Here is a 123,862-nt window from a genome sequence, read left to right as displayed (position 1 = left end):
ATATTATGTGTGTAAGACCAGTTTCTTAGCTTCTTTATTATAAGAAGAAATAAAACTTTAAAACTATGGTTTGTTACTTATTTTTTGTTGGATCAAGTGTTTATTATTAGAAAAAAAATTTATAATTGATAGACAAAATATAATTCTTTATATTCAACACTAAAACAATTAAAGCTTTTATGATTATATTGTGAATTGATCTACTTAATTTTCACTACGGAATAATCAAGAACACATGCAAAATCTCTTTCTTCACAATTTTACTGCTAAGACTTAGTCTAGTGGCAAGCACTAATGAATGCAACTCTCTTTTTACTTAAAAACTTAGTAGTAGCTTAAGCACAACAATTCAATTGTAATTTAATTCGTTTAACTTTTTAGATAATTGATACCACTTACCTTTATTTAATATATAATATCTTTTGACTGAGTATTAAAGTGTGATTATGTAGAGCAATAAACATCTTGTTTGACTCACTAAAACTTATTAGAACTTTTTTTTTTGTATACTTTACATCATTGAATTTAGTTTGCATATTAAGTATCTTGATTGATTAGATTTCAAAATGACTGCACTTTGATGACTTTTATCATTTAAAACATTAGAATGTCACCAACACAAAATGCCTCTTCTAGATGGGATGATAAGAAAACTTTTCTTAAGAATATGCCTTGAAGAGATAAATGCTAAGAGTAAACCAAAAACACATTTTAGTAAAGAAGGTTGAGAAAAAAAAATTCAAAAAATACATGACAAAATTCAATTGAAAATAAGGCAGGACAAACAAACTATCATAGCAAATAAAGAATGGTGAATTATAAAAATAAGGCATCAATGCTTCTTTTAGGTTGATACATTTTTTTTAAATATCACCTTTAATTGCATTTTTTTTAAATACCATCTCCAATAATTTAAAATAAATTAAATTTTTTAACTGGGTTTATTTTTTTTCTCAATTAAAATTAAAATGAAATATGTTTACCTATTAAGAGCTTAAAAATAAAATCATCACCATTTTTTCTTTAAAGAAAATATCTTGTCTTTTTTCTACAACTATGGTTGTCCAGCTCGAGAAGGGTAAAAGATCTATCCAATCTGACTCCAAAACTAAAATAAATGACTATTTTATAAATCGTTTCTAGTTTTTTTTTTTTTTAACTAATTCATTGGCGTTAATAATCAGATCACAAGTACTAATCGGAAACTCTAGTAAAAGTTTTCGAAATGAAGGATTTTGTTTTTCTTTTAAAGAAACACAATCTTAATTAAAAAGTGTAATGCATGAAAGATTAACTTAAAAAAGATATATGTAAACAGGTGAATTTGATTGAATTACTTATTAAAAAGATAAATATCTCTTATGTTATCTTTTTCATTGATAATATGGTGGTTACAAATATTACTTACACAATCGTCGAAGGGTGTTTGATTATTTATCGAAATATGATCCAATAACATGTTTAAAAGTGTATTATTTTGAAAAAGTGAATTTGAAGGAGAGCGACTGAATCTGAGAGAATTCAAAGTGAATGAATTTTAGTTATTTTTTTTAAATTATTTTCTATATATATATATAAGTGTTGTAATTCTTAAATACTAACACATAAGTACTTAAAAAATATGTATAAAAGTAATATGATATGTGAATAGTGTCTTTCAGCGCATCACAATACTGAAATCTATGTTTAAGGGTTATGATTGACGCTAAAGGAGCAGCGGGAGAGTTATGTGGAGAAGTCGCAAATTGTGACTGAACACAACTATTTTATTGTTTTTCCTTTGCGCGTGTTTCAACTATAGCCAGCTAGAAGAACACACGCTGAAATCAAAGAAAGAAAAGAGATTATAGGTAGGTTTGGGTCATTCCTGATTCTTCCTTTTTGTTTTGTTGGACACTTGGAGGGCGCAGGGTCACCACCACCTACACCTCCCACCTTTTAAATCCTGTCCCTTTGCTCAACACTTTCTATATGACCTATGCTAAAAAGTGCATTCCACACATCTTATCTTACTTTTCTTTTCTCTTCTCTTCTCTTACCCTTAGGGTTGCTGCACTGTTTAACCCCCTTCACTTCACAAATTCACAATGCTTCTTCTCACTTAATAGATGTTGATTCCAAATTAATAAATAATAATGACGCGGAAGAAAACTTTTTCATTGATTAAAGCAACCGACACATACGTTAATGGAGAGAATTTAAACAACCGTATGTCTCCCTCAGATGTCAAACTTTCTTAGGAGGGAACGGCTCATTTTTTCACACATATACGGAATACACACTACTTTTGCTTTTTCAACAAAATAGAGGGAAGAAGAAAAAGGCAACTGTTTTCTCAAACCAATAATACTTGGAGATAATTATTAACACAGTATTAGTGCCATAATTGAGTTGTTGAAATTTCTAATTCCCTCAACAAACACAAGATAATATAGGTTGTAATTGAAGAATTGAGGCTGTAACAGTGGTTGAGAGATTCCATTAGTGTTCTTGCTGGTTAACAAACAGTGGGCCATGTGAGAATTAAAACCCCCCAAGCTTAGTTGCAACAGCTGATTAATACGTTGGAAATAGTTTGTTTGGAAACTTTTACTTTTATGGTAAGTAACGTGGCATGTTTGTATCCGTGGACTACCTAAAAAGTGGTCTATAGAGTTAGGCTCTCCCCAGAGGCCACTCTTTGTTTCGCACTTTTGACCCTTCACAACATCAGATAAGGACATCTTCCTCACTCTTCATTATCTTCTCTCTGTATCTGTCACTTGGAAAGTTGGTTTTCATTTGCAAAAGGGATCACCTACAGTTTTTTTTTTTTTTTTTATTTAAACAAAACAACAAAGCAAACAATGAATTGCCTAACTATTCTCGATCCATACCACTTTATGCTATGTTTTCGTTGATTTCCACATTATCCCAATATTTCAATGGTACAAAAGACAAAGACCAGAATCATAGTTACCAGTTTTAAATGGATTAGATGGCGACGTTGTAGAACATGTTATATCTATCCTTTCAAAACAGATTAAAATGTATTTCATAATGGCAAGATAGACAGCACTCACATACTTATTCTTTTAGTATACAACTATATTCATATATACTTCGAGATTAATCATACACTGCTCACCGGTCCATGAAAGATACTTGAGTAACAACAACATGCTTCAACATCACTGGATCATTAACAACGTAAATAAAATAAACAAAAACGCTTTTCAAAATATTTGTTTCATCCATTTGTTGCTGAGTTGTGCTGTGGAATTCCAACACACAATATTAAAATTGAGGTTGCTCTGTGTGTATCTTTCACATACAATAAAATAATGTTTTCAAAGTTGAATGCCTCCGAAAGTATGGACAATTCCATGTCCTGCGTAGTTTGATTACTTTTCCTAATCCCTTCCATGCACTACGTGATGCTCTTGCAGCTTTACATTATCAGCATCGTCTAAATTGCTGATTCGTTTCCATTTTTGAGGGGATGGGGTAATTTTCCTTCGGTTTATGCAGATTTCTCAAACGCCACTCATTCAATGAAATCGGAGGGTTGGATTTTTTAGGTGGAAAGTATATATTTTCTTTCTTCTCCTTTTGTGTGCGTGCTTTTATGATATGTTTGTTTATTTATTTATTTTGCCTTTGGATGAGTAAAGGTAGAGAAGGGTTTGGTATGGAAGCAATATAAAATTGGGGGCATGTGTGTGTGTGACTGGAAGAGTGACCCAAAAACTGGGGCTGTCCTCAGAAGGGGTGGCCCATGAGTCAACTTGCTGATTTCTGAAACAATAATAGAGAGTAAATATGGGTCCTCTCTTGTTCCTCCTCATAAACGTTTTCATTGTGTTCATCAATAATTATGAGATTCCCACACACATCATATAAGGGTAGTGGTATCCTACATGTCTTCGCACCTTACTTTCATCCAAACACAAAACATCATTTCCCAATCTCTTAATTCCCTTCTTAACTATGCATCAAAACATCATCAGGGAGTAAAAAAAAAAACTAAACTACCACTTTCGAAAGATGGGAGTTTTCGAGCTAAGGAGGCTTCAGATTGAGAGATATTTTTGTCAGGTATATTTGGAAGCGTCAAAATTACAAACACGTCGTTTGCGTAAGATTTGGACAACCCCCAAAGTGTTCGGGATTTGACATGTAATTGTAAACATTGAAAAGAACGGGGATTTTACTTTCACCTTTCACGCACACACACAGAATATTTTGTAAAAAAGTCTTCTCCTATTATTAGACGACACAAGTCTCAAGTTTTTTCCTTTTTCCTTTTTCCTTTTGAAAGGAGTATATATATATATATATATATATATATATATATATATATATATATATATATATATATATATGAAGACATGATGAAAAATCATTACTTGCTCCATCTCTTTATATCAATCATTGCATCTTCCATGAAGATTAACGAAATCAATCTCGTCACCAGAGAGAGACGAGACGCAACCAACATGGTTCTTATCCAATCAAACTTTACAGTCATCTTAAATCTTTTGATTCTCTTTTGCTTAAATTCTTGCTTTTCTCTCAGTAATTAACTTTCCTGTTTCTGGCATTGGATGTGTAAGTAACACGAGAGACTCTACCATAGTTGAGGAGAGTTTGATTTATAATTTTTTTTTTATACAATTTACAGTCTGATTAATTTTTTTAAATATGAAAGAACAGATTCCTGTCCTTTTTATTTGAGTCTATATGGAGGAAAATCTGTTGGGCCCATAACTGAATCAGTCTCCCAAGTAAATTGAACTGCTATTACTTCCTGCATCCCATCATATTTCTTTCAGCACCCTATTATTTCCGGAAACTATTTCTCGGTACACAATAAACAATTTCGGATTTTTTTTTTCCGGAAAGCAATCTTCCCCTTCTATTATAATGTGAAAAAATTTTCCAAAAAACTTCTTCATAGGGTGTATGAGAAATTTGATGGGGTATAAAAAGCAATAGCCAAACTGAACCTGTAACTGATTTAAGTCACACTTAATTAAATTTTATCAAATACGATTCTGGAATCTATACATAAAATAACAAAGTTGGGAGCTTACTAGTTCTATTTTGGGCCTAATGAACCACAGGTTTGACCGATGACTACTGAGAGGGTCTTTCTTTCTGCACCCTATTTTGTTTTTTCTTGCACCACCGTAAAAGTTGTAATTCTAGAACTTTTTCTTATTAAAATTACAATAAAAATCCCTACACCTCCTTGTTTGTTATACTTTATGAATTGAATATTCTGAAAGATATTTTCAAATTTGGAAAATAATTTCGTAATACTCAATAAAAAAACAAAAAATTATATATTTTGAATTGGATATTTTGAAAGATATTTCTAGATTAAAAATACATTCTAGAACAATTATTTTAAAATATTACTTTTGTTTGGAACTCATGTTTCCAAAGTCATTATCAGATTCGAGAATATATTTCAAAATACTTGTTTCAGATTTTTTTCTTTTATATTTCAAAATGATTATTCTGAAAATATTTTGGGTTTCGAAAATGCATGTCAGAACAACCATTTTGGGATATAAAATAAGATTTCAAAATAGTGATTCATAATGTATTTTCAAACGTAGAAATGACTTCCAAAATACTTGATTTTTTTCTTTTACGTTCTAAAATTACTATTCCAAAATATATTTTTGGATTTAAAAATATCTTTCAATATAGGCATTCCAAAATATAAAAAAATGAATGATCTAGAAATATATTTTTGGAACATTTATTCTGGAATGCGTTAAACATAAATCTTCTTGAAACAATGAATCTGAAATACATGGGCCACCATTTTTAGATTCCTATTATTACAACATTTTTAAATGATTTTCAAAATAATGTCTGGCAGAATGGCACAAAGGTAGTAAAGACATGTCTAGAGAAATAGTTGTGGGATTAGTATAAGGATTAAATGGAAATTTTCAACTTTATGGGGGTGTAGGAAGAAAAAAATGGTATATATGAAGAAGTAACATACTGAGATTGAACTGACTACTGGAAATTATTTTTCTCTCAAAGACAAACCCCTTAAAATGTCTGGGCTTAATTCCTAGCCGAATCGTTAATTGGACCTCTTCTCCACTGTAAAGTAAGAAGAAGAGAGAGTTTGTTATAGAAAAAAAGAAACTTCTTCTGAGATGCATTATGTATTCTAAAACACTTGTTTTGTAATGTTTATTCTGGAAAATTCATTTTGAAATATTTATATATGATCCAAAATGTTTGTTCAGGAAATTTTATTGTAAAAAACTTATTTTGAAAATTTTGTTTTGAAAGTTCTATTCTGAAAATTATGTTTTAAAAATTATGGAAAAGTTATTTTGAAAATCTAAAAGTCACTTTAACAAAGAATGAAATAAATACTATAAAAATTATGAAGATGGAGTTTAGTCTTTAAAACTGATGTAAAAAGACGTTCTGTACAGTATAAGGCATCTTGATCCACAGAACCAATGATTATGATTTTATAATATGGGTTTCTGTTATTTTATTATTTATAGCAGGTGTCTAAAAGATTGAGAATTAGATAGAAACAGGAGATACTTGTAAAGTTACTAATTGTATTATCAAAGTTCAATTGTAAGTAGATAAATAAATGAAAAGAAAATGAAAGATTGAGAGATGAAGTTTGTTGGGGGTTGGGGAAGTTAATAACGTAACTCCATGATTGTTGTTGTGAGAAAATAATATGCTAACCACCTTTTTTTCTTACGTAAGCAAGAAGATTAAATATGTTAAATAAAATAAGCAAGGTACTTAAACTAATAAATAAATACAAAATAAGCAAAAAGTTATTGTTATGCCCTTCAAACTAAGATCATTTATTACATGTATCCCTTGAAGTTACAAATACTTAGATTTAATAGATTACAAAAGAATATTCAAAAATAAAATCTCATACTTTTGATGAGTTCAAGTTATGAACAAATTATTTCTTTCATAATCATACTTCTAATAAAAGATTTTAAATTGTATAAAAATGAAAAAAACAATAATGATTACTTTTCTATAATGCATATATATGTTATAGTTATTTCTAAAAGTATAAAATATATATTTTACTTTTACAATCACTTAAGATTATAACACCAATTAATATATATAAAAAATAAATATAAATTTATAAATAAAATATATGATATTAAAAAGTAAATTATCGAATGAAAAAATGAAATAATAATTTTTTTATATTATATGAAAAATATATTAATTAAATTACGAACCTTTGCCTTAATTTAAAATATTTATTATTACCTCTATAACATTTAATTAATATTTTTATTTTTTAATAAACTAACCACGATTTATGATAAGGATTAAAATTTTATTTAAATATATTTTTAATTATTTATTTAATGATTTATTTAAATATATATAAAGTTTTTCAAAAGATAGAAACAAAACATAGTTACTAAGATTCTATATTTATACATGTACATCAACATCTTTCCTTTGAAGTAACTTCACTTGTTTCTTCCTCTATTCACATCAGTAAATGTGATTATTGCAAAAGAATAATAATAACACCAATACAGGAGAGGGTAAACTAATTTACAAAAAGAACATACATATAACAAGCAAACAAATTTCAAAAAATCCATACAACCCAAATAAAAGTGAAATCAAACATATAATTAATCAATTATCTGCATACATACATTGATATAGATTCACTAAAGACAAATACTTGTTATGACCTTTACTGCTTTATAGAACCATTGTCAATGAATGGATTTCACTCTACCGCACAAAGTTAATCTCCTTTGCGTCTTAACCAAAGGGAAAGCATGTAGTCTACCTCTTACTACTCGCTCACCACATAACTCATTTTATTCCACATGAGTGTAAATGTTTATTAGAGTTGCTTGAATATGTACATCAATGCATACACCGAAGAAACACAACAATAAGATTTTTCCATGGAATTCCTTAATTCATACCAACTCACATCTTTACTCTAAAACTTGCATTGTAACCCATGTCAGTAGTTAAAACCAACAAAAACCAGCCAAAATCAGAATTATACAACAAAACAAAAACATTGTTGATAATTGGCATTATCATGTTTTTATTATTTTATTTATGTTTATATTTAATTGTTATTTTATTGAATTTTATTTGATATTCTAGGTTTTATTCAATAAAAGTGGGAAAGATAAATGTTTTGGTTATATTTTTTAAATAAGTGGAAATCTTAGAGATTTGTGCAAATTACCAACAAAATGAGTGAAATATTGACTAATTGAAGGTTATCAATAGTATCAATTATTCACAAAGTTGGTTACTCAAGTACAAGTCAACAGAATTGAAATATAATTCGTGAATATGGAGTTCCAAAAGATTAAAAAGATAAATTAACATGAAATTTCAGTAAAGAATCAAGTACAAAGTTATAAGCCCAATTCAGTTTTGCGCCATTCGCCCAACGAATCATGCTTCATTCGCCCAACGAGCTGTGCTTTGGAAAAAATATATAAATTGAGGGCTTGACAGAGATTAAAAGCACACTTGGATCAAAAGAAACTTGATATCTATACACTTGATGGTAGAAGGACATTTTAAAGGTGGGAGGAATTCACGGGGTTGGGTGTAATGTATTCTGAATTCTGTGTGGATTCCACATTCAATATAATTATTTTCCATTATTTTTATGTTTTATTCTTGTATTAATTGTATAATCTATGAATTTTGTACATGAGGGAGTCCCTATTGATCTAAAAGATAGTTTAGGAACCAAAATTATGATTTTTAACTGCATGTTCTAAGTATGATGCAAATGTAGAAGTAACAACTTATCCAAAAGATAGTCTCTGAGGATAAAACAATTATTGAGTTCACATGCTAGACATAGATGTGGTCATTGGTCATTCTCAAACATCAACATATTGGTAATTAATGTGAATTCGTAAGTACTTGATTGAGTTTTTATTTTTGTATAAAAGATTCAAAGCGCTCTTTTATATTAAATTGACGTTAATATTGTTTGAAGTGTCGTATGTTAAAATCTAGGTATGTTATATTTCAAAATTTAGGTCATTTTCACTTTGAAACTCTTTCAATTTAAAATAGAAAGTGATATAAATTTTAACATGTGACACCTCTAAATGATGTTAAGAAATATGAAATTTAGATCTTTTGTAGTGAAATTTATTGATAGTTTTTTTTTTTAAATAACGGTTCTGATATTATATTATAAGTGAATTTTTAAGTTTAATTCAATTTTATAAAATTGATTTAAAAGATAAAGTTTGTACTTCATTTATATATTATAAAATTGTCTTATATCTAATTAACGTGGAACTTTAATGCTGTTATACATTAAGGTATCACTCAAAATCAAGATAAACCATTAAATAAATAAAAAAGACTCCACTGACTACGGTAGTTTCAAATAGTTGAATGGATATACAAGAAGTAGAGATGGCAAATAAATCCGTCCCTGTGGGTATTGCCCGAACCCGTCCCCGTTTTGACGAAGAATCTCCGCATTGACTGGGTATGGGTATGGGTATGGGGAATCCCCGATTTTTTCAATTGGGTATGGGGATGGGGATGGGGATGGGGATGGGGATGAATATATCCCCGCCATAATACTCGTCCCCGTCATATTTCCATCCTCGTTTAAATTATTAAAATATTCACAATTAATTAAGTAACCCTATATATTCTTTTTATTTTTTATTTCTTCTAAATATTTGGTTTGTCATCATGAAACTCATTCGCATCTCCAATATATTTTTTATCTTATCATAATCTTTATGTAATTATGTCAAAATGATGTATGTCAATTAAAAAAAATTATGTCTAACATTTGAATACTTCTATTATTTTTTAATATTTTTATTTATTGTATATTTTTCTTTCACATGAGAATGTTTAATACTCTTAATTTAAGTGTTTAATAGCATAAACATTTCATTTACTTGGTAATATAAAAAAATATTTACTTATTATTATTAATTTTTATTTCATTTCAAGAACTCTTTTATTTCGCTAAAACAATTTTTGTCATTTCTCAATCATTTAGTATATATGTTGATATTTGAAAATTTTTCTTAGATCTCTAAGATATTTTTCGTCTTATCATACCCTTAATTATACATTTGTTTTTCTTTGTGCAATTCTTTCCAATAGTCTCCAAATTGTTTATAAGACACACATTTGTTAATTTTTTAATATTTTTATTTTTGTTTATTTTCATCATGTAGAATACTATTTCGATAATTTTTATCTAATTATTTTTTATTTTCTAACTCATTACAATCATACTTTAATTTTTTCACTATAATTGTATAAATAATTTTTATTTACTACAATATAAAAATTTAATATAATTGTCATGAATATTTTTTTATCACCATCCAACATATATTGGAGTTTAAAAGATACAATATCTATGATAAAATTTTATTATGTTTATTATTTGTTCTTTGCGTCATTTTTTTTATCAACCATTGAGTATATATGTTGATATTTGAAAAGTTTTCTTAGATCTTTAAGATATTTTTCATCTTATCATACCCTTAATTATATATTTGTTTTCTTTTGTGTGATTCCTTCCAATAGTCTCCAAATTGTTTATAAGACACACATTTGTTAATTTTTTAATATTTTTTTTGTTTATTTTCATCATTTAGAATACTATTTCGATAAATTTTATCTAATTATTTTTTATTTTCTAACTCATTACAATCATACTTTAAGTTTTTCACTATAATTGTATAAATAATTTTTATTTACTACAATATAAAAATTTAATGTAATTGTCATGAATACTTTTTATCACCATCCAACATATATTGGAGTTTAAAAGATACAAGATCTATGATAAAATTTTATTATGTTTATTATTTGTTCTTTGCGTCATTTCTTTATCAACCATTGAGTATATATGTTGATATTTGAAAAGTTTTCTTAGATCTCTAAAATATTTTTCATCTTATCATACCCTTAATTATATATTTGTTTCTTTTTGTATGATTCCTTCCAATAGTCTCCAAATTGTTTATAAGACACACATGTGATAATTTCTTAATATTTTTATTATTTGTTTATTTTCATCATGTAGAATACTATTTTGATAAATTTTATCTAATTATTTTTTATTTTTTAACTCATTACAATCATACTTTAATTTTTTCAATATAATTGTATAAATAATTTTTATTTACTATAATATAAAAATTTAATGTAATTGCCATGAATATTTTTTTACCACCATCCAACATATATTGTGGTTCAAAAGATACAAGATCTATGTTAAAATTTTATTATTATATTTATTATTTGTTCTTTACGTCATTTTGATTATTATAACTTTTATTAGTGTATAAAATATAGATTCATTATAATTTAAAAAATTGAAGTAAACAAACATTTAAAATATATTTTAATTTAAATATTTTTTTCCTTTTATATTTTTTTAAAAATATTTTTCCTTTTATAATTTTTAAAAAAATATTTTTAAAGTTTATCAACTAGGTTTCATTAATGTTTGCAAATTTAATAAATGTTTTGGTTCCCATTAAATTTTATTTGGTATTCTAATCTAAAATGTAAATAATTATAATTTATTTCAAAGTATTTGATATCAAAAAAATAACCATATTCCTAATATTGAATATTTGATAATATTATGTTTCCTTTATCGTAATTTTTATTATTTTATAAAAATTAGTTAAAATTAATATTAAAGTAGTAAGTAAACGGGTACGGGTATGAGTACGAGATTATATCTGTTACCCGGTGGGGATGGGGATGGGACAAAAGTTTGATATCCATTGGGTCTGAGTATGGGGATAGGGATGAAATTTTTTTACAAAAATGAGTATGAAATAGTGAAACCCGTCCCCGCCCCGCCCCGTTGTCATCCCTAACAGGAAGTATATTTATTTGACAAGAAAATAGAGAGATTATCCACGTGCTTGGATGGATTTGTTTTATAACATAATTTATTTTTACATAAAAGTTGAAATGTTATACTATAAATGTGTGAATTGCGAAAAATAAAAATCTTAGAAACTTAGGAGAGTAATTTAATTAAATAATTTTAAATTTTATTTAAAAATAAACATTTGATTTTTTTTTTAAATTTATGTCTTTTTTCATTATATTTTCTTATTAAATGATTTGGGATCTGGTTGTTTTAATTTATGTTGGGATGTCATTTATTTCTTATCCAACAAAAGTTGCCATGCATTTCTTTAATGATTGTTGCCTTTTTATTAATATATATACACACACACCCACATTTATTTATGTTAAATTTAGATTAAGTTACTTAAGATTTTCTTTTGTCAACTTTAGCAATGTTTTACAGTTAATTAAATACAAATTTTCATCAGCAACCTATTATTTTTAATTGTTTCAAACAACATAATATTTTGCAAATTAATATTGAAAACATTATTTTTGGTAAATATTAATTATTATTTTTTTGTTGAGATCAATGAAATTATTTTTTAACATATGTAACTTAATATTTTTTTTAATCAATGTGGATAGAGATTATTTTTAATTGGCATTATTTTCTTTGACCTAGGTTAGAATTATTTTTTATTTCACTCTTACAGATTACAACTAATATACGAATAATTTTTTTTAATATCTTCTATTTTTTTTATTGACATAGCTAATATTATTTTTTATCCAAGTATTTTTTTTTTGACTAACCTTATATTTTTGTCAATGTCAAATGATTTTTTTTGTATACGTTCAATAATTGATAATAGAAAATATCAACTAAAAACTTAAAAAAACCCAATTTAATCAATATATTAATTTAAATAAATATTAATTGGAAAAAACTTTTATTAATATTTATTGAAAAATTTGAATTATTAAATATGATAAAATATTATTTTAAAATATTTTTTTTGGAAACAAATTAATTGACTAAAAATTATAACAAGCTATTAAAACCAAATTTTAAGAAAAAGTATCAAGATTAAACACTTTTTTCTAATAAAAAAGTAATATATATATATATATATATATATATATATATATATATATATATATATATATATATATTGAACTCATATTCATTATAATTGTGTTTAATGATTTTTTTTGAAAAATGTACATAAATGATATTAAAATCAATATTTCATCATGGAGACCTATCAATGTATAATATAGATAAAAATTATGCTCTGAGAAAGACTAAAAAAGTTTTATTAATATAATAAAAACAAATTATGCTCTGAGAAAAAGAAACACATACTTTAATTGGTATTTTTGTTTATTATCTTCAATTTTATAGTTTTCACGGATAAGCCAAACTTGAGTTAAAATGAAATTTGAAGTTAAAAAGATTAATATATGTCAGCTCGTAATGCTTGAATGATTATGATGAAATATGTTCAACATGTTTCATTTGTTTTCATTTTGGAAATCTAGTAAAAGAGTATATAGCTTTAGAATATTAGAAACATTTTCACTTAAAAGGAAAAAATAGTGAAAGATAGGACTGAGTCAGATCTTACTCATTATAGTGGATGCTGACTCTGCTCTGCTTCAATACAATACACATGCCTAAACAATTTTATGATATGCTTACTACATACTATAGTCAACAAATTTTAAAATGATTCCTAAGTATACACCACAACACTGAAACTTCTTTTCTTTGTGTTTAATAACTTGTTGTGCTTATATTCAATATTTCATTTTTTTTTTCAATTGCTTTATTCCCTCGTGCTTATTATATTTCTTTTTATTGGCAATCACAAAACAACAGATATTGAATTCACTTTACTTGGTCTTATTGGAGAATCAGAAATGCTGATGCCAACATGTTTTTGCCTTATCCTTTTTTTTTTCTTTGTCGTCTTTCTTTTTATCATAAGCAATACACTATCTATTGTTGGATGTGTAGTGTAGTTTTTAATTAGTAGGTTGTTTATTATTGTTTTAAGATGAAGCTAATATTGAGAATATTCAAGAGATTCAAATGTATAATAATATTCAATTACAGGGACGAAATCCTTTTGTCAGAATGAACCTAAAAGAGAGCTTATAAAGTAGTTAGTTGATCAACATGTGGTAGAAGTTAATTACTGCCACAAATTCTGACCAAAATACCATTTTGTTTTCTTTTGCTTTTATTAAGAGAAAACAAATATATATATATATATATGGAAAAAAACTAATTGCATTGTTATTTAATTGCAAATTCATGATATGATAATATTATATATATTCATTCCTGTTTTTAAGTCCTGGTCCAATTCTTTAAGGGAGTTTTTTTTATTTTTCTTTAATACCACCGTAATGGCTGACTTATGCATGCTTCGTCATTTTTCCACTTTCTAGACAAACTACACATATTTAATATTAATAATGAAATTATATCTTGTCTCTGTATGTGTAGGTTATTCGTAAACTTGAAACAAAAAACTTTAAGGTATTTTTAAACTGTTTCATCAGGATGTCAACACGGTGGGTAGGGTACGGGTAGTAACTTCCTATCTATCTTACTTGCTGGATAAATATTTGTCCTGCACCCGTATCCATATATGTCGAGTATCCGTTATGCGGGTACCCGTCTATTTTTTTCTATATCCGCGGATATTCACGGATATCCGTAGATATTTATAAAATTATTTAAAAAATAAATATTTAATCATAAATTCAAATAAAATAAAATAAAATACACCACTGTTATAAATTTTAAATAAAGTTCAAACAAACTCAAGTCCGTACATGTTCAAATAATCATAAAATAAATATAAAATGACGTTTAACACAATGAAAATTCTTTAATTAGTGTTTTGATCAACAAGCTCACTTTCTCCTATTGATTATTGAGAAAAAATTAGGTCTGAATGTTTTTTACTAATATATATATATATATATATATATATATATATGAGTATTTTTGTGAATTAAAGTTTAGCGGGTACGAGTATCTACGGGTGCAGATACTATGATACCCGTACCCGCCCGTTAACATGCGGTATCAACGATACCCGTAACCGCGGGTAGCGGGTATCCATTTTTAATATCTGTTTCCTACCCATTGCGGGTTTTATCTGCGGATACCTGCAGATACGAATATTTGTAACGAATTTTGACCATTAATTTTGGAGAGTCAAAATAATATTTTAAAATTTATATATTTTATTGTTATCACTAGTACAACAAAAATAAATATATAATATATAATTTAATTATAACTATAAAAAAAATCACATATATTTAATAAATTTTTCTTTGTACTTTTAAATTATTGAAACCATCAATAATTAAATCAAACTATACACTACTAAAAAAACATATATTTTGTATTAGTTTTGTTTTGAAATTATTTTCATAAGAAATACTTTCAAATTTTGTTATGAAAAATAATTTGTAAGAAATTGCTACCAATTTTTTAGTAAAATATTTATGGTTAGAAAAATTTGTAGAAAATACTTACAAATTTTATAATTTTGTAGAAAATAATTATTTATAAAAGAATTAGCATCCAATTAAAACTCTTAGAAAAAATAACAAAAAAAAAAATCTTGCAAAATTTTATGAAAAGATTGCAAGAAAAATCTCATGAAATAAGAATTCTAGTAGTGATAAATTTTGGGTTATATATATTTTTTCAATCTAAATAATTATATTATGTATAAAAATTTATCTTCTATTTTATTTCAGAATCTTGTTTAATAATTTTTTTTATTTAAGTAAAATATACTTTTTATTTTTGTTAAAAATTGCTATAGGTCAAAGATGATCGATAAATTTTTTAAATTTGAATAATTAAGAGTATTAAATAAAACCGAAGTTAAAATTTTAAATTAATTTTTTATTGAACATGATAGTAGCAATTTAATTATGAAATTATTAATTAATATTAAATAAGTAAATAAAAGGGATGATAATAAATATTTTTCTTATATATATATATATATATATATTTATTGTTGAGAATAGTCTAAGTGTGAGTCAAAAAGTCTTATATTAGATAGAAAAACAAAGTTAAACACCATAAAAGATTAAAAGTACATAACACCATTGTCTTAAAATTTTAAGAATAAAAGTGGTGTCAAATGTCTTATATGTGTGAAACTAATGTTATACATCTAGAACCACAATCTTAATAACATATGACTATAACTATAAAATATGAAAAAATATATATAACCAAACGTGTATATATATATATATATATATATATATATATATATATATATATATATATATATATATATATATATAATTATAATGATGAAACATTTTGAATTGAAATTTATGAAGAGATTTAAAAAGGGTAAAGGAAAAGGGGCAAAAACAAGAGGAGGTGGGATACAGCGATTCAATGGCTGACTCTGACTAAAGTATATATAGCAGTTACTTGTTTTACTCAATTACTACCCTATTTAATCTTTCTTATGCGTCTCTACTTCTAGATTATCTTTCTTTAATCTGCTTTCGGAAGTAAACTACTCTAGCTGGAACCATATATCCTAACATTCCCTGTCTATGTAAGTTTTGGTAGATTAATTATTTTGGTCAGGGAAATCAGTTTCTTAAAGTATATACTTTTAGAGTTATGGGCATTTTGTATTTAATCATAATAACATATATATGTGCCGTGACAAAGTAACTTTTCTCTCAAAGAAAACCACTCTTTCTCTCCCCGCAAAAGGACAGCAACTCATGTATCTCATTTAAAAAAATCTTTGCTGCACGACACACCTGTACTTTCTGTTCCTATAAATATCACTCTTCAAACTCATTTTCTTCTCAAGCTTCTCAAAATCTTTACCTTACATCATTTCATATATGGTGTTTGTTCCTAGCTTTCTTCTAGAAGTTATTGTATCAGCACATTGTGGCAAGGTTCTTCTCCACTCCATATCTAGTCATGGATATTGAGTCAACAATGGAAGCAAACAAGGGAGGGGTTTTTGTTGATTGGAGGAACAGCATCAAAGCTTTGCCTAGGAACATGAAGTCCATGGTTATCAACTTCACAAGGAGCATAACAAAGATTGGAAAAGATGATCCCAGACGAGTTTATCACTCATTAAAAGTTGCATTTGCTCTTACCTTGGTTTCCTTGTTTTACTACTCCAGGCCTCTCTATGATGGCTTCGGAGTCGCTGGAATGTGGGCTGTTCTGACAGTGGTGGTTGTATTTGAATTCAGCGTAGGTGAGTGGAGACATCATAGAATAATGCACAAACACACTCTCATGTATATCTCTCATTATTATATAATTAATGGTCTAAGTCTGAAAGAGTTTAAGGATTAATGCATTAACATATGATATGTTTGGTTCCTAATTAACCAGGTGCAACCCTCAGCAAAGGTTTAAATAGAGGATGTGCTACATTGCTAGCTGGTGCTTTAGGAGTTGGAGGGCAACACTTAGCGACTGCTTTTGGAGAAAGAGAAAAACCTATTGTCCTTGGCATCCTAGTCTTCATTCTAGGTATATATATTATATAAGCACAATATTAAAGCAGAAAATTAGCTTCACCATGGATTTGAGACTATATCATTTGCTTCTTAAACAATGTTCTAAGTGGTTTGCGTTTTTTCAGCTGCGGGAGCTACTTTTTTCAGATTTTTTCCAAAGATCAAGGCAAGATACGACTATGGGGTGGTGATATTTATATTGACCTTCTGTTTAGTTGCTGTCTCTGGGTATCGAGTGGATGAACTCTTCGAGCTTGCTCATCAGAGACTTTCAACCATTTTAATAGGAGCAACAGCTTGCATGGTTATCTCCATTTTCATTTGTCCAGTATGGGCAGGTGAAGACCTTCACAAGTTGGTAGCTTCAAACATACAAAAGTTGGCAAATTACTTAGAGGGTATATATCTATACTCGGGCCACTATATATAAGTCACATGCTTCCTTTTTTTTGTGTTTCATGTGTTAATATCTGAAGCTCTTATCATTTTTCAGGATTTGAAGTCGAATATTTTCATTGCTCAGAGGATAAAGAAAAATGTGAGAAGTCAGTTCTTGAAGGATACAAAAGTGTTCTCAATTCCAAAGCAAGTGAGGAGTCCTTGGTGAGTTTATTTTTTCTTTTCTTCTGATATTCAACATTTTTATTTGTTAGATTGATCAAATATATTAACCTTATATATAATACACAGGCAAATTTGGCAAGGTGGGAACCGGGACATGGCCGTTTTCGTCTTCGACATCCTTGGAAGCAGTACTTGAAGATTGGTGCACTTACTCGGGGATGTGCTTATAAGATTGAAACCCTTAACAACTACCTTAACCCAGAAATCAATGTAAGACATCACTCTCCCTACGTGAAAAACAAGAATATTCTAGTCGTAGTCACTTTCATGTCTATTATCAAAGTATTTTAGCTTCATATATAATAAGGAAAACAATTTGAAACAAATTAACAGTAATATACACTAGTGAGAATACTCTAAAACTAAAAAACAATTTTAGCTTCATAAGCTTGAAGCTAATATACACTCATTTTGATGGCTGCAGACATCTGTGGAATTCAAGTGTAAAATTCAAGAACCATGCACAAAGATGATTTCAGAGTCGAGCAAGGCGTTAAACGTAATATCTTCATCAATCAAAACAATGACACATCCATCAGCTGCCAAAAGCCACATCGAAAACGCAAAAACTGCAGTTGAAGAGCTCAAATTTGCCCTTGAAACTGTTTCTTTGGAAGACGCTGAACTCCTAGCCATAATCCCAGTTATCACAGTAGCTTCAATACTCGAAGAAATCACCAAGTCAGTGGAGAAAATCCACGAGTCTGTTTCCGAGCTTTCTCAGTTAGCCTATTTCAAGAGTGTTGCAGAACCCAATGTCTCGCCAGAGAAGCCACACCGTCTTCATCGAGGTATCATAAAACCTGTTGTGGATATTGAAAACACTGTCGACCACGTTGAAATTACGATCCCAGAGATAACCACAGACTCGCCAGAAAAAGAAAAGACAGCAACAAAACCCTCCGAACATATGTAAATAGTTGTCACTTACTTGAGACTAGTAATTTGTCATTGCTCAACTTTTTTAGTCTTCAGTTGGGTTAACTAGTCTCCCATCTAATTTTACTCTCGTAGTGTGGAGTAGTTAAATTAAGGTGAGAGGATTTTTCATATTCTTACCTTAATTTCATTACTTTACGTCTTCTTTTCTGTTCTACTGACAGGTTATGCTAGCTGTCATTTGATTTACTAAATTAGATGCAGAAAAGTAAATGGTAAACTAGCTATGTTCTCAGCCACATTTGGTGTTTTGCTTCTTTTCTATGTACATGTTGTATTATTCTACGTTTTGTTAATATTGATCGTAAGCCACACAAATTGTTTGTGAAGTTGAAACAAAATTGGCATGGCTATTATTGTGCCTAGCTACGTTAAACGTGGAACTCTTAAAAGCATATTGTTGGATGGGTAAGCATAGAACCTTGATGATTTCACCACAAATGAATATTAATTTAATTGGAATCCAAATATTAATATTTTATCAAAAAATATAAATAAATAAATAAAGGCAAAAAGGATCATCTGTGAAAGGTATGGAGTATAGCACCCTATAAAGGACAAAAGTACGAAATAATTGTTCAAAGTATTATACTTGTGAAATTATCGTTGAACTTATTATACCCATGAAAGACTTATCATTCAATCTAAGGATTGAATGATGTAATTGAAAAGAAAAAAATGTTAAAAATATTAAAATAATTATATAAGTAATATAGAACTCACCTAATTATATAAGCAAATAGAATTATATAAAAAATTCGAAAAAATTATATAATTAATTTTTAATTAAGTAATATTTTATAACATAATAATCATTTTTAATGCTTTATTTAAAAATAAATAATAAAAAGTTAAATTTTATTGATTACATTACAATTAATCCAACCCCTGGCAAATGTTGAAACTCAGCGGAACTTATTCCAAAATTCTTTTATTAGATTAAGTAACGACTTTGCGTAATTAATTTTTTTATCAATAAGTTTGCGTAATTCGTATCAACCAATTCGCATATACATCCCTGATCAATAGTAATTTCAAGTTTTAAGATACATTTAAGAGGTTAGTTTCTCTCACCAATATTTTTTTTTTTCATAAGAATGAATCTGAATTACCAAAAGTATAAAGTTATTTACAGTATATCCCGTATTGATATTAATTAATAACGTGTTTGTGTACGAATCCATTGTTAATCTGCTTTTCACAGGATTCCTTAAGCAAATATAATGTTTTCCTTACATAGGGCACAAAAAATGCAAGCCTCATTCCATGAGAAGAAAGGAACATGCAGCCAAAGCATTGGAAACTATAAGCTCTTAATTAGTACTTCAAAACTAAAGTTCGTGACACAGAATCCTTCCGCATATACCTCTTAGGAAACCTAAGGAAACCAGAACATGAAACTCTTTCAAAACATTTGAATAAGATATATGTAATATGTAAGTGAGAAATCTCTTAAATCGACCGTCGTAAAACTTTAAGTGTAACTCTTCATAAAATTAGGATATAAAGTAAGATTTGTATTTCACTTATATATTATAAAATTGTTTTATTTTTAATTGAGGTAAAATTTTTAATATTTATATTGAAAATTTCACCTTAAATAAAAATAAGGTCAATTTATGATATAAATGTAAATTTAAATCTTATTTTATAAATAAATTTTGTGAGATTGAACGAGACGTATTTGATATTTATTATCTTGAATTAAGAGTGAATCTTGATGTTTATGTTATTGTATTTCCTTCTCCGCTGCTTGTCAAAATACCCATCACATTATGTCATGCGTGCTGTTCTCAGTTTTTTCTCTTTTTCAATTTCTTCTTCAAAGGATGGTCTAAATAACACTACAGTTTGTACAGAGAGTTTGAGTAATTTTCGTGACATACTAGATTCAATCATCGTCTTTATCATTGTAAAGAAAAACTGTTCTTGATTTCTAGGTTTTATATTTGAACATAACGTGAAAGCACCACTAAACTTTGCTGCTTAAAGATAGCGGTGTAAATACTTTTCACCCTTTCATCTGCAAGTGACTTTAAGAAATGAAATACGTACGGAGAGATATTAATAAACAATATACTGTGAAGAGAAAGAGAAAGAGAATTTTGAAAAACATGGTAAACACAATTGCGTTGTATCAATCCCAATAAAGGGAATTAGAAATAGAATAAAATGCAGTTCATATAATAATGCTAATTAGTAAAAGGTAAACTGAGTTAAACATGCATTGAATTCTTATATTTGACTACTTAGAAAGCGCATAATAAGACAAAGGTGAAAAAACAAAAAAACTGTGGTAGAGTTACCTCTGTGTTCTGTCTTCCAATAACTCGGACAAGCAGAAGGTGGGTATTATAATAACTCAACACTTGAAGCCATATCTAAAAAGCTGCACATCTGCTACTGAATCACTTGGATCTTAAAAAATAACGTGAGCAAATGTAACTATAACAAAGTAGGTTATTAGATGCATGAATTTATCACAAGTATATTCATGAAAGATGCTCGACTTCACTTCATCGTAAACGAATATCTATACAAAAAAATGACGTTATGAGCGAGCTTCTATAATCAACAAAAAGCAGTTTTGGAATTTCATTGCATGAATTTAAGGTTTCTTCTTCATAACTTGTCAGCACAGACCTATCTTTTAAGTTTATTTACTTGTTTTTTAGATTAGTTTTTTGTATATATATATATATATATATATATATATATATATATATATATATATATATATATATTTCTTGTAATTTTTTATATATAGTCAATATTACACTATCTCTTTTTTTTTATCAACAAAGAATAAAATAAATTAAATGTTCTATTAAATAGAACATTTGAGGGGTACTCTAACCTTTATACAAAAAAGCAGAACCTAAATAAATAGATGCAATAGCTTAGCATCATGACTCCATCAAAACAAGAGACCATTCAAAACTAAATGATCACAATTTGGAACAATTTTGTGATCCACAAAACAAAGGAGACAAAGAGTATGTTTACGTAAAACACAGACCCCTACCAAATTTCCGAATAGTATAATAATAGTATACATTAATCACACCACATTCTTCCTAATATCAATACTTTAAACGTTTGAACACGTTCTCCACCTCTTTTTTTCATATATTCCTTTATTTTCTACACGTGCATGCACCGATTAAATAGTTAAATCAATTTTTACTTTAGACCATGTCAAACTAAAAAAAATTAAGATTTTTGGGTGTGGTTTAAAAAATACTAAAGGTCACATTTTTGTATTTTTTTATATAGTTAATTATTTAGAAAACATTTTTTTAAATATTGTCCTAAGAAAATATAGGTTAAACAATAAAACTATGACCTCATTTTCTAAAATAACAATGTGAAAAGTCTAAATTCAAATAAACCTAGATTTTTTATTGTTAGTTATATGTTGAGTTTAATTTGTGTTTAATATTGTGTACAAAGAAAATGTTGACTATTTGTTTTTAGTATTACATTAGAAAATATAGATAGTTATAGATAATATAAAACATTTTTAAAATTATGGGTAGTTTTAGCACATATTTAAAATTGTGGTAATTTATCTATAAATATTTTAAATTATCATATGGTTAGATAATAATTAAATTATTGTAAGATGTATTAATTATCCAATGAATCAAATATCTCAAGTCATAATCGAATTATAGTGCTTAACTATCGAAATTTTTTTTTTGTACTTATGATCCAACAATTGATATTATGGTTCTTCAATTAATTGTTCCTTTGTGAATACATGAAGGAACTCTTCTGAGTTTTCGATTCTATTCTAGATCGTCTCTATAAAGTCTTTTCAACCTCACCCTGGTGGCTTCCGCTTCCATTATGGATTCCTAAGTGATAGAATAGCTATAAGCTATGCATCTCATCCTGATGACTAAGAAATGATTTTCAAATATTCGTGGCTTTAGAAAAATAATGTTGCCTTTAAGTAAAGTTTACAACTACATGTTTCACAACTGAAAATTTGTAGTTGCCTTATTTTAAAGTTACAATTTTCTTATTTTAATCAATATTTTTAAGTTATTATCTAGCTAAAAAATGGCGTAGTGACAACCTTATGTCTATAAACTTGGTATAACTCAATAATCAATATTGGTATTTTTGTTTCAACAGATTTAGTATGATTTACTGTAGGCATGAAATTCAAAGCATAATTAACGAGAAGAAAAAAAAAATTAAAAACACGAAAATTAATGCAAATTTAATCATGTACACTTTCTTTGCATAAAAGAAGAGATTTACGGTGAAAATGAAGACCCAAATATGATTTATTATATATATATTTTTTAACTCAATAACTTGTACATAATAATAATAAAAAAAATTATATTTTTATAATTTTATAATTTTAAATAACAACTTCAATTTCATTTTAACCAAATTTTACTATTTACGTAAATTTATATCATATTTATTCTTAAAAACAAAAAATAGTCATCTAATTCATTAATTTTTTTATTTATTTATCTTATCAAATTATATATAAATTTTTACAAAATTTCATGTAAAATTTATTTAAATTCATAACTTTTTCCTTAATCCAATTAATCTCAACTTCACCTTTTTTTTTTCTTTTCAAATTCATTTAAATTCACTATTTCAAATTCATCTTCGATTCTAAACAAACTCTAAGTAAGTCGTGACTCTCCTCCCTCCTAGGAACAAATTTAGTGACGAGGGTTTTTGTTTCAATCATTTGGCTTGAGTACCATACGCAACTATTCTGTAACAAGAAACAGGTTTTAAGTTTAAGAAACATGCATCTGGTATTCACTCATAGCATTAAGCTTCGTCTTTTTTTTCTATCAACTTTTAGAAGATCCCATCTTAATTTGTAACCTGATAAAAGTAGTGCATGCATTTTGGCACAGTCGCACGCATGAGATACCCATTGGTACAGAATAGCAGAGTTAAGTATGGGCTAAATCAGATTAATCCCAATCAGAAACTGGAAGATTCCACGTACCTTATTACCAAAGTGTGAGGCTTATCTTTAAACCTAATTCTTAGTAGCAGAGTTATTAAGAGATTAATTTGGTCAATGGGAATCACATGCTATGTCAAGTTGCACTATCAAATGGAATGGTTATTAATACCTCATTAACTCAAAGTGCATCGCACGCTATATATGTAAAAGCTGAGCGTCAAAGTAATATGCCTCTTCTGCATCAGCAAAAACCAAGTGTTTTTTGAGGCATAGGTCAAGACTTCCTTTGGTTTATGAATAAAAGATGTCAACTTGACATATGTTGCTGGTCAAAAGAAAAAAATTGATGCTAAGATGAAATAAATAGATAATAAAGTGTGAAAAAAATGGTAAAAAAGTATAGTAAAGAGAAGAAATTACATAAAATAATCTAAAATTCAGCTAGAATTAATTATTTAGTTGAACGTTTATACTCAGCTTAAAATTATCTATATTTCATATTAAGTTATTTCAAAAGATTATTTTTATAAAGTAAGGATTTTACTGGTGGTCGCATATAGAAAAATAAAATATGATTACTATGTAATCTTTCATATTATATATAGAGAGAATTGAGTTAGAAAATAACAAAATAATTATTTTATTTTTTGGCTTAAATATACATTTGGTTCCTATTTTTGTTGATTTTATTCAATTTGGTCCCTATTTTCGTTTTATGTTCAATTAGGTCCTAATTTTCGTTAAATTGTGGTCAATTTGGTCCTTTTCACTAACGGTGTTTAAATAGTTAACGTTTTTGAACAGTACATGCCACGTGTCAGCTCCTGATTTTTTTGATTTTTTTTTTTAATTTTTTTTTTAATTTTTTTTAATTTTTTTAAAATTTTTTAAATTTCAAAAAAAGTGTCCACGTGTCAAGTCACAATTGTGCCACGTGTCAATGCTAGTGCCACGTGTCAATTTCTGATAGTATTATTTTTTTTGTTCAATTTAGTCCCCATTCGTTATTTTTGTTCAATTCAGTCCCTATATTCGTTATTTTGTTTAATTTAGTCCTAAATTTTGTGAAAATAGAACCATTTAATTTTTAAAATTGACATTATTATTACTTATTTTTTAAATTTAATTATAAATTATAATATTTAATTATTAATTGAATATAATTGTTAGATTCAATTGTTAAATAGAATATAATTATTTAAATATTATTAAAATATAATTATTTAAATATTATTAAAATATAATTATTAAAATTTTAAAAATATATATTAACATTTGTGAAATTTACATTTAAATTTAAAGTATTTAATATTTTTATTGCATTTTATATATTAAAATCTAAAATATTTTATATGTAAATGTTAATTTTACAAATATTAGTTTATTTTTCTAAAATATTTTGAATATTTAAAATATTTTTATATATCAATTTTAAAAATATTTTAGAATATAAATATTAGAAAAGAAATTAATAATTATATTTTCATAATATTTTAAATAATTATATTCTATTTAAAAATTAAATATAAGAATTTATTCAATTTATAATTAAATTTAATAATTTATAATTGAATTTAAAAAATAATAAATTTAAAGATCAATTTTAGAAAAGATATTAATATAATTTGTATAAAAGATATTAAATTTAGTGTCAGACTAAATTGAACAAAAATAAGGAATATAAGAACTAAATTGAACAAAAATAATGAATATAGGGACTAAATTGAATAAAAAAAATAATAATATCACAAACTGACACGTGGCACAATTATGACTTGACACGTGGACCATTTTTTTGAAATTAAAAAAAAATTAAAAAAATTAAAAAAAAAGCAAAAAAAATAAAATAAAAATCGAAAAAACCAGAAGCTGACACGTGGCATGTACTGTTCAAAAACGTTAACTATTTAAATACCGTTAGTGAAAAGGACCAAATTGACCACAATTTTGAGGATCTAATTGAACATAAAACGAAAATAGGGACCAAATTAAATAAAATCAACAAAAATAGAGACCAAATGTATATTTAAGCCTTATTTTTTTAATATTTATTTTATCAAATCAAATTTATGTTCGCTCTTCTTTGTTTCATTTGTTAATTTCATAACTGTTATTAATAGTACCATAATTATAAAAAATCTTCATTATCATTATTATCACAATAATTGTTATACCACTCTATCACATCAATTTTTTTTATACAACCCTTGCCACAATTACCATCATCTTATGTCGTCTTATTATTTGTTATATTACATACCATCATCCTTATTTCTAATATATTATTTTGGTACACATAGCATGTAATATGTTTGTTTCCCTTTTATATCCTATTATGCCATCTACTCTTATATTTTATCTTATTCTAATTAACTTCAAACAAGTCCTGGAAGATCGTTAACTTTAAGGTTACTATAAATAAATTAACCCACTTAATTAATTTACAGTGAACTATAAATCACTACTGACCTATGATTTTTTTAAGGCTGCTAAGTCAACTCAATTATTTGGCATTGACAGAAACGATAATGAGAAAATTTTCATATCCTAAAGTCAAAGTAAACTATGTTTAAAATTTACAAAGAATTCAAATGTAATAGAATTCACCAAAATCTAACTCTTCTTAACCCTCGGAATTAGATTACATATGTTTCATAATTTTCTTCATCAAAACCTTTTCAAAAATAAAGCAAAAAATTAAACAAATTTCTTTTTTAATTTCAAATTAATTTATTCAAGAATAGAAGTGTTTTTTTTAAAATAAATGTAAAATGTCTTCTACAAATTAATATATACAAAATTAATTTTAATTCATAAGAGAGAAAAAAAAACTTTTTTTCCCTGTAGAAATAGCTATTATGAGATTCTATGTCGCTCATTAATTATATAAATTAAGTTGTTGACTTGGATCCTCTCCAGACTATCAGTTCTCTCCAACCCCTCTATCCCTCTAATTCTTCATTATTATTTTTTTCACCATATGTTTTACTGTCTTTTTCTTTTCCGTGCGTTTTTATAATTTATTGGACTTTTTTTCTTGCATCTCCAAATGTTTATTCCTGCATCCTCATATGAAAAAGCTTCTCATGTTTCCTTTTTTTCAAATTAATTATCTTTGAATTGTACAATCTAGAAGTAAAAAATACTTCCAAAATACATAAATAGAAACTCAAGAAATTAGAAAGAATTAGAAAAAATAACTCGTGAATTGCATAATCCACAAGTCATTTTACTTTCAAATTACAAAGTTCAGAAAAGCAAAATGGGGTCTTTTTACATAGGGTTGAGTCATATGTCTCTCCAAAAAATTACTTTCGCAAAAGTCATTTGACTTCCAAATTACACAATAAAAAAAAACAAGTGGGAATTTCTTTTATACAGGGGTGGAGAAAGCAATATATAATGGTGCAGAAAGAAGCTACCAAATTTTTTTAGACTGGAGTGGCCCAAAGGAATCTGATTTGGATGGTTCCCACGGAAGCCCCTAATGAGTCTAGTTAATTTGCAGTAACAATTGCTTCCTGCACTCCTCAAATTTCAAGTGCTCCCATCAAATATGTGAAGTATCAAAATTAATATTATGGGTTTTATAATCTACATTTAGTTTTGTTTTATCCTTTTCTTCTTTTTCCTCACTAGATAGTGCAGATGTGTGTGAGTTCTCCATTCACCCACCCTCACAAATTGTTCTATACCCTCAAATCAACATCCATTAAATTCTCTCCCAACAAAACACAAATTCAAGGAAAAGAATAAAAAAATACCCAAAAGGAGTTGCGGATGTAGAGAGATGGAGTTGCAGATGCAGATGCAGAGAGATCGAAATTGCAGAGAGAAATGGGTACGCGGAGACACTTTTAGAATTTGGTCTTTCTTCCTACACCTCCAAGCATTTCTTCTACACTTCCAAAATCTTTTTAAATTCCAAAAGAACCCTTTGATCACTTAAGAAAATCCACGGACATCACACCCCCCAAAATGACTTTCGGATGTCGACTTTCATAAGTCAAAATATATCACCGGAATTTGACTTCCGAAAATCAAAATGTTCACCGGAAGTCAACTTCCGAAAGTCAAAATTATCACCGGAAATCGACTTCCGAAAGTCAAAATATTCACCATTCGAAAGTCAAAATGTATCACCGGAAGTCAAAAATTATCACCAGAAGTCGACTTCGGAAAATCAAAAAATTAATTCTATTTTAAATGATTTTAATTCTTTTTAAAATTTATGTTTTCTAACTTTAATTTAATATAATTTTTTTAAAAACATTAAAAATATTAAAAATTTAAAAATTTAAAAATTTAAAAGAAAAATTACTTTAGATTTTTTTTTGTCTGTTTTTAGTTAAAGTTTTACTATTTTAATTTAAATTATTTTTCTATTTTATTTTTAATTTTATTTATTTTTTTGATATTACTATATTTAGTTTATTTATACATTTAATGTGTATAGTATTTTATATTTTATTTGAATTTTTTTAATTTTATTTAAAAATAAAATATTTAACTTTAATCATATTTTTAAAAAATTTCAATTATCTATTTTTTTATATTTTTAAATTTAAATTTATTTTAATATAATTTCTTAAAAATTTAATAAAAATAAAAAAGAATTAAAAATCATATTTAAAATAACATATATATATATATATATATATATATATGTAAATAATGAAATTTTAAATTTAAAAAAAAAACGAAAATATATATAGATATATATTTTCTTTTTGTTTTTTTTAATTTACAGTTTTATTATTTTAAAATCAATTTAAATATTAAATAAAATTAAATGAAGCAGAATAAATTTTTATTTGTTTTGTTTTTTTATTTAAAGTTTAATATTATTTTAATTTTACTTATTTTTATATTTATATTTATTTTACAGTATATTAAATAAAAATAAAATTATATATATAGATATTAATATAATTTTTATTTTTAAAATATATATTAAAAATATGAAAACATAAAAAATAAATAAAATAATATATAATAAACTAAAAAACAATTAAAAGTTAGAAAACATAAATTTCACAAAGAATTAAAAACATAAAAAATATAATTAATTTTTGGACTTTCGGAAGTCGACTTCCGGTGATAACTTTTGACTTCCGATGATACATTTTAATTTCTGGAAGTTGATTTTCGATGAACATTTTGACTTTCGGAAGTCGACTTCCGGTGAACATTTTGACTTCCGGAAGTCGACTTTCGGTGATACATTTTGATTTCCAAAATTCGACTTCCGGTGATATATTTTAACTTTCGAAAGTTATATATTTTGACTTTCAAAAATCGACATCAGTAAATAATTTTGAGGGTGTGGTGTTCGTAGGTTTCTTAAATGGTCAAATAATTTTTTGAGAATTTAAAAAAATTTTGAAGGTGTAAAAGAAATTTGGAGGTGAAAGAAGAAAGACCCTTAGAATGACCTTTCCGGAAAGCATATTTATGCGTTCTGATCTCTCATTTCGGAATCCACACCTATTTTGTAACCATGTCCCGGAACACATTTTCAACATTATCGGAATCCATTTTCCGGGAGAGTTATATATGTTCTACCTCAACAGTCTCACAACTTTCACATAAAACAATCAAGGATAAAAATAGAATTCCAAAAATATTGGCTGTATGTAGAAATTGATAGGGTGCAGCAAGCAATTGGTTTTGAAATTTATTCATCCTTACATAAATCAGTGACAACACTTTCTTCCCCTCTTTGAACTAATTTCTTTCCTGATTAAGATCACTGCAGCAATGCCCTTTATTCTTTAATTTCTCTCTTTCCCACCAACCAAAATGCCTGATATTTCCATGTGGAGAGTGAATGCCCTAAGGAAGTCCTTCAAATTACCACAACTGAACAATTTATTCCACGTAAACCGATGCAAATTTATTACAGCTTATTCTCCACTAGTTACGTGGGAGAACGTTCTACTTTTTGTCATGCAACTTTACATTAGCTTTCTACAAGTGTTTTAGTAAAATATTAAACTACATCACTTACAAAAAAACAAAAAGAACTACAAAAATTAAGAATTGAAAACCTAGAATGCTAGAACCAAAGACAAACCACTGTAATTCAGAGCAGAAACTAAAATTCAAACCACTAAACTATCACCATCCATCCATAAGTTTTCCTACCTACAAGCATGAGATGATAGTTTTCACAGCACTGCTTGTCATGATCTGGTATGACAAGTTTCCCTTCGTCACCTGTTCAAACTAGTCAATCCATTCACCAGCCATAGATGGGATTTTCTACCTGTGGCGGCAAAAGATGAAGGTCTTTACAGTGCTGTTTATCGTAGTCACGTGTCCCAGGTATTGCTCCTGTGCATAATCTCAGGAATTCATTCCCAGTGAGACAATAGTGAGCAAATGCTAAGCCTCCATCTACTAGTTCCGTCAGATTAGGCATTGAAACTGACTTGGGAACGAGCTTTCCTTTATCTAGGCTTGACTTTTCACCATTATTTTCCTTATTCAGGATGCTGTCAAGCTCAGAATATTCCATAAATCTTTGAGTAGCGGCCTCCCAAGAAAGTTGATATCTTTGCTCAGGTGTTAGAGGATAAGGCTCGTTTTCTAATGCTTCTTTTACTTTTGCCACAAAGTCTTCGGACGTCCTGTACGTCAAACAGTTGGGAAATGACCTGAAGAACTCGTTTGACGGATGATCAGCACAAACTACAAATTTTCCCATGGCAAGTGCCTCAGCTGTAGCAGTGCATAGCACATCGCTAATGCTAGGATTTATAAAAACTTTGTACCTACAAGAAGGATAAATAAATTGTGTCAAAACAGGAACAAATTTTATAAAAAACAAGTTTCAGATTGTCAGGGTATGTAAAGCATAAGAAAGAATCATGTGTAGGTGAATGTGCAGTATGCATGCATAAAAAATTGCATTTTCTGAACACAATCAATTGATTCAATTCACCTTAAAAAGGTAGGGGAGTAAAACATAGCACAGTTTCACGTTGTAATAGATGTGTAACTTCAAAATTTATTTTCACCATTTCATTTAGGGTATTTCACAACAAATTCTGGACTACTGTTGTGAATATATTTCACTATAAATTTCGGAGCTCAGTTTTCAGACTGTTCCTACCCGTGAAGAGAATCGTCTGCATGATCTCTTCCTTTTTGAAAGCTGAGATTCAAATCTAACTTCCTAGCTGCACTCTGAACTTCATTAGCATCCTCTCCATTTCCAAACACATCCAACTTGAAGCCATCAAGGTCAGCCTTATGTTTTGCTAATAAATCTATCAACTCCTTATATCCCTTTGCCCACACCATCTTTCCCAAGAAATACGCGCCTTTTGTAAAGGATTTCTGCCCAAGCTCCCTCTCTGTAGCAATTTTTTCTCCAATTTCCAAGAACTTCGGATTCACACCATGAACATTGCAAATTACAGACTTGGGTAAATCCTGAGTAGCAGCTGAGAGACGAAGAACCTGAGTATATAAAACAAAAAATTTAGCACATTTTCTCTTGTTTAATTCTTTTATGGTTAGAAATCCTTTTATCAACAAAAACACCAAAACCATCTAGTAATCTCCTGAGTTAGGTAGTGGCGGCCTAGACTTTTTTTAATTTTTCTTCTCCTTAAAGAAAAAGTCAGGTCAAACACAATTTTATAAAAAGCTTTAAAGTAACTTTTCCAAAATAAAGGAGTTTCTACTTTTAGAAAGAATGCCCAAGAAAAATACTAGGATGATAAATTACATACCTTGTGGCAGTATGCTCTAGTAACCCAGTTGTTTATGTGTTTCACAAAGAATGCCTGGAGTGCTCCATTTTTCTCCCTCTTGATATATTCCAAGTAATTTGTGTGAACAATACCAACAACATGGTTGAATTTGTCAGTCCAACGTTTGCCATGATGATACCAATTTAAATGTTCCGGCTCTTCCAGGATAGCAATGTCAGCATCCCTAGATGGTATAAATTGAGAAGTATCTCCAGCAGGTATTATACTCCGTCTTTCTTTTGAAAACTAAACATGAGAATGAAGAAATGTAAAACTTGACATAAGTGATATGAAACATAAAGGAATAATTCTATTGAAAACTTACCTTCCCAGGATAAAAAGAAATTTTGAAGTCTGCCTTAAAACCAATCCTTTCTTCAAGCCAGCTACGTATATAAACTTCCTGTTCTTCTGGTGAAGTAAAAGTAAGACTTCCGGGGTAAACAAGCTCTTGATCTGATTTACAAAGCCATGGAACCAACAGAGTGACCTTTTGCTTGGCAGATTGTGATAAATATGCAGCTCGAAATAGGGGGTTTACAGCTGTTCCTGTCATCCAAGGAAGACTAGCAGTTGTGACTATTGCGACATGTCTTTCACTTTCAGACGGATCATGCTTAGCATGGTCTGTCCAGAATCCACCTTCGTGACGGTGTCCCGTGCTTTGAAGGACGCTTGCTATTCGTAAATCCAATTCATCATTTATGTTTCCATTCCCAACAATAGAAGACTCTTCCCCAGATAGGGATTGCAGTAGAAAATGGTTTCTGCGTTTGCTATACAAACTTTCGACTATCTTGTCACATACGTCTGCAATGAAACCACTTGAACAAATCATCAAAATTGAATAGCAGATAAAGTGAAACATAAAACCATGAACTAGATAACTAACTTCAAAGAAAACAAAGATATTATCCAGTCTACTTAAAAACATTGATCTTGCACCAAATTTGAAAAAATTTAATTACTATAGTCACTGATCAGTGACCAAGCACTAAACAGTTTCACATGAGTATGCTGCGCTAATTTCAGTTTACTATAAGTAGCTCAGAACAGAAAACATTATCTGATTAAAGGACATTCATAACCTATTCATTTCCTATATAATTATATTCTCAATCCAGCTGTTGAAATATAACTATGTAGATCTTAAGTGACAAATGATGGAGAATTTAAACAATAATAGGTTTCAGATCAAATGGTTAATATTTCATTTGAAAATTATATAACACTGTACATTATAAGGAATTTTGGCAGAGACAAATAAGAAATTAATATTACACAAATTTATTCTCATAGAAACTCAGAAAATAGGATGGAAACAAGAGAGAAAGAATTAAAGGAACAGAACAGAAAGGAAGAATAGAATTCTCTCCAACCATTCAGGAAGGATCTCTCCTTTCATGTACACAAACTATCAAATTCACATAAGGAGTCCCTCCCCAAACCTTATTTCCCATATGAATTATTAAAAGGGTTGTTTGGGATTGCGTTTTGTGTACACACGTGTCTTGCTATTTATAAGGAAGTGGTAAACTGTCAAGAGATAAAATCAATAATTAATAGAGAAATATTTGAAAAATAATTACCTATTGGATGTAATAAAATCATATCATATTTCCTCATTTAATGTAATCAAGTCATATCTTTAACACTCCCCGCATATGTATCATATTAGTCAAGATTGTTACAAATGTGTCGACTTGATAGACTTGGTGAACATGTTAGCTAGTTGATTGTTCGAGCTTGTCACAAAGCTTCACACATCGATTTGGTGCAAGTGTGTGAAGATGACATGCAAAGGAGCTGGTGCACATTAAAGCAGTTGGCCATGAGTCACGAAGGGTAATGATTTCGTAAAAAGGGCAGCTCCAATCACGGTCAAAGGATGTGTACTGGAGAGCCAACAAAATTTCAAAGGGCGCAGCGGTTACTGGAGAGCAAATATTGCTTAAAGAGCGTTCTGACTGCCAAAAAGAAAAAATGGTCAAAGGGCACGGTGGTTGCAGGAGAGCAAACTGCTCAAAAGACACGGCAACTACCAAAGAGAAAAAAATTCTCAGAGTGTAGCGATTGTAGGAGCACAAATATGATTGGCAGCTGGTGGAGAGCAAAATTGCTTGGAGGGCACAATGGCTTCTGGAGTGCAAAAATGCTTAGATGGCGTGACAGCTGCTTGGGATTTAAAAATTGCTTGGAGAGCGTGGTTGCCGCTGGAAAGCATAAAATGCTTCAGCGGCTATTGCTTATCCAAGAGAGAACGTCAGAGACAAAGTCAAGTTCAATACGTTTAGGTCAAAAGTCATAGCCTAACATCATATTGATGACAAAACAATTCACAGATGGTACCACTCAGATACTTATATTGAAAGGATTTTGTAATTATGTGTTGTGTACACATGAGTATTCTCATTTATCATGAAGAAGAGACAGAAATTACAATAATAAGCAACAAAATCAATAATTTAAACTGAGAAATATTTGTTAAGAGATTTTCCAATTTGATGTAATCAAATCATATCCTATTTCCCTATTTAATGTAATAAATCATCTCTTTAACATTGTTCCTGCTAAAGCTGAAATGGATGCTTAAGTGAGAAACACTTATTGTAACACTCTTTTTCAGTCTCTTTTTGCTATTTGATCTCTATTATCAGTCAAAATCTGCCTCTCCTCATGGAAATATCCCTTATTTATATAGAGCAAACTTCACCTTTTCTCACGCCAGTTAGACAGTAACCCAACCATGATCAAGCCACTACAGTAATTGCCTCTGTTCCTTGTGGCATTAATATAGGAAGCAGTGCTAGTGGGTAAATCAGGTATGCGATATGTTGCTCCCTACTCGACTTCCTAGCGACTACTACTGCCAAGCACGGTGACCTAGTCAAATAGTATAATGCCTCGGCCCCTAACCAATAGCTGGGGCGATTTGCCTCCCTTATGAGGTAGGCCCATAACTGTTACATAAATGACGATGATTGTTTAAAAACATTGCCCTAGAGCCGAGGTATGGACCAAAGCCCGATGCTCAAAATTGCATCAGCAATGGAAGTGTGAAGCCTAAGAATGAGGCGCTTAACCTCACCCTAGGGCCGAGGTATTAACCACAGCCCCCGGCTCAAACTTGCATCAACGATGTGGAGCCTAAGAATGAGGCACTTTTACATCGCCCTCGGACCGAGGTGCGGACGAAACATGTATAACCAATCCCTTCCAATTAACTAACCAATTAGTCCAACAAAAGACTTAATGGATCAAATGAATAACATCCGACTTTATTCAATACTCACCATATTTCCTATCAATTGATGTGTTTTTGTGATAAATCAAAAGTGAATAACTAGAATGAGTATTTTGAAAATCTGAAATTGGATTAGAAGTATACCTCATGTAAATCATGCTAATAAAAATCTCACTAATGAATCTTTCTACTCATTACATTATATTAAAAATTAGTGTAAAATATAATGACAAATGAACATATCTTAAATCGTGATCACAAATTTGTTGTATCTTGAATTTTATTATTTTCAGTGCATGATAAAGTTGACAACTAAGCACTTGACAATCATATTGATTACAATCATTTTCAACAAGAAATTATTTGATGGTTTGGGAAACAATTTTTCATCTTTTGAACAATAATATTCATCTACTAACTAACTAATTATCTGCATGATCCCCACATAGTTGCATGAAATATGTGACGAGTTAATCACACACACTGTTAAATAACTAAGGGATGAGGCAGCTAACAAATACATCAGAAGTCGACCCCTTCCCACTTACCAATCACAACAAGAATAATGCAGCAGTATAGCATAGCAATGCAAATTCCAAAAAGAAGAGTAGAAAAAGGACATGGGGAATTATTGTGGCAGGAAAACATTACATCGGTTTCTTTCATTTACCTACTTTACCAGATACATGAAAAAGAATGCTTATACTAACCATTCATTGTTTAAGATTTCAGGAAAGAAGGAGAAACCAACTAGGTGATTTATAAACACAAGAAAGTAGAAACAAAAAAGTCACTTTCCATTGAAAGTGAAAATGTTTCTACCAAAGTTTACTGATTAGGAAAAAGCAGAACATAAACTTCCAGTAAGATGTATAAAGTGGAAATCCCAAGTAATTGTGCATAACTATGTACCTCTTTTCACTCCAAGATGGTCCAAAAATGGCCCAGACTGTTTTACAAAGTAGGCAAGAAGTTCGGGTACATCCAATGGTGGCACTTCCTATGAAAGATGTATGAAAATGTTAACCATAGTTTATGATTCAAATCAAGGCCACAAGTTCAGAGCAGACAAGAATCAGAACTCAGGAATGTTAATGACACGTGTTGAACACATCCATAGCATAGATGTCAGTGTGATGCTTAAGTGACTTAGCCCATATTTCTTTAGTATCATATATCCAATCTTCTCCTAACAGATTGCCCTAATTTCTAAATTAAACATTAATGTTAGTTTGAAATGGAATAGAAAAAAATGTCTATGCCAACTAACTGAAAGAAATATTTTTTGATATCCAGCTAAATAAAATCAAAATAGTGGAACTTAATGCCCAGAGGCGCAACCTAAGGATCCATGGACCGGTGTTTGATCGTATTCAACAATATATATGCATAGTGATCCATTGAAAGTTAGATTAGAACCTTCAAATGACCAGTCACATACAATTTCTTCTTGTTAATTTACAAAAAATTACAAAATATTTGCCCAGACATATTTATGTGAACAAAAGAACCAAAACATACAACGAACAAACCTTTGACTCCTCAGGTTCCTTGCACATTGATTTCTGCAAGAAAGTCAAGACATGAACATGTAAGCTCTCATAACAAAAGCTCTTCACAAAATTTGCTCAATTGCCCAAAAAATACAAGCCAGCAATCACAACAGCAGTTAAAAAAACAAAATCTCCCGAATCCTCATAAAGAACATTTAGGTAGAAACCACATACATGAGCCGAGCACATGACTCTCTAAAACTAAACAAATAAACCTGTCAACACACATCTCAACCAACAAATGGCTTGACCTCAATACTGTTGCACTCGTGCCCGAAATATGGCTCTTACAATAATCATTTCAAACTCCTTCTTAATTTCCTTAAATGTATCATTAAAGTTATTAAAACATCCAGTAGTACTAGTAACAGGAACCAAACACATCAGTTATCAGTTCAGAAAGTAATTTTTAAACTGTCATAACAAAAAACGGTTTTTAACAGGTAAAAACAAATAATCTTCCTCCAAGTTCTAACTGTAACATCAATAATCCATCTGCATAGATGATTTTCATTAACAAATGCAGTGGTACAGCCAAGCAAGTTCTTCCGCCAATGAAACAATGACTTAAAGTTAGCCACAACCAGAGACCCTACCCAAAACACACAGAACCCTACAATTAACAAGAAACCGAGTAAATTACTAAAAGAGAAAGAAGCACAGACCAACCCAGACTTCACTTTCTCCACGAATTCACTGTTCTTGAAAGCCTCGAAAGAAGAACCGCGCTTCTCAAACTCCTTGAGCCTGATCTTCAATGCACGAATCGGTTCCCAGTCCTTCGATTCACCCTCGCCTTCGCTTTTCCACTCCTCCCAGAAACTCAACCTCCTTCCCCTCTTCTCGAAATCCAGAATCCCATCTTCCTCCGCTGACACAATAGCCTTCTTTATCGCGGAAAGGTCGATTCGAATCCGCGTCCTCGGGCGCCATTTCTCCAGAACCCTCTTGCTGAAATCGGGTGAGGAATAAGCGCGTCGAATCTCCGACAGCTTCGGGCGCAGACTCTTGACGAACTCGATCTCCCTCGGCGGCGGAGAGCGCATGGCCGGAACCGAGAACGGCGGCGTGGCGGAATTGAAGAAGTTCTCGAGCTCGCGGTCGAACGACGTGGCTAGGTCTTTGAACGAGTTCGCTCGGTCACGCATGAGTTGAATATCAGCGTCCGCCGAGTCTCGAACCTCGCGCCAGCCCTTCGACAGGAAGGAGAAGGCGTTCGATGAGGTCGGAGTATGCGGATGCGTCGCCATGGATCAACTCCGACACCAGTGCGTTGTTTCTAAGAGTGTATGCAACGCGGAAGAATAACGAATTGTGTCTCCTTTCGTAAGAGCCACAAACGAAGATGGAGGGAGGGAGCAACCAAGTTTTAACGGTCAAGATTTTCGGAGAGTTCCCAAATTTTCTCGAAGCTTGGTCATGCCACGTAGGATGCACAACGGATTACATGGTGTCGTGGAAAGATCACGTGCTGTGCTGATGTGTCAAAATATGGTTGGCCCACGTCCCGTCTCTGTGATTATGGGATGTGGATTCGAGGAAGAATATTCGACCCGCCTAGAGAAAATATGCTTGTTAAATACTAAATCAAAACTATACTATCATACCAAAATATATATTCTATTGTTTTTAGAAACCCCGTGCGCTTAAGAGTCCTAGTATAAAACAAAAAAAAAAAAAAACCATAAAAATGATTTCTTTTATCTCAACTTTTCTTAATGTTCCAAATAATACAGTTGGCATTCTGTATCCCATTTTCTCTTCCTCTCTCCCATAAGTTCTTCCAAGAATGACAGTAGCAACTTAGCCAACGTAGGTTGGCGCCAAATAACTATGAATTCTTATAATTGTGGCTCTAAAATGGAAATACCAGAAGTTAACATAATTTGTTGAATTATGGATTTATTATAGCTCCCGTTATTTTAAAAATTAGTTTATAATATAGGTAGACATAAATCTCATTTTAAATTAAATTTAAATTACACTATAACTTAAGATAATAAAGATAATATAAAATGATTGATCAGAAATACCAATACTTTAATTTATGAAAGTTGTAATAAAATGTACTGTAAAAAGTTTTTGACACCACTGGTTAACTGGATTCAAACGTTAATAATTAATGTTGGAATGTAAATGCAATTGTTTGAAACTCATTATTTAAGCAGTTGATGATAATGCGACAAAGAAGTGATGGTTTTTATGACAAGCAATTGACACTAACAGCAACGGTGTGGAAGCACGCAAAAAAGAACCATCGAAGAAGACTCCTTCTTTTTTTCTCTCTCTATCTCTGTAGCCGGTGAGCAAACAAATAACCACCGATTCAACTATTCATGACATGGGGACCAAGGACAACATTTTTGTGCTAGTGCTTGGATCCTTCACGGTAGTTAGTACTAAACTTCGTTTTCTCACGAGTATTTTAGTTTGACTCCAATGTTGGGTATTCCAGCCCATAACCATTTATTTGCATCACACATCATGTGTGTGGTTTGGATGCTCCCACTGTCTGGTTGCTGGTTGTTGTGTGGGTTATTAGGAATGTGAACCCACTATGTTTTGTCCCATTGTGTTTCTTATTTTTTTCGTTTGGCGCACCTTCCATCACGCCACACGCGGCTCACCATTATAGTCTTTCCTCTTCTTTTCCTAAATCCTAATGTTTCGCTTACCTTATGAAAATTAGATATATGCATGCACCGTGTCTGCGGTTGGAATAGTGATTTGGGGTTGCTCAACTGAAGGCCCATTCAAATACGTCTCTGGCTAAGCTACGTTTTCGGCCCAATATTTGGGACTACTCTTGGAAATCTAACCCACATATGATCGAAATCGATTCCATAATTTTACTCTTTTTATACAAATAAACCCATATTTTTAATTAAGTAATACGAAAACTGGGACCTTAATCGTCTAAAGAATTGTTTCCCTAATAAATCCATATTTTTTATTACACATAAAAAATCTTTCATATCTTTATTTCTGTATTCTGTAAATGAAATTTGGGAAAGTTTACTTACGTAATTTAAAAAATAAATAAAAAATAGGTCTATTTAATAAAAAAATGGCCATCCTTAGAGTAGCTACCGTAAATTTAAGAAAGAAATCCTATAATATAAATTTAAAATTCTAGATCGTGATTGAGATAGTGAGTCATAAAAATAAATAGTTTAGTATAAACTTTTACATTGTAACAAAAAGTATAATTCAAGATAAAAATAAAATAAAATAAATATATCATGTCATTACTTTTTGCAATAAATATGAACTTACAGAGATACCAAACGACGTCCAGCAAAATTTAAATCACCAAATAAGAAAATACATCCTAGTCACTATAAAAATTATATAAATACATAATATATATAAAATAATCTCTTTTCATAAACTAAAAAAACAATTAATGTAGTTGGACTCTTAATTATTATCAGGATAATAAATTAACTACCATTAGTAACGAATTAAAAAAAATTGCTTAAATATATTAATAAAATTTTTATTTGCAATAAGTAATTCATAATTTTGAACATCCGTGTGGAATGTTGCTAATTGTCATCATTTTGTGGGCTATTACTTGCCCACTATATGTTTGTCCCACCGTGTTTCTTTTATTTTCCGTTTGGGACCAGATTCAATTAGGCTATGTTATAGACTTATAGTGTATAGTTTCTTCTGACATTTCCTTTCCATAGTTTTAACGTTCACTTTCATAAGTTTCTTTAATTTTGAAATGCACATGTCTAAATATAATTTTCTTATTTTTAATTACAAATCAAATCAAAAATAGATTTGTATTTAAGTTTGTTTGATCTGAAATATAATTTTTATATTTAAAATTGTGCATTTCAAAATTACTTATCTTATGTATGTTCTAGGGGTACAAAATTTAAATTCTAAATTAATTAAGAATTTACTCAGATGCAGAAAGAAATTTATGGAAATGCGTGCCCCTTTTTTCCCTTCAAAGTCCAAATAGGGCCCGACAAATTATCCACGCCCAGACTTCTAAAACTGAGCAGGGTGCTTCTCCTGCAGCCCACGTTTTTCTTTATGCACCTCCAAATTTTTTCTTTTTTCTATGTTACCCTCTTAACAATAACAAACTGGATAACATAATTTAGGAAAAGTTACTACATCAAAACACCCGGGAGATGCGGGTTAATTGTTTTGAGAGATTTAGTTGTAAGGTCTTAAAATCTTTGTGTCGAATTTTCAAATCTGGTATACACTCACAAAAATCGAATTTCATAATTGAATGCTTAAAAAAATTTTGCCGCTTCGTTGTTGATATGTTATGCACCACCATGATCAATGTCACCAAAGAGTTCAAATTCCCTTCACTTGTCCTTTTCACTTCTGCTATTGCTTTTATTGGTTTGATGCTTTATTTCCACACACTAAAGGAAGAGGGAAACACCGAGTGGGTCATGCCTAGTTATGCGAAGCCACTCCCAACACAGAATTTTCCTACCATATCGCTAAGGAATCAGTGGGGGAAGTTTTCACTGGCCTACGAGAGGGGCCTAAAGATAGTCGATGGCTTCATAATAAATTTATATGTTCATCGAATTTTGAAATTATTTTATTTACCAGATTTTAAAACCTGATTATGGGTAATTTTTTTTCAATGGATTTCGAAATCCAGTTAAATGTTATTAAACGTCGGATGTGAAATTTATTTTTTGTGAGTGTTCATTAGATTTGGAAACTTATTTCGAAATTTGACAACTACACCCCTCAAGAAAATTAACTTAATTTTTTGCTTTGGTTCACATCACATTTTCCAAATAATTTTATACGATTAGATTTTCTGGATTATGTTATCCGGCTTTTTATTATAAAGAGGGTAAAATGGGGAAAAATGGAAACGTTTGGAGTTACAAAAAGAAAAACATGGGTGTGCCCAACTAAACATAAAAATATATTCTTTTTTTTTCTTTCTTCCTACACCTCCAAAAATTTCTTTTGCACCTCTAAAAATTTTAAAAATACTCTCTGACTATTTGAACAAAACCCACATAGATCATACTACAAAGTTGTTTTCGGATGTCTATTTCTGATCAAAGATTCTTTTGAAAATTGACATCCGGTTAAAATTTTTTACTTTTAGATAAAAAATATATATATATATTGAAAATCGATTTTCTGCAATATATTTTTACTTTTGAAAATTGATATCTGAAAATAATTTTGGGGTGTAATATCCGTTACTCTACTTAAATAATCTAATGATATTTTTGGGATTTAAAAAGGTTTTAAAGGGAAGAAATTTTGGAAATGCAGGAAGAAAACGCTTTCTTTATGGTTCAGAGATCCAAATCCGGCTGTAAGTTTAGTTTTGGGTTTACTAAGTTCGGCCTAGCTCCACAATAGGGAAAAAGATTGGCTAAAACTTCTTGCACTCCATCAAATTTCATCCCTCACCCGTAAAAACACTTTCCAATTCTTTTTATAATAAAAGAAGGAAGTGATTAATTTCTAGAAAAAAAAAAATCGTATTCCAAAAAATAAATTTCAAAAGTGATAAGATCTAAGAAAAAGTTGATAGGGTGCAGGAAGTAATTGAAAAAAGATTTTACACTGAGTGGGCTGACTTAAAAGACAATACTGCAATACATTATTGTAGGATACATTTGGAATTTAAATATCGGGAGAAATGAAAAAGGAAAGGAAGATGCAATATTTAAATTTTCAAGAATAACACTAAATTAAATTTATGCTAATCTATTATGTTTATAATATTTTAGGGGGAAAAATGTAGTTTAGGAAAAAAGTCCACTGTTCAAATCTTTTACAAAGATTTCTTATTTGATAAAACATATTTTATAATCAACGAAATGAATACTCGATACAAAAAATAATATTTTTATTTTTAACTGTTTTTCTATCATTCAATTTGAAATTTATTTAGCCAGCTTCTTTAGCAATCCTACTCCCATTCTTCTAATCCAAAACCCAACACTCAATGTTTTTGAGAGTGGAGTTTAGTCTTTTAAGGGGGAAAGAAAAAAAAATTTTCAATTTTTAGATTACACTAAAATTTATGTATTTAATTTATGTATTTAAAGTTTTTAAGACACTAAGTTTATATTAATCTATCATTCTAATATTTATTTTAAAAATTATCAAATTCAATAAATGTCCTTTAGAACAAAAAGTTATCCTCCCTTCCCTTTTTTTCTTCAAAATACAATTCGCAAACATATTATGGGAGTTTCATAAGTTTCTTAAAAAAAAAACCTTTGAACAAAAAATTATTTTTAAAACTCGTAATTTATAAAATTTACATTATTACTATAATATAAAAATATTTTATAATTATAAAAATTGGCTTTCCTATATAAAGTAACTAACAGGAATTAAAGTCATACATAAATGTTAGATATATATATATATATATATATATATATATATATATATATATACACTTCCTTTATTGTAATTATTTGATAAATTTCACTTTTTTTGTAAAGATAGAGACATGATCTAATAAATCTTGAATACATTTCACTTGGCACTAAAATATGTGTTATATATAAAATGTGTAGGAAAAAACTTATTTTAACACATCAAAAGATGTTAGTAATAAATTCTCTGATATATATACTCTTACGAATATATATGTTTTTCTTTATTTTTTGTTCCTTCTTATTTCTTTTTATCAAGCTATTAAAGTCCATTTTTTCAGAACAAAATATCATTGATAATCCAAACTCCAAGGCAATTGATAATCCAAAATATCACAGCACTCCACTATCGTACTTAAATGCCAGGCTGGGATGACCAAGAAATGTGTACCCCATTTCTTTTTTGTTGGTCCATGGCAAGTATATAATTGAGTTAAGTGTTGTTTCTAATGTCTACTTCTGTTTGTGTGATACACTCAAAAAGTGACCTTAATCCTTTAACTAGGGTTTCAACATATCTGGATAAGGCAACTCAACGAAATAACCAAAAATAAATTGTTTTGTTTAGAGTGGTGATAGGTTTGATTGGGTCAATAAATCTAATGTTGATCGCGTCAATAATTAGATTTGGTTTAAAGAATTTTTAGTTTTACACTTTGAAATTATAAGATTAAAGGGTTTGTTAATAATTAGATTTGGTTTAAAGAATTTTTAGTCTTACACTTTAAGATTATAAGATTAAAGAATTTGTGTAGTGTTAGATTTAATGTTGATTAGTTCAATAAACCTAATGTCGAAGGGTATGATTGATAAAATGTCAGCTTGATTGATAATTAGCTTGATAAGTCCAATACTGATTTAGAAATTGAAAAAATGTTGATCGGATCGATAGGAGCAATACAGATATAGATATAGAGATGGAAAAAATGTTATTTCATTTGATAAGTTTATCCTGAGATAGAAAAAATGTCGATTGAACCCATAGGTATAATACAAATCCAATAAGAAAAATGTTGATGGGATAATATAATGAATGTTTATATATTTAAAAGGGATTACAAATAGAGGGTCCAATAATAAATAAGAAACATTAAAAAAAAATTATTTGAATACATGAGAAACTTAAAATCTTGGAGTGATAGGAATTTTGGAGGTACGAGAAAAAATAAAATAAAATGGTACTTTAAGAGATGAAAAATAAGACATATATCACTTTTAAATGGTCATAGCTAATTGGTAATAGTACTTGTTGGCAGAACAGTTAGCATGGAAAAATATGTAGATTACCTCAGAGTCTCAGTTTCACAACCACCACAAATGTATTGTTTTCGTTAGTATTAGTAATCCACACATTTTTAGCATATTTTTTACTTCAAAAGAAATATTAGAAATTAATATAATTTAGAATATATTGTTTCATTTCTTCTTTGTTTGCAACAGGTTCTCTCAAGAGGTTTTTCCTTCTGGTTGGAGAGGGTATAATTCCCTTTATTTAACAGGGGATAAAGTTTTATTTCAAGACAAGAATATAAAATAGGTCTGTACATTATTGTTTTCGATCCAAGCATAAAGAAGTTTCTAAGAAGAAACTTACGTTGTAGTTTTCCCTTAAAAAATTGAATAACCTCAAAGGTTGAATATTTGGACATTCCAGTCGTCAATATCGTTCAGTATATAACAGCTGGACGCATATAATATATCAAATTAAAGTTTGAGTTTTTTCCAAAGATACTACTGAATCATGTCTAAGTTTAATTAGGCAAGATAATGAACAATCAGTGATATATTGATTTTGAAGTAAATAAAGTAAAAACTCATGGATATAACATGTCTAAATTACATGTTATACTGTAAAAATAAATTAGAAAAATGTAATTAAAATATTAATATATTAATTTTGAATAGATTAGTTTTTATTAATTGGTTTTATATATTTTTTCTTTATGTATTGTTATTGAACATTATTTAAATAGATTATTTGAATTTTGTTTAAAATTTATGAATGTTATGTATTGTATTTGATTTGAATTTATGGTCAAAATATGTTAATTATTTTGTTTGTAAATACTCACGGGTATCCGTGAATATTAAAAGAATATGTGAATACATGCATAATGAATACTCGTACAACTATAAAAACAAATGAAGAACCAATATTTATCTCATGGTTAAGGTATAGTGAACATTCGCTTAAGTCCACATTTTGATCTTGAGAGTTTGATGCAGACTTAATTGGAAAACATTCTTATGAAATTTATAAAGTCACATTTAATATGGAGTATTAGAGATCATATAATTACAATATAGAATATTATGAGTGTTGAGAATTTATAGGGATGATAAAATATATGAGAGATATAAGATATATGATAAATGTAAGAGATATCTTATACTAGAGAAACTTGTTGTTTTATTTTATTCATATTATATATATAACAAAATGTATAAACTATAAAGTCAGATGACTTTACGTGATTTTTTTCTAAAAATAAAATGACAAAATTATTGATCGAATAATTTTTCTTTTCCAAATAAATATTAATTTAGATGAATGTTTATGCTAGAAAAGAGACTATTCCTACCCTACTTATTGATATCCTTCACGAAAAAGTATAAATATTCATGAGTTATTAGAAGAAAGAGCGAATATTAATCCACATATAACATTAATTGCTCAAAAATATAAATGTTATTATATTAATGAGTCAGTATTTTCTAAATTTTGGTCATTATTAATTATTTAAATGCCGTAAGTTTACATTATGTTTTTTAAGATGAACTGTAGAATCTTTAATATTATGATGACATTTTAGAATGTTTGCAATCAATCAATAAGGTACCAATTTAGTTACCATAATTTTTTTTAGAAATAATGTGATGACGTGTGTATGTTAGAAAGACTAGTAGGTAACTTGACATATCACAGTGAATAAAATAAATTATATTATTGTAACTAATTAAGAGTCACACCACATCGTAATGATGTTATACTTTATATTTCCTTACATATTCCAGAAGTTATTAAATTGTTCTCTAAATAACTTTTGAGACTAAATAATTTTTGAGAGTTAGACTTATTAAATTACTCGACTTGATTTAATTAATTTTTATTCAATTTTCTGTTTTAATTATTATGAAATTATAAATAAGTTATACTTTTATCATCTATTTAATGAAAAATAAGTTTCTCATGTTTTCTTTAACGAGTTAGACTTATCTTTTTTTTTAAGTGGTTCTAATGACTAACTCACATTCTTTTATTAATTTTAACATATGTTTTACAACTATAATTAACACCAATTCTTTAACTAGATTATTAAATAACTTGATTTAATTGTTTTTTTTTCAATTTTCTATTTTAAGTAATTATGAAACTATAAGTAAGTTATATATAATTTTACCAAATGATAAATAAGTTTTTCATATTTTTTTTGAGAAATTTTTTTGTACTCAGCTAATTTGACTTTTATATAAGGGGAACCGTATAACTGATTTAATATTTTATCTCAATCCAATTTTGTAGATTCTTTTTTATAATAGATATAATTTATTTAAATTTCACAAATTATTTATTTTTTATTATAAATTTGGTATGATTTATAAAAACAAAACAATTTAAAATTATTGATCAGAACCTTTATTGAACTATAATACTTTTATCGAACTATAATACTTTTTAGAAGTCGCTTAGAAGTTGAAGTCTTAATACCTTATATGTGAAAATTGAAACAATAACCATATTTATTGATTGAATATTTAAAACAAAAATTGACTAACAATTTGTTTTATCTGAATTATTTTTTGTAAAATTTATTTGTGATTTATAAGAAAAATTATGTCTCTACATAAACATGGAAATTTAAATTCAAACTCATATACATGAAATTAAACGGATTAAAAAAAATAATATTTTGAATAAATATCTTTAAGCCCTTCAACTCATATACATGAAATTAAACGGATTAAAAAAAATAATATTTTGAATAAATATCTTTAAGCCCTTCATTGGGAATGAATTACCATTCTCTTCAGATTAGGGAATTCATGTTTTTATCAAGTCTAATAGTTTCACATTGTTTAAAAATCAAAGTCTACAACAATTGGAATATTTTTTCCTCCTTTCATCTTTTGAGACGACAGACAATACTTTAAATGTATGGTGATTGACAACGATTCTATCATTAAACTTATGATTAAAACAATGACCATATATATTGATTGAAAATTAAAAAAAAAATACTACAATTTATTTTGTCTGGATTATTATTTGTAAATTTTATTCGTGATTTATAAAATAATTATGTCACTGCATCGATCTATGATTAGAAACTTAAATTAAAATTCATGATGTCTATAAAATTAGACTGATTAGGAAAAATAATATTTTGAATAAATATGAATGACAATAATTAGGACTTGATTTGGTGATGAACATATGGATTTTCTACCATTAGATCAGTATATTCCATATATGCATTCCAATTTGTTAGTAGTTGCTCAATTATATTCTTAATCCCCCGAAGCACTTATCAATATGTAATTAAGATATATTAAAATATTATATATTTGTTGTGTTGTGTATATGTTCGCAAAGTAGTTTTCGTATAGTATGAGCACTTAAATGAAGATTATAATATTGGATAATACTAGAGTAAGGATAACGTAGAATTAAACGGCAAAGTGAAAGGAAAGATCGGGTCCCAACTTTTGACCCTTAGATCCCAAAAAGATTGATCTCGTTGAGAGTGCGCAAACTACAAACAAAAGCGTGGCAATAGCACGATACATGGACCCCACACGTGTCTCCCTCTCCGGTTAACTACAAATTCAACTTTTTGCACCGCCACTTCAGGGACTCGCACTCTCCATTTTCTTGGAATCATTATGATATAGCTATGTATGTGCCTTGCCCCACCCCACAAAAACAAATTGCCACAAAAATGCCCTAAATTATAACAAATTAAAGGTGATGCATAGCCAGACCCCACAGTTGTTGGTATATTTGTTCATTTGTTCAACACTAATCATTGCTTAAACACCTCCAATGCTATTATCATGCATAACATTAATACACCAACCCAACTACTTATGGCTTCCCAAGAGATTGATTATTAGATGCAATCACTTATGCTGCACTAAATATTCGTTGTTTTTAATAAAACAAAATATACTGTGTATCTTATTTCTAATAATGTTCATGACTGAAGTATACAAATAAACATTTTTTCATTGAAATACAAGATATGATGTGTCATTATTATTGCAATTACCAATCGCACGTTTGAGTGATACATAGGCCATGATATCTATGTGTGATGATGACGATGAGAGAAAGGTATACCATCCTTACTTGACCCGACGTTTTTTTATTAATTCAAATTAATTATGTATTGAATTTAATCTTAAATTATTTAACACTCGAATGTTTTAAGAAATTAATTTTAATCTATATAATCTTATAAAATTGATTTAGAAGATAAAATTTACATTTTATGTTTAGTTGATATGAGATTTTCAACACTCCCTTACGTTGAACATATATATTTCGAACGTGAAACTAAACATAAATGGGTAATTCGATAATCTTCAATCTTACAAAATTACATTGTAAGATGAGATTTACACGTATTTATATACTGTAAACTTGTCTTATCTTATTTAATGCAAGATCACACACAAATATTTATCCAGACTAATCAAAGACTACATGTTAAGTTTTTAAAGGAGAGGGTTTCACTGGAATATACAACACTAATGAGCTGAGACCAACCACATAAGACATTGACACCACTCTCAGTCTAAAACCTTAAGGCAATGAGTTTATGGATCTTTAAGAACAATGTTCTACCTTCTCATTTCTAGCCAATATAAAACTTAAACTCACACTTGAATTCCTAATACTACACATAGTAATCTAACAACAAAATCATCATATGAGCTAAATCAAGGTATAAACTACTTACATTTCTATTAAATTAATATTCACACTTCTTCGAAGAAACTACCGTTCATACAAATTAAATTGTTAGATTATAAGTTTGTGTAAACTCCATAAATACGTGTTAATTAATTGAAGGATGAAGAGGATTTGCGCGTAAGATCATGGTAATGGGATGGTTTAGTGAAAACGATGAAATAGAGTAATTGACATTCCATTTCGGTGCATTACCAAATTGAAGACATATGGTGAAGTAACTTTTATCTGTGATTTCTTTAATTTATAATAAAATTGCTATAAAAAGAACCTGATTATGACGTTTTTATTTTTTTTAACCGTCTTCCATTATATAAAGCAAAACAGCTTTAACTGAAGAAGAAATCCATTGTAATCTAGTTTTTCCTTTCCATTTCCCTCCACTTAAGCAAGGATTATAAATTTTTAATAGATCATCATTTACTTCATTCTTTTAAAAAGTCCACGTGGTTGGATGATGCCGCTACACAAAAATAATTATTACAACCCTCCATTTTCAACCAAAAAATCTAAAAAAGTAATTACAGTTGGATTGCAATCTTAATAAAAAATATAATCTTGCAAAAAGAAAAAAAAAAGGACAAAATTTAGAATAAGACGAAATATCCATGAATTGGGTACCCGTGAAGTGCTATCCTTTCGTCCTTTGCAACATTCCTTTGAATTGAACACATTAACGTTGTACTTTTAAGACAATTATTAAAATATTGCATGTACCGATAGGATATATATAAAAAAGTTACGATACAGAAATAATTGAGTTAAATTTGTTTTTAATTTTCTTTTTAGTTTTTAGTAAAAATAAAGTTAGTTATTATTAAACTTTAGTCCAATTTAATTTTTTAATTTTATAAATTTAGTCTTTTTAAAGTAATTACAGTTGGATTGCAATCTTAGTAAAAAATATAAAAAAATTAAGTCTTTCAACTTTAACATACATTGTTAAAATGATTAAATTCACACAATTCTATAATTAAAAGATTAAATTATATCAAATTTTTAGATAAAGACTAATTTTAACTTTTACTTAAATTTAAGATACAAAAAATATATTTAATTCACAATTATTCAACCACACTATTAGCATACATAGTAATTTTACCGACTATTATAATAATTAAAATCAAGGACGTATTACAAATATTTTTAATTAATTGATCACATAAAAACTTACATTGAGAATAAATCCCTATTATACTCATAACTATTTTTAATAAAAATGCCCTCTGTTGATGTTTAAATTTGTTAACAAAATTTTACTTTTTATATTACACAATTTGTATCAAAGAAATTCAAGGGATTCTTTCGTCCTTTCAAGATTATCGTTCAATATCTACTCTACCTACATGTATGGGATTGGATTCTTCTTCCACTCAGAATTATGACATGATACTATTATAATATTCTCACATCAAGCCTTTATTAATTAACAGTTTAGTCTTTTGTAAAGTAAAAATGAAACTCATTAATATGATTTCTTTGTAGTTAGATTGACAAAATAATAGAACTGTTAATAAATTATCCATTGCACAGAAGACAGTTTGTCGTTTTGTGCTCGAATCTTTCCTTATGTACTGTTAGAGTTCTAAACCAAAACTACGATTTTCAAACGACCAGTCACTTAGAGGAGAATTTTTTAGTATTTCGGAAAAGATATGCTTAAAATATGAAACTAAAATAATTTATAAATTCTTACAAGTTTTGTTTACAAAAATATTAAAGAGGATTGAATTTATATGCTTTCGTATCCTCCCTTTAAATATATATGGATTCCATTTGCAGATATTTAAGAGTTGTTCCTGTTGTTTTTTTTTGGATAAAGTATTAGTATTATTTATTTTTTGTGGAATAGTAACATTTTTTTCCCTTTTTTGAAATATTTAAATATAATTTAATTTTTATATCATTTTGTTGATATTTAAAAGATGTATAGTTGTCTCAGTGAAAAACAAAACTTATTAGCCTGAAGACAGTAATATTGGTTTGACTTTTACTATAATTAATTTAAGAATGAAAGCTATTATAATTATCTTTATCAACGAAGCTTCATAATACCTTCAGAAGCTTGCGAACATTTTATTTATATGTATGAAGTTTGGAAACTTAAATTTCGTAATACATTGATTAAAATATTTTTGGTTTTATTACTATTTTCCATATTTTTATATGAACATTGAGTTTCATGCTTATACTCATGATCTATATATCATCATTTATTTTTTGGAAATAACTATGATCACATTTACGAACTTCTTCTTCTATTCATTGCCAATCATATATAAGTTTTTTTTTTTCGATGTAATGTCATTTAATTAGTTGATAATGAATACATCTACGAACTATCAACAGGAGTAATAAATAATATTGCATCTCTTGCAATATCCTTTTCATAATTTATAAAAGGTATTAAATAAATATATTTAATATGTTAAAAACAAAAAAAAAACATTATTAAGTTTTTATTTATTGAGTAAATTTTACAAAATTTATTAAATTGTTTGAAATAAATTGTGAATGGGTGACTTTAATCTTTCACACAATGCTTCGTCACCATTGAATTTCTTATTCATTTCGTCGCTTTGTCTGTAACGCATTGCAGAATAGGAAAACGGATGATATACAAATTTTAACAATACTAATAAAACTAAGATGACAACATATATGACTAAATATAATGCTGCATCGTTTATTAAAACTTTCCCATGCTCTATAAATAAAAGTGTTAAATGAAAAAAAGTATTTATTGCCCTTAAAATACAAATTAAATGAATTTAATTTTTTTAAAGAATGCAAATGTATTGTGAAAAGATTTAGAATATTTGATTATATGGCAGTTACAGCCGGCGGCTAAAGGCTATAATGTTACATATGATATTAAATTTGAACTGAATTTTTTATTAATTGTTAATGTGTATAATTCTGATTTTCATTAACAGATTGTTTGTATTAATTTATGCCTATTTAATAATTACAGCTTATTATATGAGGTAGTAAATAGTTAAACAGAACAATATTTTACATCTATTAAATGAGTTTAATTAATTTGTTTGTACATAGTTCTAAAACAACAAATATAAATCGGATCTAGTATTGTGCCACTTCACCTACCAGTAGCTACACGTACCCTCCTTTATGTGATACCCACTGCAATAAACGACGAACTAATCAAAGAACCCATAGATTAAGGTGTAATGACGTAATTAACTATTAAATTATGGTGCAAGAACAAATTACGTGCACGGAAGTGTCATTAATTTTACACCTATTAGTAGGTAAATTGTTTGTATGTGTTGTTGGCATGTACCTTAAATCTGTAGTGATAAGTATTCGTGTCAAAAATATCCTCAATATTTTACAATTAAAAAAATCACTGAAGTGGAGGATCACAAGAGTAATCTTATTAAGAAGAAAAAAAAAGCACGAGATATTATTTGTCTGCCAAAATATGCGCGTAACTTACGGTAATGTCAATATTTGATTCATTTCTTTTTAGCTTTGTTGTTTAGCGTAAGAAGATGCATTATTGACGAAGTAATAATTTAACATATATTATTTCGTCAAACATTCTTTCAGAAATAATAATTTATGGGATAATGATATTTTGACTTAATTTTTTTTAATTTATTATTTTAATTATTCTTTAATTATCTTTTTTTTTTTTATTTTAGTTGTGTAATGTGATAATCTGAAAATGATTGGAGTAACGAGTTTAACGTGAATAAAAAAATGAGTCAAAATATATTATTCTAATTTATGTAATAATTAAAATAGTAAGTATTGGTTGTGATGACGAGTACTTTTTAATTGTACTATTTTATTCAATTCTAACACAAGGATTGATGTCACTTTTAACCTAAAATCTTAAGATGATAAATTTTTAAATCTTTATATTTTTTATTGGGCTCAACTCTATCCACGAAAGACTTGACCGTGACTTAAATTTCCATCGATATTAATATATAAAAAAGCTATATTGTATGTACACACGAAAGTCTGACTATTTAGGGTGTATTATAGTTCTTATATTTGTCTAGGAAGTGGACTATTTACACAATGTGTCTCCATACAGCAAGCAATACACTATAGGGGAAACCCCTGGTTATACCTTCTTTTTTTTTTTTAAGAAATTGAAAGTGATTAGGAATATATCATCGTTAGAAATTCAAGTCTGAGTCTAAATCTTACATTGAATAAAAATAAAAAAATTGAACACCATATAAGAATCAAAATCCATAAATTCATTATTTTAAAATTTTGGATTAAAAGCAGTGTCAATCCCTTATTTAATTAGACTCATATTTATTAATATTGTATCTTTCTGGTAATCTTTATAGAAAGAAAGACCTTCACAATCATGATAAGAAAAATGAGACAGGAGAAAAATGTAGCGGTGGAAAAGTCTACGCTTGATGAACCGACCTAAGCGAATGAAGGAGGAAAAACTGTTTTTTCTATCATACTGTGTTTAGAATTATGACTCTCCATAAACTCCTTTTGGGAACTTTTTTTGACCAAGATGAGTGTTATCTCAGCATATCTTCACCGAAAAATAAATGAGTCTTTATTTCGGCATTTCATTGACTTGAAAGGCTACATTGGAACTTATTTCTCACTAATCATATTTTGCAGTTGTTTGTAAAAGTTGTAAATGACCAATTTTGTGGATCTAGAAAATCAAATGGCTATCTTTTGGGAAGGAAATGCCTTATCTCCTTAAGGATTTGAAAGCAAATAAAGTCAATACTTTAAATATTAGGAAAGTTCCAAACAACGTTATTTAACTCTCGTTATCACATACTAAGGAATTATAATGGATTGAATGCATTACAAGAGAGTAATGAGAGAATAGTCACTTCATATAAAATCAACAAAAAATATCATCTCAATAATCTCAATATTAAAGACGATATTAGATAATTCACGTCAACTTATATATAAAATCAATTTTACATTATATAACTAGAACGATCTTATTTTACAAACTAGTTATTCGGAAATTACTTAAACATTAACTCATTTCCTAATATAATATCATAATTTATTATCTATCTGAATGAAACCTGTTAAATTACCACTCCATCTTTCTATGTAGACATTATGGTGATTGTAAAAAAAAAAAAACATAAATAACCTAGCTGACGCACAAAAGGACGGAAAATGATTAAATGTCATCTAGATTCTTAAATACTTTTTTACAATTAAGGTATCATCCAACAACCATTCTAGTTGAACCCTTCTAATTAGGTTAACTTATTCATTTTTACATAAAGAATCATATTCTACGTCTTAGCACATTATATATGAATTTATTATAAACGTTGCAATAAATTGCTCGTTGTCTAATTGTATTGTATTAACTTCACTTGAAAGGCAAAATTAACTTACATATTATAAGTATTTCTGTGATGTTGTGCAAAAATTCAACTTATTCTCTGATTTGTTTTTTATTTGATCATGTTAAGTGTAAAATAAACAATTGTGTTTACTTTTACCTAGTAATTACACTAGAAAATAGTCAATACTACTTATTTGTGATCTTTAGCTTCATGGGAAGAAATTAACTCATTTACATTCTTACAAATTAAAACATTTAAATATATATTATATTTTGGTAAAACTTTCACTTTTTATTATGGAAAAGTAAAACTTAAATGTTAAAGATGGATTTAGAATGTAACAAAAAACTAAATAGTTGAAGAAGATACAAAAGACGGAAGGATATTCACAAAAAGGAGAGAATAAAGACATATTTACTTTAGTCTATGAAATTATAAGCAATGCTCAAATTAATTTAAATTTATAAAATATTTTTTTTATGATTTCTGGTATAAAATGAATATTAAAAGAATATTACTAAATTTAGATGATGATTAAGATTAAAATAAAATAGCAGAATGGGGGTTGGGGGGTTTTCTTCTACCTCTTGGGGAGTGAAGGTGTCTGTGCGACTGTGTGGGGCCCGTCAAACCATTTCGTCCTTTGAAAAAATGAGGATGTGACTGAAACGAGGCTATCTGTGAGACCGTCGTAACGGGAATTGCGAAATTCTCAAAAGCAACACCCAACCTAAATTCTCACTTTTTCACTCATCTTCGCTTTTCCACTGCTTCTTTTGCTACCCGGATTCAACATGCGCCGCTTCAAATCCCGCCATTCACTACCCTACTTCCACTCTCTCAGATGAACCCAACATTCACGCGCCGCCATGTTCCGCTCTTCGCTTACTCTCCTCTTCACCCTCCTCTTTTCCCTCGCCTCTGCCGACCCGCACGACGTCGAAATACTGCGCCAATTCCGAAACGGGTTGGACAACCCGGAACTGTTGCCGTGGCCGGACAGCGGCGATGACCCGTGTGGTTGGAAGTACATTTTCTGCGACAATAAGAACCGCGTGAACCAGATTCAGGCGAAGGGGTTGAACCTGAGCGGTCCTCTTCCGCAGAACCTGAACCAGCTCACGAATCTCTTCAACGTGGGCCTCCAGAACAACAGGCTCAACGGCCCATTGCCCTCCTTCCGCGGCCTGTCAAATCTCAAATACCTGTATCTTGACAACAACAACTTCGACTCCATACCTTCAGATTTCTTCGATGGGCTCCAGAGTTTGGAAGTGCTCGCCTTGGATAATAATAACCTTAACGCCAGCTCCGGCGGCTGGCACTTACCGCAAACGCTCCAGGGTTCAACGCAGTTGACCAATCTCTCCTGTATGGGCTGCAACCTCACCGGCCCATTACCGGAGTTTCTCGGAAAAATGAACTCGCTGTCGTTTTTGAAGCTCTCCAGTAACAACTTGACCGGCGAGATTCCCCTGAGTCTAAACGGCTCTGCGTTGCAGGTTCTGTGGCTGAATAACCAGCAGGGGGAGCGTCTCACTGGAAGAATTGACGTTGTGGCCTCCATGGTTTCGCTCACGAGTTTGTGGCTTCATGGGAACTCATTCACTGGAACGATTCCCGATAACATTGGGGATATGAGCTCCCTACGGGAACTTAACCTTAATGGGAACAACCTCGTTGGGTTGGTTCCTCAAGGTTTGGGTGATTTGAAGCTGGACAAGCTGGACTTGAACAACAATCATTTTATGGGTCCGATTCCGAATTTTAAAGCGGCTCAAGTGTCTTATAATAATAACGATTTTTGTGTGAACAAGTCAGGGGTTCCTTGCGCGTTTGAGGTGATGGCGCTGTTGGGGTTTCTTGGGGGGTTGAATTATCCTGAGAATTTGGTTGACTCGTGGAGTGGGAATGATCCTTGTGGGGGTCAGTGGTTGGGCATAAAGTGTAATGTTGATGGAAAGGTGAATATGATTAATTTGCCTAATATGAATCTTAGCGGGAGTTTAAGCCCTTCTGTTGCGAACTTGGGTTCTCTTGTTGAGATTAGGTTGGGTGGGAATGATATTAGTGGTGCGGTGCCTGGTAATTGGAGTAGTTTGACATCTTTGACATTGTTGGATCTGAGTGGGAATAACATTTCTCCTCCATTGCCTTTGTTTAAGACTGGATTGAAACCTATTCTTACCGGGAATCCTCTCTTCAATGGTGGTGCGGAGAATCCTTCATCAGGGAGCAAGAACCCGTCATCTGGATCTGGGAATGTCGACCCTGCATCGGGTCAGTCCAATTCCAGTTCGAGTGATTCTCGTGAAACTAAGAAATCTAAACGGAAAGGGTTGGTTTCCATCGTTGCTCCGATCGCGGGTGTGGCAGCTGCGGCTTTTCTGCTCATTCCACTCTATGCATATTGTTTCAAGAGGAGGAAGGATGGCTTCCAAGCTCCAACCTCACTGGTAATTCACCCTAGGGATCCATCGGATTCGGACAGTGTTGTGAAGATTGCTGTTGCTAACAATACAAATGGAAGCATTTCCAATTTGACAGGGAGTGGTTCTGGGAGTAGGAATAGTAGTGGAATTGGGGAGTCTCACGTCATTGACGCTGGAAATCTTAGAATATCAGTCCAAGTTCTCAGGAACGTGACCAAGAATTTTGCGCCCGAGAATGAGCTTGGCCGTGGTGGATTTGGAGTTGTTTACAAGGGAGAGTTGGATGATGGAACTAAAATTGCAGTGAAACGAATGGAAGCTGGTGTGATCAGTAGCAAGGCATTGGATGAATTCCAGGCCGAGATTGCGGTTCTATCAAAAGTCCGGCACCGGCATCTGGTGTCTCTTTTGGGTTATTCTATAGAAGGTAATGAAAGGATTCTAGTGTATGAATATATGCCACAAGGGGCTCTAAGTAAGCATCTTTTCCATTGGAAAAGCTTTGAACTGGAGCCACTCTCTTGGAAGAGGAGGCTCAATATTGCATTGGACGTTGCCAGAGGGATGGAGTATCTTCATACGCTGGCTCACCAGAGCTTCATTCACAGAGATCTTAAGCCGTCAAATATCTTGCTTGCCGATGATTTCAGAGCAAAGGTCTCAGATTTTGGTTTGGTAAAACTTGCTCCTGAAGGTGAAAAATCTGTAGTTACCAGGCTTGCTGGGACTTTCGGATATTTGGCGCCAGAATATGCAGGTATTTTGTTTACTAGTTGAAGAAGGTTTAATCGTTGATGTCATCTATTTTAGTTCTTGTCAGCTTGTAATAGAGTGTCAGATTCTACGGGAATAACTAATTAACATTACAAAATTTAATAAATCGATTAGCATTATATGTCTTGTAACACAAACTTCAACTTTATTTGGTATGTTCAGATTTTATACTAATCCTGATTTGAATGTTCAAATATATTTCAGTGACAGGAAAAATCACTACTAAAGCAGATGTTTTCAGTTTCGGGGTTGTGTTAATGGAGCTATTGACTGGATTAATGGCACTTGACGAGGACAGACCTGAGGAGAGCCAGTACTTAGCAGCATGGTTCTGGCATATAAAATCAGATAAGAAGAAGCTAATGGCTGCTATTGACAAAGCCCTTGATGTTAAGGAAGAAACATTTGAGAGCATCTCCATCATTGCCGAGTTAGCAGGGCACTGCACTGCCAGAGAACCAAGCCAACGGCCAGAGATGGGTCATGCCGTAAATGTGCTGGCACCGCTTGTTGAAAAATGGAAACCCTTTGATGATGACACTGAGGAGTATTCTGGGATCGATTATAGCCTTCCCCTTAACCAGATGGTGAAGGGATGGCAAGAGGCAGAAGGAAAAGACATGAGTTATATGGACCTAGAAGACAGTAAGAGCAGTATCCCCGCAAGGCCTACTGGATTTGCAGATTCTTTTACTTCAGCTGATGGCCGTTGAAACAAATTGTTTGTTCTACCCTCTTTCCTTTTTGTTTTTCCAAATAGTTGTAGATAGCATGCTCCTTTCTTTCTGTCTATCTTAAAATGTCTGTCTTAAAATGTCGTGTGTATGCTTTGTATTTTCCACTATGACATTTAAGTGTTAATGGTTGTAGATATTGAGCCGCAATCAATCGTCAATGGTTTAGTTCATTTATTTATGTTTGAGTGATCTTTTGTCAACCTTATGTTGGTTGAGACTTTTGATGCGACCTTTTAAGCTGTGCCGTGGTGAATTGATGCAACGCAAACCCAAATGCATTGACATTATAAAAGTATTAATGTTAGGCGGGGATTTGTGGGAAGATATTTTGCCTGGTGCTCCTCCTTTATTCTTGTAGAGATGAATAGTGGAAAGTACTGTGATCAAATCGATGGTGTTATTGGAGAATCTCTTTATCCTCACCCGAGACATGACTGGTAAATTTCATGCATGAATTCACTTCTGAAAGGGTTGGATGGAGTTCAGTGGATAAGGTATTCATTGTGCACATATTGATGTAGATTTTGAATATTCTCTTAGTTATTGCGGAAGACACGGAGAGTGACATATTCGCCATGCTACTGTCTTTTGTTACTTGTATTTCCTTCTACTTTTGGTGCATTAAACTCTAATGGTGATGGGTTTTTGCCTTCTATGATTTTTTTGTTTCTTTGTAATAACTCATAATGCATTTACTATCAGTTGTTGACCTTTTATTGATTTTGCTGCTCTTGCATCCCTAAACAATAATTAAAAACTGGAGGAGGTGATTTTCCACGCACATTTTATTGATCCATGTTGCGTTCGTGTTTCTTTAAAGATGCATCATATTCGTTTTCAATATTTTGATAACGACTACTCAATCAAAAGTCCAGGCAATTGGAGGTACAGCATGATGTTGCATATCGTGTGAAAAATTTTATGATGAAATTGAGAGCAGGTAGTGACCAAAACTGAAGTTCGGGGATGTAACTTCATTCAGAAATGCTTGGAACTGCATAAGAGGCACGTGACTCGAACTAATATAACCAATGTTGGGTAGTTCGCACTCTGATGAAAGGTGGCATGCGTTGGTGACTAGTCTGTAACACGCATTAATTTTGGATCAGAGTGTGGCGTAGTATAATTGATTTGGAAAGTAGCCCCTAAAACTGTTAATTGTTTTGTTGAACTAGCAGTAAATGCGCAGAAATCCACCGGAAAATATCTTCCACACAAATCCCTTTCCTTTGTTTTTTTTCTTAACAATCTCGAAGCTTTCAAATCGGCTTTGGTGGCAACTTTGGAAGGAGCGAAAGACACGAAGCCATGTGCCATGTGCCATGTCTTTTCTTCCAATACTTATCTTGGGGGTTGGAGACTTGAAATTCCACTTAAAAAGGCTATAAATTAGTTATGGGGTGAGTACGTGATAGACACATGGTGTTCTGGGAGTTATGGTGGAGTCCAATTTAGATGTTAGTGGAGTTGGGTCCTTTGCAACTACGTTGTTGTCTGACATGGCAAGTGGTGAAGGGGGAAGCATGAAATAATTATCTGCCATGCAGTTGGCACACACATAAGTGTCTAGGGATGTGGGCGCAGAGGGTGTTGGTTCTTTTCAATGAGTGAGCCAAATGGCATCTCAAACTCAAATTGAGATGTCAGTTGAATGACCAACCTTTTGCCACGCACGAAGCTACTCCTGCCGACAACTGGCCCATGTGAGGATTACACGCCATTACATGCAATTATTGGTTCCCATCGATTCAATCCATCAGTGACAAAGTTGTAGTCGTGTCATGCCACTCTCGAGTTTTTTTTTTTTTTTTTTTTAATTTTTCTTGTTGTTTTCTGCATTTATTTATTTGATTGTTCGTTGCCACTAAAATTAAACACTCCTAAGTTTTTAATCATTTGTTGATAACGAGTCCTTATCAGATTATTGTTTTTTATTCTTTTCAAAGTGCCTCTGTTTCTCACGGATCACGGTAAGGGCTTTTGACTTTTGACTCTTACGCAAATCTATCAATATAAAAGTTTATGAAGAATTCATAGCGATTATAACCACATATAAGAACTATTAGAAGGATCACTGATCTCTGTTCATGGATTATATTTAATCTTGAATATCACTATCACATGCTCTACTCTTATTTTTTTTATTAGAATAATGGCTAATTATTCGTAATAAAATTAGAGATAAGTAAGTTAATCTTTATATAATCTTATATGTAAACTTCTTAACTTCATAATAACCACTAAATTCCTTATCCATTCCCTACAATAAACAACTAAACTTCTCCCAATTTCAACCTTGTTCCGAATCATTTTCACTATTATAGCCACAGCCATCAACCTTAAGGAAAATGGATGTATCAAAATCAACCACTGGTTGATTGGACATCAACACGAGGAGGTTTTCAAATTCTAAGAATTGAAATATCTCCAGCACCCACAAGTGAAGCTCCACTAGATTAAATTAACATAAGTACGGTCTTTTAAAGTATGTGCAAACAAACAACTGAACCCCAATCTCAAGAATTTTTTTCAAGATTTTCATGTCACCTGTAATCCATTATGACTTAGAAGTTTGAGTTAGAAAACCATAATGATTTTACATGATGTGAATGTGATACGTCTAAACTATAAACTGAGTGTTACTGGTGTTTTACTAACAATCATATGATACAAAGAACTCAAATAAGATTTTAAAATTGATGATTCTCACATACGTTAGATAGAAAAAAGAAAAGGGTACCTTTCTTCATTGCACAAATCATCCTGAGTGATCTTGAGTGCTCCCTTTGGAAATTAATTAGATAGAATGAAATGATAAGAAGATTTCACCTCCTTGACTAAGCGTTATCTCTTTCGTCGTGCATGAAAAAGATAAGATTTAGGTCATGATGGGAGCCTTATTTCACAGTGAATGCCAATCTTTTCTAAAACAAACTATTCCCGTAAAATAACAATTGTGATAAGCCCTTAATTGTTTATTTTCCTTAACAAATCACATGTCTATCACACGAGACATAAAACTTCAGTTTAATTTAAAATTAAAAAAGATGCAGACCTACAAAACAAAGACAGCATAATTAGAAATAAGATATGGCTTCTTATTTTCCTTTTGATCAATAAATTAATACTTAGGACCGATTCGGTTCCTGCAATAACAAGACTTGTCAATTCGATAATTTTAGCTCTGTCCAGCCAATAAACTGTTTTGCTATGGGTACATCATCCTCTCTCACAACACTTACATTCATAGAACCATGTACAGGTGGCTCAACCACAGATTCTCAGTTGCCCAGCAATTTTCCATTATATTTGGAAGGAGAAGGTGGTTGTGTATCGGCATAATATACTAAAACTCCTGGCACTTTCATGTAGCAAACACAGATCATAATTATCTTGTACCTTTTGCTTGAAGCCATGATCAGTGAGAACTTCCAGGTGTCCAAAGAACAAATCTCATAAAACGTGATCTGAGATATATCTTACGAGAATCAATAGATCCGACCACTTTTACGAGGCTTACATAAGAAGCTATACTCGATAATTTCCAGAAGATGCAATCCAAGAGATGAAATATATAGACCAGTTGTAAAGAAAACCCTTTACCAACTCATATCTTCCAATTCATGCACACAACAATGAGATGGAAACTCTAGCTCCTGGTAGATCCATATAGAATTGAGCACTTAGTTTATCTGAATCATAGGTAGATCCAGTTATATTTCCTCAGAAAGGCAGCCGATATGATAAGTCTTAGTATCAGAATTCTGGTCTTTTGAGGATATGCTTAAAATTTTTGAAAAGGAAAACTGCCAATAAGGTCGATGGACGGGAGGTAACAGTAGAGTTGATTTTTTATCCATTGCAAGTAGCCGTGAACATTTGCTGCACCACCAACAAATTGAGATCATTACATTTCCTAAAAGACAAGAAAATCTAAGGTTATGGAAACATTAAATTGAACCTGCATGGTTTTGAAAACAGAGTCTGGTAGCTGGAAATCCAGTGCTACAACACAAAAGGAAGAAAGCTAAGAAAACCTCAAATATATTAATAACTAATACCTCATAAAAAAACGAAGTATCTAGAAAAAGATAATTACAGTACCAAAAGACAATATAAACTGGTTTCAGTCTGGTTCCCGAGAAAGTACTGCAGAGCAGTCGCAGCATACTCCTGCAATGCAAGACAACTATAAGCTATAATAAAAAAGACATCAAAGAGTAACTAAAAGAATCAAATGACAAGCAACATAGACTGTTACCGTAATATGTCTAAACACATGATGAACTGAAAAACCCCTTGCATGCACGTAGCTTCCACTCTGTTAAGTAGTACACAGTTAAAACTGGAATATTCAGATGTAAAATCAAGCAAATTGATTATGAAATAACAAATAAGCCTTTTTTAAAATAAAAATAAGTCATATTGGAGCAAATAAATAAGTGCAAAACACCGAGGAGGTAAGAATTCCTCCTAAACTAAATACAGAAGTACGGAAAAAAAATCTGTCTCAACAAAGCTAACACTGATATACCACGGTCTTTTCTTCCTTGGCTGAGAATCATAAAAAGTCACATTATGGAAGGTTCGACGTCTAAATCAAGTAAGTCATTAAATGAGAAGTGCAACCCATCAAAATTTGTAATTCGCCATAAACTTCAGCAACAATAGAGTATTCGAAGAAGAGTTCCTAACATTTCTCATGTGACAGAAACACTGGAAGGTATACCTCATGTGGAGAAAAGAAAGCTACAGCGTCAGGATCCATGGAACCTGCAGGATGCAAGGATATAACAGCTCTGAAGATAGATGGGAATAACATTTCTATCACCGCAACCTTCTCTTCGGCAACGGTTCCAACTGATCCTAGCCTTAACTTATTAGAACCGTGATAGTTATGTTCCAGAGAACTCTCATTTGCCGATGAGCTAAGTGCGGAAGCTCTTTTTAACCAGTCCAATCGTTCAAAAGTTAAAATTTTCAGACTTGGCACATCCTTCTCTACAGACTTCAGAACATCAGGTAGCGTCCTTAAAAACCTAATTTCTTCCTTGGGATCCACTGTAATTTCTTCAGACCCACAACATTTCTTTGAAGCCGAGTCACTGGCCTCAAGTCCATCATCAAGATGTGGGAAAAAACGCCTTTTCTGATCAGTGAAGGCTTTGAGAGCTAACCTGGTATCATTAAAGTAACACAAATCAGCAGCATCGAGAATGACAAGTCAGCAACCAAGATCATTATATACCATAAACAAAACATAAAGAGAGGGGCCAAGTACTTCTTTGACAATTGTATTCAACAAAGTGGAGCAGCTAAATGTCGTGCAAAATATTGTTTGCAAGGATAACTGCAAAATTAAAGTCAATTTGAGACCAGAAAAATTTGGAGGCAAACTTGACGAAAGTGAACTGAGACGTCAGCAAAAACAGTACAGTCGTTAATAGTCTTTCTCTGTGTCTAACTGTCTACGATAAACAAACTAACTTACTAACATTAACTGTCACCATTTCTACACAACTTAGACTGAGGCGGTTAGCACGTAGCATAGGGTCATATCAATACGTATTCCGGATCGAATAGTAAAACTGGAAGATTAAGATATCAACTTATGCATGCACGCGTAATCATCAAAAAGAAAAAATCACTGGTCACAGAATACCAGATACCATCATTCGCTAAGCTGTCTTCCATATATTCAACACATCACCACCAAATAAACAAAACACGTTTGAATTTGAATCCATTGTTTTCCATCCTATTTCGTTATCCAAACACGGAAATTGAAATGGCATACAGAACTGAAGAATAAATTTAACAAAAACAAACCTAGTCCTGTCGACGGCAGAAGCGCCAGCTTGACCCGCAAGCTGTCGTTTCCACGCATAAGCAACCACAGCACCATCTGGACAAACAAGTGGCATATGCAAGCCCCAAAAGTCTTTCCTCGATCGAAGTGATTCACTGAGAACACCAGACTCTTCCAACTCCTTACCTACAAAACCGAAAAACCACGCAGAACTAATCATAAAAACGACGTTGCAGAGTGCAAACCAAAACCCTAATCCGCGGGAACAAAAAAAAAACAAAGGGGCACGAATGCAACAGCACGATTACCAAGCGATCGAAGGTCTTGAAGATACTGACGCATGCAGGCGTCTTCCTTGAGGAACATTTGGAGAGGCTTGTTGCCTTGGTGAGGCTGCGCTGCCGCGACGAATAGCGCTTCGAGGAGGCGGTCGGCGCCGATTCGGATGTCGGCGATGATTCGTTCGGCCTGTCCTAGCTTGTCCATTGCTTGAGCTACCTGCTTCGGCGGTGCCTCGGAAGCGGAGCCACCGGAGGAGGGAGGAGGAGTGGAGGTTGAGATGGGTGCCGTCGTGGCCTGCTGCTGCGTTTGTTGCATTTGCATTTGCATTTGGCACGCCCACAAAGAAAGTGAGTTTCGTCTTAGGTAGTACTTTCGTACAACACGGATTGGGCCTTCCTTCACCAGTAACGACATATAAACACATCAAACACAAGGCCCATCAACCACTTGCTTTCGTAATTTCTTATCAACGGTTTGTATATTATATACGCACTTAACTTTTTCCATAAATTCGCATTTGCAAAATGAGAAGTCTTGGATAAAGGATAAAATATAATAAAGCATAAAAAACACACTCTTAATTTAATTTAATTGATGAAAAATAAGAGAAAATTTTCAACTTGTATTAACACCATGATCGATAACAATATCTAATATTCAACTTCGTGCAAATTAATTACTTATATGTTATTTTATCTTATATTTTGTTATATATAGAAAGATTATATGGATGAAATTAAAAGTTATTTTTGTGAGATATCTATAATATCTATTATATATATATATATATAAATATATATATATATATATATATAAATAAATATATATATATATATATATATATATTTCTTATATCTTTTCAATTTGTTAAAATTTTAAATATCTATAATATTTCATATTATAATATGTGTCTCTTAATTTTCATAAAATCTGCATTCCAATTAAATCTACATCAAATTTTTAAGACTAAAATGCAGATTTAAATGAATATTTAATTTACTTGGTATATAATATATGAATATTGTTATAGGTTTACTATATTAAAAATAAGAGAAAAATTTATTTGACATCATTTGGCAATTTTTGTAAAAGTAAAATATTTTTAATAAAAATTAATTTTTATATTTTTAGAAAAAAAATGAATAGTAACAAAAAATAATGTAATAAGATAATAAAAAAAATATAATATCAAAACACCAATGTCCTAAAAATAAATACTATAGCAATTTTTTTTCATATTCACAATATAAATATAAAATAATTCTACACAGTCAATTAATATTTATATTATTTTTAGAATAACACCTATAAAAGATAAACAAAATTAATAATATCAATGAATGTATTATTTAAGTCTATTATAACCATTTAATAAAACTATATAATAACTTGTGTCTTTAATTTGTACCTAAATCTGAATTCATGAAATCATTACCTAGCTATATGTATGAAATAATTGGGTTTGGACATTGAAAAGAAACAACGCGGGGAAATTTAAAAACAGAACGAAAAGTTTTGGCGGCAAATGAAATAAAATCATCAATAACGCTGCCACAGGAGGAAGAAAGAATCAGAAATGCAGTCCAAGATCACCGCTTTCTTCACATCCAGCCCAGCTTCTTCTTCTCCCAACTATGACGATGATTTGTCAGTCTGGGAGAATCAGCAACACCACATCATCAACACCTACACCCGAAGGCGCCCAAACCCTAATGCTGGTACTTCGGATCCGAAACCAGCAACGCTTGTAAAAAACAAGAAGAGAAGCTACGCACAGTTTCACCTTGATTTTGGCCAATCCGATTTCCTCTTACGCGCGTGTTCTACGTGCGGCGTGAAGTTCACTCCCGGCGATCCACAAGACGAGAAATCCCACAACGAATTTCACAAATCATACACGCAGGGAATCCAATTCAGAGTTAGCTCTCCGCCTACACCCTCTTCTTTTGCCGATTATTATCCCCGATTTTATCTTATTTCCTTATTCTGCAGGGTTGGACCAAAGAAAATGTTATTTCTCTACCCGGTTTGGACTCGGGTCGGGTCGTTTTGTTCTCGGAGCTCGACCCGTTTTCTCACAGGAAGAAAGTTGAAGAGGTGGTGAGGATGATGGAAATTGAGATTGGAAGTGGGTGGATACTTCATGAGCGCTGTAAAGTGTATCTGTTTGTTTATCTTAACAGGGTTGCTGGATGTCTCGTTGCAGAACCAATTGAAAAGGCATTCAAAGTTGTGTCTTGCTCTGATGCTGGACCTGTTCATAGCGCGAAGAAAAGGGGAGTGACGACGCGTTCTACAACTCTTCAGTTTGGGAATGTTATTTTTCAAAGGGAGACCCAAAGAAAAGTTGTTAATGTGAGTGATTCTGAAAAGATGGAAGGGGCAATCTTCTGTGACAGCGAACCAACTGCTGCTGCTTGTGGCGTTAGGGCCATTTGGATTACTCCCTCCAACAGAAGAAAAGGCATTGCAACCCAATTGCTAGATGCAGTGAGGTAACTTCAATTAAATTTGGATTCAATTGACCCTCTGGCATGTGCACCCCAATTCATCATTAGTTTCATTATGGAATCTTCAAATATTTTATATAAATTCAATAAGTTCATAGGTAATGCAAGACCTCTAACGAATATTATTTCTCTTTTAAGTCCTAATGCTAACTGCATGGAACGAGTGCTAAGTGGTTGGGAAAATGTGTTTGATTTTACAAAAAGGAAGTATGATAATTGATTTTGTATCATTTCAATGTGATTTTAGAAAATATATAGATGCCTAGTTATTTTCTAATTTGACAAGAAGTGATAACTAGTTCTGTGTTGGATTAAAAGGGATATATCGAAGTCTTGTATCAAATTGACTTTTAGAATAAAGACATTAAAACACATCAATTTATCTCCAAATTATTTTTTTAAACACTCATCTAAACGTACATTTAATTATTCTTCAACCATTTCCTGGCCTAGTGATTTGAACTTCCTGATTTGAATTGGTTGCAGGAAGAGTTTTTGTCCCGGTCTTGAGCTTGGACGTTCCCAGTTAGCATTCTCCCAGCCTACCTCTGCTGGAAAGGCATTAGCAACTAGTTATACTGGCACTAGGTCATTCTTGGCCTATTAAAGCCAACAAAACAGTTTATTAGTAATTCACTCTCTTGACTGTCAATAGGTACAAACGTAAGCTATTATTCTTGTAAAGTGTAACCTTTTTTAGCTCATATAAGCTATGAGTCTCTTATCTCATTTTTTTTTGTTGGTTCAAGGCTTTGTCATTGTGAGTTGATTTTACCATTTACTTCTCGAGAGCCCTCATCTGCAAGAAGTCTCTAATATTGGAACAGAATTGGTGGCTGGAGTTTATCAGGGCCAGCAGAATAATGCTTTTAAGCAGCCCCAACAGGCCTGGGAGAACCAGAATCAAGGACAGCAGCAGCAGTATAGTTCTGGAGGGAGACATATACCTAAATGAGATATGTGCCACCACCACATCTGCAAACACAGTTGTTTGTCTAGCAGCCCTATAATCAAATGCAAAAGATCAATCAACAGGCTCAACAGTTCAAGCAGAATGTAGGATCCAATCCTGGACAGTTCCAGCAGTTTGGACAATCAGGTTTTACTCTACCACAGCAAGCCAAAGTTGATCCAACAATAGAAGCTACGATTCAAGATTTAAAAACTCAAATTGGACAACTTGCTACTGCCGTGAATGAACTGGTTCAACAGAAGTCAAGTGCGATTCCTTCTCAAACAGTGGTCAACCAAAAAGCAAGTCAAGAGTAGTGATAGATCAGTGTGGGGATGTTTCAGATTCATTCTTTGTAATTATCATTTAGTTTGAACATTTTCATTTGATTTTTTTGCTTTTTCCAAGAACCAATTTTAATTCTCTATTAACATGTGAATAATTCTCCCCCACACCACATATAATGTAAATTCAAGTTGGCGGGGAGCTTTCTCTGCCGTTTTAGTTTGCTTTTACTGGTTTGCCGTTACTTCTGCATTTCTTCTCTGTTTTAGTTAGCTAGGATTAGATACTAGGTCTGTTCTTAGTTTTAATTTCGTATTTGGTTATCTTTTAGTTAGATTCACTGTTTAGTAATTGTATCAGTAACTTCATTAATATGTCCGCCACTCCGGCTTGTATTGTGGCATTCCAGAATCTTCACTGTAGTGGGACATAATTGACATTTTTTACAAACAAGTATGAAATTGACTTTCGAATAAATAAGTATCATCTTACTAATTAAATTTAATATATATTTTTTGTAATTTTATTTTAAAACTTTAAAAATTATTCTTATTTTTTAAATATTTGTATGTATCTACGTATATACATGGATATTTTGTAAAATACATGTGGATATTTTGTAAAGAAATATCGATAAATAAACAAATAGGTAAACAAGAAGATAATGAATAATTTTTTTTATTGCGAATTAGATCGCGGATAAACATTGGTATTCGATCTCTTACTATTAACATTTCTAACTATAACATATAAATATAATTTTGTAAATAAATTATTTATGTAACTATAATAATAATTATATTAATTTTTTTAGTAAAAATTAAAAAAACAACGTTTTCGTTGGGGAAGAATCGTAGGGTACGAGAAGGTTTAAAATAGTCAAGTTTGTAAGATTCTATGCAGACATTTTAATTATGTTCACTTTTATCTTCATTTCAGTGTAAACGTATTTTTAAATATTCATTTATATCTTATTGGTATTAGAGATTTAGGAATTTATTATTCTAAAATTGATAATAGATTAATTTAGAATGAACAAACGAAATTAACCAGTAAATTATTAAATAATTAGATTTTCGAAATTTTTTGTACCTTATTTTTTGAATATTGTTTTTATTTCAACAAATAGTAATATATTTTCAATATGTTGGAATATTTATGTCAGATAAGCTTTTAGACATATCTTTTAAAAACACTCTTTTTGACACGAAATGCCTAATAAATAGTCTTTTCCTTTTAAGGTCCCAAAGAATTGTCTTAAACTTAAAATCAATTAGTACAGATCAAATTCAATATCCAAAAGATTAACAAAATATATAAGCCACCGAACAATTTCCAAAACAATTAGTAAAACATGGAAAATAAAAAGTTGACCATTAACTAATTATGCTTTTCATATTACGATGATGTCTGTCATATACACCTAAAACAAATCACCACAGGCAGCAAAACAAACAGTTACCAAATGCTCACCAAAATTAACCCTTTTAGGAAATATTTTAGTTGTAATATCGTCAACTTTAACTCATTATGATTTAACATCTCCTGTTCCTTTCAACAAACCCTAATATATATATCAAGTCAAATATCATCATCATCATCAACAACGACATTCCTCCCTTCTTTTCACCGACCCAAATCTGAATTTCTGCAAACCCTAATCATGTCCGTTTCAACACCTCCAGTTGAATCAAGGATCCAATTCTCTCCTCTCCCTCAAGAAATTCAGGAACACCATCTTGAGATCAATGATCATCACATAATGATGGAGTCATGCGAAGAAGAACAATTCGATTGGGATGGTCTCGTGATTTTGCTACGCTTGACCCTGCTTGCAATATTGTTCGTCGGACTTACCCTTCACCATAGGCAAAAGCAATTATACCAACCAACCTTTGATCCCATCCCGCCCAAGTTCTTCCTCGACTCGTTTCACGTTCCTCATCTCGAAGTTTCCGAGGCCGAGGTGTCATCCACATGGGACGCGACCGTAACCATATGCAACGTCATGAACTACTCCAACATCAACATCCTAACCCTGCAAGCGAAAATAAGTTACGAGGAAAATGAAACGTTGGCTGTGATCACTCCCATTATGTTACCGAATGCAGTTTTGTTGTTGGAAAATGAGACGACAAAAACGTTGCATTTGAAGTGGAGTACGACTGGGTGGGAAGCGGACCAACCCATTGTGGATGACACGGTGGTTCAGGCTATTGGTAAAGATATTGAAAGAGGAAATACGAGATTTAGTTTACACATGATTATTGTAGGAGAGGTTTGGTTGGACGATGGGTGGGTCAAAACTTTTATGATGTATCCTAAATGCACTAATTTGGTGGTAAATGTTGTAGCGGGGGTAACACAACAACATCAATCGTTGACCACAACCCTAAAGAATGTGTAGGTGTTGTTCAATGGGGGTCTGTAAAAAACACATTCTAATGTATTAATTCTTTGACTAATTCCATGTGATTCTATTCGCACCATCACACAATTTGAAAAGTTGACGAAAATTCATTTAACTTAGTAAATAAGCATAGTTAAGAATATATAATATATGGTCATTAATCGATAAAAATACATAAAAAAGGACTTCCACTAAAACTAAAATAAGATTGCATCAACTAAAATTAGTAGCTAGGAGTTCTGACCTTATCTAATCGTGTTAGTAATAATTTTATCTATCTATAAATCTCTACGCATAATTCAAACTCTTCAAAATAAATTGGGATGATAATAAATACGAGAACCTAACAAAATTGCAATTCAAAGGGTCACAATATTCAGATTTAAACCCTCCATTGATCATATTTTTTTAAAATCTTATTTAAGTCATCAAATTTTCATTTTATAATTTGGTCATTTTAAATTGAGACCGATTAAAATCTGATGACATAATTGAAATTTTTGTAAAAAACAAAAATCAAGTGAGAGTTTAAACCTATTATTTAAAAGTGAATGGAGGAATGAGTAAAATAGATAAAAATGAAAATTGAAAAACTGATTTTATTAGATATTGACCTAAACTAACTACAAGTGCTTAGCTTGACTAAATGGATTTAATTAGATAAACATATTAATAATTTTGTTGTTTTTTATCAAAAGTATAAAAATAAATATATTTACTGTATTAAATTTTAAAAAATAAAGTTTTGTTATCTTCATAATTATTTACTAAACAGAAAATTAACTAAAAAATAGCTATTATTATTATAGAAGAAAACAATTATTGTAAGTCTAATTGTTAAATAAATAATTTTTTGTACTAAAAATAGAATTATTTGTTTTTTATTTAGGTTTATTTTCTTCCACTTATCGGTAAACATAATTTTTGAAAGATAATCAACATCTATTTTCACATATACACAACACAACCATCAAAATAAGTTGGATATATCTTGTAAAACAACTTGACAACACCATGAAGAAGTCCACTACGCATGAAGAAGTAGCTCATAAGAGAACTAAGTGGAGTAGTAACTTTCTAAGTCAGAAAGAGAATTTTGTTCTGAACATTTCGTTTGCTGCTAAACTTTTCTTTGGCCTTTTACATTCACTAATCGTTACTTTTGGTAAATGCCATTGCATCACTTTCCAATAATAATCTACTAAACATGAGAAAAAAAATATTTTTCTTCCTTTTTCTTTGTATGTCGACCTTATTTCGAGGGTGGATCCATTTTTTCTTTAATGTTTCTTTTCATTTCTCCCGTTTCAATTATTATTTTATTTCCAATCTTTTCTTTCTTCTCCCACTTTAACTGCTTGATATTAAACATACTATAAATAAGTTATTGACTCCTTTTACCCACTATACTTTTCTAACAATAGATTTCATAAATAGTAAAAGTTTTAGTGTTTCTTTTTCTCACGTTAATTTCTTCCTGTTAGCAACTCCAGAAACATTATATATATATCAATGGAGAAAACTAAAGACATTAATTAGGTGTAGGAAATCGAACACCCTCTTTCCCGTGCAAAAGATGGCCAACGAATTTAGGGTTCGTTTACGCCATTTCCAGAATATGCAATATCATATAATCCTCTGACCCTTCTCTTCTCCCCACCCATTCCTTTCTCTGCGTAACTCGCCCATCTTCATTTGTAGATCCGAAGCTATACCCATGATGGCCTCCTCGACAGCCACTAACGTACAACCTCAAAACGAGCGAGGCCATGTTTATAGATTTTCCCCTGTTCCCCAATCAGAAACTGATCGTGTAATCCACGAACACCAACCGGTATCAGTTTCCGTGCAATCCAGCGGCACAACGTCAGGTTCAGCCATGCCGCAGAATTATTACACGGAAGAAATATTCAGCATCAGCTCACGCGCCTGCGAACTGATTCAAGATTGCCTGGGCCTCATGTTGTTGATGATGCTAGTATTTCTGCCATTATACAAGCGCTTGTGGACGCCGAATGAAAACCCTGTTGCCCCGATTTTCGTTCTGAATTCGATGTACCTTTCGAACTTCACCACAGGCAGCGGAGGGGTCTCTGCCACGTGGGATGCGAAGTTTACGGTGACAAACGCGAACGTGTCGAGCATCTACTTCCGGGACATTCACTTCACCATATTCTATAAACGGAACCCAGAAGATGCGATTTCTGTGGCGTCTTCTTACCCGTTTTACTTGGAGAAGGGGGAGTATGTGAAGCTGCATTTGAAGTTCACGAGTGAACCCTTGGTGGAGAAATGGTTGGTGGAGGAGATGGGAAAAGATAAGATGAAAGATGGGTCATTGAGCTTCGGAATGCAAGTGAAGGTGGAGGCGATTTACTATGGAGAAACATGGGTCGCAGATGTACTGATGAGTCCTCATTGTGAAGACTTAAAGGTTCAGTTTCTGGCTGGTAAGAATTCGGGAAGGTTGGGTAACCCTAATCGGAGATTCACCATCCCTATACATTGGAAGCCATTCTCTTTCTTTTGATTAAACTTATAAACATTTCTGCGATTGATCTACTAGCTAAGTACGTAGGTTGGCTCTGAAGCTTAAGAGTTTTGTAATCCTTCAGGTCGTGTACCAATTTTTATTTAGCTGATTCATTTGGCTAAATGCTAGTAAATCACTTATATATACAGGCTTCCATTTTTACACTTTTCTTTGCTGTCTTTTTTATTTTCTTTTCTTTGCTCTGTAGTCACTAAAAAACGAAGGTGGAAAGAAGAAGAAATAGTAATAATATTATAAGTGGTTTGATAAAATAGAAAATAACTCGACAGTTAAAAGATGGGTGGAAAAAAGTTTTAAATGGAAATATAAAGAATTATAACTAATAGGATTAATTATATTATAAATTTAGTTTCTAATAAAGTTTTTGTTGAATTTTATTTTACTTTATATTTACTCCATTCCAATATAGGTCATCATCACATGTGATAGAAAATATATGGATTATTATTATAAAAACTTAGAGATGCAAGAAGTTTAAAAATATTTTAGCCTTAAATAAATTATCGTGAAACAATATATCTTTTAGGGACCAAATGTACAAATGTAAGATTTTTTTTAAAACGAAGATAGCTGCTTCAAAAAAAAATTGCGTGGCCAAAACATTGTAATGGATGAGATTAACTGACGGTAATGGACAGAGTGGGAACGATCTCGCTATTCCATATCATTCTAAGATTAAAAAATTCATTCTATTTTCCATATTTATATTTAACAAAAAAAATTAAATTAAAATACTAAATAAAATTTCTTAAGAATCAAAATATTTATTAAATTTATATACATAGTTAATAAAATTTGTAAACATTTTTGAAAAAATATAAGAAAAAATAAATATTCAAATTAAAAAATATTTTAAACATATGTATACTTTAATTTTTAATTTCTAATAAAATATTTTTTTATATACTAATCAAAGTTATAATACATCACTCAAAATCGCAAAGAATAAAGATTAACTAATAATAATAGAATTTTAAAATAGATATTTTATCATTTAAACTTTAATATGTGTTGAACTATGATAAAAAAAATCATGACAATTACATTACATTGTTATGTTATAGTAAATAATTTTCTTTATACAATTATAGTAATAAAATTACATCGTATGTGTTAGAAAATAAAAATAATTTTTAAAAATATCAAAATAGTATTGTAAATGATAAAAATAAAAATATTAAAAAATGATCAAATGTGTCTTAAAAACAATTTGAAAAATTATTGACTAAGATCACATAAAGGAAATAAATTATTGTGTACATAAGGATGTGACAAGATGAAAAAAACTCACTAGTGTAATAAGGACTTTTGGCCCCAGTTATTTTTGTCATTCTGCCTCGGTTTTAGAACCGAGGCATATTGGGGTGAGGCCAAAAAGAGTACCTTTTGACCTCGGTTATTATCTGATGCCGTAAAAATACTTTTCTATCTCGATTGCAGAGAAATCGGAGCCATAGGTTCAACAATATTTTTTTAATTAAAAATTTCGCAGAGTCTTTGACCTCGATTATGTAAGAACTGAAGCCATATACCCCGTCTGTACCCGTCTTGTTGCAGCGGAAAGTAATCATTGACACCCGTAGAAACAAAAAACAAGGATTCATCATGTTCTCGGTTTAAGCAAACTGTCTCGTGTCACCAATGTGTTTGCAAAACGTCTCCAAGAACTTCAAAGACTTGCAAATGAGGTGTGTTCTGCTTTGCATGAAGGAATTCAACCCACAGGTGTTGCTGTTGTGCTTCAATGCAAACACATTCCCTTTCCAGACATAGAATCAAACTCTTTTGGCTCAAACCACAAAGGGGTGGTGGGAATACTGGTTTCTTCAGGCTTTGGTGTTTTTGAAAACAAAGATGCAAATTTGTGGGCTGACTTTTTTGGCCTCCTTAACTTTAGAGGCATTGACAAGGACAAAATTCTTGATAAGGGGTCAATGGACGACCAATGTTAGTGTCCTTCTTTGTCTTCTAAAGTTTCATCCAAGAATGAAGAGCTGAACTCTGTCATGCTCACTACAGTAGCTTCAATTCTCAAGTCTTTAAGTGAGACGAGGCATGGGAAGAACTTAATTTGTTTCTCCTGCAACTAAAAAGGGTACATCATGTTAAAGACAAAAAGTAGAGGAAATTTCATTTAATTAGTCCTCAATCAAAACTTAACAGATTGGGCTAGTTATAAAAAATTAAATTGTACTTATTTTAGATATAGCTCATTTTGTTAAATTGTCTAAATTGGACGCACAATCCAAAAAATAAATACTATATTAAAATAAATTTAATGTAAAATAATAAGATCTTAAAAGTATTTTAGTTAATACAGTACATAAGATTTGAATTAATGTATCCTTACGATTGAAAATATTGAAGAAATATAACTCTATTATATTTCTTCAATATAATTTTCAACTAAAAAAACTCTCTTTTGTTTTTTGTTTTTTGTTTTTTTTTCATTTCTTTCAACCGAAAGCACTAATTTAATTTACAATACATGCAACAACTTTTTTTTACCGATGAGTTTTTTTTTTTTTTTTAATTTGCCTATATATAGATATGTTTGATTATTTAATTTTTTCTTTTAAGTTTCTGTATTAAAAATATGTCACGTTTGATATATAGCTACTCTCAATAAAATAATTTGTTTTTTTTATTCCTCATTATGAAAATTATAATTAGAAATTGGCAATTTTTCATGAACAAGAGGTAAAAAAAAATCTATCTAAAACTAAACATGATACGAAAAAATTAAAATGGTATTTAACTCAAACAATATAATTGTAGATATTCATCTCTTATAGATAGAGACACTAACTACCACAGTTTTCATTTTATTTTCTTTTCGTAACTGAGACACTTAAAAAAAATGTAGACAAGGGAAAATTATGTTATAACATTACTTTCTCTAAACAACTAATTCTCAATTGTAATAACAGTAAAATATAATAATAATCTCAAATATATCTTATTTATACATATAAATTTGTTAAATAAATAATATTAAAATTAAAGGTTGTTATTCCTAGTTTCAAATCAAATCAAACCAAAGTATTATTATAGTTATTCCTCTATCACGATAATTGTGTTTGGAAGTAATAGTCGTAGGTTGACAAACTTACTGACATATTTTATTATGAGAGAAAACAAAAAAAAAATTGTTAAATGAGTATAAAAAAATATTAAAGTAATTTTTTTTCCAGATAAATAATCTCTAACATAAAGTGATTTTTATGAAATTGGAATGTAGGTTATTAACCAATAAAAGAAACAAGCACCTCACATAATTTTTAAGGTTTTTCTTTTGAATCTAAATATATCTTGTTTGTTTTATCTATAAAAGAGAAACAGCCGTAGCTTGTTGTTCCTTTGGTTCTCCCTCTCAAAATCACGATTAAGAGAGGGAGAATCGGAGAAAACAAAATGATGGATTCATCCCATGATGGTAGAGGACATCATCCAAGCAGAGCATTCTCCTACGAGTCATCTTCTCACGGTGATCGTCCAGCATCACCACCCATGGAAGCACCACCCAACATGATGTATTACTCACCATCAATGGGATACCAGCCACCACCCATGGCTCTGCAAGGTTACCCTCCAGGATACGACCCATACCCTAATGACTACCCTCCACATTCTCAATCTCAAGTATACCATTACCCCGCAGGCCCATACTTCAGCGATCCACCCACCCATCACAACGCTGGTGGAAACAAAGCCTTACTTCGTGGCTTCCTAATCTTTTGCTGTGTAATATTCGGAGGCCTTTTCCTTGCCACCCTTGTCATGGCGCTAATGATGCACCCCAAACTACCCGCTTACACCGTCAATTCCCTCTCCGTCGCCAACTTCAACGCCTCTACAGCGCTAACCGCCGATTGGAACACCAGCTTCTCCATTCAGAACGTCAACGACAAGCTTAACGGTTTCTTATCCGGCTTCAAGGTCGATCTGTTGCACAAAAACGTCATTTTAGCCATGAGTTACGTACCCGATTTCGGGTTGGACAAGAAAGAGGTCAAGCGAATCGACGCCAAGATGTCGTCGATGGGGTTTCCGTTTCCGACGTCGGACATGGTTGAGATGGCCAAGGATCAAACCAGTGGCTCCGTTACGGTCGTTATGAGGATTGCTTCCATGGTGGAGTTCAAGTCTGAAACGTTTACCACCAGAATGTCGTTTGTACTGGCAATTTGTGACGGCTTGAAGGTCGTCTTTCAGAACCACACCGGCAACGGCGCGTTGGACAATGGAGGAAACCCCGTTGTTTGCCAGCTTTATATGTGAAAAATACAGTGCCTCATGCTTGGGTGTTATACTCATAATTCTGTGGTTTTTTTTAGGGTAATAGGAAGAAATCTAAGTTTCCTTTCATCCGTATATATTTTTGCTGCTAATTTTGTCAGAATAACTTTTTTGGGTAGTTTGTCTCGTAAACAACAAATTCTATTGAAATTTATCAATCGTAATTCATTTATTCTGCATCAGAAGTTATCATTTTACACTGGTGAAAAATCGTGCTTGCAACAACTTTTCTCTCCTTCTCCCTATATATTTATATTTATTGCCGAATATCCAAAAGTTACATATATAATATATTAATGCAACAAACTAAACCCTTAAAATCCAGGCAAATGTTTGACAAATAAATAAAGAGCATCTTCTTAAAATCAAGGGTAATTAATTGCTTCCTGCACGCCACCAATTTGTACCTGCACTCCCATAATAAGAGGAAAAGACTGAAACACCTTCACTCCCATCACTCCCCTTTCATCATCACGGCTCCTGCACAGAAAGAAGAAGATGGGGAGAATGCTGTAGAGCAAGAAGAAAAAAAAAGCGAAAATAAACTCGTTTAGAAAAGTTTTTTGTAACGTATTTTCATATTTTAGAAAGCTCTTTTAAAAATATATTTTACGTTAAGTATTTGAGAAAATTCATTTCGAAAAATATTATAAAAATTCCGGAAAGTTTATTTTAAAAATTTTATTTTCCAAAATATATTTTATGTAGTTTGGAAATTTTGTTCCGATAATTCTGTTTTTGAAATTTGATTCTAAAAATTTTATTCTGGAAATATTATTTTATAAATTCCAAAAAAAAAATATTTCGGAAGGTTACCATAATATATAATGTGGAAGTATTTTTTCAGATGATAAAATGTTAGAAAAATTGAGAATAATAAAGCCCGAGATTGTAGTCTTTGTTTGCTCCAAACGTTGGTAATTACGGCCTTTTCGAAAAGACTGGGTTAGGAAAGAGGATTTCTCTTCTTACATTTTTTTTCCTTGCACCCCTATATATTTTGTAATCCCTAAACTACCCCTAATTAAAATTATAATAAAATTTTTACATTTTCTTTTAATATTTTTTAGATTGGATATTCTGAAGAATATTTCCGAATTTGAAAAAAATGTCTCTCAGAATACTGAATATGGAATATGTATTTTTTTTATACCCTTGGTCATTTCTTCTTTCTCTCTATTGGTTCAAGTTTCTCGTGCGATACAAGGTTATATATTTTAATTAAAGGTGGAATGAGAATTCTTCGCTTTATGAGGTGCATGAAGAAATACCACAGTAAAAAAGTCTAACTAAATGGTATGATAGTCCTGGAAGGACCTATACGAAGATCCAACTTATTAAAAATTTAAGTGTGAGTCTAAGTCTCATATTAATTAAAAATGAGAAAGTAAAATATTATATAAAAATAAAGATCTATATACTCATAGTCTTAAAGTGGCTTCACATCTTATTGGTGAAGAATGATGTTAATATATTATGTAGGGCTGGGCAAAAATAACTGCACTGTACTGAACTACCACAAACTGCACTGAACTAAAAAACAGTTCGTATGAACTGCACTGAACTGAAAAACAGTTCAGACGAACTGAACTGAACTGTTTTTTGAAAAATAAACTGGACTGAACTACACTGTACTGAACTGCACTGCACTATAATATGAACTGTACTGAACTGTTTTATGAACTGCACTATATCAGAACTGAACTGCACTATTTTTTAACTGAACTGCACAATTTTTTACTGAACTGCACTATTCTTGAATTGAACTGCACTAATTTTTAACTTAACTACACTATTTTTGAACCGTTTTTGAATCGAATTGCACTGATTTTGAATAAACTTCACTATTTTTGAACCGAATTGTACTATTTTTGAACCGAATTGCATTGATTTTAAACTGAATTGCATTATTTTTGAACTGAATTGCACTGTTTTTGAACTGAATTACATTATTTTGAACCGAATTGCACTAATTATATATGATTGTAATACGCAATAATAATATAAAGTTTATAATTTGAAAGTGCTTAGGAAATAATACTTGAAATAAGCCTCATACTTCAATACACCAAAATCAAAATATTTATACATCTTAATACATAGGTTCTTCAGTAGGTTCTCCCATAAACAACATCAAAATGTTAATACATCTTAATACATCTTCAATCATCTAAATTAATTGCACTTGAAGGTCCCACTTCGTCTTGAGAAGTTATATCTACAAAAAAAATATATATTTTAGGCTTTCATATAAAGTATCAACCAAAAAATATATAAAGTTTTCATATAAACTCACCTTGCTCAAATTCATCAAGCTCTTTAGGATCCTCATCAAAAAGTATAGAGAAAGGTGTTCCTCTTAACCAATCTTGTGTGCAAACAAGTACTTCCACTATTTTAGGCGTTAGGCAACACGATAAGGACTAACCACCCTTCCTCCTGTACTGAATGCACACTCTGATGCTACGGTAGAGATAGGAATGGCTAACACCTCTCGAGCCATGTTTGCAAGGATAGGAAATCTAGTTGAGTTGACCTTCCACCAATGTAAAACATCAAGCTCAACTGATTTGTATAAGGTTCAGGATCCTCTCTCAAATATTTATCAAGCTCTGATATATAATCAAATCTACGTCCTGTAGCTCTTAGGTAGAAACTCATGCCATGAGGATCATCATCTTCATCATCTAGTTGGGATTCTTGTTGGCTACTTTGAGAACCCTCCTCAATCCCTTGATATTGATCATAAAGTGCTTTTAAAGATGACAATAATTTTGATTTCAATCCACTGGCCATGCTAGATTCAAATATATAGTCAATGAAGTAATTAACAAAATCCAACTTACTCCTAGGGTCAAGCACAACAGCAATCAATAATAGTATATTAATTCCATTGGGATTTCCCCAATATTTGTCATACTTACCCTTCATCCTCATTGCCATCGATCTTATGCTCACATCACTACTCTCAGAATATTGTCGAATCTTTTTACCAATTCCAAACACCTCCTTCATATACATATGACTAGTGACATAAGAAGAACCAGAAATGCGCATGGTAGAGTCATAAAACATCTTTAAGAATGGTAGAACAGACCTCGCATATTCCCAATCCTCTTCTAATGGCACACCACTACTTTTGGCCATTTCAGCACCAAATTTCTTATCTTGCATATCTAGCAAGACAAATGCATCTTTGTACTTCAAGCTTGCCTCTAACATTAGATAAGTTGAATTCCATCTGGTTTCAACATCAAGGCAAACAAGACCTTTATAAGAAATTCCCTCTTGTTCAACACAAGCCTTGAATCTAGCAAATCTAGCTGGAGAAGATTTCACATATTTAACTGCACTTCGAATTTTTGAAATTGAATCCTTTATCTCTTTTAACCCATCCTTCACAATCAAACTTAATATATGTGCACAACAACGCATATGAACATATTCTCCCTTTAAGACAAGACAATTCCATGATAACATCCTTCTTTTGAGGTATTGGACCCCAACATCATTTGCTGTAGCATTATCCACAGTGACACTAAGGACTCGCTTCAACTCCCAATTATTCAAACAAGCCTCAACATGTTTAGCAATGAGCTCCCCTGAATGACCTGTTGTTTGAGAAAAATTCAAAATTTTCTTATGAAGCTTCCAATCATCATCAATAAAGTGAGCTGTTAAACTCATGTAGTTTAGGTTTTGGATTGAAGTCCATGTGTCTGTAGTTAAGCAAACCCTCCCACACTGCTTTGATAGAAAAATTTTCAACTTTGTTTTTTCCTCTTCATATAATTGCCACATTTCACGCCTTAATGTAGTGCGGGATGGGACCTCAAATCGTGGTTGCAAGGACGTACAAAGTCACGGAAGTCTTCATCTTCCACAAATCGAAAAGGAAGCTCAGATTTCACAAACATCTTCACCAACTTCATTCGAGATGCATTTGGTCAAACTTAGAAATAGTTGGTGAAGGGCCAACACTAGCCCCTTCTGTAGTTGATGATGACAGTTTTTGCCTTTTGAATGCTTCTCTATTAGGATTTTCCTTGCATCTTATCAAATGATTCCTCATCCCACTTGTTCCAGCCAAATATTTAATCAAATCACCACAGTAATTGCACTTAGCCTTCTTCTCAGAATAAGGTTTTTGTTTGGTAAAATGCCCCCACACATCTGACCGACCTTTACTATGCTCAGTTGACGATGTAGCCATACAAGGAGGTAAAGGATCAATCCCAGAAGTAGCTGGTGTGAGAGTTTCGACAGTTTCTGGCAATGTAAAATCCATCTGATCCGTGTGATAATTAATGAGGGTTTGGGAACCTCTAAAGCTAGAAGATGATAGTCTTACCCTGCTACAAATAAAAAACAATGCTACTATGATTAAAAGAATTAATTTAAAGACTTTGATTCTAGTAGAAGTTGTATGTTGTAAATTCTGGGGTTTAAAAGTATCAGGACCTTTTTGATTTATGGTTGAATGAAAAAAAATTATTGGTTTGCATTAAGCAAGAGCAAAAGTATGGAATCCTTCTTAACAAAAGAATAAGACAAAGAACAAGGGAGAGAGAATCAATGGAACAAGCTACATGATCCAACATATCTACAAGGGAAAAAAAACCAATCATAAAGCAAGGAATTTGGTTCACCTGAATTCTCCAATTTCGCTTTTATCTCTACAATTTTTGTTGCCTCCTATACTACACTTAAGACAGTAGCAGTTCCATCATCATGCTGAGTTCTTATATTCTCAATCAATGCCTACAATATGCATAGAATATTTAATTGTAAGCTTCTGACAACAATACGCAGACAAAATATTAAAAAAATCATCTCAATCAATTCAACACAATAGCTTATAAATATGATATCCATGAAAGCTTTACAAATAGTTAGATTCTACATACAAGAGCAAAAGTAAAAGGTTTTACGGTTTTGGATGATTTTTAGATGTGGTGTTAGAAATTTAATGAGTTAAAAGTTTTATATTGAACAAAAATGAATATGATTAATGTGTAAGTGAAAAGAATTGTTTAAAGGTTTTGGATAATGATGGTTTTAACTTTTAAGGTTTGACTAAAAAGTGATCTTATGATTTTATATGAAATTGTTTACTGTTAGAATTTCTCACATCCGAATGAAGGAATAATATATAACTAGAAAAATCATAAACCTATTATAAATTGAATGAAAGAATTTCTCATATGTATATGTATTCTATATGCCACACGTACACTAATAGTTAAGTTTACAGAGTAGTTAGTCTTTGACAAATTAAGTCCTTACTGTTAATCCTATTGCACACTAATAAACAGTACTAAAAGTTACAACAGCCTAAACAACTATTAAACATTGAATTATATAAATTTTGCCTTGCATCTAATCCTAAGCTAAAGATTTGAATTTCTAATGCTTCTTCACAAATCCGTCCTACTAAGAATTTAAGTTAACTACATGTAACTACTACTTGTGTCTTAGTTTTCAATATTACAGAAACTTTCAACATAGCACAAAATCTATGATACAATTAACAGCAAATGAAATGCTGAATGTAGAGGGAATGGGAGCAACAGAACATGACAAACACTACAACCAATATCCCTGCAAGAGCATTCTAGAAAATCTTGATCAAACAATAAACAAGAAATATGTCAACAATATACCTTTCGAGACACCAAACATAAAAGCCTGAAATGAAAATTACTCAACCATGAACAAAAGCCCAAACCCAAACACAAAAAAATAGCCATCATACAATAACAGAACCAAATAGTTTTTTGGAGTTGCAGTTACATTTATCTGAATCTACCAAATTCATGACAAAATAAATACACATATATTACAAAACTAAATACTACCCATTCCCTCTTAAACAATTCCCATGACAAAATAAATACACATATATGAAATGGATAAGAGAATTATCGAATGTTAAGGTTATGGTTTGAAAAATACCAATTGATGCTCAGCAATAGTGAAATTAAAGATGGCAAGGTTAGGAAGAAAACCTAATAGAAGTATGTCTCGACGACAACAAACAACAAGGAAGGCAATGAAAAGCTCTGTCTCAACAGTGGTGGTGAAAGAAGCGCAGGAATGGAGTGTTTCGTTACCTAGCTAGAAACAGAACACAAACACGAACGAAGAAAACTTGAAAAAATTATAGATGGAATTCAGTTTAGTTCAGTGTCTAATTAACTAATAACAGTGCAGTTTTTTAAAACTGAACTGATTTATGATTGAGTTCAGTTAACTATATAAGTAGTTTAGTTATTTTCAATTTTTTACAGTACAGTTAACTGTAGTTTAGTACAGTTACAGTAACTTTGCCCAACCCTAATATTATGTAATTGGACTCACATCTTATTGGTATTTGTTCTTTCCAATAAAACTCACTCCTTAAAACCTAATACAAATCGTGTCCATGTCCTGTATTTAAAATATGAAAATTAAATGTATTGTGAAGACATACAAAAATCTAACAAGAAAAAAAGTCCAAATTCTTCTGTGTAAGGTGAATGTTTTGTTTGTGACGTAATGGCTTGGCACTTTGCTTAGGGGAAAATTTTGCACATGCGTGACCCTTTGCTAGGACGGTGCCTATTGGCTTTGTTTTGTGTAGGCGAAGGTTTGAGTATCTCAAGTTCTTGATTGTCAAATCAATCTTGCATCACTTTTTAGGCACATAATCAACCTCAATATTTCCATAGATGCAAATTTATCTATTTTTATTATATAACATAAATATCATAAAATGTGTGTTAAATTATATTATGAAAACTTCATTAATATTTCCTGTATAATCAATGTTATCGTACATTAATCGACTACATATTAATTTATGTGTAAATCTTTTAAGATTTGTGTGAAAAGTTTAATATACACGTTTTTATTTTAATAATTTTGTGCTCGTTTTTATTCTTCATCTGTTTCCTATATCTATATTTTTACTTAGTTGGAAGTAAACATACATTCAGTGTGATATTGCGAAACTGTAACAGTTGAAAGGTCTACCTCAAAAGCAATACACTTGCTATCAAACGCAATGTTAAAAAAACATAACTAACAAAAATAATATAAAGTATTAATAAATTTAATATAAAAAAGTTGTATATAGCGTTGTCCTGTTGTAAAATTAGTTAATAGTAACTCTATCACATTTGCTTCGTTTTTCAAATAAAATTCTAATCAAATAACAGCTTATTTTTGGGTGGATGTGTTTAATTTATCTTATCAAAATTTAGATTAATGAATGCATTTATCTCATCGAGTTTTTTGTCTGCCTTTAGTAGGTACAGATGCTGTCACTGGATTGGTTACTCGTCATAATTTGTCTAAATATAAATAATTGACCGAAGAAGAGTTCTTTTTTAATGAAGATTCTTCAACGTCTCTACTTTAATGCTTAGGGATGAAGGGAGAGAAATTAAAATATGGTTTTAGTTTATGTATTTGATCACTATATATTTTTTGTTTTTTTATAAAATTTGTAATCACTTTTTTCAATTTTTATAAATTGCATGAAATTATAGTTATATTTTCAGTAAAATATATTTTTTGAATTCTACTTTAAAATTTTCAAATTATCCATTTTGGAGCATCGTGTAGTTCCGTCACGGTTTTATTATTAAAAGACACTTCGAAGAGTGGAGGAAGATAAGAATATTTAAACTGCGAGCTCTGTTACAGTTTTATCCTTAAAAAACATCTCAAAGAAGAGTGAGAAAGGAGTATCTAAAATGTGTTTGAATTCGACTCTTAGATGACAAGGAACTTATTGGGACAGTAGAACATGTGTCAATGATCTAAACCAAAATTCACTTATTGTACATTATTATAATATGATAGTATCTATATAGAATTTGTGATTTTTTTTCTTATATATTACTTAAACTGTTATTAATACGAGACTCAAGTTTATATTTTAAATTTTTTAAACTTTGTTCACATAATGTGCCGACCAAACTAACAAGTTTAAAGAGAACGAAAATATGAAGAAAAAAATAAAAAGATATCCACAAATTAAGAGGGAAACCTTCTTTTTGCGTATATGGCTCTTGTCGTTTTCGCATTTTATCCTGTTCCACGGATATTAATATTGCATAATTTTGTTTTGACATAAAATATTTTGCATGTTGTGATATATGAGTATTTTATTCTTGATTTTGTGTACCAAACGTTGTCGTTAACAAATCCAGAGAGTAAAAAGTAAAGGTTATGGCTAAGTTAAGGAATGTTAGAACTCCGAAGAAGATCTCGTGGGACGTTTCATAAGCTCAAACCTTGGAATATTATACAACCTCAATGTCAGTGCAACTGCATCAACGCACGCCTTTTAATATCAATTTCGCTTAAGTTGAAAGAATAATTCTAATATTTTGCACAATATTTTTATTTATCATTTTAAATTATTAAATATATTTATTTTCTTTTCTTTTATTTTTTATAAAATATTAAAATTATGTATATTTATATAAATATATATTACTACCCTAATTTTTTTTGCTTTCTTACACCTCTGCTGGACTGGGCCGGAGTAGTGGCATATTATACCAATTAGATTTTTTTTTTTAATTTCTCCTAAAGATATCATAACTGAGTTTCTTAAGTTGTCTTACTGTCTCCATAGTACTTTTTTTTATCCTAAAGTTTTATGTCATTGTTAAGAAAATTTTACATGTTTTTGTTTCAATAATGAGAAATTTTAAAAAACTTTTTGTCGCCTGGTTGTTGTCTAAGAAACTCTGGTTGAAACAAAAAGTTTTCTTCAGTCTAAGAAATTATAAAAGAAAACATTTATTGAAGGCTGTACCAATAAAATAGAGTGAAAGATACTGACAAAAAATAATAATGATGAACTATAATATAGGGAGTGGCAATTAAATTAGAACCGAGTTGAATTGGAATTTCCCTAGACATGTACTGCTTTTCTTTTGAACAAAAGAACTTTCTCTTGTCAATATGTGTACCTACCCCATCGATTGAATAATTATTCATAAAAAAAAAAAACAATAGAAAAAGAAGCACTGTTAATGAATGAAAGACAAAACAAAACGTGGTTAGAGTTAGAGAGAACAATATATAATATGACAACAATATTATATTGTAAAGTGGCCGGAAGTAATTTTCTTTTTCTTTTTTTAATATATGTAAAAAAAGTATTATCTTTATACTAAACCAAATGGATATGAAATAATGCATTGTGATTGTGAAATGCGAAAAAAAAATTCTCTGTCTCCATTGAATTAAAAGAATATAAATTTATACATACAAATTACAGAAAAACTCTCTTTAACCAAAGTTATGATATTCTCTTTAACCAAAGACATTGTATGCTCATTATAATAATAAAGTTAATGAAATGAAAATATAACTAAAATACACACCTCGTAGTTCTTATGAACGAAAGATATATATATTATTAGGATTATAATTTTTTTATACGGTGATGTAAGAATTATTATAATTAAAGGAATTTTCTTTCCTTAAAACCAGTCATTAATTTATGATGGCTCTAACTCTATAATTACATAATTTAATTTAATATATTATCATAACTGATAATTATATATTTTTACTATATCTTAATTTATTATTTATCGCCCTAATTGCTACAAGCTTGGTTAATAGAGAATAGTTTGGTTGACCAAATTGAATAGTATATATAATTTTAAATATCTAATGATGATTTGTGTGTTTGTCACAATGATTGAGTCTAATTAGTGTATTGATTTGTCTTTAACACAAACATGGAATTAACTTATTATAGGTAGTATAAGTGTTCACCAAAGTCACATTTAATATTTTTAACATTTAAAATTTACAAAAGAGATGGAATAAGAGGTAAAAAGTGATAATTTTCTTGGTACAAAAATCTGCTATGATAAAACAAAATATTATTTTGACAAAACTACTAAAAATAATTGAATTAATACAATAAATAATTTAATCTTTTGAAATATAAAAAAAAAAATATACAATAATTTAATCTAAAAATATTATCTTTAAAGTAGCTATTCATAGACCAAACCACATCTTTCCAAAGGTGGGAAAGCTAACTACTACGAGAAATAGTACGACAATAAGTATATGTATATAATTCGGTCGGAAAGTAATATGAAGTTGACTAACCTGCATGGTGCTTTCAACGTTTGCTTCTGCACTTTGAATTTTCAACGAAGCCATATTTTGAAAGTGTTTCATTCGTTCAATCAACATATGTGGTATATTTAATTTTAATTGTACAGATTTTAATGATTAGTCCATGCAAAAAAGCACAAAAATGAAAGCTACCACAATAACTTGACTGGAGTTTCTTACCCATAATATTAATAAAATGGAAGGGAGGAGTAATGAAGAAAACATTTTAAAATTTTTCCTTAATACAATATTAATTCTAGGGTTAAATATGTTTTTAGTCCCTCAAGTTTCAGTCAATTTTGGAATTAGTCCATTTTCAAACTTTTAAGTCTTTCATCTTTAAAAATGCGTGGATTTAATCTTATCAAATTTTATTAAGTTTATTTGACATTTTAAACGCATTTTATCATAATATTTGAGTTAACATTAAAGCGAAAATGTGTTAAACGGTGTAAATAATTCAAATACTACAATGAAGTGCGCTTGAAACGTTAGATAAACTTAACAAAATTTGTTTAAAAGAACTAAATTTATGCATTTTTTAATATAAAAGATTAAATTGGTAAAAGTCTTGAAAAGAGACTAATTTCAAATTTTACTAAAACTTAAGGGACCAAAATCATCTTTAACCCTCAATTGTATTATAAAGGAAAAAAAAATATTACTTCCTTTCTTAATTATTTTTTTTCTTGATCAACAATTCATAAAAGAAGAAGTAAGAATCGGTATTCACCGAGAATCATGCTTATAATTGCCTTATCACGGAACTAAAAATGAGTTTCTTCATTTCGATTTTGATAAGCCAAAAATTTTACAATTCAATTTAATTATCTTAGATTTATGAGATAGTGAATTAACTCACTTAATGATATTATTTTTTTTAATTTATTTTACATATTTAATACAATACAATCAAAATAGGTTAATTTGACTCATTATTTTGTAGCAATATAATCGAGATATTCACTTATTTTACAAAATATGATTATAAAATAGCAATTAAAAATTAAAGTATCAAACTAAATAACTTGACAAATACATAAATTAAATATTAAACTATTTAATCGGCATTGAATAACATTTTACTATATAAAATAATCAAATGGTCAACCTACATAAGTAAAATTAGAATTAAAAAATAATTACAATAAAAAATAGTTAAATCATTTCAGAGGTCTCCATTTTTATAATGAAATTCAAGTAGGTATCCTTCTTTATATTTGACTCAATTGAGTTCTTATTTTCGAAGATTCGTTTCAATTAAGTCTTTTTCGTTAGTAATACTCTAACAATGTTAACTATGTGACACGTGTTAGCAGGTGGTTTTTTTTTAATTTTTATAATTTATTAAAAAAAAATTGTCACGTGTCAATCTGACATTGTGCCACATGGCAGAAACAATGTGATGCGGCAGTGACAACGCCACGTATCACTATTCGATGTGAAAAATCTCAATGTAATCTTCTATTTGTTATTTTGTCTTAATTTGGACCCAAATTTTTTAAAACTGAATCAATTTCATCCCTATATTAAATTTAATTTTTATATAAATTTTACAGTGGTATTTTTATTATAATTGATATTTTTAACAAAATTATGTTTATTTAAATATATATATTTTGTATTGAATTTTATTTAAATTTTGTTTTAAATATTTATATATCTATAATTTATAGATAAATGTTAGAGTTGTTTTAAAAATAAAAACTTTATAAATTCAAATATAAAATTTTAAAACAATTGTATAACAATTTAAAATAAATATATTTATTTAAATTTATTTTAAATATTTATATATCTATAATTTATATAGAAATGTTAGAGTTCCTTTAAGAATAAAAACTTATAAATTCAAATATAAAACTTTAAAACAATTTTATAACAATTTAAAATAAATATATTTATTTAAATTTTGTTTAAAATATTTATATGACTATAATTTATAGATAAAAGTTAGAGTTGTTTTAAAAAAAACTTTATAAATTTAAATATAAAATTTTAAAACAATTTTATAACAATTTAAATTAGATATATTTATTTAAAATTTACAATTCAATTTATAAAATTGTTATTTTCAATCTAACTTTAATATTTGTCTATAAATTATTGATATATAAATATTTGAAACAGTTTTTTAATAAAGTTTAATGCAAAATATACATTTAAATAAACTTAATTTTGTTAAAAATGTGAATTATTATAAAAATAACATTGTAAAATTTATATAAAAATTAAATTTGATATAAGGATTAAATTAATTTAATTTAAAAAAATTGAGACAAAATAACAAACAAAGAGATTGCATTGAGACTTTTTCACATCCAACAGTGACAAGTGATGCTGTCACTATCACATCACACTGTTTCTGCCACATGGCACAATGTCAAATTGAAATATGACATTTTTTTAAAATTATATAAAAAAAATCACGTGTTGACATGTGATGACACATAGTTAACTAGAGTATTATTAACGGAAAAGACTAATTGCAATGAATTTTCTAAAATAAGAATCCAATGGAGTCAAATAAAAAATGAGGAGACCTACTTAAGATTTTGTTATGAAAATGGAAACCTTTGCAAAGATTTAACCTAAAAAATTTATGAAATGGTAAAAAATAAACAAAAAGTTGTTATTAGTAATTTTGAGATTAATTATTTACCTACAACTTGATTAAAAATCTGGTTAACCCATTAAGTTAATCAACAACAATTTAACCCACCTTTAAAAAAAGTTAGAATTTTTCCAATCCAACCCGTTTCGAATTAATGATGAATGGGATTAACTCAGGATTGTTATTTTAAAATCTCTATTTACCACACAATACATAAAAAGAGAGTTTTCTTACTAAAGATGCAAAGGCATGGTTTCATGCTTCACTGATCCACGCTAAGCTATAAAAGGCTTTTTAGCCTTTGCTCGGACCCTGGTGGTACCAGGTATATTCTCGAAACTCATTAAGAAGAACCAGAGAATGGTCGGTGTGGCTGAGCTGGGATCATTTCTGTCATCACAAGTGGGTCCTCATATAACGTGTTGCACCAAACATCCACATATAGGACATCAACCATATCACACCATCATCAACTTTCCCCATATTTTTTAAACATTGTTGCTTAATTTTAATTCTTGTTTGTAAAATAATTAAATATTCTCTGCTAATTCAATTGCTCTAAAGGATAGATGTTAATATAATAGGAATGATATAATTACCAGTTTATAGCTGAATGGTGTTGATTTAATACGATATACAATTGTAGTTTTTTGGTGGTTGGATCTAGTAACCGTTTTAATTCGTGAATAAATACTTCAGACTATAAATATTCTAGAGAACATGGTTAATGACTTTTTTTGTCTCTAACTTTAATTAATTATTTTACCAAATGTTAAAGCATCCTTTGTTGACCGACTAAATATAACCACTGAACTATTCGGTATTTGCCCTTCATGTGTATTGCATGGTGTAGTGCGCACTCATAATTGCTTGATATATTATTTCGAGGAGTTTCGTGGTATTTTCTTAATTATCTAATGTTGGTTACTTTCTAAAATACTGTTATTTATTTTTATAGAAAGGGTCTTATTTTTTCTACAAGACCAATGAGTAAAAATAGTCGATTAAAAAAGAATACGGTTCACCATTTATAAGCAGTTATACGTAGTTAAAATTTACTGATTTCAGGAGTGATAACAATTTTAGTAAATAAGGTTATCTGTGATGCCCCAGCACTCTGCTCCGGAAATAACAAAATGATACACCAAGAAGCAAGTCAGAAACAGAGGGAGCCACATGCATTTATTAAGTGGCAATTCTAAAACATTGTGTGAAAATAACTGGTTAACAAGTCAGCAATATTCTGATTCCTGTCTTGTAGGCCATGAATTATCATAATTTCCCAATTATTTTCGCATACCATTTCTATGGACCGAACAATGTTATGCTAACAGGACAAAGGAGGCCACCACTCCCTTTCAATGCAAACCATCTTAAAAACACTCCTTTTAACACACCTAGTTTTTCGTTAAATTCATAACACAAAAACTAAAACTCGGTAACGATCGATAAATGTTTCTAAAAATTGAATGTGTACTAGAATAATATTTCTCACATATCTACAAGACCATAGCTTAAGTTATGCACAAAGACGTGAAGGAAAGTTGAAGAATCCTGAAAAATCACTCCGCAACTCCATAACGGTTCGGAAATAAGGAACCAATGACAGTATCATCATTTGATCTAAGTTTCAATCGAACCCGTATTAAAATGACGTGACATTAATTTAGTACTTGGCAACTTTTAATCAAAAGGTTGTCGAAAGAAAAAAAAAATCAATCACGCGCTGACTTCGTATAAATACATGATGTCTAAATGGCAAATTAATTAACCTCACCCAATATAATACTAATAATCCTGTATCATGTAACACGACCTACCACATCATTTCAAGCTCAGCATTTTATAAATAAATTAAGACCTTAAAGTAACAAACTTCCAACCCCTCTCACTTCTATCTTCTCATCGTTTCCACACGGAACCTACTCTCACTTATCTTCTCCAGCTTCAACCAGAGCAGCCATGTCGGTGAAGGAGTGCCACCACCACAAGGGAAAGAAGCACAAGCTGTTGAAACGCATATTCTGGGGTATAGTGATCTTCGCGTTCATCGTGCTGCTCGCAGTTCTGATAATCTGGGCGATTCTGAAGCCCACAAAACCAACCTTCATCCTCCAAGACGTCACCGTTTTCGGCTTCAACGCCACCGTCCCGAACCTCCTCACCTCAAGCTTTCAGGTGACGCTGTCCTCGCGCAACCCCAACGACAAAATCGGCATCTACTACGACCGTCTCAGCACCTACGTCAGCTACAGGAACCAGCAAGTCACCTACCGAACCTCAATCCCTCCCTCCTACCAAGGTCACAAGGAAGAAGACGTGTGGTCCCCATTCGTCTACGGCAATAACGTCCCCGTCGCCCCCTACAACTTCCTCGGCCTCAGCCAGGATCAGTCTAACGGCAACGTCCTCGTCATCGTTAAAATTGACGGTAAAGTCCGATGGAAGGTCGGCGCCTTTACCTCCGGCCACTACAACCTCTACGTAAGGTGCCCTGCTTTCATCACCTTTGGCCCCCGAAGCACCGGGATTGCTCTCAGCAATAACGCCGTTAAGTTTCAACTCGTTCAGCGCTGCACCGTCGGGGTTTGACGTCAACGCCGTTTCTAGCTTTATATATTTATTCTCTCTTCCCCTGCTCTGATCCCTCGTATATTTAGTGTCTATTATCTATATACGCTCTTTCTCTTTTCTTTATACACGTATTCTTCTCATCTTCTACCCACGTATTTCTTCTGTATCGATGGATCGTTTTCCCGTTAGGTATACGCGCGTGTCTTTGTTACAGTAATTGAAATTGTACATTTTGCTACAGAATAAAATTGCACTTGGAGACGAAGCGAAATTACAATTTGTAACAAAAGCCGATTGAGATAAATCAAAATGTCGTTTCAATTTGGATAAAATCCATGATATTCTTCCGGGGATATTCACATATGATTCTCGTTTAGTTTTGCTCGAATTCGCTTCATCTCTTTTCTCGGCTATGCATGTGAATATTTATTTTCTGTATTATTGGGTCAATAATGAAGTATGATAATTCGGAAATGAAGGGACCACTTTTCCTTTCTCATCTTTAATTTAGTGATTTATTTATGAGGGGAAATACCTAAACCCAGAACGAACGTTGGATGCGTATTCTATAAGATAACACCTCCCCCTCTTCCCTTGTCTGGGCTAAATAAAAAAAAAAAGAAAAAAGATACATTATCTAATTAATTAAGGTGAGTTTAGATGTTAATTATGGTATGTGACGTCGCAAGTAGAGTTCAATTAACTATGTTGTTGAATTTTGGTTATTGTAATGGAAAAATAAGAGTGTTGGAGTTGGACAGCTCAACAGAACACATGCACGCTTAAGATGAAGTAGTGTGTTTGAACAGATTTGGTATTGAACACCGTCACGGTAGCGCAAATTAAAGGAACCTTCTCTGATTCGTCAACATTCAAAGGGAGTCAGCATGTGCATGTGATAGGGTGAAATTTATTTATTTTTGGTGAGAAAAAATTGAGATTAATTTTGATAACGACTCACGATGTTCCATACACTACTGGTGAACGTTTTTAAGTCGTATATTATGGTATTTTGCTTGCTTCTAACAGGACACAGTAATCAATCACATGGTCACTCTGTCACATACTCCTATATTGCTGAATTGACTAAAATCTCAATTGCTTCTTTCTTTATCTTGTGTTCGTATTTCACTGTTCCCTTCAACAACGTATATTTTTCCGCTTCATGGGGGCTAAAAACAACTTCCAAATATTTTCGAAAATGACGTTTGATTACACGATCGTGTTATACTCTAATCATTTCGTCTCCAATTCTTTAACAACTGAACAAAAAGGTAATTTACTTCACTCATAACCACACTTTTTAATTTTTATTTTGAAATAAACGAATTTATATAAATAATATGAGTTGATTAACACTTTAAGTTCAGTTTAATTTTACAATAATGTAATTTAGTTGTACATTTTGGATATCCTGTTGAAAGATTATAACTTTGGTATATTACACCATACCTTATTAGAGCAAATTTTTTATCATATTATTGTTTTTAATTATAAATTTATTAATTTTATATCGATTATTTTAAAAGTTGTACTGATAATATATTGTGATTAAATACTAATATAATTTTATTAAAAAGTGTTTGTAATTTTAATGAATTAACTAGTCAATGTCATTTAAAAGCTCATTTTGTTGTCTTTCATTTCATCTCTTGTGCTCGTATAAATATACTAAACACGTACATACAAATTTGTATGGTGTGCTCCTAGAAGTGAATGAGATGATATGAGACAATGGTTTACGATAAGTAATGTGTATTTGAAAGCTTTTTCTCAATTGCTGATTATAGGTTGTTTATGTGATTTGTATGGTAGATAAAATATATCCATTTAGTAACTAAAATAACTCATTTATTCCCGTCATAAATTTGATGCTACTTGTATCTATTTTAATAATAAAATAATATTAGCTGAGAAAAAAAATAGCACATTTGGAAATCCTTTTATCCAGTAGGTACAATTTTATTTTATTTTTTTTATAAATTTCGGTAAGAAAGCAGCTTAGAAATGAAATGAGGGTCTTTCTTCCTACACCTCCAAGCATTTCTTCTGCACCTCCAAAAAATCTTAAAATTCCCAAAATACCCTTTGACCATTTAAAGAAACGCACGGACATCACACCCCCAAAAATACTTCCGGATGTCGACTTCCGGAAGTCAAAATATATGACTTCCGGAAGTCAAAAATCATCACCGGAAGTCGACTTCCGGAAGTCAAAAATCATCACCGGAAGTCGACTTCTGAAAATAAAAATCATCACCGGAAGTCGACTTCTGGAAATCAAAAATCATCACCGGAAGTCAACTTCCGGAAGTCAAAAAAAATTACGGAAGTCGACTTCCGTATATAAAAAAATATATATTTTATTTTATTTAATTTTTTAAAATACGTATACAAAATTATAAAACATTTAAATTTAAAAAAATTACTTTAAAAAATAAAAAAATAATAAATAATAAAATTACTAAATAAAAATTAAAAAACAAAATTGAAAAATAATTTAAATTCAAATAATAAAACTTTAAATAATTTAAAAATGAAAAAATATATATATATATAAAACGGAAGTCGGACTTATACAAACGGAAGTCGACTTCCGGTATTAAAAATTATAAAACATATATATTTTATAAAGTTTTATTATTATAATTTAAATTATTTTTGAATTTTATTTTTACTTTTACTTATTTTATTGATATTCTTATAAATATTTTATTTATATATTTTTTGTATATTATTTTATATTTTATTTGAATTTTTTAATTCTGCTTAAAATTTAAATATTTAATTTTAATCAAATTTTTAAAATTTTTTCAGTTATACACTTTTTATATTTTTAAATTTAAATTTATTTTTATATAATTTATTAAAAATTTAATAAAAATAAAAAAGAATTAAAAAAATTATATTTGAAATAACATATATTAATAATCAAATTTAAAATAAATTAAATAAATTGAAGTCGACTTCCGGTATATATATATATAAACGGATTTTGACTTCCGTTTATATATATATACGGAAGTCCGACTTCCGTATATATATATATATTTTTTTTTATTTTTAATTTATTTTTAATTTTTTTTAAATTTTCTAGAAATTTTGAAATAATATAAATAAATAATATATAAATAATCAAATTTAAAATAAAAATAAATAGAAATATTCTTTAAAATGATATATAATTTATTTTAAATTTGGTTATTAATATATGTTATTTCAAATATAATTTTTTTAATTCTTTTTTATTTTTATTAAATTTTTAATAAATTATATAAAAATAAATTTAAATTTAAAAATATAAAAAGTGTATAACTGAAAAAATTTTAAAAATTTGATTAAAATTAAATATTTAAATTTTAAGCAAAATTAAAAAATTCAAATAAAATATAAAATAATATACATAAAATATATAAATAAAATATTTATAAGAATATCAATAAAATAAGTAAAAGTAAAAATAAAATTCAAAAATAATTTAAATTATAATAATAAAACTTTATAAAATATATATGTTTTATAATTTTTAATACCGGAAGTCGACTTCCGTTTGTATATATATACGGAAGTCCGACTTCCGTTTTATATATATATATATTTTTTCATTTTTAAATTATTTAAAGTTTTATTATTTGAATTTAAATTATTTTTCAATTTTGTTTTTTAATTTTTTATTTAGTAATTTTATTATTTATTATTTTTTTATTTTTTAAAGTAATTTTTTAAATTTAAATGTTTTATAATTTTGTATACGTATTTTAAAAAATTAAATAAAATAAAATATTTTTTTTTTTATATACGGAAGTCGACTTCCGTAATTTTTTTTGACTTCCGGAAGTTGACTTCCGGTGATGATTTTTGATTTCCGGAAGTCGACTTCCGGTGATGATTTTTGATTTTCGGAAGTCGACTTCCGGTGATGATTTTTGACTTCCGGAAGTCATATATTTTGACTTCCGGAAGTCGACATCCGGAAGTATTTTTGGGGGTGTGATGTCCGTGCGTTTCTTTAAATGGTCAAAGGGTATTTTGGGAATTTTAAGATTTTTTGGAGGTGCAGAAGAAATGCTTGGAGGTGTAGGAAGAAAGACCCATGAAATGAATTGAAAGAATAAAGCAGTTCAAAATGGGCCACTTGATCAACTTGATGACCCAGTTCAAAAGGGGATTTTCTTCCTGCACCTCCATTTTTTCTTCCTGCACCCCGCTAGAAAACGAAATGTCCGTTTTACACTTATTTACAATAAATTTGGACAAGTCTTCACTTCAGCTTCTTCCTTCTAAGGGGTGCGTGTAGGTTCATTTAGGTTTTTCAGTAATTTCCAGATTGTGAATCCGGAATGTGTTAACGGATCCGAAAAGATATTCCACGAACTTGTCTTATTACAAATGTATAAGAGTAAAACATAGTCTTTACTTATTGGAGTGCAGGAAGAAAAAATGGGAGTGCAGAAAAAAAGCCCCAATTTCCTCCCGGAGCTTGTTGCACTTTAATTTGGTCCTCACCACCCTGATGCTGTTGTTTACGCCTTGTATGGATCTTATTGGCCCAATTCGTTGATTGAAAGATTCCCTTGTTCCTACCTAGCCCAGAAGACAATTCATATATACAGATAAAAAGTTAACATGGGATTTGAAAATATATTGATGTTATGGTAAATTTTCCTTTAGGAATTTTTCTTAAAAAAAAAAATCGTGAAACGGAATTTTAAGTAGAAAACAAAAAAGCATTTTCTACTATGTAAATGTTAATTAGCACTGAACGATTTATTTATCTCTATTTATTTTTGTTTATCCACACTAACATTTAAAAGTTCATCTGTGGCATTGGATTATGTAATAAAATGTTAATACAGTCAATTAAGATCAAATACTTGATCAAAATATATATAAAAAAACACGCATGCACCCTAAAATTAAATATTACTTATTTGCACTCACAAACTCAAGTGATAGCTAAAATAATAAATAGGTTATTATGTGATTATGGATTATCATATAACTTTTAATAGAAAAAAAAGAAGAGAAGAAAAGTATAAAAACATTTTGGGTTGGCCTCCCAACTATTTGTTTAAAAAATTCAAACTAATTTTGTTTGAGTTAACCTAAATGGAGAGGAGTTAAATTAAAGTTTGACGATGAATTTGTGACATTGTTTGTTTTGTCTATTGGAATCGTTAATTTGAATTTTGTGGTGAAAAATTAGTTTTGCAGACTTATTCTATTTTAGGTTTTATTATTTTTCATATTTGAGAAAAAATATTATCGTTTTGATGTATTGGCTAATTATAAACACTTATTTTTACTTTTGATTTAACTCTTTTGTATTTTTTTTTCCAGCGAGGCTTGATTGATTGAGTTGTGCATGTGGATTTTGACAAATCTATATAATCAATATCTAGTCAATACATCAAAAATTTTAAGTGTGGAGTTAATAGTATCATATATAGTGAAGTTTATGCCAAATTGCTAATAGTTTAGTGAGGTAAAAATTTCATATACTTATTATCTTTTTTGGGTTGAATGTGGTATCTCTTAGGTTCTATACCATTTCTTTAAGTGTATGTTCATTTAAGGAACCCCAACAATTAATGTCATATATGAAAAATTAGTACACGCAAGAGACCGTGAGAAATCGAATATAATAAACTATCTCAAACTTGACTCTCTTTAATGGACATCCCCTTAATAACTTTGAAAATATCTTTATATATTTATGTTTGGTGGAGTGATAAAAAATAGAAGAGAAAGGAAATAAGTAAAAAGGAAAAGTAAAATAAATGTATTAAAGAGAAACATAAAAAAATGGAACGAAATTAATTAGTTAGTTAAAAAAATTAGTGGAATTCTGTTTTCTCAATAATTATTTTTAACACTGTATTGTTATCATATTTTTTCGTTAATATTATTTTAATTCGTGGCATTATTAACATTATTTCATTGTTTATAAACAGTATAATAATAAGACATTGTTGGTGTTGAAAAAAAAAAATCCACCTAAATTAATGTCAATTGAAATCACGCAAGTTTAAATTAAAAAAAAAATTAAACTTTTTTAATTTGAACGACAAATTTTAATGATGAGTTAAAAAACAGTGTTGAGCATATAGCGACTTGAATTCAACTAAATTTAAGTTAACATATGTCAATCTAGATCGAACGGAAGAAAAAAATATATAAAAAAAAATTCTTACTTTTCTACAATTTAAAATTATATAAATTTTAACAATAAAAAACTAATTTTGTAAATTTTTAAAATTTCATTACTTTTATAAATTTCACGTCCATTTATAATCAAATATTTAAAATTCTTTAGAAAAGTTTATTATCTTTTACAATTTATTTATTTGAGTACAAGTTAATGGAAATCGCCGTCAAAATTCATGAATATAAACTAGTATTCGTGTACGTATAAATAAGTCTATAGATGTAAATACTAAAAAGAAAAATGGAAAACATTATTATGTTATGAGATCGTTAAGAATATAAGTGAGTAAAAAATTTATATTAGATAGAAAAAATCTATGATGTAAATACTGAAAAAAAAATGGAAAACTTTATTATGTCATGAGATCGTTGAGAATATAAGTGAGTAAAATATAAATGAAAAATTTTTACTGTAATTTCTTTATTTGATTTCCCTATTCTGTATCTCCATCTTTTACTTTCCTCTCCTTTATATCTCAATTCTCATCATCAATCTCTTATTATTTTTAAAAGCAAATTACACACTACAAGATTGAGGAGTTAAGAAACATTTTGGATTAAATAATTTTTCTTTTAAGTAAATTTATTTTTTACTTTTTTTTTCGAAGCAATATGTTTTACTATATTTGTTAGATATTATAAAATCATGCTCTAATTATTTATTAAATTCTTTTTGTGTAAATAAAATTATTTTAGACTTTGAAGTTGGATAAGAGGAGAGCAATATTAAGAATAGATTTTAAGGTAAAAAAAATTAATCATTTAGAAGTTGTTAATTTTCTTAAATCGAGTCTTGGTTTTAAGACTTAATTTTGAGTATTCATAATTTTATCTTTTCTTACATGAGACGAAGACTGAATTTTTAGCAAACATTATGATCATCTATATTGAAATGATATTGCAACAAACTTTAGTTTTTATTAATTATTAAATTATTAAAGATTTTAAATAATTAAAATAACGTGTAGGAATATTTTGACTAAAATCAACTTTTGATTTTTTTTAATATATTATTGTTAATGATAAATTTTATATTATAATTTCATATATATATATATATATATATATATATTATATTATAATGTGTGCTTGTTTTTTAATCACAAGTTTTTAGTGACTAATTTCTATATGAAATATATAAACTCATGTATAATATTAGAGTCGAAGATGGTTCGGAGTTATCGTACACCTGATAAAAAATATAGCGCGTGAAAAAAAATGATCTATAACCTTTAGGGGAAATTATTTGGAATCAATATAAAGTTGTAACGTGTTACTTCATTTGCTCCATGCTCATCTTTCTTGTGCAGACAGAATGTTCCTCCCTCTTTCCTTTTGGGGTCATTCAATCATCACTATCAAACTTTGCACCGGTCAATAAAATTCCGTGTTGATCGATTCCTTTCCTTTTGAAAACAAAATACGTATACTTCGTCGCAACCGCGTTATACCCATACAAACTTCAAATCTCTTCCCTATCTTATCTATATATATACCTACACGCACCATTTCCTTCTCACAACAAATTCTCTTCACCCATTATAACTTCTAGTTACATCAACCTACACATTTTTTCTTCTTTCCTTCATTTATCATTCTGCGTACACCAAGCATGGCCGATAAGCAACCCCACCTGAACGGCGCCTATTACGGTCCAGCCATTCCTCCGCCGGCGCAACCACGCTACCGCCATCACCATGGAAGAACCTGTTGTTGCTGTCTCTTCGGAATCTTGTGGAAGATTCTGGTTACACTCATCGTCCTGGTTGGCCTCGCAATCCTCATATTCTGGCTGGTTGTTCAACCCCGCTCCTTCAAGTTCCATGTCACGGAAGCTGACCTAACCCAATTCGACTACAACGCCGACAACAGCACCCTCCAGTACAGCATGGTCCTCAACTTCACCGCACGCAACCCCAACAAAAAACTCAACATCTACTACGACAAAGTGGAGGCATTAGCATTCTACGAGGATGCCAGATTCTCCAATTACGATGTCATAACGCACATGAACTCGTTCCGGCAGTACACGAAGAGCAGCAGCCCCATGAGCGCTGTTTTCTCAGGCGAGAAGGTGGTGATACTAGACAATGGACAAGTGTCTGAGTTGAACCAAGACAAGAGTGATGGCGCTTACGACTTCTATGTGAGGCTCAACTTCAGGATTCGATACAGACTCGGGGATCTCATATCTGGTGACTTCAAACCCAAGGTTAAATGTCACATCAAGGTTCCCTTAGCCAACAATGGCTCTGAAACTTTGTTTCAGACCACCAAGTGCGACGTCGATTACTAGACTACATGTTTCATTTCTTCCATTGATTTTCGATTTTTCTTTCTTTACCATTTTTTATATTTTAATAATGTACCTTTTCTTCAAATTATATTTACGTAGATACCTCTCTAGAATTGCCTTTCACTTCTATACCCAGGTCTACGTGTCTCTATCTATCTATATATATATATATAAATTAGAACGAAATTAAGATAAAATAATAAATAATGATAATATTAAGACTTTTTTCATTTTATAAGGACATGCGACACTGTTAATAAATAAAAATAGGAAACTTACTTAAAATTTGTTACAAAAATGGAGATCTATGTAATAATTTAACTTTAAATTAATTATAAAATCTTTTGTTTCAGTACTAATATATTTTTACTAAATTAATTATAAATTAATGCTTGAGATAAAATTTAATAAAATTATTATTAATGTTTGTTAATTTTTATTGGTATTATAAGTTATATTTAATGAGTTAATTTTTTTTTGTAATATATAATTTTGTTTCAAAGAGTGATATGGTATCTTTATTATTTTTAATCAATTTTGATTATATTTTTTTATTGTCTTTTTGTAACTTATATTACCTCTCTTTTGCTTTATTCTCTTTTAGAGTTAGAATTCTTGTTCAAAAATTTTGATAAAATTTATTCCTTGAATCTTATGTTGTTGATGTATTGGTAAAGCATTGTGGAGACGGATGTGACCATGACCCCCCAAAATTTTATATTTTTTTATGTTATAGATAATATATTAGAAATTAATGATAATTGAATTAATTATTTTTTATTTCTCTTATAAAACACGCCATTTAATGAATAAGTAATAAAATACAAAATTAAATTTAATAAAAAATAAAAATATTTATTAAGATATTTTTATTTTTTCTTCGTAGTTTTTGAGCTTCTCACACCTTGTTCTCATCTCCCATTTTTTTTCTGGTTTCTTTTGTTTTTAAAGTGAAAAGAATATATTATTTTTGTTCTTATTTCTCATCTATTCTCTTCTATTTGTGAAGAAATAAAAAAAGAAATTCTTTCCCGTTTAACTTGATGGTGAAATCTTAGTTTAATAATTTATCTCATAAGCCACTTGTATATTAATCTTTTATTTTATTTTATGAACATAGAATAGAAAAATATTGTACAGTTTTTTTTATAGTCGATAGTTTGATTATCATAATTTTTTTTTAATATTTGTATTATACGTTTTTCAATTTTTATTAAATTATGATAAATTATTTTTTAGTATTATTTTTTAAATAGATATATTAACGAAGAATAAAAGAATAAATTTATTTTTTAAAGTATAAAGAAAATTAACTTAAATAAAAAATATGTCAAAAAAAATACTCTTTCAATTAGCTTAACATTAATCTTTAAATATATTTCATTCACTTTATTTTTAAATCAATCGTGCAATATTTATAAGTTGTAATCTTCAATATGTTGTATTCATTCTCTCTGTCTATATAGAATGGTATTGGTGGTCGTATGGGTGGGTAGGGTAGAAATGGAGTACAAGCGCGTTGTTCCATTCAAACTGAAATTAGAATCTTCAATTCTTGAAAGCCTTCACTTTCTACCTTGTGTAATATATATATTCCCATCGAATTCTCTCCATCAATTCCCATCACTGATTATATTCATCTTCTGCAACCATGGCCGATGAACAACGCCGCTTCAACCACGCCCATAACGATGACGCCATTCCTCCGCCAGGCAAACCACGCTACCGTTACTGCAGCAGGAGCTATTGTCGCTACATTTTCAGAATCTTTCCCAGGATTTTTCTTGCACTCATCTAGAATTAATTATTTTAGGAAGTCCTTCTATTATTTTCAAGTTTCCCCTCTTGAATGGTGCTTATTACGGTCCCGCCATTCCCCCCCGGCGGAACCACCGCGCCACCGCCCTCAACGCGGAAGAAGCTGTTGTTGCTGCCCCTTCGGAATCTTGTTGAAGATTCTGGTTCTACTAACGGTTCTCTGGCCTCGTCTTAGAACCCTTCGATCTTCTCAATTTTCATCTCATTCTATCGCTTCTCTCCCTACGCTGAGCGTCTTTTTTTATTTTCTGTTACCCACTTTTCTAGTTTTGTTTTCCTTGTATAAGGGTGTGTTATCCCTTGTTGTATGTAGAATATTCCATTCTTCAGTAATAATAGTTTTTCTTTTCATCACTCTCGTTCACCCTTTTCTCTTATGCAATCTGTTTCTTTACGCTGCACTACTATCTGCTCCAACAAGCCCTCAATCATGAGGAACCATAATCTCTGATATGGTATCAGAGCTCTTCGATTGAAGACCTCTGTTGCGCCTAGTTTTCTTACTCTGTTATTCTTTTATCCTTTTCATCTTCATGTATCCGTTTATTCTTCTTTCATTCATCAGGACTAAAGAAGAAAAGTCTAAAAGATCACCATTGACCAGTGAAAGTTATCTGTGTTTGCACCGTGGAGAGAGCCCAGCTGGTTCTCTTGTGTCTCCTGTGCTAGATTCAACCAATTATCATTCCTGGAATAGGTCCATGTTTATCGCCATGAGCGCAAAGAATAAAATGGCTCTGCTGCTGAGCCTGACAAGAACGATCCTGTACACAAAGTTTGGACAAGATGCAATGGTTGTATCCTGGATCATTCACTAGTGTGGTTGTGTTGATGGTTGCAGGATGATTGTGGTTTTAACGTGGTGGTGGTGGTTATAGGACCAAATTTTCAACACAATTTAGAAAATTAGGACCAAATTAAACTCGCAAAAGAAAAAAAATAAAATTGAACTAAGTGAATCAAAAACAGGTATAAAATAGTATTTAAACCAACATTATAATATATAAAGTAACAATGTACCTAGTAATAATGAAAATCTAATAAATCAAACTTTGATATTAATTATTCTAAAAATCTAAAAAAAAGGTTAAATGACAAAAAAAATTACTAAAAAAATTTGTTGAAAGAAAATTTGTTTTAAAAAAAATCCTCAAATTGCTAAAAAATTTGTGTAACATAAAAAATTAATAATGAGAAACTCAATAATCATGCAATCAAGACACAAATGTCAGGCTTTGAACGAAATTGGAGGTAGTTTTAGAGTCTCCTCACTGCCGCCGGAAAAGTGGCCTAAAGCAGACGTTGTGCTGTCCCTTTGGAGTCTTGAAAACTCACAGTTACATAATACTATTCGGTCAAAACATCCACAAGGTAACATACATTTGAGATCAATAAAACCCAACTCACCTTAGTTGATCATCGCTGCCGTTGGAGGTGGCCTTTGTCGTCGTTGCCGCTGCTTAAAAGGGAGTCTTGGAGCCTTGAGAAACCAAAAACTCAGAAACCATTTGGTTCAAAACGTTAGAAAATCACATCCAAAACAAGAAATCAAGATACATTTAAGTTTCAACGAAGTAAAATTCATCTTAGATCATCATGATGTGGAAGAGAAATGTGAGACAAAAGTGAAATGAAATGGGATGTTTGCAAATAGGTTCATAAGTTATTTGTTTTCGATTTTTAACTCGTGTTGAAATGTTTTGAGGAAGAAATGTGTATTCATATAGGATAGATTTTAATTTCTTGTTTTTAATCTTCTTTTTCATTTTGAGCTTTCGTGACTTGATTATATATATAATGTTTGTACACTTGAAGGAAATTCATACCCACTTATTATTATAGTGAATTTATTTCTTTAATTTGGACAACTAGTAATTAGATAATTGTTTAGGTTACAAATCTTTATGTCCTTTCTCCTTAAAATTTTCCTTATAAATTCTTATTGATGTTGCTCACACATTATTGAAAGTGAAGGAACTTTTATCCCACTTATCCCTTCTCAAATTATTATTTAGTTATGTTGTTACATCACATCACATCAAATTATTACGCAATCACAGTGACAATATCAAGCGTGATGGTTTGGGATAACTACAATGATCCCTACAACCAATAACTAACAGGGACAACAATTACAAAAGTTATTTCTTGCTGAGAATGTTCTTCGTGGTTGTCGCGGCCAATCTAAATCAAACTACCGGTCAATACAATACGCTGTTTTTCGACTCCTTTCGTTAAAAGAAATTGAAAAGCCAAATGCAGAAATAACCAACACGGACAAATACTCACAACCGCGTTCTTCCCGTAGAATCTTCAATGCCTTTCCTTTCTATATAACACACCTCTCCCTTCTCTCTATCTCACAATTCACCACCTTCTCCATACCAAACCCCTGTTACATTTTTCTGTTCATTCATTTATCAATCTATATTCACCAAGCATGGCCGATAAGCAACCCCACTTGAATGGTGCTTATTACGGTCCCGCCATTCCCCCGGCGGAACCACCACGCTACCGCCCTCATCGCGAAAGAGGCTGCTGTTGCTGCCTCTTCGGAATCTTGTGGAAGATTCTGGTTGTACTCATCGTTCTCATTGGCCTCGCAATCCTCATATTCTGGCTGGTTGTTCAACCCCGCTCCTTCAGGTTCCATGTCACGGAAGCCGACCTAACCCAATTCGACTACAACGCCGACAACAGCACACTCAACTACAACATGGTCCTCAACTTCACCGCACGCAACCCCAACAAAAACTCAACATCTACTACGACAAAGTGGAGGCATTAGCATTCTACGAGGATGCCAGATTCTCCAATTACGATGTCATAACGCACATGAACTCGTTCCGGCAGTACACGAAGAGCAGCAGCCTCATGAGCGCTGTTTTCTCAGGTGAGAAGGTGGTCATACTAGACAATGAACAAGTGTCTCAGTTGAACCAGGACAAAAGTGATGGCGTTTACGACATCTATGTGAGGCTCAACTTCAGGGTTCGATACAGACTCGGGGATGTCAAATCCAGAACTTTGAAACCCAAGGTCAAATGTCACATCAAGGTTCCCTTCGCTAACAATGGCTCTGGAACTTCGTTTCAGACCACCAAGTGCGACGTCGATTACTAGATTACATGTTCTATTTCCATTGATTTTCGGTTTTTCTTTCTTTACCATTATTTTCTATTTTAATTATCATTTCTGTGGCTTTTGTCATTATTTTGTCCATTCTTTGACTATTTCCTGTAATGTATACGTTTTCTTGAAATAATATTTATTTTATTTATTTGTCCTGTAGAATTGTCTTGTGTATTTAAAGTCTATGCCCACATTTTCATAACATTCTAGAACAACTTAGCAAGCTTAAGAAATATCTTGGAGTCATTCAAGGAAATCCTGAAAAGAGTGAAAATTTCTCTCTGCTTCGGTTATGTGATGTGATATGTGCGGACAGAAAAAACAAGGAAGGAAAAGTTTTAAATTTGAGTTGAAGAAGTTAGTAAAAATTTTAATTTTTGTTTATAGGGATTCATTTGGTCTGTTTTCAACTTTCTTTTAATAGAAAATTAGCATAAAATTTTAATTATTTTTCTTTTCTCTCATGTAAACGTACCATTAGCTTACATATTTATACTAATATCGTGTTAGTGCTTTCATATGTATACAAATATCGTGTTAGTATTATACTTTAGAAAATCCACATATCATAATTAAGGAAATTAGAATGGGCTAGAGGTTATTGCAATTTGGGCAAATATGACGAGATTATAATTCTGGTGACCATTTTAATGTTGGATTTAAATCCTTCAAAGAGATAAAAAGTCCAACAATTTTAATTGTTAATGAAAAATTAAGCAGTGATGTTAATTATTTGTTGTATATGTGCATACAATATAAAGTGTTAATAACAGTATCCCACCTATCATCAATTTTAACAGAATATTTATTGACTGATTTTATTAAAATTATTACTAAATATCTGAAAAATATATATTTTGTCCTCTTAATTTTATATATTTCTTTCTCTAATTTTTCTTTATTTTATTTTAAAAAATTGTTAGATTGAAATCCAAAATATTTTTTAATTATCTTCTCTGATTCAGAGTTTTAGATTCATCACTAAAAATATCTCGCAATAACAAAACAAAATAAAATAGAAAGAAAATATTTGTCAACAATAAAATGACACAGATGAAAATTATAACCAGTAGGCTGCTGAAGAATGGCTGATATTCTGAAATTTCTTTTTATTTGAAACAGTTGTTTTTGCTGAAACCAACATCAATAATTAATTATTTAACACCAACTTTCCATTTTATCATTTGCTCCTGAGAAAAAAGTTGCATACCTAACTTAACAAGTTATAAAGAAGGTATATTTCGATGTACCGTGATACTTTTTTCGTAGGAGATTAATAGACTTTTCGTGTGAGAAAGTGATTACTCAAACAACTTCAAAAACCTTTAAGTGACTAATTTATATAACTTTATTGGATAGCTTTAAGAACCACAAACATTTATAGATTAAAAAAATAGACTAAAAATATTTTAAAAAAAAGAAGAAAAAACTCTTCCAAATAGCTCTAACAAAAAGAAAACACTCTTCTACTTAAGAGGGGAACAATAGTTAGAATCCTCAATTCAAAGAATTACAATTTTAAATAATAATAAAATTCACGATACAGATGGTACTTGAAAATCACACCAATATATAAGAACATAACTTATCAACAAATCATATTCAAATGGATACTTTTTCTTCTGTTTTTCGATAGATAACATTATCCAGATAAAAATAATGGAGAAGGTGTGACATGCGTTTGGTTTTATTAATAATAACCAATCTAATTACTACAACAATTTATAGTTTAGACCACACTAAAATAGACAATGACTAAATAAATGTAGCCTAAACATATAATAAATAACATTTTTATAAATGATGTATAAATATCATGAAAGTTCATGATTATATAATTGTTGCTTTAATCTATATGGGCAAAACTAGTAAAAATGTGGTCTAAAAACATAGGTAAGGTATAAAATCAACATGTAAAATTGTTGTCTATTGTAAGAATTTTAAACAACGGTTTTAAAAATATTGTCATACTAAAAACCGTTGTCTATTACCTATAACTACACTCACCTATACCACGCCTAAAAAATTGTGGTCTAATCTTTAGACCACGGTTTTTATAATTTATATCATAATTTTATGTCGTTGTCTAAAGTCGTTTTTGTTGTAGTATATTTAACACAAAGATAGATTATCCATTGATCACAAATTAGAAAAAGAAAAGTATCATGACTTTAGTTTAGAACTCATGTTTAATTATTGGAATTTTTAATATTTAATTAAATAACCCCTAAAAATTTAAAAGCTAAATGCTTACATATAAAATATTGGTATTGGTGTTTGATAAAAGAAATCGAAAAGGCGAGGGAGACGGAGACTATCTCTCAATATAAAACTTATGCGCGTTATATATATTATTTACTACAAAACGATTGGTGCAACTGAAAATTAAATTTCCGCATATATGACAAAGACTGACATGAAATATATATACTAGTATATTGCAAAGTATATAGAAACTATTGATACAAAGTTAATTTTCCTAGTTGGTCTGTTAACATAAATTGTGGCAAAAAATATGTCATGTTCAAAATGAATTTAGAGTATGTTGAACTAATCTATAAAGTGTGCTACACGAGGAATATTGTGCTATTCATCGATGATTATAGTAGAAAAAATGGGACATATTTTCTAGTGGAGAAGTTAGACGCTTTAACTTCTTTTAAATATTTTAAGAAAATGCTTTAGAAAGAATATGAATTGTATATTAAGTGTCTACGAAATGTATATTAGTAATTACTATAAATATTTTATTAAATTAAAAGTAAATATATCTAGTAATTTTGAAAATCCAAAAAATGAAAAATTTGAAAGGACAATTATCATGATACAAGAAAACCGTGACTAATATTTATTATTAATAAAAACAAGGCAGAGGTAGAGTTTGGAGAACATGAAAAGGAATCCATGAAAGAGTCAATGACTTTGGAAGCAGGAACTCGGAAGTTTCGACGAATGGAACAGTGAAAACGCGAATTTCAGTTTCAAACGCACACGCCATGCTCGCACAAGTTCATACCTTGGAAAAGCAACCGCGTTGAAACGAACCACCGCTATTACGCTTCACCCCGAGTTCTCACCTCCACCACCATTTATTTAAATATTTTCGTAAAAAAAACTGCGCTATTATAATTTCCTTATAGGGACAAAAATTCAAAGAAAGAGAAGATAAATATACAATAAATAATATGAATCAAATGATGAAAAAACTAACATTAAAAAAAGTAATACAATAAATTAACAATTAACTCCGATTGCACATAGTTTGGTGGCCGGTTAAGCTTTGTAGAGGATCACGCGCTTTTCAAATTCCCCAACCCCACACCACTCACAGTTAGTTATAAATCCACACACCAGGAGCTACAAATCTTCCACTCCATCTCTTCATCCTTTGCTTATTCATATTCTTTTCCCACCGTTATTGTTTTCGTCCCTCGCTCATAACATTCGACCATGTCGCAGTTGAACGGAGCCTACTACGGCCCCGCTATTCCGCCGCAGAAGTCCTACAACCGCCCAGGGCGCGGCGGCGGGCTTGGCTGCTGCTGCGGCTGCCTCTTCAGCTGCATCTTCAGCCTCATCTTCAAGGTGATTTTCACGCTGATCATCATCGTGGCCATCGCCGTGTTCATCTTCTGGCTCATAGTCCGTCCCAACATGGTGAAATTCCACGTCACTGACGCCACCCTCACGGAGTTCAACTACTCCAACAACACCCTCCACTACGATCTTGCCCTGAACATCACAGTGCGCAACCCTAACAAGAGGCTGGGTATCTACTACGACTTCATCGAGGCGCGTGCATTGTTCCACGACGCCAGGTTCAACTCCCAGTACCCCAATCCCTTCTACCAGGGGCACAAGACCACGAACGTGCTGAACCCCGTCTTCAAGGGGAACCAAGTGATGGCTTTGGACGCTGACCAGAGCGCCGAATTGAGCAAGGAGAACTCCACCGGGTTGTATGAGATCGATGTGAAGATGTACCTGAGGGTGAGGTTCAAGTTGGGCGCTTTCAAGACCAAGACACTCAAGCCCAAAGTTAGCTGCGACTTGCGCGTGCCTTTCAAGGGAACCGCCACCGCCTTTCAAACCACCAAGTGCGACTGGGATCGCTGATCGATTCGGGTTCTTACACCCACCCGACCCGACCCGACCTGTTTTTACGTCATTTGTGGCTTTTTCATATATTTTTTATTTGTTAGTTTTGGACACAGTCGTACCTCTTGTACTTGAGTTCAGAGATACTATTATTATTATACTGCATGTATACTTCATTGTATGTATCTGTATCCTCTACCTCCGTTCGGCCGAGGGGATTTTTGGTTTATTCTTTATTCACACTTATGTTATATGTTAATAAATAAATTTCTATTTTCTGTCGCTCTTCCAATACTTTTTTTCGTTAAAAATCTACTACATTAATCATTCAAAAAAGAAAAATTAAATATAGACGTGACAATTTTTTCTTCCGCTAACAAAATCCCTTTTAAACAATTCTGACATTTACAATTCAAATACCCTAGTTACGCTTTTTTTAAAGTTGCCTGCTTGCGACGTAATATAAATCTACCTCTCAGATTTACGCGTACCCAAACAGAAAACGTAATGCCTTTGAAAAACTACGGAAAAATATCAGTGGAATTAGAGAAAGATGGTGAAGTTTTAGTTAGGTTTTCGCCATAATTCTTTATGAAAAATGAAGTGGACTTATAAATATTGGCCGAATTATTTAAGGCCCACTTAATTGATAATTATTTGTCCTGATTAGTAATGAGGAGATTAATCAATTGAATGATAGAAAAACATTAAAGATTATATATCTTGATTTAAGACAACTCAAAACTCACGTAAAAACAACTTTTATTGTAATGTTCTGATTTAAGAAATCTCTTTAAATTCTACAATATATTGGGATTGAAAGGGAGGTTCCAGCTTTAGAATACCTCATCGTGTTGACGGAGATGATGCAAAGACAGGATGAGAACGCCAGAAGAGAAACAAAATAAATGCCAGCTAAAAATCTGATGCGTTACAATAAAATTTCATATCTTAATTAATAAGTCTAAAACGAGGTGAAGATTGATCAATAGTTTAAACCTTTCTTAAAAAATATATTAATTGATTTGACGGCTTCACATTAAGTTATACCAAAAGTCAACATTCACAACAGAAATTAAGATATCAGAGTCCATATAAAAATGTTTAGTGCTCAAATGTTAGTTAGTACAAAGTTATATAGGATTAGATGTAGGAACATTGTTAAAAACGACTTAACACTAGCTCAGGAGTCTTTGGATTAGTTATTTCAAGATACTTTTTTTGTATTATTTCTAGTACATTCATTTGCAAATAAAGTAAAACTTTCTAAAAATAAACGAACGAATTTACTTAGTATAGAACAAACAAGGACGACATTATTCATCGAATACATACCTTAATCAGTTATGCAGTATCGAAATTTCAAGTTGACAAAACTGATAGCATCGAAAACGGAATTGCTATGTGATGTATATGCTAACAAACTACTTCATTTTCTCCCTTGTATAGATTAAATGGGTCGTAACAAATCAACATGTTTGGTGTCACTTTCATCGATCGTATGGGCATGCCCACAAAATGACAAGATTTATATGACGTAATATTGTTTGTTTCACCAAATCTAAATTGTACAGTTTGAGAAAAATAAAATAAAATTATTTATTAATAATTTTTGCATGGGTAATAAGACATCTCAAAATAAATGACTTTTGTACGCCATGCGAAGTCTATATCTGTTCCCTAGTTTTTCTTTTATGACAGTGTAATAAGGACGACACTTGTGTGTGGAAATTAAGCAGGGCAAAGAAAATAAACTCTGATATGCTTTGTAGGTTTTTGTCGTTATGATAGTCCATCATTGGATTTAATCAGTGTTTCCGTCAACAGAGTTGTATTTAGTGTAGGAAATTATGATCGTTGATGGAGATGGTGGCTGACCTTGTCGACAATACTGTTACTCTAATTGATAATGATACTTTGAGTAATTTTAAAATATAGAAAAATGAAAAAAATAAAAAAAATAGAAAGTCACTTAAAAAATATGACAATTCAGATCTAAAAGAAAATTGTTAAAATTTAATTTTTATAATATAATTTTTCTACTCTAATCTATCATGTTTTTGGTTTTTTATACCTCGGGTTGGTAGTGTTGGACTTTTGGTGATCCTGCTCCTCATAGTTTTCGTTTGGAAAGTGATATCTTCACATTTTTCAAATTTTATTCTACCATTTCACATCATTTTTCCTTTTTTTATTCTATAATTTATTTTATATTTTAACTAAATAGCTTAATATAATATTTTATTACTATTTAAAGTTGTTAAATGGATATATAAAAAATATAGATTGTCAAAAATAATTTCCTTAAAAACTAAACTTTCTAACATTATAATACATTATATACTCAAATATTAAATTTTTAATTTATAAAATTGATATCTAAATTAATGAAAGCTTTTACATTCTAAAGACACATATATAACATATACTTTTCGAAAATACCATTTTGACAAGATTTTTTTATAAATATTTCGAAATAAATATTTTAGAAGGTATTTTTGAATTTGCAAATACTTTCCAAAATACCTATTCTAAAATATAAAAGTATTTTTCGAAATAAATGTTTTGAAAGATATTTTTGAATTCAAAAAGAGATATTCATTTTAGAAAATATTTTTATATTCTTATATAAGTGTTTCAAAAATATCTTTCAAATATATATATATATAATATTTTGGATTGGATTTTCTGAAAAATATTTTCAGATCCAAATTCAGAATATCCATTACGAAGAAATTAGAAAAAAAAAGGTGCAAGAATTTTTATTATATTTTAATGGGGATAGTTTGGGAATTCAAAGTTTTCCAGTGGTGCAGGAAGAAAAAAAGGGGATGCCTAAAAAGATATCCTTTACTCCTTTAGGTTTTGGGCTGAACCCATAACATGATAGACCGCCAGCTAAAACAGTATTTGATTCTATTGAACATTTGGAATACTATCACATTAGCACTGAAAATAAAAATATATATTAAAATTCTTGAGAGTTTAATATGACAGTTATTTATTCAAAATCTAAAAGCTTCTTTGTCTCATGAAAACGATAATATTTATACATATTTGCGCATTAAGATCATAATAAGTAACTAATATTTTTTAATATATATTTATTTTCGATTTCCTTAGTTAGATAATATATTAACGTTTAGCATTTTCAAGGAGAGAAATTTTTTATCTTATATTATTTTGGAAAAATATACTGTGTATAATTCTACAATTTTATGTTATTTAACTTCATAGGTTTTATCTTTGTGTAGTTATGTTTTTGTTGAAAAAGGTGTCAATTATTATGTGGTGGGGTAAGTGCATTCTGTTGCAGTTAAATCCTAATGTTTGGAGTGCTATATCATTAAACATAAATAGTTGCTCTGAATACTAATTTATGTCTCAATAGTCAATAACGAAGGTTTGATCTAATAATTTTTACTTTTAAGATGATTTGTTATAACTTTCTATTTTTCTCTTCATTTAATAGGGGTGTGATTGCCAAACTCAATTAATTGAATTAGTTTAGCAATAAATCTAAAAGAAAATTGAAAAAATATCCACCTCAAATTAATTATCAATTTGACCTCTTAGTTTATTTGAATACGTCACATTTAGGAAAAGAAAAAAAAGTAGTAAATTTTTACACAAACTAAAATAAAATTATTACATAGAATTAGTACAAATAAAAAAATTATTAATTAAATTATACATAAATAAGTTTTACTTTATTCTTTTTTTACTTTTTAAAGTAGTTAGTTATTCGTGAAAAAGAAAATCGAAAAAACAGTGAATTAGGTTAGAAGAAACCAAAAATGAATTATAGCGTTGTAGGCTGGGACAAGGAGAAGACACGGACATCCTCACATCACATGCACATGGTGATGACGCTAAAGTAAAACCAACCATCTTTTCTCTTTCATATGACATTTTATTTTTCCTTCCTGGTTGACTTGTTTGGTCTATTTTTAATAAAAAATTAATTTTTGACAAATAATTTTTTGATAAAGCTATTAATAGAGTATTTTTTTTATTTTTTTATGAAAGTAAAATAATAAAATTTTAGGATTTTTTTTATAAAAAATATTGTTTGTCAAAGTTGGTGAAACACAAACTTTGTTACCATTTCCCTTTCTAATATTCTCTTTCATTTCTTTACCATTTACACGGATCTAGATTCTTAGCATTACCATGCTGATTAAAAAAAACAAAAAGAAAAAACTTACTTTTAACATTATTGGCTCCCCCATGTTTCGATCTACACCTTTTACGAAATTAACCAGGAAGAGTCAACAACTAACTACTACCGCATGTACCGGTAGTTGTAAATAAGAACAACAAGGATTGGTACTTTCGTTACGTAGCATTCTCAATGCCACATTTCGGGTTTCGTTAATTTCAATGAAAACACGACACATTATGTTTTGTACCTTACGTCTGAATGCGTGCGCACCATTTCCATTTGTTCTGGTAACTTGTGACGAACGCGGCTTACCTTGTTACATATAACTAATACCATGTTTGTTTCACCATCAATTTTCTGGAATTATGTTGAGTGTGAGAAGCAAAAAACTCTTTTTTGTATAATTGAAGGATTATAAAAATAGATGTATTTAGTTGAAGGAAAAAGCAGAGCAACTTTTGTTGTTTATTTTCGCAGTTGGTACCTGGACTGAACAACGCACACAAAGGGGAATTCATGAACCTAATCAATACTGAGACAAATAAAGACAATCCCATTCATAGATGCATCATGTGCCTCTCACTTTTGCTAATGGGTGACCTACAACGCAATAAGCATCAACGTCTTTGGTCAATCCCATCAACATTCCAACCTTTTCACTCATTTTATTTTTGTTTAGTTTCTTTAACAACTCATCATCCCTTCTGAAAGTTATGTGCTGTTCACATCTTTTATCTACCCTATATTTTGGGTAATTAATCTCTTCGAAGCAAATTGCAACCAATTTCCCATCTTTCTCGCACAAGAAGTTCAGATTCAAAACCTCACTTCTCACGTCAACTCACGTTCTGGTTACTTCCAATCAAAAACCAAATCCTAAATTTAATTTTGTTGTTGCGTAAACAGTGACTAATTATGTAACATGCGTTTTTTTACCAATTTATTATTAACGATATGCTATGTTCCTTAAAAAATTATATACTATTTTTTTTTTAATTTAGTAGGCATGATAAAATGAATCCATAGAGATGTTAAGATTTGAGACGGGTAGTTAAGTATACACAGTCCATTAAAGAAAATGGTACTTAAACCTACTTTTGTACTCTATATTAAAACTAAAACTTTCTATCAAAATAAAAAATAAATTCAAATTGGTACATATCTTCGAATTTTGTTTTGATTGTTGATCCTCACCGTTATGGACAAAGAAATACCTTCTCCTTTCACGTGGTCCTCATTTTTATTGTCTCACATTCATCTTCATTATCAGTTTAGTGAAACTACAATGCCTTGCTTCTTAACCAAAAAAAGAAGATAAGATATTATCCGTTTCGCTATTTCACTTATCCTCATCACTCCGTTCAATTTTAATTGAATGCGGTATGTATTATTTATATAATGGTTTGATATTATGTGTTGGTATTATATGTCAAAAAAATTCATATTCGTGGATATCTGTCGATAAAATCTACAACAAAAAATGAATATCCGTAGATAACGGATACGAGTATGTTAACAGGGCGAATACGAATATTATAATATCTGTACATGTGGATACTCGTAACTGTTATACTCTAATTTAAATTAAAAAAAATATTAAAACACTAACACATTAATTTTGAATGTGTTATTTTTTATCAATTGATTTTACAAAATCTCTATTTATTTGTAAAAAATCATTCAATATTATTTAAATGAGTTATTTAACTTTTTTTGAACTTTATAAATATTATGTATTATATTTTTATTTTATTTTACGTTTAAAATTTATTGTTAAATATTAAAATTTCTTTCATAAATATATACGAGTACTCGTAAATATTAAAAAAAATATATGTAATACACACATAATAAATATAATATCTGCATGAATATGAATATAGGTGAATATTTATTCAAAAGTTAAAATATGGAGCAACTATTACGTATCCTACCGTTCTGTTGTATTCCTAATCAGTATGCATATTCGCCCCGTATCCATAATTGGTAAGCACTTAGAGTAAGTTAAAATAAAACAATAAAGTTTGGTCACTGTGATCTTATGAAAGAAAATAACTAAGACCACTTAATGGCTTGGGATTTAACTGTTACTCTGTCGGTGATGATCAACAAAATACTATACACCGCTTTGGCATAGTTGTACGAAATAGCAAACAAGGCTCCTTATCGGTGTGCTGGCTAGAAGACAAACAAGAACCGCAAATAATGCAAGAATAAAGTACCCAACACTTTACCTTAACCTTTCCTCCCCTCACATGAAAGACAATTTACGAAACACCATGGAAAGGAATCCATCACACTCTCAAAACGCTCCTTTACCTAAAACTCACGAATAAATATTGCACATGAAACCAACCAAACATGTGTTACAAGCTCACTCTTATGCATTTCATCAACTAATCATCGTAATATTATCGATTTATTTAAAATCATTGTAAGCATTCATACTGCAATCACGCAGTAAAAAAAATGAATAGTTATTTTGCTGCATATTAACCCAACCACAAATAAATAAAAATAACACGTTAATTTACAGTTACTACACTAACTTTTCCTTTTGCAACTCTGAGGGCCGAACCCGAACCTCTCATTCTCCAAATCATATTCAATGAGGAAATTTTGCTGCTGATAGTTCCCCAAAATGATGGCGGGACCGGACATCATCGCCGGACCGGCTCCACCGTCGGAGACAACGGTCAGACACACCACCTCCGAATCGTCGATTAAGGAGAAATAATTTTCCACCGGCAGCGTCATTTTTGCGCCGCCTTTGAACTGAAAAGTAAACTCCGGGAAATTCACGGTCTTGGCGCCGGAAGTATTAAAACAGGGACCCAACCCAGATTGAGCCTCAACGTCCTCCGCCCTGGAATAATTCCCCAGCTGCTTCACAAACTCTTGGGCCACCAAATCATAAACGGGCCGTTCCATGAAAGTGAAGGTGGATCCAGAGTCCACGATGGTGCCGCCGTGACCGTCAGAGCCGGGGTCCAAAAAGCTAAACGGAATCTTAACGTTCTTGCCGCCGACAATGACCTTGCGGAGGCTGAGATAGTAATATTCCAGGAAGGCGGGGTTGCTGGCAGAAGGGTTGGGGTGAAACGGCGTGTATCTGAGGCCGCTGGTTTTGGTGTCGCCGGTGGAGCTGATTTGTAAAACGAGGTCACTGTTTTCCGTGGAGTCGTCGAAGCTGTGGGAGAGTAAGCAGTAAGAGAATCTCTTGAGGGCCATTTGTGAAGGGAGAGACTCTTGGCCGCGACCGAAGCCGGCGATGCCGGAGGGTTGGCGGATGGAGAGGATGGAGCAACCGACGAGAAATTGGGGAACGATTTTTGAAGGGAAGTTGAGATTGTCGAGGAGTAAAAAGCCGGCGGTGGAGCCCAAGCCGTATTCGATAATGTAAGGGGACAAGTGATGGAACAATTTTTAGAATTGGGTTGGCATTGGGGCAGCGAGATTGAAGGTCGGAGCCGAAGAGGTAACCGCATTTGGGGTTCGTGCAACCTACGAGTTTGGCGGTGGAGGAATTTTTGGGAATGAAGGTGTGGATTTTGGTGGGGTCGATGTTTGGGAAGAGACAGTGGGAGCAGGTGTAGCGGGGGGTGCAGGGGAACCAGACGAGGCTACTTCCTGTGTCGAGAACGAAGGGGGAGGTTTGGGGTGGGGTTCCGAAGTTGAGATCTATGGAGTAGCCACCGTAGCTTTTCGGGTAGACTTGGGTTGTGGCGACGGAGGGAGCATTTTTGCGGTGTTTGAGGTGGTGGGCCCGGGTTAGAGAAGCTGAAGCGGCGAGTTTGAGAGCATGGAAAGAATCGGAGGATTGGGGTTTGGTGAGTAGAGGCGATAGCGGGAGAGTGATGGTGTTGGTGTTGGTGGAGGAAGTGAGTGCCGTGTGAGATATGAGAGTTAGAGATAAGAGAATAATGTAAGGTAGAGCCATTGGGTGGTGAAGCCAAGATAGAACGATAGAATGGAATGAATGAAGTTGTTTTTAAATGCAGTGGCAGTGAGATGAGAGTTTGAGACCGTGAGTGGCACCTAACGGGAAAAGGGGAAGTGAGATTTGACTTCCACGGCCATGGAATTTAACAATTAAATCAAAACTTGGCACAACGGCTACGGTGGAATTTTGTTTCCACGCTGCACTACGTGGAATCTGCTTCTCACTCCTATGTCACACCTCTTCAGTGTTCTCCTTTTTCATTTCTTCATGGTTTTCTTATTAAAAGTTACCTGTTTGCACATGTACGAGGTCCTTTTAACCTATATTAATTGTTTGCTTAAGGCTGTCTGTCTCTGAGCATCCTAATGAAAGTTCTGTAATAAAATTGTTGCCACAGTTTAGGCACAACTTAAAATTCAATGACAAGGATTTGCAGTAATTACAGTGTATGTACATATATAGAGACCAGAGGTTTTTACCAGAGCCAAATTTAGAGAGACGAGTTATTTATGTAGCTTACTAATGCTTGGTATCTGAAACCTGTCCTTGTAAGAGGGTTGTCATTGATTACATTAAATTTGGCGTGGGCAGGGGAGTGAAGACTTTGCATATAGTTGACGAATATGAGATTTATCTGTAAGCAAATGAGTTAGGAACTTTCTTCGAATACAGCTGTGGAATTATAATTTTGTGTATCTTATACGTTTGGCATTTTGCTATTTGTATAACAAAAAACCACTTCAGAAATTAAAGACTAATAAATGTCCTGTCTAATTATAAAAAAAAATAAAAAATGATAGTGGTTAATGTATGAAAAAGTATTTTTATTGTTTAAGCTAAGTTAAAAATACTAAGATGGCAAGGATACATTTAAACACATTAAACCTATAAATTGATGTAAAAAAAGACATGGTTCAAGTGTTTGATGTTATTCTGAGAAGCAAAGAAGGCATAAGTGATTTGGTGAATGTTTGAACGTGTATGGGAATAGGAATTAAGAGGATAAAGCACATGAAGGCATACCCCACTACACGTAATTTATAGATCATGGCACATGGGAGGAGTGAGTAGCGCCCACAATCACAATTCAACCAAAACTTACATTGGACTTGGGTAGTATTTGGCACCATTTCGTGTATACCACATTATTATATTTGGTGTTGTCATAAATGTCTTTCAAATATATCCTTCAAATTAAATCACACTAAAAATAATAATGTTAATAATATATTTAGTTTTATAAAGTTAATTCTTTAAAGATAGCTTTAGATTTATATGTCTGAATAAAAAAATATATAAAACTAAAGTTTTAAATAATTTATTTATTAATATTTTTTCATTTATAACTTTATTTTTACTGTTTAATCTTTAAAAAATTACTTATAAAATTAACTAATGGTAACTTGTGGGTAGAGATGTCAGAATGGGTGACAACATATGGGTGTTGTTAAAATGGTGTAAAAAATTGTTTTAAAGATGAAAAATAGTGAAAGATGTTGTTAGAAGAGTGTACAAAAATTTTGGATGTCAAATAAGTGTAAAAATATATTAGATATCACTTGCTAAGAGATTCTTAATCATTTACTCAAAAATATATGATGTTTGCTGAGAAGTCTTTCGTCACTTGCTAAGAAATTTATTTAAAATATTAAGTTTTAAAATTTCAAATTTTTAATAAAATTTTATTCAATGTCTTTTTAATAAAATTCATTAAAAAAAATACATATATAAAAATTAAAATATAAAAATGTTATAAGAAAAATAACAGAGAAGTCATGGTCGATAATGACTTCTCTAAAATAAAAATAAAAAAATGAAAATTACTACGACTCACGACGACATTAATTTATGCATAGGTCGATATTTATAATGACAATTCACTTTTGATTATTTTGTGAAAAAATTGTCCTCGTACGTAATAACTTCAATATAAAAGTTTTGTTGGGTACACACAACTTTATTCTTGTAGTGCAATTTATTACTGTCCTATTCTTTTAAAGAAATAAGTCAAAGTTACCCATTTTTTAAAAGAACCCATTTATGTCAAAAAAAATAATTAAAAACATAAATTTTTTAAATATCAATAAAAGATTAATTAATAATACTTGAATTTATAAAAGACTTTAAACTTAATTAGATATTAATTTTATTAATTATCTTAATCTATCACTTTGGATGATAATTTTGAGCAGAACTGCGGAAAGTAGGCGCATAATTTTGTAGCAAAACGTTTGGGCCCGACCCATATTTTTGAGGCCATTTTGAAAATAAATGAGATCCATAACCATTTTTTTTTATTTGTCATCTTTTGCTTATCTCTTAATTATTTTTGTTTTTTATTTTTAAAATAGTTTTCGAAACAAGCACTTATTTTCGGAAACTTTGTTTGATATTAATCTGATCAACTACATCTTATTAAAGCAGTTAAGTTAACCTGAATATTTCAGCTGTGGTTAAATTAGATTTGGGTTACGATTAAATAGAATGAAAAACTAAATTTAACTTAGTTTCGAAGTTTAAACCCGAAATTCAACATTTTATTTACATATATTTAGATCCGGTCATATTCAACGAATTTGTCACCCTTAACTGTAATATTAAATTGAAAAAGGCTAATTATTAATTCAAAACCGTTACTTAACACAATTTTTTAATATTGTATTTTAGAAGAGTACATGTGTGTGTATATATATATATATATATATATATATATATATATATATATATATATATATAATTATTTTATTGATACTGTTTATTGATACTGTTTATTCTTACTGCTGTTTAAACATTTTCTTCTAAATATTTTTTATGTAACAAATAAAGATATTACAAATAAAGGGTATTAAATGATATTTTTAATAAATATAAGAGCATAAATTAACAATTATATGTTGTTTTACCAGACGAAGTTGTGCTTTATAGTTACTGTGCGGGTGAATAAAAACATGTATTTCATTTGAATTAATAGAAAACAGAATGAAATCGAAAAATTAAAATTAAATAAATAGAAAGAAATGAAATAATTTTACAAAAGGTGACCTTTATGGAAGATTAATAGTTGCCAAAGTTATAAATACATTCAATATTTCTTGTCCTTTTTCTTTTAATTGAACTCTATTAGTCATCACATTTTGATTAAATTTTGTGTTGGATTAACTTCCGACAGAATTATTTATATTTTACACATATAGTTGACAACATGGTATTTATTTATCTTTCTAAAAGCTTGGCAATTTGTTTGAAGCTTTCTGAATTATACATATATATATATATATATATATATATATATATATATATATATATATATGGATTTACACGTGACATGCATGCTGGATAAACTACATCATCTGCTGTTTCATGAGAAGTTTAGGTCACCTAATTAATTTTATATATTTGATGCATAATAAACAGGATGATGTCCTATAATTGGTTTAACTTTTTTTAATAACTATAGCAATATTTGAGAAGATACATTTTTCAAATCATCATGTTTATAATTACTTAATCCATAAAGTTTAAAAAAAAAAAACAATTTAAACACTTACAAATTTAGGAATGATTGTACGGATGTTACACTTAACTATATTTATATATTTTTAACATTTTAAATTAGACATTCAATTTTATTATATTTTTAACAAATATAATTTATATCTCTTTAAATTTGTTATAGATGATACTCACATCCACTCAATTTTCTTATTCAATTTAAAAGTATCATACTAACTAAAATTTAAATAAAAAGTATAAAAATGAAAGATCTTTAATAAATAAAAATCTATATTTTATTTAATAAAAGAAGAGGTGAAAGTTAATCTATTAAAATAAATAAAGGAGATGAATATCTTTATTATTTTGTTTGGAAGATTAGATAATTATAACTTTTAAACTAATGGTTTTATTTATGAAAATTTCTGACAGGACACCGGTAAAATGAAATTGTAAAAAGTGTATTTAAAATAAAAGAGACCCACTTTCCACAGCAGTTATAACTCAAATTATCGTTATATAAGTATGGTGTAATTTTATATTTTTTTACTTAATTCACTTTTTAATAACAGTTTTTATAAACCGTTGTGGTTTGAGTTGAGATTTTAACGACGATTATTTCAATTGTCATTGTTTCAATTAGATTTTAACAATTGTCATTTCAATGACGATTTAAAAGTTATGGTAAACAAACTCCTTTAACCATCGTAAAAACCTTTTCAACCATAATGATTATCTTATTTCATCTCTTTAAAGACTTAATATCATCTTAGTAGTGAAAAAGGCAACATGATTTGGAAAGCTATATAAGCGATAGTGATGAAAAGTATTTAGAGTTTAGAAACACCATTATATTTAGGAATGGCCAAAAGAATAGGGAGAAAAAGTTTGGATTAGCATAGTTAAACTTTTAGACATGATCTAAAACAAAATTAAAAAAGCAACCTTATGTAGTGCTCTTTATATGGTAGAATAGATATAAAATCATGTTCAATATAATCTACAGAAGGCAAAGATATGTACTCTTATATAAATGGGCAAAACATCTAAAATCTTGTAAGAGGATAGTATACCATATATTGAGACATATGGTCCATAAAAGCCTATGATAATACATTTTTTTTCTTATATATGTATTTTTACTTTGTATACAAGTTAGGACATCTCAAATGCCTTTTTTTATTAATTTATTTATTACTGCTAATAAAAAAAAAAATCATCTTCGTAGTCGAGCATTGTTGACATCATTATTTATTTGTTGCTAACATCTCTATTTTTGTTATAACATTTAATTACTTAATTTATTTGTAAATTTAAAATTTCATATATTTTCTAAAGTTTGTCTACTTCTTCTTCTCCCTGTCTTGCTAGTGAGGTTTTTGACATAAAGACTGATTCTATACATAACAATATGGAGTTGTTGAAGTGGACTCCTTAAATTTTCACCTATAAAAACACTAAACAGTTTTCTTATTTTATATGATTGTAAATACAATATACCTAATTAGAAAAATTAATGATGTTACTCTTCTCTTTATTCTCATTATTTATCGATAAATATCATTTTATTTTATTATAAATATTTTATCATAAAAAAGAATGAAAAAAATATAATAGATTATAGGCTTTATAAAACAAATAACATTTGATTACAAGATTCAAAATAGGTTTCGACCTCTTTTATCACGAGTTTAAATTGCGTTGGAGTAAAAGAAAAATCAATATTTTAAATGTGAATCAAACTCAACTTAACTCATTTAATATACAAGTCAAGGTGAATTAATTAACATGTAATCCATAAATAACAATTATATTTTTTTACAATGTTTTTGTAACTTTTTTATTACAATTATTTATTACTTTTGTCAATTTGATGTTTTTAAACATTAAAGTTTATTCAATAACATTTGAATAAATCTAGATACTTAATCTATTTGTTTGTCTAATCATATAACACTTTAGCTTTCAGTAATTATTTTTATGATAATATTTGGTGAAATAAATGAATGTTTTAATTATATTAATATAAATAAATGAGCCAAGCCAATCAACTTTAATTATAATGTATTAAATATATAAAATAAACTACACGAA

General features: G+C 30.4%; 9 protein-coding genes and 2 pseudogenes across 11 annotated transcripts; 8 read left to right on the top strand and 3 right to left on the bottom strand.

Moving 5' to 3' along the window:
* Nucleotides 1-16,795: 16,795 nt before the first annotated feature.
* On the top strand, nucleotides 16,796-19,247 carry LOC114165285 (aluminum-activated malate transporter 8). Its single transcript, XM_028049941.1, has 6 exons — nucleotides 16,796-17,177; nucleotides 17,318-17,458; nucleotides 17,571-17,843; nucleotides 17,939-18,048; nucleotides 18,136-18,279; nucleotides 18,494-19,247. The coding sequence occupies exons 1-6, from the start codon at nucleotides 16,889-16,891 to the stop codon at nucleotides 18,983-18,985; spliced, it is 1,449 nt and encodes a 482-aa protein (XP_027905742.1). The 5' UTR covers nucleotides 16,796-16,888; the 3' UTR covers nucleotides 18,986-19,247.
* Nucleotides 19,248-29,818: 10,571 nt separating this feature from the next.
* On the bottom strand, nucleotides 29,819-37,871 carry LOC114173157 (digalactosyldiacylglycerol synthase 1, chloroplastic). The gene is made up of 7 exons (XM_028057407.1): nucleotides 37,191-37,871; nucleotides 36,505-36,537; nucleotides 35,885-35,972; nucleotides 32,054-32,538; nucleotides 31,708-31,974; nucleotides 31,083-31,432; nucleotides 29,819-30,741 (listed from the first exon to the last, which is right to left on the bottom strand). Exons 1-7 carry the CDS (start codon nucleotides 37,773-37,775, stop codon nucleotides 30,207-30,209), a joined length of 2,343 nt encoding a protein of 780 aa, XP_027913208.1. The 5' UTR covers nucleotides 37,776-37,871; the 3' UTR covers nucleotides 29,819-30,206.
* Nucleotides 37,872-54,816: 16,945 nt separating this feature from the next.
* LOC114193872 (receptor protein kinase TMK1-like) lies at nucleotides 54,817-58,370 on the top strand. Its single transcript, XM_028083842.1, has 2 exons — nucleotides 54,817-57,434; nucleotides 57,656-58,370. Exons 1-2 carry the CDS (start codon nucleotides 55,115-55,117, stop codon nucleotides 58,162-58,164), a joined length of 2,829 nt encoding a protein of 942 aa, XP_027939643.1. The 5' UTR covers nucleotides 54,817-55,114; the 3' UTR covers nucleotides 58,165-58,370.
* A 2,895-nt stretch (nucleotides 58,371-61,265) lies between these two features.
* Nucleotides 61,266-64,708, bottom strand: LOC114191942 (mediator of RNA polymerase II transcription subunit 27-like). Of its 2 annotated transcripts, none has more exons than XM_028081405.1 (7): nucleotides 64,306-64,708; nucleotides 64,018-64,183; nucleotides 62,918-63,365; nucleotides 62,450-62,509; nucleotides 62,293-62,361; nucleotides 62,150-62,193; nucleotides 61,266-62,070 (listed from the first exon to the last, which is right to left on the bottom strand). In XM_028081405.1, the coding sequence occupies exons 1-7, from the start codon at nucleotides 64,691-64,693 to the stop codon at nucleotides 61,902-61,904; spliced, it is 1,344 nt and encodes a 447-aa protein (XP_027937206.1). In that variant the 5' UTR covers nucleotides 64,694-64,708; the 3' UTR covers nucleotides 61,266-61,901. The 2 variants fall into 2 exon arrangements, with proteins under 2 accessions (XP_027937206.1, XP_027937215.1); XM_028081414.1 differs by having other exon boundaries at nucleotides 61,266-62,075; nucleotides 62,155-62,193.
* A 1,042-nt stretch (nucleotides 64,709-65,750) lies between these two features.
* LOC114180352 (protein CHROMOSOME TRANSMISSION FIDELITY 7-like) lies at nucleotides 65,751-68,180 on the top strand. Of its 2 annotated transcripts, none has more exons than XR_003603682.1 (4): nucleotides 65,751-66,197; nucleotides 66,272-66,774; nucleotides 67,276-67,452; nucleotides 67,539-68,180. XR_003603682.1 is itself a non-coding variant. In XM_028066658.1 (4 exons), the coding sequence occupies exons 1-3, from the start codon at nucleotides 65,856-65,858 to the stop codon at nucleotides 67,394-67,396; spliced, it is 966 nt and encodes a 321-aa protein (XP_027922459.1). In that variant the 5' UTR covers nucleotides 65,753-65,855; the 3' UTR covers nucleotides 67,397-67,444; nucleotides 67,539-68,180. The 2 variants fall into 2 exon arrangements, 1 of the variants encoding a protein (XP_027922459.1); XM_028066658.1 differs by having other exon boundaries at nucleotides 65,753-66,197; nucleotides 67,276-67,444.
* An 8,188-nt stretch (nucleotides 68,181-76,368) lies between these two features.
* On the top strand, nucleotides 76,369-77,444 carry LOC114165277. Its single transcript, XM_028049934.1, has one exon. The coding sequence runs from the start codon at nucleotides 76,405-76,407 to the stop codon at nucleotides 77,269-77,271; it is 867 nt and encodes a 288-aa protein (XP_027905735.1). The 5' UTR covers nucleotides 76,369-76,404; the 3' UTR covers nucleotides 77,272-77,444.
* A 14,458-nt stretch (nucleotides 77,445-91,902) lies between these two features.
* LOC114164010 lies at nucleotides 91,903-92,949 on the top strand (annotated as a pseudogene).
* A 7,376-nt stretch (nucleotides 92,950-100,325) lies between these two features.
* Nucleotides 100,326-101,251, top strand: LOC114173055 (NDR1/HIN1-like protein 10). The gene has a single exon (XM_028057263.1). It carries the CDS (start codon nucleotides 100,437-100,439, stop codon nucleotides 101,118-101,120), a length of 684 nt encoding a protein of 227 aa, XP_027913064.1. The 5' UTR covers nucleotides 100,326-100,436; the 3' UTR covers nucleotides 101,121-101,251.
* A 4,035-nt stretch (nucleotides 101,252-105,286) lies between these two features.
* Nucleotides 105,287-106,229, top strand: LOC114176756 (annotated as a pseudogene).
* A 3,153-nt stretch (nucleotides 106,230-109,382) lies between these two features.
* On the top strand, nucleotides 109,383-110,453 carry LOC114196040 (NDR1/HIN1-like protein 3). The gene has a single exon (XM_028086575.1). It carries the CDS (start codon nucleotides 109,521-109,523, stop codon nucleotides 110,184-110,186), a length of 666 nt encoding a protein of 221 aa, XP_027942376.1. The 5' UTR covers nucleotides 109,383-109,520; the 3' UTR covers nucleotides 110,187-110,453.
* A 6,244-nt stretch (nucleotides 110,454-116,697) lies between these two features.
* Nucleotides 116,698-118,297, bottom strand: LOC114193085 (probable aspartyl protease At4g16563). Its single transcript, XM_028082785.1, is given in 3 exon segments — nucleotides 116,698-117,740; nucleotides 117,743-117,766; nucleotides 117,769-118,297. Coding segments are annotated over 3 exon segments (1,392 nt in total). The 5' UTR covers nucleotides 118,274-118,297; the 3' UTR covers nucleotides 116,698-116,877.
* Nucleotides 118,298-123,862: the final 5,565 nt, after the last annotated feature.

This window comes from Vigna unguiculata, chromosome 1 (genome assembly GCF_004118075.2).
Source record: "Vigna unguiculata cultivar IT97K-499-35 chromosome 1, ASM411807v1, whole genome shotgun sequence".
Classification (NCBI taxonomy): Eukaryota; Viridiplantae; Streptophyta; class Magnoliopsida; order Fabales; family Fabaceae; genus Vigna; species Vigna unguiculata.
The sequence above is the reverse complement of the archived record's forward strand: the minus strand, read 5'-3'. Positions and strand labels throughout refer to the sequence as shown.

Bases quoted from the DNA above. Each gene is read 5' to 3' on its own strand.
- LOC114165285 (XM_028049941.1), top strand. From the start codon at position 16,889: ATGGATATTGAGTCAACAATGGAAGCAAACAAGGGAGGGGTTTTTGTT. The intron at 17,459-17,570 runs GTATATATATTA...GCGTTTTTTCAG, and splicing joins CATCCTAGTCTTCATTCTAG to CTGCGGGAGCTACTTTTTTC. The intron at 18,280-18,493 runs GTAAGACATCAC...TGATGGCTGCAG, and splicing joins ACCTTAACCCAGAAATCAAT to ACATCTGTGGAATTCAAGTG.
- LOC114180352 (XM_028066658.1), top strand. From the start codon at position 65,856: ATGCAGTCCAAGATCACCGCTTTCTTCACATCCAGCCCAGCTTCTTCT. The intron at 66,198-66,271 runs GTTAGCTCTCCG...CTTATTCTGCAG, and splicing joins CGCAGGGAATCCAATTCAGA to GGTTGGACCAAAGAAAATGT. The intron at 66,775-67,275 runs GTAACTTCAATT...AATTGGTTGCAG, and splicing joins CAATTGCTAGATGCAGTGAG to GAAGAGTTTTTGTCCCGGTC.
- LOC114165277 (XM_028049934.1), top strand. From the start codon at position 76,405: ATGATGGATTCATCCCATGATGGTAGAGGACATCATCCAAGCAGAGCA.
- LOC114196040 (XM_028086575.1), top strand. From the start codon at position 109,521: ATGTCGCAGTTGAACGGAGCCTACTACGGCCCCGCTATTCCGCCGCAG.
- LOC114173055 (XM_028057263.1), top strand. From the start codon at position 100,437: ATGGCCGATAAGCAACCCCACCTGAACGGCGCCTATTACGGTCCAGCC.
- LOC114191942 (XM_028081405.1), bottom strand. From the start codon at position 64,693: ATGTCGTTACTGGTGAAGGAAGGCCCAATCCGTGTTGTACGAAAGTAC. The intron at 64,184-64,305 runs GTAATCGTGCTG...TCGGTTTTGTAG, and splicing joins TCAAGACCTTCGATCGCTTG to GTAAGGAGTTGGAAGAGTCT. The intron at 63,366-64,017 runs GTTTGTTTTTGT...TAATGATACCAG, and splicing joins TCTGCCGTCGACAGGACTAG to GTTAGCTCTCAAAGCCTTCA.
- LOC114193872 (XM_028083842.1), top strand. From the start codon at position 55,115: ATGTTCCGCTCTTCGCTTACTCTCCTCTTCACCCTCCTCTTTTCCCTC. The intron at 57,435-57,655 runs GTATTTTGTTTA...AATATATTTCAG, and splicing joins TTTGGCGCCAGAATATGCAG to TGACAGGAAAAATCACTACT.
- LOC114173157 (XM_028057407.1), bottom strand. From the start codon at position 37,775: ATGGCGACGCATCCGCATACTCCGACCTCATCGAACGCCTTCTCCTTC. The intron at 31,975-32,053 runs GTAAGTTTTCAA...TCTCATGTTTAG, and splicing joins TTTCTTTTTATCCTGGGAAG to TTTTCAAAAGAAAGACGGAG. The intron at 31,433-31,707 runs GTATGTAATTTA...TTATATACTCAG, and splicing joins CTAGAGCATACTGCCACAAG to GTTCTTCGTCTCTCAGCTGC.